General features: G+C 45.2%; 1 protein-coding gene across 1 annotated transcript; it reads right to left on the bottom strand.

Annotated features, from left to right (window-relative positions):
* Positions 1-27653: 27653 nt before the first annotated feature.
* LOC119661398 (paired box pox-neuro protein) lies at positions 27654-119717 on the bottom strand. Its single transcript, XM_038070726.1, has 4 exons — positions 119622-119717; positions 60743-60883; positions 60461-60540; positions 27654-28781 (listed from the first exon to the last, which is right to left on the bottom strand). Exons 1-4 carry the CDS (start codon positions 119632-119634, stop codon positions 27792-27794), a joined length of 1224 nt encoding a protein of 407 aa, XP_037926654.1. The 5' UTR covers positions 119635-119717; the 3' UTR covers positions 27654-27791.
* Positions 119718-144179: the final 24462 nt, after the last annotated feature.

The raw sequence follows: 144179 nt of genomic DNA, 5'->3' as shown, positions 1-144179 counted from the left end.
CTTACCTGCACAGGGTTGGGAAGACGCGATCTCCTGATTGTGTGTTCTGCAATAGAGTGGCGGATGACGCTGAACACACCTTTTTCTCTTGCGAGAGGTGGGACGGCCTCCGCCAGCAGCTTTATGCAGACACAGGAGAGCTCTCTCCAGACAACATTGTCAGAGAGATGCTGTAGAGCGCTGGCAGCTGGAATCGTATTGCGCATTATGTTCGGGCTCTTCTTACTACGAAGAAGATTGAACTCGACCGGCAGAGGGATCGGACGGTAAGGGGTTCCCTGAACTAACAACTCCCTTCCTCCCCTCCCTCCCGTTGGTGAAAGGAATTCCCTGACTTGAAGGCTCCCAAAGCCGGGAGAGCGGGAGGGCTAGCCCGAAGTAATGTGTCAAACGGTTCCAGGCTAGTTCTCTGATGACAGGGAGGTGTTTAGTTGGTAGTCCGCCAGCGTGCTGTTGCGGGAGTCCAACACTCTGTGCGTAAACGCATTCACCTACCCTACTCCCAAAAAAAAAATAGTATTTCCTTTTGATTTTTTTTTCCAGATTTTTCGGTTGGGTAGTTTCTAAAAATGAGTCCGTTAAATAAATGATCACATTCGACCCTCCGCACACCCAACTTTAGAACAAATTTCAAAACTAATACCGACTTTGGAAAGTACTAATCGAGACCTTTCATTTGATACCCCACATGACTAAATTTGGGAAAAAAGATTGACACCCCCTTTTGCATGTACGGGGGCTCCCTCCCCTTTAAATTCGATATAGAATTATGTAACTCACTGTATACGTGAGTGTTCACAGTTCCCACCTTTCTACAAAATTTGATGTTAATTGTTATAACCGTTTCCGTGCAAAATGAGTGTCACAGACAGACAGCCTGTGAGGAGTTGCCAAATATCCCATCGGGCGCGTCCCTTCGTGCGGATAAGGGAATGCTCAGCGGACGGGTATAAATATTCACTGTACGCATTCGAAGGTGTGCGTTAATGAAAAGAGAACGTTGGTCGTTAAAAGCCGCAGTGACATCAACCACATCCAAACGTATAAAGGCTTCTCTGTATCGAGACCCATATCCGTTCGTGAGAAGTTCAATGATTATGAAATCTCCCTCCAATATCCAAGGCGGAAAAGGACCTGGGACACAGAAACCCCGTTGACGTCAGAAAATGTGCGGAAAGAAGAATGGAGGTTTTGGAACAGAAGTCCGACCTGGAAGAGTCATCTTTCATTTTGCTTGGAGCGATAATTGTAGAGTTATCGGAATTCATCATAGATAAACACAACGTGCACCAAGCAATCAAGCATATGGTGAAAGCTATCACGGTTCAATATAACAAATCGCGGGAAGATGAGAAAGATTTCAAGGAGAACCCTAAAATTATTCCATCGACCGTGACGCAGGTGACACCCAAGCGTATAAAAGCGGATGGGTATAGGAAAAAGAGGGTTCGGGAAAAAGAAGACGAACATCCAGGACATGAGCAGGATCCCAAAACCCAAAAAGGTGTAACACCCGCTTTGAAGAAGGGACCTAAATCCTCGGTAGGCGGGAAAGTAGTGCCAAGTAGACACCAAGGTTGGACCTTAAAAGCCAAAAAATAAAAAGGAGAGAATGAGGATCTGTCCCGAAGCAATCATAATTTCAAGCACGGATAGTATGTCCTATGCAAACATTCTAAGAAGAGTGAAAACTGACTCTGATCTCAAAGACGGGGGGGGGGGGGGCGGAGGGGAATGTAAGCAGGATCCGGAGGAACCAAAAGAGAGGTCTCATGCTGGAACTGAAAGGGTCCGAAGAGGGTAAAGCTGAAAGGGCTGCCGGTTGTGATCAAAAGAGACGTTGTAGTGAAAAAGGTCACATTGCTCGACATTGCAACAAGGATCCCAAATGCATGTTGAGTGATGAAAAGGAGGGCCTGGACAGCGGGCATATTGCCGGAAGCGGCAAGTGTTCCGAGTTCAAAAAGGCGCTAAGTGCAACCAGAAAATGAGGTTGATTCAAATCAACCTTAATGACTGTTGGGTCGCGCAAGATCTGCTCTCGCAGACCACCGATGAATCAGAGGTGCAAGTGGCTATAATAACCCTATACATGAGTAGACCCATAGTGATCATCAGGCAATAGTCCTTGACCTGAAGATCAAGTCAAGCGGTTGCAAATTTGCTCGTCCAAAAATGAGCAGAGCATCAGGTTTGTCTGCGAAACCAATTGACGAGCAAACATGGATGTGTGGTTAGATCAGCACACTATATAAGGTACACCCTCGGAAAAAGCCCTTCATATCATGCAGTGTATCGCGAAGGTATGCGACTCATTGATGTCGAGACGTTATATTTTCCCCAGTAGAAGGCCCAACTGCTGGTGGAATAGTGAATTGTCAGATCTTTGGTCGGTGTCTCATTGGACCAGACGAGCGGCTCAGAGCGGAATGGGTAGGATTGACCAGGAGGTCAAACAGCGAGCTTACAAGAAAGCCCGAAGAAACCTGAAGTTGACTATACACCGAAGCAAGAGGAACTGCTTTAAGCAACTCTGCGCAAAGGCGAATATAGACCCATGGGGCAGCGCCAGAAATTACATGTCGCGATCTCCTACTGACAATCTTTCAGGGTTTGTTCCTTCAGGAGAACACAATGGATTACAGTCTACAGACATCTTTAGATGTAGCTGTAATACCCCCAGTAACGACAGAAGAAATAGGTCTGGGAGGCTTATCAGACCTACAATTCTGCTTCCGCCGACGCTATCAAACTGGTCACTAGCTTAACTGAAAGTGTGATACACGGAAGGGGTGGTACTAACAAGTACTGTGAGTTCGAGTTTACTTGTAATCACGTTGTTTCACCTTTTGGTCAATCCTACCCGTTGGTCTCTGAGGCGCTAGCCTGGCCCGATGACACGCCGGCCGAAGATCAGACCATTCACTATTCCACCAACAGTTGGGCCTTCTACTGGGGAAATTATAATGTCTTTGGTATCGATGAGGCCCATGCCGTCTCGTTACACTCCGTTGTGAGGCTCTCTCAGAAAGTGTGCCTGAACCATGCATCCATGAATGTTTGCTCGTCAATTGCTTTCGCAGACCAACCTTACGTTTCCCTCATTCTTGGAGGAGTAGGTTTCCATTCGCTTGACTTGCTTTTCAGGTCAAAGACGATTGTCTGGTGATCACTGTGGGTGCAGTGTTTACTGACTTCCGAGACATATTGCGAGCTAGTGAAGGACTAACAAAAGTCAGATCCATAACCGAACCGGACCCAACTTTCTGGTAAGTATTAATCTGATCAACGTTAGCCAATATGATGTTTAACTGTGGCAGTGTCTCCAATAGACAACGCCCTCTTGCATTCATCAATGAGCTTTCGCATTCTGTGACCCATACATTTAAGTCACCGGCGATGACTTTTGGCCTCCGTCCTTTTGCGTCCAGGATTAATCTCTCGAATCCATTTGTGTGCTGCCTCATAAATTCCCGTGGGCTTGCTCCCCGTATACCCACCAAGCCGCCCCACCTGTAGGATGAGGTACTCATACACTATGTTAGGGTTTCTATACTATTTATTCACTTATTAATGCGACTTGTGCCTTCGATTCGTGCGTGGTCTGCGAAAGCAGGTATTGAGCGATCCTCTAGTGATTCCAACTGCATTCAGCGCCTTTTTGAACTCAGAGCACTTGCCACTACCTGCAATATGACCACTGTCTAGGCTCTTCTTTTTGTCACATAACATGCATCTGGGAACTTTGTTACATTCTCGGGCAATGTGACCCCTCTCCCCATAACGTCCGCATAGGTCAGACCGATCAAGGGCGCTTGTACATGCTCTGGCCAGATGTCCGTACAAGAGACACTTGAAGCATCTTTTCAAAGAGATTTGTTCTCTAAGGCGATAGACTACCCACCTAATATGGTCCTTCCCAACATCTAGCAGCTTGCGCTCTGCTTGTACTGGGCCGGGTGCTGGCAGTCTGTGCGGCTTACAATGGATGCCTTCTGGAAATCGTTCAGCTTGAACTGCTCTGCTAAGACAGTACAGATTTCCGCCTAGGAAATGATTTCATCTAGGTCTTTGTACTGTATAGCGATCTTACGCTTCTGAGCTCCGAGTAAAATTTTTATTGAACCTTTTCAATTCCAGAGTGAGATCTTCCTTTTAGTTCTTCTGGGTTCTGCTTACATTTCCTCCCCGAGTCTTTCGAGATCAGCGTCGACTCTCACCCTTCTTAGTATGTCTGTATTGGATACACTACCCGTGTTTCAAATGATAATCGCCTCGGAAAGGATCCCTTTTTCTCTCCTTTTTCTTTTTTAGGTTTTCTTCGCCCAACCTTAGTTGAACTGCCACGTAATTTTTTATTGAAAATCGGGTCCTTTGGGGCGCTGGTGATTTAGACACTATTTTCCCGCCTAGCGAGCTTTTAGGCGCTTTCCTCAAAGTGGACCAGATAGGCCTTTTCCTTTTTTGGGAACCTGCTGATTTCCTATGTCCTTTTCCCTAACTCTTTTTTTTTCTCTCCCCATCTATGAGTATACCGTTGCGTGCCATCTGCGTTGACTGTATTATCATTGTAGGATTCGATTCTTTCGCATCTTCCTGTGATTTGTTATATAGAATAGTGATGGCTTCCACCATATGCTTGATTGATTGGAGCACCTTGTGTTTATTTTTGGTAAATTCCGACAGCTCAACAATTTTCCTTCCAAGCAAAGTGAAGAATAACTATTCCAAGTCGGACTTCTGTTCCACAATCTCTATTCTTTGTTCCGCACATTCTGAAACATTAATGGGGATCCAGGTCTTTTTCCGCATTGGATATTGGAGAAGATCTCATAATCGTTGAGCTGGTCCTAAATGGATCCGGATCTCGATACTGAGGACCCTCCCTTAACTCCTTTCGCTCGGATGCGGTTGGTGTCGCTACTGCTTTTGACGCCTACCATTTTCCCTTATACAAACCCCACTACGCTTTTGTATAGGTGTTCTTTGTAGCGATGTGCTCAGTTTAAATACTTCCTCTTGTCTGAGCTGCTTGCAGCATTAGATGTCATGACGACCAAGCCGCTCACAACCGATGCACTGCAGTCGAGGGATATCGCCAAGCATTCCCTTATCGAACGAACGCGTCTAATGTGAGATCTGGGAACTGCCACACACACACTTCTCTCAGAAACGGTTGTACCGAATGACACCAAATTTTGTGGGAAAGTGGGAACTGTGAACGCCCATGCATGAAGTAAGTCATATCGTTCTATGTGGAATGTATCTCCATACATACAAGGGGGCAGTTTTGACATGAAATGCATACCGACTTGGTGATATTAGTGTCAGGGATGTTTGCATCCATTATGAGCGACATCATGGAAGAAGCGTTGGGAAAGGTGTGCCTGTGGATCGTAAGATGCTGGCTCAACATAAACACAATCAAAATGGAACTGATGATATTCACCATCACGACAAAGATACCTGAATTCCACCCAGCACGGCTGAATGAATAAAGATTGGTTCTTTCCTCTAATGTAAAGTATCTGGGGGTAATCCTGGATCAAAAGCCAAATTGGAGATTGAACATAAAACTGTGGGATTAGGAAGGCCTGTATAGCATTCTATGCCTGCAAGAGAAGCCTGCCGTGGAGTCACTCTACGCTGGGTTCCCGGGCATAAGAACATAGAGGCAAATGAGCGGGCTGATGGATTGGCCTGGCGGGGCTCTGCTCTTGGAAGTCTTTCGCGAGTACATTCGGTGCTTCGCTGGTGACTGTCAAAGGCGGAATCTACTTGCACCAAATAGCAGCCGCGGACCTTAGATGGCGAAGGTTATCACCTGTGCCAAATTAAGGAGGATTTGGTCCGCTTATAACATAGCCCGATCACGAGAGCTCCTGTGCCAGACGCGTGCACATGCATACAAGATTACGGCGGTCTCCACGGAGCTCTGGCCTTTAGGGGACCATGCTGCCGGGTTCGGCACATCCAACAATTTGCATTGTCGCAGCTGCGGAGAAGGAGGGAAAGCTTTGGGCACCTCTTCTGCGATTGCCCAGTTCTAGCTGGAGTTAGGCTACGGAGACACTATTCTTTGGGGACCTCAGAGAGATTTCTAGTTGCATGCAGGAGTGTGTGCTACGGACTGGCTCTGGCTGGATTCTGTCTCCCTGCTCTCATAACAGCAGTCACGGTCTTAGGAGTTTGTGGCATCAAAACGGTGCACCATAGTGCTAACTGGGCTCCACGGAGCGGCCACTGAGCAGAAGGGCTCATAATGTCCTGCTCAATTGAATATATTCTTACGCTGGCAGAAATAGCCACGCCAGATGTACTTCTATATATGAACTGCTGCTTCAATTGTGACCGAAGGTTTCAGGCGAGTGGAATGAAGATTAATGGGTCAAATTATTTTGCTTCTGCTTGCAGCCATCACTTTGTTGTTCACATCTGATGTGAGCAAAAATATTTCTCAAGTCTGAGGATCTCTAACGACTCTATCTTGGCAATTTTCCACTAGTCCGTCCGGTTTGTCGTTCAAATGACACAAATAGCCAAAGAAAAATAATCAAAACAGTACATGATAAAGCATAATAAACGCCAGTTGCATCCACCATTGCTTTTCCTTTCGTCCGTTAGCTAGTCCAGTCCATTTGATTGAACCGGTTTGACGGCAGATTGCAAGTAAAATGGTACGCGGAGTATTGCTGCAAAACACATTAAACACGCTCGGCATCGCATTGATCTCCTTCCACCTGCCTGTTTGCGCTTTACCACTAAAAACACATAACCTTTCCCAACTTTCTTGCAGGTTTCCTTAGGAGTGAATGTGTAATGTGTTATGTGAGTTAAACGATTTGATTATGTCGGAAATGCGATTATGCTCAATAAAACTTTCGGATTGTCCTGAAGCAATCCATGGGAAAAACTGCAAAAGTTAGAAGAATTGGAATTATATCTTTTTTTTTTGCAAGTCGGGGTCAGGTGAAGCTGCCATTTCATGTGGATCTTTTATAGACTCAGTCGCTCTGAGTTGGCTTTATTGCGTTCATAAGGAACTGAAAGTAGACGAACGAAAGTGACAAATTCTGTGAAACAGAGCTGCTAATTAAGTTAATAGGATTTGGTAACAGTTTTTTTCCACCTTTGGGTTTCTCTTCCTTGAAGTTCGGAGACTCGTAGCTCCCGATTAGCAATGATAGCAACTTCAAAGCAGAAAAGCGACTGCTAACCCCCAATACGGTAGCAGATGCAACACTGCTTCATTAGCGCCAATCTGTACAAGAGGTCGTATTTATTCTCCTTTGAACCATTCAAAATTAATAGTGGCACGTTAAGTATAAATAATTATATATTGAATTTATAACCGCCAATTATAGCGATCCTTTGTTCGGCTAACTTTCTCATTTTCAAATATCTCAATGCATCGTGGATTAATAAAAAAATTCAGTTTATTTATAATGGCGGCCCGCAATCAACAATCATGTGTATATTTATTGCCTATTAACCACAATATACTCATTCACACTAGAACAATGGTGATTCAATTGTTGAGCGTCAATTTGAATACATAAAACGGCGGCAATACGGCGAGGTTGCGTTATGTTGCCTGCACACCGTAAACAAAAGATTCAAGCGAGAAACCCGATGTTGAACAATTTGCTTGAAGCAGAACTAAATGCCGAACCAGCTTTAATGAATAACCCCAATTTCGGGCTTGAAAACTTAACGATTTGGTTTCTTTGTGTTTTCGTGTGGACTGGCCGCTTCACTTTCTGCAAGCGTTGCACAACTGCACACATTTATGCTCCACGTTACCGCTCAGATACCTGCAAATCACGGTAAGTTCGATGCGAACACTGATACAGTTTCCCAACAGACTTTTCTTTTGTCTCGCGGTAATTTATGCGTGCAATGCTTTCATGAGGGAGAGGGGGAGGGGGCGATTAAGAGATTGAGCCATTGAAATGTTTTTACGCTTAGGAAACAAAAACTTCGGAAACAGAACTTTTTGCTGGATTCTGGGCATGTGAATTGGATTGACTTTTCCCTTGCGGCTTCCGTTTAAGAGACTTACAACCACGTACACAATGAGTTTGGTAGTGCGGTAGTGGTAAACCGCTGGGAATATTTCACTTTTGACCGTGTAGCGTAAGATGTCCAAGATAGCGTTTAACATGGCTGAGAAATGTGTTTCATTCAATTTTAGTTTTTACTTCAAAATATCAAATGGATTGGCTTCTTTTCATTGTTCAATTTGTTTCGGGAGTTTATTCAATGTTTGATTACGACTTGTGGTTTCGGTGGGTCAAAATAATCGAGTGTAGTGAGATAAACGGGTAATATCCAGCCTGACAGGGTAGAGCTTCAAAGCATCCAATCTCACACTGTTTTGGTTTTCGGAATAAATAAAGGACCAAATATTTTTGTGCCAAAGTGAAGGTCTATTTGAATTGAGAATTTAGCAGCTCCTAGAGCGACCCATTGCCCCTTCCCCTTCTCATCACCATACCCGGGCCGTGCGTGGACGAAGCCTTCCATTCAAGATTGTGTCGGGCCAGAGTATACAGATGATTTAGTAGAGACAAGTGTTACCGAAGATTAGGACCATATGACTGGAGGTTCCTTTTCACGCACTGTATTGTATGTGTTTCAGGTAGCCTCTGAGTACTCAAAGTCACTAGATTTTGAGTACTCAGTGTCCCATTGTACTGGATTCCTCCGCCTAACAGAATATCCCAGATTCGTTTATGTATCGCAGGATTTGCGTTAGTGGATATGATGCTTTCCCTTACAATTGTAGCACATCAGCACCAAAAATCTGATGTCTAATGCGTCCATAGGCGGGATACTCACATAGGAAATGTTCTATGGATTCCTCTTCCTCCTTACAGGGTGGAGACGTATCATCTTGGAGAGTTCCTATTCTGAACATAGGCCCAGCTAGCGAATTATGCCCTGTCAGAATAATAATAATAGAAACTCCGCCGAAGCCGGTCCCAAGCCCGGTTGTGAAAGGAGGAGGGATAGATAGCTTCAGTCTGAATGGCTGTACGCCACCGCAGCGTCTCAGGGGGTAGGTGAGGAAAGTGCAGGAACTTTGCAGTCTTGCAGATTACTCACTAAGGAAGCTATCTCAATACCTGGCAGCTAGGGATAAAATGCACCACCAACAATGAGAAGAAGGAGAAATTTGAGGTCCGGTACGGATAACCGGCGGGAGTCGTCTGACTTGGTGACTGGGTCGGGCTCTCGTAATGGAGCGGATGAAATGGACTGAAGAAATGAACCTCTTCATCATCCGCTCCTACTACGAAATAACGGCGGGGGCGGGTACAACATCTTACCGCCCCTTGTTGCACCAGAGATTCGTCGAGCGTTTCCCGCAATTCGCGCACGTGACTGTGCAGCGAGTCGCAGACCAGTACCGCTTTATTACTCGCAGCGACACAGTCCCGGCCACCATCAGGGAGCGTGTTCGACTTGAAGTCATCGGGGAAACTGGTGACCGAGAGTCGATGGGGGCAGAGGCGGCGGCATCAACAACATCACGCCGCACTGCAGGCAACAGGTTCAGTACTCGCCGAAGCACTCTTCTCCACCGTCTAGCTGAGGTTTCCGCTGAGGTTCGGGACAAATTCCAAAGAGCGTGTATGGAATTCTCGGATATGGATCCTTTGCATAGACCAGGTATTCCCAGGCTCTATGCATCTCCAGCAACTCCGGGAATTCTATCTCAAATCAATGATGAGATTGCATCTCGACTGTGTGCTGATATGTCGCTGCTGCAACTACAATCACTTGTGTATTGTGGTGCAGTTGCGCCTATTAGATTGCATGGTCAGAAGATTCGCTTTCGCGTTATTGGTTTGAGTGACAAAAGAGATCCACCATGGAAAATTCGTTTGGAACGTCGGCGGGACTCACTAAGGCAGGACATTGCTAGACTGATTCAGATCAGCACTGGCAGTGCCAGCCGACGGGTGAGAAATAAAGTGCAGAGGGTTTACCGGAACTATGCCATCCCCTGTGAGACACCCGTTGTTGAAATTCTGGACACACTAAAACATAAACTTTCTGTCATATGCAGTCGGTTACGACGGTATGGCGAAAGTTATTCCAGACATGTCCAGAATGCAACATATGCGAGGAACCAGCGGAGCTTTTTCAGATCTCTCAACGAATACCAACAGAGCGCCCAGACAATACAGTTCTCGGTGACGGAAGCGAAAGAGTATTGGGGTGGACTTTGGGGGTTACCTGCCCAGCATGCTGAGCATGCTGAGTGGATCACCGCCGAAGGCACCCGCCATGCCAATACACCTGGCATGAGTTTCGCGGATGTTACCGAAGAGGAAGTTCGACGAGCCATAAACAGCTCGAAGAACTGGAGGGGCCAGGTCTGGATCGGGTGCAGAATTTCTGGTATAAGAAATTTACCAGCGTACACAGTCGGTTGGCACGCAGTATAAATGAGGTCATGAATCGGCCGGAGGAATTTCCACCTTTCCTCACTGCGGGGATTACCTACCTTATCCCTAAGAAGGACACGGTGCAGGACCCCGCAGATACAAGACCGATCACTTGCTTACCAACCCTCTACAAATTCATCACGTCCATTATTAGTGGAAGGATCAATGCGCACCTCGAGACCAACAACATTCTGTCCGAGGAGCAGAAGGGCTGCCGAGTTGGGTCAAGGGGTTGCAAAGAGCAACTCATTATCGACTCGGTAGTTGTAGGACAAGCAACTAGAGGCCAGAGAAACCTCTTCAGTTGCTATATCGATTATGCCAAGGCTTTCGACAGCGTTCCGCATACCTGGCTAATCGATATCCTACATCTATATCGCATTGATCCGAAACTAATAAAGTTTTTGACGACAGTCATGGAAGGGTGGCATACCACCTTATCAGTGCGTACATCTGAGGGTACTAATACCTCAGAGCCCATCCGTATACGGAGGGACGTCTTCCAGGGGGATTCGTTGAGTCCCCTTTGGTTTTGTATGGCACTGAACCCCCTTTCATGGCTACTGAATGATGCTAGAGGGCATGGTTTTGCAATAAAGTATGGCCTACGTGCTAAGTGCGAACTGACACACTTGATGTACTTAGATGACATCAAGCTGTATGCTGGTACTGACGACCATTTTAGAAGTCTGTTGCGAATAATAGACATGTTCAGCCGTGATATTCGGATGGAGTTTGGATTAGACAAATGTCGAATCCAAGCCATCCGCAAAGGTCATCACGAGCCACATGCCGGACATAGCATTGGTGACCTCCACATTGAAGCTATGACCGAGACAGACTTCTACAAGTACCTAGGAATTCTGCAAGAAACCCATGCTCGAGTTGGTTATCTGAAAGAAGCTCTGCTGTCCGAATTCCTGCGACGTGTACAGCTGGTGCTGAAATCGCATCTCTCGGGGAAGAATAAAATAAGCGCGTTGAATGTATTCGCTATCCCTTCACTGGCTTATGCATTCGGAATATTGCCGTGGACGAAGACCGACCTGGAAAACGTCCAGCGGCGGATACGGACAACTATGTCCAAATTCCGAATGCATCACCCAAAGTCTGCCGTGGAGCGGATGAACCTGCCTCGTGACATCGGAGGTAGAGGCGTGATTGACGTGGCGGCACAACATCATCGCCAAGTCGACTCGCTGCGCGCTTATTTTTACAGCAAAGAGCAGGCGAGTCCCTTGCATGTGGCTGTCTGTAAGGCAGACTGTGGACTGACTCCACTTAACTTGAAGGATCGATCCTTCAATCCTCTGAGTGGGGTGAAGTCGGACCAAGAGCGGATCGATGAATGGAAGTCGAAGGCAATGCACGGTAAACACGTGAATTGTCTTTGACAGCCATTTGTCGATTTGCATCTGTCGAACAGATGGCTGTGTGCTGGGGAGCTCTTTGCTGAGACGGAGGGGTTCATGTGTGCCATTCGGGATGGCGTGGTCGCCACCCGGGCTTATAAAAAGCTCATCATGAAAGAACGGGTGGAGAACGACCAGTGCAGAATGTGTGGTTCGGCGTTATAGACGTTGGACCATCTCATTTCTGGCTGTACTGTTATGGCACCGGTGCAATACATCACCAGGCATAATGCTGTATGTAAGGTTATCCATCAAAACCGTGCATATAAGCATGGGCTGATCACGGGAACATGTCCGGTTTACCGATATGAGCCGCAAGCAGTACTTGATAGTTCTGCTTGCAGCATGTATTGGGACCGGTAAGTTCTGACTGATCGCCATACCGCACACAATAAGCCAGACGTACTGTTAGTTGACAAGACGGGTCGCTCCGCGTATATTATTGATGTTGCTATCCCCCATAATAGCAACATTGAACGGAAATACGTGGAGAAGAAGGTGAACTATGAACCATTGGCTCGGGAAATCAAAGAAATTTGGCGTCTCGAGCGGGTGATTGTAGTTCCCATAATATTGTCAGCTACAGGTATTGTACCTAAATCCCTCACGGCTTCCCTTGATGTCTTGGGACTTTCGCACAGTCTAGTTCAAACCATGCAGAAGTACACCATTCTGCATACGTGCTCGATGTTGCGCGGAGGACTCGACGGATTCTCCCACTGACCTACCACCGGCCACCACCACCAGTGCCCCTTTTAGTTTTTAAGTAGGTAGGATCGTCCGAGCCTAAATGCTTGGCACTTAGTGCTAGTATTAGGTAAAATCCGGCATCTGCCGAGAGTGTGATAACTCGGAAATAATAATCGCTGGCGCAACAATCCATATTGGATCTAGGCATTGAAGTGTGTTAGAGCACTTCATTCAAGACCGTAACGGTAGACTACAGTATACTGTAGGAGGCAATGTGGTCAGCATTGCGCTCGCCCGAGATTATTACCCTGATTTGACTCAGGTACTCATTCACAGCTGAGTCGACTGGTATCCGACGTCAAATCACGATACAAATTCCACTGTCACCAGTGAGATTTGAACCGCGACCTTCCGCACAACAGCCTTGTGCTCTAACCACTCAGCTATCCGGACACCTGTCAGAATGCCCACAATATTTCTGCAAATTTGCCTGCTTTTCGACAGAATAAACTTTGCGGTATATTTGTTTGGTTCTGACAGGAAAAGTTTGGTGTGTTTAGCAGCATTAAAGCTTCTAGAGAATGCCAGAAAGGAGAAGAAGGTGTTTAAAGCCAAACCGTTGGCTAATGCTCCTAAAACTAGGAGGGCTACGGAGACAAACGTTAAGCCTGTACAAAAGTAGACATACGCTGATACTGTTGTGGAGGCCCCGGTTTCCAACAATCTCTTTTTTTCTTCAGCCTTTGTTCCGTTCACAAGCGGGGTGGGCTCGTCGTGATCGGTTTCGCCATTTGACTCTATCGAATGTCTGGTCTGGGTGCAATCTCGAGGCTTTTAAATCCCCATCTAGCGTATCAAGCCACCGTTGTTTCGACCTACCTTTTCGTCGTTTACCATCGACTTCGATGTTCAGACCAATCTTGGCAAGTGAATTCTCGTTAGCACGAATTGCGTGACCATACCATCGAAGACGCCTCTCTCGCAACTTTTCCACGATCGGTGCAATCCCATAACGATCGCGGATATCCTCACTTTGGATGTGATCAAAACGTGTCCCGCCTCTAGTCCAACGTAACATCTTCGTCTCCTTTACCGCAAGACGTCGTTCACTGTCTTTCATAGTTGGCCAACACTCAGAACCATAGAGAGCGACTGGACGGACGACATTGCGGTAAATTTTAGATCGACGTTTAGACGTTCGTTGATACGTTGATCACAAAGAACACCAGTTGTGGAACGCCACTTCATCCAGGTTGCGTTAATGCCTGAAGCAATTTCATAACGGAGTTCTCCATTAGCTGATAGCGTTGACCCGAAGTATTTAAATCGCTCACTTCTGGGCAGATCACTGCCGCTGACAGTGATTGTGCCTGTTTCATGGGGATCGGTCGTCAAAAATTCAGTTTTGTTTAAATTCAATCTGAGATCGTGTTGCATGAGGCGATCAATTTTTGGACAAATTGCTCGAGATCATTTTTGCTATCAGATGCTAGGAAAATATCATCTGCATAAAGCAGTGTGTTGTTGGATATCCCGTGTGACGGTGTCCATAACAAGAACAAAGAGGAGTGGTGAGAGGGCACTTCCTTGATGAACACCAACAGAGACACGAAGCGGTTTTGATACACTCGCGATACTTCGAACTTTACTTTTCGGATCATGGTAGAGCAATTGAACCCAGCACATGAGTTCTTCTGGCACTAAGTGTTGTCGTAGAGCATACCAGATGAGTTTGCGTGGCACGGGCAGACGCTTTCTCTAGTCCAGAAATGCAATGTAAAGAGGGCGATACTTCTCACGGTGTTTCTCCATGAGTAACCGCACAGCGTGTATTGCGTCACTAGTTCCGCAAGAATCCGTTCAAAAATCTTCTATGGGAAAGTAACCGGATCGGGCGATAATTTGAACATTTTGCTGGACTACCATTCTTTTTCAATATTGGAACAGTGGTACTTTCTTGCCAGTCAGATGGTGTTCTTCCTTCCTGAATAACCCGGTTAAAGAATTCACTGAGCCATAGTGTTGGGTCCCAGCTCTTCGCTTTCCAGAGCTCAGATGCTTTTCCCGATTTCATTCGTTTTATTGCCTCCTCGACTTCAGTTGCGCTGACAGTTAAGTCCTTGAGGGTTTAACGTGAGCAACATTTTGTGATTACAATCAGAGCCCCTCTGTGACAAGCAACAACGGTATCATTCATACTGGTGGATGCAAGACCTACCTAAATCTCTACCGAACTAAAGAGTACGATACCCGTGTTGAAACGGAACACCACACCGAAGCCCGAAGGTCTCTTCTGGCTTGAACCTCCCACTAGGAGACCAACCGCAAATAACCGAGCTGCACTCACATACAACGCGAGTTCACCCGAAATATGAGAGTCCAGGGGCTATCTCGGTTCTTATGGTACCAGTATGCCCCTGGTGAGGTTTCGTGACCAATTTGTCACTTCAGATGAGTCCCCGTGCAGACTCGGGTCTGATCGACCTGATTAGGCTTTTGGAGCATTCGCCTACTGGATCACGGCTGGCAAGCCAAAGTGAGTGCAGCGTCTCCCGGTGCCACCACTATGAAGGTTCTCCTCTGCCACTTGGTTTTGGTTTGGCCGACAGGGTTGCCGCCCCGTCTTCCTCACCGCCACCTCTGAGCACCAGTTGCGCTGACAGATGGAACTGGTCCAAATGTCGGCAATGATTGTGGAAGTGGATGATGAGCAATTTCTTCAGTTGAAATCTGCTCGAAGTATTCTCGCCATATATCCGTTGCAGCTCGACGGTTAGTAAGCAAAGTACCGTTCTTGTCATTAACACAACAGAAGTGTTCGATATCCTGTGTAAGTTCGTTACGGTTTTTATTAAGTCGATACAGATCTTTCTCGCCATCCCGAGTGTCCAGTTTATCGTAAAGATTTTTGCAACGTTTTGCTTCCCGGTTGGCATTCATATTGATTTGCCAATTGGCCGGCGTTTTATTGTGGAGAAATTTTTTTTCTTCTCACGGACCTTCATTTCAACGTCATCATTCCAAAGCCAAGTATCTCGGTTGATGTACCGCTTACCCGGCTTGGTGACCCCGAGGGTTGTAGAGGCCGCTTTGTGGATCGTGTCTTACATTTGGTTCCATGATTCTTCCACATTCGTAATGGTCGGCAATCGTATGAGTGAGACCGTTTCTTCTTTCTTCTCACCAAATCGTCACCATTTAATGCGCAGCGGGCCAGTGCGTTCCTCACGCTGTTTTATCGGTGACTTAATTCGCAGGACGGCAATCAACGGCCGATGTTGGGGTGCGATGGTCTCATAGGAAACGGCTTTGCAATCAGTGACAGTGGTAAAATGTTGGCGCCTTACGAAAATATAGTCGATTTGCCGCGTTGACTGAGGTAGACTCCCTAGCATTTCTCCGAGGCTTGTGACGCAATCCGATCATCATGTTTGTAACGACATTGTATGCATTTTCTTGGACGGCTTGTCGCGGGACCTGTGACCAAGAGAGATCAGGTAGGATTTAGCATAGTATAATAGAATAACTCCATCTATACTCTATTTATCTCTTTCCCTGATCTCACCATTTTATTTTTGTACAGAGTAGGTTGCCGCAAACCCTCCTCCTTTACCTGGGCTCGGGAACAGCATACTATGTTAATAGTATGGCGGAGTTTCCCCAGTTTCCAACAATCCTTAAACAAAATATGTTCTGCCCTGGCCAATATAATTCGCAGTCATGTCATATTGCGCGAATTATTTAACAAGCCGGGAAACTCGGCACTTCAGGCATGAAAGGTTCTGTTTGTTTCTTCTGTAAGTATACTTGAGTGTAGAACTATCCCATTTGTACGTAGCCCGTAATGTATATGCATTTGGTATGTCAGATTACTCACTTTAGTTTGATATTGATGTTTAGTATTTTGGATTGCAGTAAATTTACATGGTAAGGCAATTTCGAGCTATTGTAACTGTTAGTAAATGAAAGATTGCTTTTGAAGATAGTAATAGTAAGATTTTCAACAAAATTAGGGATGACATGCTTCATACTATAATCTATATTACTGCAAAAATAAGTCTAGGGTAAACCTAAGGGCGGATTCTAGTCAATTTCCCCAAAAATATGGTAATATACTATTATTAACTAAATTGGGCAGACATCGATATGGAGAGTATTTTGAGGCCTGGATACCGAATAGAGGCAGCTTCATGATTTTTTGGCTGGGTAGTTTCTAAGAAGTCTGTTAAAGAAATCGTCACTTTCGACCCCTTCTATTCCCCGTCTTTTTGACAAATATCAAAACTAAGACCGGCAGCGAAAAGTACTAATGAAGACCTTTCATTTGATATCCAACATGACTATATTCGGTGAAAAACAAAATTTACTCCCTCCTTTTGCATGTATGAGGGGCCCCTCCCCTCGCCCGTTGATAAAAAATAATAAAGGACCCAGAATAGATCCCTGTGAGACGCCAAGGGGGAGGGGGATTTCTAGCCAAAATTAAAGAAGTGAGTATCGGTTGGAAAGGCTACAGGCAAGCAATGAAACAAGTGGTATGGGAACGCTTAGAGACGAAAGTTTGAACAGAAAAATCTTGTGATTCACTCTGACGAAATCAGTGTAGTTAGTATGCACTCCCTGCCGTGAACTTAGACATTTGGGGACAAAGTTGGTTAACTCGAGCGAGTTGGAGAAAGTGGACCTACGCGTAACAAAACCATGCTGCTCTTTCACTATGAGTTGGCCAAAGTGGGCGGACAAGAGGACAGGAGCGAACTAGGGCGGTAATTCTCAGCAAGAGTGCGATTTCCACTTTTGTGAATGGGGATTATGGGAGCCTCTTCCCACAGGCCAGAAAAATGATTCGCTTAGAGGCTTTTATTGAAAATAATGGAAATCGACTGACCTGTTTTAAGCAAAAGGAGGTGAGGAAGACCGTCGTAACCAGAGCCGGCATTGACATCAAGTTCGACAGGAAGAGGTGTAAGGAGGGGAATGGCAGGCGATGCGGTGAAGGCTACTTCCACAAGCGCAATGGAGAAGGAAGGAGGAGAGAGAACGCACACTGAGGAAAAGTAGTGGCAGCTACAACTGGCGCAGAACAGTAGAGAGGTGTGTGAACGACTCAGGAAGTCATGGGGGAGGGGAGAGGGGGAGCTGAAGGGCAGTTTGGGTAATCGCGAAAGCGCAACCATATATAAGCTATAAGCACTGTAAAATGTGAAGAAGCAGACAGAAGAGACATCCAAGAAAGTGAATAAGGAATATTTTTGATCGCGAATGGCGCGAGACTAAAGGAGAGATCAAAATTGCACCCTCGACAAAATTGCGTTCTCACCCGCACATTTGCCGATGTCATCGCGAGTTATGAACTGATCCAGCTTAACATATTTGCCTTCATAACCTTGAGCTGGCGTTCATTATCTTTGTTGGTAGCGCTTGAGTTTAGAAAGCAAGAATGCAACATTTTACTGCACACGCGTTTATCAAATAATTTTTACGTAACATTTTTATCCCGAAAATCTTAAATCTATTTTTAGCCACTGTCATATATGTACACATATATAATTGAAAATGCTTCGACAGGCAAATCCTGCGCAAAATTACCTGAATTTCATCAGTGCTCTGCCTACATTTTCTTGCTTAAACCACTATTGAGCAACAAAATAAGATAATAAAACTTATGTTTTGATGCCTTTTTATCGTCTACAAACTACGAAAAAGTTGCATATCGAAGACAGAAACCCCTAAACTTCTTTGCCTATAAATAGGCGCCACTGTAAGTGTCGGTCCAGAAAATGTTTGATTCCACATGGTTTATAGCTAAGAGAAATTGGATTCCTCCAAGATATCATTATCCAGTATATTTTTGAACCAGGCGTGCTTTGCTGACTGAGTTATAAAAATGAAAAGTGATTAATATAACGTAGCGCTATACTCTAGACTGACGGAGCGGTTTGGCGAAAATAAGGCCCGAAAGGTGCGAGAATTTCCATATATGCATTTATTAAAATGATTTGATATTTTTGGAGTGACTGGAAGTAGTTTTATGGACTTTAAGCGTGCACAGTTTGCCCTATGAGTTGGAGTTTAAAAGTACATGTAAAATATGAGTATTTTCTGCTTGGTGTTAGACAGCCTGTTTCGATTAGGCTTCAGGTTAAAGTTACAGAACTGGGCAAAGCCGCATCCAAACTCCCTGTGGTGAACACTGAAATTTCTTTCGGACAGGCCAAGAGTGTTCAGCACAGAGGTAGACCCAACTGAAAAAGGTCTCTTTGCTTGCTAATCATGCTTTAGGGGCAAGCCAATTTGACCGGGATGAAGCGAAGCACTGTAAAAAGGTGCAAAGAGGACCCCAAGCCAATTTGGCGCAGCCCATGCCGAGTGCTGCGTGGCCAAGGGAGTCTCTAGTGTGGGGCCTCTGAATGCCTTGAGCACCTTCAGGTTCAATTACGACCTTCAACCTGGTTGCCGGGCTAGTCAGGGTGGACTCCTCCCCACAAAAAAAGGACTCGAGTTTCTAAAAACGGCCGATAATAGAAGAAGGCCTCGAAGGTGGTAAAGCCGAAGGTAGCCATAGCACCGCTGCAGTGGCACCAACAGAGGGGAAGGCTGAACTATTTGCACTGAACAAGATTACGAAGAATAATGAGTACCAAAAGGAGCTCGTTGAATAAGAGGCAATTCTTAAGGAATATAATAACAATCGTTTGGACAACCGGCGGTCAAAGGATAGTATAGGTTCCAGGGCGAAACGCGGAATGAAATACACTATGGAGCCTGGGGAGAAACCTGGTGAACCAGGACCGAAAGCTCTAATTTCAAATCCGATTTCCACCTCCACGTGGTGATCGCCGGGAGTTCTTTCTTAATAAAAAACTATAGATCATCATCATTATCAACGGCGCAACAACCGGTATCTGGTTTAGGCCTGCCTTAATAAGGAACTCCAGACATCCCGGTTTTGCGCCGAGGTCCACCAGTTCGATATCCCCAAAAGCTGTCTGGCGTCCTGACCTACGCCATCGCTCCATCTTAGGCAGGGTCTGCCTCGTCTTCTTTTCGTACCATAGATATTGCCCTGATATCATCTGGATCATCCTCATCCATACAAATTAAGTGACCCGCCCACCGTAACCTATTGAGCCGGATTTTATCCACAATGGGACGGTCATGGTATCGCTCAAAGATTTCGTGATTGTGTGGGCTACGGAATCGTCCATCCTCATGTAGGGAGCCAAAAATTCTTCGGAGGATTCTTCTCTCGAACGCGGCCAAGAGTTCGCAATTTTTCTTACTAAGACCTCAAGTTTACGAGGAATACATGAGGACTGGCAAGATCATAGTCTTGTACAGTAAGAGCTTTGACCCCGTGGTAAGACGTTTCGAGCGGAACAGTTTTTGTAAGCTGAAATAGGCTCATTGGCCTGACAACAACCGTGCGCGGATTTCATCATCGTAGTTGTTATCGGCTGTGATTTTCGACCCTAGATAGGAGAAATTATCAACGGTCTCAAAGTTGTATTCTCCTATCTTTATTCTTGCCGTTTGACCAGTGCGGTTTGATGTTGTTGGTGGGTTGGTTTTCGATGCTAACGTTGCCACCACATATTTTGTCTTGCCTTCATTGATATGTAGCCCAAGATCTCGTGCCGCCTGCTCGATCTGGATGAAGGCAGTTTGTACGTCTCGGGTCGTTCTTCCCATGATGTGGATATCATCAGCATAGGCCAGTAGTTGGGTGGACTTAAAGAGGATTGTACATCTTGCATTTACCTCGGCATCACGGATCATTTTCTCGAGGGCCAGGTTAAAGAGGACGGATGACAGGGCATCCCCTTGTCGTAGACCGTTGTTGATATCGAATGGTCTTGAGAGTGATCCTGCTGCTTTTATCTGGCCTCGCACATTGGTCAGGGTCAGCCTAGTCAGTCTTATTAATTTCGTCAGGATACCGAATTCTCTCATGGCCGTGTACAGTTTTACCCTGGCTATGCTATCATAGGCGGCTTTAAAGTCGATGAACAGATGGTGCAACTATTGTCCATATTCCAACAGTTTTTCCATCGCTTGCCGCAGAGAGAAAATCTGATCTGTTGCTGATTTGGCTGGAGTGAAGCCTCTTTGATATGGGCCAATGATGTTCTGGGCGTATGGGGCTATCCGGCTTAGCAAGATAGCGGAGAATATCTTATAGATGGTACTCAGCAACGTGATACCTCTATAATTGCTGCACTGTGTGATATCTCCCTTTTAATGTATGAGACAGATAATGCCTCGTTGCCAATCGTCAGGCATTGAGTCGCTGTCCCATACCTTGAGCACAAGTTGATGAACCACTTGGTGTAACTGGTCGCCTCCATGTTTAACCAATTCGGCTGTATTTCCATCGCCTCCTGGCGACTTATAATTTTTTAGCCGATGAATTGCACGGACTGTTTCTCCTAAACTTGGTGGTGGCAGTATTTATCCGTCGTCTTCAGTTGGAGGGACCTCCAACTCGCTGATGTTCTGGTTGTTCAGTAGCTCATCAAAGTACTTTGTTTCGGCTGGATAAGCATCGAGGTGTATAAGGCTTCATCCTGCTGACTTGTTGGTAAAACTTCCGCGCCTGGTGCGGTTGCTCCCTGTACTTTTCTAGTTCACAGACTTTTTGGTTCCCAGGCCTCCTTTTTCCTTCTGTGAAGTCGCTTCTCCGCTCGACGGAGCTCGTGAGAAGTCTCTGCACGTGCCCGTGTTCTTTGAGAATGCAACTACAAATGGGAAAGAATAAAGGCTAGTCTCCCGCAATATGACCAATTGCGCTAATTGGTCCCCAGGTTGGAGGGTGGGAAGCGCTGACAAACCTACACGAAAAACCAAAACTACGAAATTATCATTAATACCGCGAAATTCTGTAATATTTTAACAGAGGCACATAGCAGCCCATTCGGAATGACCTCCAGGCCAAGGAAGGAGACTGTAAGTTAGAACCTAGTCATTTGAGAATAACGAATCAGTAAACACAGTGGTAAAATTAGCTGGTCTATAAACAACTTCTTCGCATATAAGGTTCAAGTCCTAAACGAGAAGAAGAAGTAGTGAGAAAGAGTTGCGACGTAACTATTAACAATTTACTGAGGCCGAATTTCGGTAGGACACTTCTTCAGACGTGTAGGATTTTCATACCGAAAGTTAATAGGGGCGTCCATAAATCCGTGAGAAATTTCAGACACTCAGCCTCGCCTTTTTCGTGTTGAAGATCCTAAAGCGCGATCTGGATTTCTATGTAAGGACGGTCGGTTGTCACACAACAAGCAACATACCTTAGGTGTATTCCTGCACTTACTACTAAAGACATTAAGGATACTTTAACCTGGATAGGATTAAAGGGGTGTTTTGCGCAATGGATAGCATCTGTGTTATGAATTAGAATAATTCATTCTGACCTGGAAGGTAACCACTTGACCAGAATTAAAAGTAGTGGGACACCCCAGAGAGGGGCCATCGCCTCGGTGCTCTGGTTGATCCATCACTATGGATGAAACTCTACGGGTATTGTGGAGGGCGAAAGTGGTGGTGTTCAGGGTGAAGGTATGCTGTACGTTGATACCTTGTTGATATTGCTATTAGGAGGTCACCTGAGGACTGCAAGATAGGCATTCGGCACAAGTCCAACCAAAACGGACCAAATGCTATTTATCACCAAGTCAAGGATACTCGAATGTCGTCTCTCCTCATTAAACGGACAAAGGCTGTCTTTTCTCCGTAATGTTCTGGCCATGATTCTAACTCATAAGCTAAGCCTAGAACTAAGGCTGAAGAAACTCTACATAGTGTTCTACAAGGTAATGTCGTCTCCAGCAGAAGATGGTTGTTTGGATCTACATAGTCGCGTTTGTCTACGGTTCTACTATCTGATAGTCAGCACTGAAAAGGAAATGCAATAGAACCAAATTCAATAGGATCAAATGAACCATATTTGCAGGCGCCACTTTGCAGTCCTGTTCGAAAAATGCCTTTAATGTATTCATACACCTACTCTCTGCACGGAAGTTGGGTAACGGAGCCCTACGGTCACCGTAGCTTCCTAGACGAACTACTACAGAAACTCTGGACATTCCCAATGGATTACGCCACACGTAAGTCGAGGATCAGGAATTTTGCCGTGGACTATCCAACAAGGATAGAGTTAAAGATTAGCGATGTGTTGCGTGGTCATAATACAGTATTCTTCACTAACGGATCAAAGAAGGTCTGTGAAGCGAGAGCGGGAGTATCTTCAGATACACACAATGTAGCCGAGTCATAAGGTCTTCCAGAACATGCCAGTGAATTCTAAACGAGGATACTGGCGTTACTGGAGACCTGCTGATGGTTGGAACTTGATTCCATTTCCCAAGGGAACACTGCCATTCTGACCGATAGCCAAGCCCTCAATAATTTTCTTTGAGACATGTGTCCAACCTCAGGGCAAAGAGCTATCATGCCTGAAACCGAAAAAGATTTCAGGCTGGTCTGCAAAATCTTTGGATGAGCAGAGCTTCTTAGAGGTGTGGTTAGATCAACCTGATATAGCAGGCGCCTCTACGGAAAGAGCTGTCCATCTAGCTCAATGCATCGCCAAAGCATGTGACGCGTCCATGCCTAGAAGGTGCGCATTCTCCCGTAGAAGACCAAACTACTGGTGGAATGATGAACTGACCGGCCTTCGATCAGCCTGCCACCGAGCCTGCAGAGCGGCTCAGAGAGCGGTAGGTAGAATCGATCAAGGGCAGAAAGAGTGCGCCTACAAGGCAGCCCGCAAAACCCTCAAGCTCGCCATCCAGCGAAGCAAGAGAAAATGCTTTAGGGAGCTCTGCTCAGAAGCGGACGTAAATCCGTGGGGGAGAGCTTATGGAATCGTGATGGGACGATTTAGAGGCCGTTCGTCTCCGCAGATCACGTGTTCCACCCTCTTGTTGAAAATCATCCAGGGGTTATTCCCCCAGCAAGAGGAGAACACCGACACATTCCAACCACCTCTGAATGTGACGGCAATCCCACCAGTCACCAGAGACGAGCTCCTGGAGCTCTGCGGTAGAATAGGAGACAATAAAGCACCGGGTCTTGACGGAGTACCGAATAAGGCCCTTAAGCTTGCCGTGAAATCCAGGCCGGACATGTTCGCTGAGTTGTTCGAAGCGTGCATGTCCGAGGGAATATTTCCAGCGGTATGGAAGCGGCAGAAGTTGGTGCTTCTGCCTAAGTCTGGTAAACCTCCAGGTGAACCATCCTCATACCGACCCATATGTCTTTTGGACACGGTGGGGAAAATGCTAGAGCGGGTAATCTATAATAGATTACTCCCGGTTGTTGAAGGCCAAGGCGGCCTTTCAGATCGGCAGTATGGGTTCCGAAAAGCCAGATCAACCATTGATGCCATCAAATTGGTTACTGGCTTGGCCGAAGATGCAATCCACGGAAAGGGTAGTACCAGCAAATATTGCGTGGTAGTAACCCTGGACGTGAAAAATGCATTCAATTCGGCCAATTGGAATCTAATCTGGAAATCCCTAGCGAAGGTTAGTATTCCCGCCTATCTCGCCGCAATTGTCGATAGTTATTTAACTGAAAGGAGGCTCTGGTACGACACTGATGACGGACCGCAGGAGTACGTCGTTTCCGCGGGTGTCCCGCAGGGCTCCGTATTGGGCCCACTACTGTGGAACATCATGCACAACGATGTACTTAATCTTCCCCTTCCGGAGGAAGCCACAGTGGTGGGTTACGCTGACGACATTGCACTGATTGTTGTTGCAAAGCATCTCGAAGATGCTGAGTTATACTCAAGCGAGGCGATCAGTGCTGTGAAATGCTGGTTAGAGAGCTCTGGTCTGACGCTTGCGGAGGAAAAAACGGAAGCGGTCCTCATCACGAAGCGCCGGGAGAGAAATTACGCCTGTGTTAGAGTCGGGAATCATATTATCACTTCCAAGCCGGCCATCAAATACCTGGGGGTGGGGATAGACAGGAGGCTCAGCTATAAGCAACACGTACAGTATGTTTGTGATAAATCATCCAAAGCTAGTATGGCCCTGGCGAGGATGATGCCGAACGTGGGAGGGCCACGGAATACCTCTAGGTTGCTTATAGCCAGGGTGGTGACCTCAATCATGCTCTATGCGACCCCAGTTTGGAGCGAGGCGTTGCGGATGTCAGTTAACACTAGCAAACTGAATGCAGTCTACAGGACGACAGCTCTGAGGGTATGCTCTGCCTTCAGGACTGTCTCAGATGATGCAGCATTCGTCATCTCTGGAATGATGCCGATTAGATTAATTATAATCTCACCCAGTTTCTCACGGGACATGGAGGATATCTCCAATACCTTCACAGGTTTAAATTGGAGACCTCACCCGACTGTCCAAATTGCGATGGAGTCCCAGAGGACCCAGAGCATGTATTCTTCCACTGTCCGAGATTTGTGGAAGAAAGAAGGAACCTAGAGGAGACTCTAGGAGAGGTGAAAATCTGGTTCCGAAAATGCTAGCACATCAAGAGAATTGGGATACGGTCAACTCCATGATCGCATCAATTCAAGATAAATTGCGAAAGACAGAGGAAAGGAGAAAACGCGGTCACGTGCGCCGCGTATAGAAGAAATGGGATTAAGCTAGAGTGAGCTGACTCCGCCCCGTGATGTAATACCTTATGGTGGTTCCGCGGGGCAGGTAGGGAGTCGGGGGTGGTTTTAGTGGGTAAAAATCCCACACGCTGGTGTGTCCAGACCAGTGTCTTTTGAAGATTTCCACCTCCTCAAAAAAAAAAAAAGCCCTCAATAACGTGCATGTCCGAGGGTATCTTTCCTGCACCATGGCAGCGGCAGAAACTGGTGCTGTTGTCTAAGGTTGGCAAACCTCCAGGGGAACCGTCCTCCTATAGACTCATATGTCTGCTAGACACTATGGGGAAAATGTTGAAGCGGGTCATTTCTAATAGATTACTTCCAGTCGTCGAAAGCCAAGGGGGCGTTTCTGATAGGCAGTATTGGTTCCGTAAAGCCGGATTAACCATTGATGCTATCAAAATGGTTATTAGCTTGGCCGAAAATGCAATTCACGGAAGGGGTTGTACCAGCAAATATTGTGTGGTGGTGACCCTTTATGTGAGGAATGCATTCAACTCGGCCATTTGGAACCTTATACGAAAGCCTCCGTTGACGATTCTGTTCCCAACCACCTCGCCGCTATTATAGATAGCTATTTGCATGATCGAACACTCTGGTGTAATAGTGATGATGGACCCAAGGAGTACGTTGTCTCCGCGGGTGTCCCACAGGGTTCTGTGCTGGGCCCACTACTGTGGAACATCATGTATAATGATGTGCTTAACTTTCCGGATCCGGAGGAGGCTACAGTGATGGGTTACGCCGATGATATAGCACTGGTTGTGGTCGCAAAGCATCTCGAAGATGCTGAGTTGTACTCAAGCGAAGCAATCAGTGTTGTTAAGGTTTGGGTAGAGAGTGCTGGACTGGCGCTCCCTGAGGAAAAGACGGAGGCGGTCCTCATCACTAAGCGCCGCAATAGAAATTACGCCTGCATTAGAATCGGGAATCGTATCATCACTTAGAAGCCGACCATCAAATACTTGGAGGTGATGATAGACGGAAAACCCAATTTCAAGCAGTACATAGAGGATACTTGCAAAAAAGCATCCACTCGCAAGGATGATGCCGAACGTAGGAGGACCGCGGCATACTTGCAGGCTGCTCATAGCCAGGGTGGTGAGTTTTATCATGCTGTATGCAGTCCCAGTTTGGGGAAACGCGCTGCAGGTTTTAGGCAATGCATATAAACTGAGTACGGTTTACAGAAGGACAGCCTTAAGGGTGTGTTCTGGTGTCTCACACGATGCAGCGTTCGTCATCTCGGGAATGATGCCGATTGACATTCTGGCAACCGAAATGATGAACATTTATAACACCAGGTCCATCTCTCCTTTGTCGCAGGTGAAAAAAGCCGAAAGAGAGAGATCCATAAGCAGATGGCAACAGCCAGTCAGAAAAGGGTCGTTGGACCTACAGGTTGATCCCTTCCATCAGGGAGTGGCTGGTGGGAAAGCATGGGGAGATCAATTATAATCTCATCCAGTTTCTCACCGGCCATAGGGGATACCGTCAATATCTGTACAGGTTTAAATTGGACACCTCACCTAATTGTCCAAACTGCGACGGGGTCCCAGAGGACCTAGCGCACGTATTCTTCCAATGTCCTAGGTTCGTGGAAGAAAGAAGGAACCCAGAGGAAACTCTAGGTGAAGTGCTAACATCGGAAAATTTTGTCCGTAGAATGGTACATTGCTAGGAAGACTGGCATGCATTTAATTCCATGATCGCAGTAATACAGTAGAAACTGCGAAAAGCAGAAGAAGTGAGGAAAGCGCGGTTATGAACCTCGCGGGTAGACGGAAGGAGACCTAGCCAAAGTAAGCTAACTCCGCCCAGTGATGAAATACCTAAAGGTGGTTCCCCGGGGTAGGGGGGGTTGGAGTCGGGGGTAGTTTTAGTGGGTAAAAATCCCACACTCTGACGTGTCCAGGCCAGAGCCTTTGGAAGATTTCCACCTCCTTAAAAAAAGCCCTCACTAATGGCTCGCACTCAGTGACGTTTTGGAGACGGGCTGGGGAGAAGCGTGCTGAACGTAGTCATCCTCCCCTGGCTTCCCAGTTATGGGAGTACTGAGAGAATGAACATAGGGATGGACTGACCATGCCGGATTCGCTCTTGACAAAGTAGTCAGCAATACAATGCGAACAAGGGTATTTTCGGGAACGAGGGACAGATAGACTTATTTCGCAAAAGTCCCAAACTCATGAAGTTGGCAAACGATTCTTCATCACCATTCCTGGAAGAGAGGATAACCACATGGTTGCAGGAAGGTTGTGGATAGGGGTAGTCCTAGGTTTGAGACATTTAACATTTCGGTGCCAATGAAAGCCATATCTTTGGTAATTTTTTGACATATCGCCACAAGAATCTGTTGATTGTACAAACTAACAATTAATAAACACACAAAATTCGGACTAGTAAATTTTATTTTATCATTGTTATCTTCAGCTTAGCTTAATTGGTTTATTTTTCCGCAAAAGTTACACTACTACAATCTGTACATAATCTTAACAACAAAATAATTTAACAATTTATTTTCCCTCAGAATACTGACTACAAACTAAGTTGTCTTTTGGAAAGCAGCCTTCGATCCTCCAAACGTCCTATGCTCACCATTCAATCCACCACTTCAACATTCTCACCAGAATCGTCGTTTTCGTCCTGCATGACGTCCTTTGTAATTTTTAATTTTCCATCAAAACACTCAGAGGGCGCAGAATTTGGTCGCGATCGCTTTTCAGGTTTTTTCAGTAGCTCCTCTATTGAATAGGGGTTCCTTTTGCGGGAATTGAATGACGATATGGCAGTGGCTGTTGATCCGGAAGTAGCGGCAATGTTCTTACCACTCGATGCAGATGGAGAGGATTTTCCTGAATCACAGTCGCTAGGCGGGTCAGAAACAGGAGTAGAAGTAGTCGTGGTTAGATCAATAGAACTATCTGATTTCGTCGTTCCGCCAGAGTGGAAGTACCCAGCAAATTGAGCAGATGAATAGGGAAGGAACGTATGCGCAGAGTCGTGAATGCGATGTGGTGATCCATACAGCAGTGATGAATTCCACAGCCAATGTTTGGAAAATGTGGCTAGCGAATGAGGTGGTAAGGTGTAACTAAGGTCCTGCGCCTCCACTTGACTTCCAGAGCTACTACTGGTCGACGCATTTATCGCTGGGAGACTCACCGCTGGTTTCATTCCAATATCTGCTGGAGTGATAGCGGGATGAACTGGGGTTGGATTCTTGATGGTCTCATTGTTGGAATATCGGTATGGTCCATGGTGATGATGTGGGCTGATGGGTAGATGCGATGAATCTACAGTTCCATTCGGTGGGGCAGCTGCTCCATAGAATTGGGGAAGCTGTTGCTTCAGGAATGCTGTCGACATCTGTGCATCTCGCATCATGGCACTTTGTTCATTTGAAGTCATTTCATCGGTCCATAAGCCTCCGTTTCGGAGGATACGATTCACAGAACTTACTGAAGGGATTGTGTTTGGATCACAAATACGCTGAGATAGAAGTTGATCTCGAATTTCCCAAGCAAACATACCGGGGTTCTCCTGTTTGAAGCGAAGAATTTTTTTGACAACTGTTGGAGTCGCAACTTGCTGTAAGAAGAGAGAAAAGAAATATGTTAGTAGTCTTCTAGTCTTTGGTAGATAATTGTAGAAGAGCTTGAAGATATTTTATAAATTAGGACTAAGGGCTTCATCGTTGAACTTTCCTTTGATTATTACAATGAATCGTGTTTTTGTTGAGTGGTCAAATGTGGCAGTACCAGGTCGTCAGTTCCTGAGGCTCCATGCGTACAAAAGTTGTTTGACTAATGTTTGATAGCTACCACAATTTGTGAAAGGTGCTTTCAGTTGGGGGAAATCCATCATGGATAGGTATCGGTGATCGAGGATGAACCTGCCGCACTAACATCGACTAAAATCTATCATGTTTCAAAAAAAGGACTAACGGATTCGTCCAGGGCAGAGACAACACATCAGACGTTGCCTCACCTCTGCCCTGTGAGTAGCGTGACCGAAAGCGGCAACAGGTGGAAAATGTTCCTTTATATAATCGGAAGAATACGACAAGAGTGCAAATCATATCCAAGTTTCAACCGCTAATATTTTAAGCCTAAGCTAGGCTAAAGCTAGATTATTGGCTGGAATATTAGGAATCCTGGGACTTGGACGAAACCGTTAGTCCCTTTTTTTGAGTGCTTGAGTGCTATGCCCCCAACGTGGGAGTAAGTTGCTCTCCATTTGGTCCGGTCCAACATCAAGTGGATGTGGACTTAGAATCCCTCATATTCCAAACAACCCCCATGTGTTTTCCAATACCCCCATAGTTTCATGGAACTGACAAGTCGCCAACTGCTCTTTCAGGTTACATTAGCTGCTATTACTTAGCGAGGTGTTATTTACGGCGATTTCCTCTCTCCATGCCTTTGCATCTTTTAGACATTGTCCATCCGCTTCATCGAGGGAGAGGGGAACGAGGGAGACCTTCGTTCAATCAAACTTTAGGTTTCACCATGGGGTTTCAAGTTTTCGGTAGGCAAAAAAAAACTGTTCTTTTTGCAGATATCGCAATCAGGTTCTTCAGCCAAAACGAATTTGTAGAGATACCTCCGGTACCCCCCCTGTGTTCACTCAAGAATTGAGTCAAACCATAACTTGCCTCGCCGTGACTTTGTGGCTTGTTTATGTTTGGTATAAGCCTATGTGTCCATCGACCATTCTTTGTCACACAAGCGGCATACCCCAATGGCTAAAATATGTGCTGGGATCATCGCGGGAATCGCACATGCTTGTCTCTTTTTCTGGCTAGATCTGAAACCACTTTTGTTACATCAACTGCTGACAAGTACTCGCCATGACTATTGCATTGAATATAGGCCTATATGATATTGATCGAGTTAACCGCTTACCCAGTTTCAGGATAAGTAGAAGGTTTTGCCATTCCCACTCAAGTATCTGCAAACTGAAAGGCGCGCCGTTCAGCGTCTTATTAGGAATTTGATCAGCGTTATCTCCTTTCCCTGTGTCCAGAACTTCTTCTCCGGTTATTGGAGGCATATTCTGAACCCTGTGAACTTCTTCTCCGGTTATTGGAGGCATGTTTTCAGCACTCATTGTTACCATTGGGAAAGTAGTTTCCAGATGTCGTTTTGTATGCACCTCTACATGGGTCGCAATCAGCGTCTTCTCAGAGTCGCTTAAAGCAATAGTTTTCCACGATGGTCTATCACAGCTTTTTATGTGGGTGTTTTCTAGACGTTGACTTCGCCTCCTGACCTAAAGGTACTAAGTAATTGGGGTCACACTTCTGAGAGTATAACCTCTTGGCATGAAAACATCCGACACTCAAGATAGTTATTGAGCCATATGCAATGGCTATCTACAGTCTTTCAAGTAAATACGGTATTTTATATGAGCCCCCGTCAAGAGATTTGATTGAAGAACCTTTTTTTCAATCCTTTTACGTTACAATTTATTGCTGGAGTCGCTTATTAATCGTAATTTCGTATACTCCTTGTTGACATGCTATGTAGATTTTTGACCGTTGGGGTAGCTCGAACAGTAGTTCACCTAACATTGTCTGTAAACACCTTCAGCGCAGGATCAGCTTTAATGTTGTTGTTGTATGTTTTATTTGTCCCACGACGTCCCGACAGGCTAGCAGAGAGAGCTAAGTTCTTTGGTCCGGCTCATAATGATCCTACGTGGGGACAAGGCTTGGCCAGGACTTCGGCCTATGTGTGTAGGGGATCTATCGTCCTAAAGCTTCATTATTGATTTTTTTAGGAAGCTAATTACCTCCTCCATCTGGAGTTAGTTTCCTTATTTAAAAAAAAAAACTCTTTTGTACCACTTAAGCAGACATTGCTTTCTAGTCGACACGGGCGCTGAGGTATCAGTTTTTCCTGTATCCATATGAAAACTTTAATCCCGCGAAACCTACGACTGGCTGCTGCGAATTCTTCCCTCACCCGCATAGGCAAGTGGACGTGACTCTCGGACTTCGGCGAATGTCCTGGCGGATGTTAGCATCCCCATATTTGACGCAGACTTCCTGTGTCACTATGAACTGTTGGTGGACCTGCAGAACCTATAAAGAGGACACTCTTTCAATTATTTTCGAGGATGTTGCCGACCACACCATTTGCGCACTCCTCAGAAAGTACCGAAACATTACTACGGAAAGTAGTTTCTCCCAGCTGGTTAAGCACGATGTGCAGCACCACATCAACACTACCAGCTCTCCAATCTTCTCAAAGATGTGTCCACTTTCACCGCAGAAGCTTGCTGTTGCGAAAAAAGAGTTTGATAAGTTAATAAAACAGGATATCTGCAGACCTTCCAATAGCTGTTGGCCCTCTCTAATTTATTTGGTTCCTAAGCCAAACGGCGAATGGCGGCCATGCGGAGTTTACAGACATTTCTAGACCGATACCCCATTTCACTCATCCATGATTTTGGGCACTCGCTTACGAACTGCCGCATTTGTATGACCGTGGATCTAGCCAAGGCTATCTGTACACCTTTCGGACTCTTCGTTCAAAAATGTATATTCTCGAAATGCTCATTCTCAACCACTTGATAACCCCTGACGGCATCCAACCTGACCCAGACAAGGTTGAGACGATTAAGAGCTTTCCCCTACCCACCACGACCAAGGATCTGCGAAGGTTCTTGGGCATGTTAAATTTCTATCATCGTTTCTTCTCCAAGGCGCACATCATCAAGCGATCCTCAACGTCTACTTGTCTGGACCCAAAACCAAAGACTCCTGCGAGGTTGCGTGGTCTGCTGAGGCTATCCATGCGTTTGAGACAGTCAAGCAACAGCTTGTTGATGCAACACTACTGGCATTTCCTCAGCCAGATGCACCTCTAGCTGTGTTCACCGAAGCCTCAGATATAGCGGTAGATGCCGTTTTTTACCACCTGGGAAATCGAACCTGGCAACCATTGACCTTCTTTTCGAAGCAACTCAACCCAGCTCAACGTGACTTCAGCGCCTACGATCGTGAGCTACTCGCCGTATACCTTGCTATAAAATACTTCCAATTCTCTCTAGTGGGAAGGGCGTTCACCGTGTTCACGGGCCACAAGCCCCTTACTTTCGTGCTTAGACAAAAGCCCGACAAAGCGTCCCCTCGCCAACTTCGGCAGTTATATCAGCCAGTTTATTTTTGATATCCAACACGTGTCTGGAAGAGACAATGTTGTTGCAGATGCTTTGTCTCGAATCTCGGAGGTCACAGTCCCCGTCGCCATCGATTATACGGCGATCGTCGAGGCACAAAAAGACGACGCAGAGGCAGAAATCAAACTCCAAATAGAAATTCAAGCAGTTTCCTATTTGCGGTTCAAACTCCTGTTTACTCTGCGAGACTTTAGATAAAGGACCCAGGCCATCCATTCCGGCCGGTTTTCGCAGGGAAAGATTTCATGCAATACACGGATCTTGCGCACACAGGCATCAGGACGACGAACCCGTTAGTCACCAAAAATACTTCTGGCCGTCCATGAACAAGGACATAAACTCTTGGGCCAGACAGTGCATCGCCTGCCAGAAGCACTAAGTCAACAAGCACGTACGAAAGGAAGTAGGCGTATTCCCTGTCGACATTATCAGCCCCTTGCGAGACTCGCACGGATACAAGTAGGCTCACAATCATCGGCATGTTTACGCGATGGCCTGAAGCAATACCTATGACGTACAATCATGTGCCGAGGTCCTCTCCTCTGTCCGGGATCCCGCGCTTTGGAGTCCCACCCGTAATCATCACGGACTAGGGAATGTAATTCGAGTCTACTCTTATCGTGGAGTTAAAGACGACGACGACCTTGCCCCAATCGACGCCGCCAACGAGCTGTTGGAGGAGATGACGATCGACGGTCCAACGGAGGCTGACAAACCCCCCCACGGAAGCAGATCATGCTGAGGGTAACGCACATAAATCTGCAGCACTCGAAGTGTGCCTCGGCTAATCTGCTCGTTTTCCTCTTAGAGGAAGACATCGACATCGCATTAATGCAGGAGCCCTGGGTCGGAAGCGACCGAACCATCAAAGGGCTCCAAAGCAAATATTTTAATCTATTCCACAGCACAGGAGACGCTGATCAGGATAGACCTAGAGCATGTATTCTTGCGAGGAAGAGTCTGCACGCTTTCCTGTGCCCGGACCTGAGTTCCAGTGACCTAGTTGTGATCAAGCTGGAGCAGGTGGGGGCAGAGAACGTGTATATTTCCTCGGCGTACATGGCTCACGACCGATCAGCTCCGCCAGAAGAACTACAACATCTGACGAACACCATAACAGCAAAGAAAGCCAACCTGCTGATAGGCTGCGACGCAAATGCAAGGCATACGCTTTGGGGCAGCTCCGAAATCAACGAAAGAGGTGAGTCATTCTTTGATTTTATTATTACTTCAAATCTATCGGTGTGTAACAGGGGCAGTACATCAACCTTTCATTTCCCCTGCTCGGAGAACTGTGACGGCTGGGAGGAGGTCCTTGATATCACCCTAATAACCGACAACGGGATTCTTAGGGTGGAGGACTGGAGAGTGTCTGACCAGAGATCCTTCTCTGACCACAGTTGGATACTCTTCAGTCTAGATCTCGCCGCAGAGGTCTCCAAGCCCTTTAGAGACCCCAGGAGGATCGACTCGAGAAAGTTTGGTCAGGTAATTAAGAACAAAATCTCCGGTGCGCAAATTGGTAGGGTTGGCACGACAGACGAACTGGAGTCAAAGGTCGGGACTCTGGAGAAGGCTTTTGATACCGCCTTCAAAGTCTCGTGCCCTGCTAAGTACAGCAAAAAGACCCTGCCACCGTGGTGGAACGAAGATCTCTCTAGTCTCAGGAAGCTGACCAGAGAAATCTTCAACATCTGTTACAGGCGAAAATACTGGCAGCCATACAAGGACTGCCTGAAGAAGTACAAGTCGGCCATCAGGACCGCCAAGAGGCGGTCTTGGCTAGACTATTGTCAGAACATTGAAAGCACTAGTGAATCCGCGAGGCTCAATAAGATTCTGTCCAAGGAACATGCAAACGCACATTCCCTTCAGCGAGGAGGACTGTGAGTCAGAACCTCGCTTGGAGGGTTTGCGGCAACCCCAGCTATGCGAGACTATCAAATCGGTAATTACCGGGGGTAGGATCGGCTGGGCTATAAACAGCTTCTCCGCATACAAATCTCCAGGTCCAGATGGCATAATGCCAGTCATGCTACAGAAGCAGCAGGAAAGGGTTGTGCCGTGGCTTGTTGAGATTTACCGGAGCTGCATCACTTTAGGATACGTACCGCAGTCCTGGAGGCGCGCACGAGTGGTTTTCATACCGAAAGCCGGCAGGCGAGGTCATGAGTCCACGAAGGACTTTCGGCCAATCAGTTTGACCTCTTTCGTGCTGAAGACCCTAGAACGAGCCCTGGACATTCACTTAAGGACGATTATGGAGAGAACGCCTTTCTCTAAGTCCCAGCATGCCTACCTCAAAGGAAAATCCACAGAAACCGCCCTCCACGAGGTAATTGGCACGTTTGAGCGGTCGCTGCAGTACAAGCAGTATACCCTTGCTGCCTTCTTGGATATAGAAGGAGCTTTCATCAACGTCAGTACCAACGCCATCAAGGAAGCCTTGATCGGTATTGGATTGGGGGGTATCTCACGCATTGGATTATATCCACGCTGAGTACCAGGATAATCCAGTCCGATCTGGGAGGCAACCACTTGACCAGAGCTGTGAACAGAGGCACGCCCCAGGGTGGTGCTATCTCACCGGTGCTCTGGTTAATAGTAATGGACAAAATTTTACCTACATTGGACAGCAGCGGGGTGAAGGTGGTGGCGTATACCGACGACTTGGCGATACTAGTATCAGGGATGTTTCTGTCCATTATGAGCGACATCATGGAAGGAGCGTTGCGAAAGGTGTGCCTGTGGGCCGCAAGATGCGGACTCAGCATAAGCCCAACCAAAACGCAACTGATGCTATTCACCACCAAGATCTACCACGGCTGAATGAACAAAGATTGGTTCTTTCCTCTAATGTGAAGTATTTATTTATTTATTTATTTAATTAACGGACAACAAACAGAGAGAATTCCAATTAATTATTGTCCTCAGGAGGAGGAGAAAGCAAAAAACTTATCCTACGTTTAAAGCTACTTAAAGTAGGGAAGTTAAAAGGACCAAGCTGTTTTGCATTATAATTTCGGCAAAGCCTGGGAATTGGGGAATGAAAATAGACTTCGAGCTCCGCGAAGGGCACGTTGAAAATATCTGCGTTACGTGTGTTATAAGACGCAGGACGGCAGGTGATCTCGTCAGCGGCGGAGCAGTCCATCAGGCCCGAGGAAAGTTTAAAGAATGTGCATAGATCCAGATAGGATCTACGCTGTTGTAGGATGGGAAGGTTTAGAAAGCGGAGGCGGGAGGGGTAATCCACACGAGGGAAGCTTTTCTTAAAGAAGAGAGAACGGGTGAATTTACGTTGCACATTTTCAAGGGCAAGACAATCACAGTTACGAGTGGGCGACCAGATCACGGAACAATACTCGAGGGTATTCCTCACAAGGGAATTGAAGAGAGCTAAGGAGGGTTGGATGGAGTCAAAATCAGAGGAGGAGCGAAGAATGAAGCCTGACAATTTTGCTGCTCGATTGATAACATCGAGGCAATGGGTATCAAAGCGCAGCTTATTGTCGAAAGTGACTCCGAGGTCTTGAGTGGAATTTAAGCAGGATAAGGAATGTCCGTTAAGCGAGTAGGAGAAAGAAGTCGGTGAGGATTTTAGGGAGTAGCACATAGAGTGACACTTTCTGACGTTTAGCGCTAAACCATTAGTCGAGCACCAACGAACCAGAGTGTCCAGGTTATTCTGAAGGGAAACACAGTCCATAGGCGACGATATAGCGGAAAACAGCTTAAGGTCGTCTGCATAGAGCAAACAGGGACAAGTAAGGAGGGGAGGAAGGTCGTTAATAAAAAATAAAAATAGCAAAGGACCGAGAATAGACCCCTGTGGGACGCCAGAAGAGGGGGAGAAGGAGCGGGAAGTACAGCCGTCAAAAGAGACGCGGCAGGATCGGTTGGAAAGGTAAGAGGCAAGCCATAAAACCAGTGGTTTGGGAACATTTAGGGACGAGAGTTTGGATAGAAGTATCTTGTGATTTACAGTGTCGAAGGCTTTCGCGAAGTCAGTGTAAATGGTATGCACTTCTTGCCGTGAATTTAGACATTTGGCGACAAAGTTGGTAAAGTCGAGCAGGTTGGAGGCAGTGGACCTACGTTTAACGAAGCCGTGTTGTTCTTTCACTATGTGATGGCCAAAGTGGGCGGACAGCCAGTCGCTGACATATCTTTCCAGGATTTTGGAACAGGAGGAGAGGAGGGAAATGGGACGGTAATTCTCGGCAAGCGAACGATCGCCACTTTTGTGAATGGGGATAATGAGAGCCTCTTTCCACAAGCTGGGAAAATGATTCTCTTCAAGGCTCTTGTTGAAAATAAGAGATAGGGGAAGGGAGATGGACATACCAGTTTTGATCAAAAAGAGGTTGGGAAGACCATCGTAGCCAGGTCCGACCTTGGCATCAAGTTCGCCAATGAGGTATTCGATAAGGATAGGAGTGAGAAGGGGAATGGTAGGCGATGCGGGGCAGGCTGCATCTACTATCGGGAGGGATTCGGAGGAAGGAGGAGGGACATAGACTGACGAAAAGTAGCGGCAGAGTAAATCACAAGATCGTTGGGGGGAGTTAGCTGCGAAGCCAGAGAATTTAATGGACGGAGGGGATAACTGGGCGGGGCAGCGAGAGTTGCGAATGTGGGACCAGAAAGGTTTCAGATTTCCGCGCTTTAGTGAGTCTTCCACGCTGGACAAATATTCCTGTCTGGACTTACGTATTAAAGATTTGACCGAGGAACGAAGGGATTTGAAAAAAACTAAGTCAGCAACATTTCTAGAAGACAGGAACTTCTTTCTCGCAGTATGTTTTTGACGTAGTTTTTTGTGAATTTCAGTGGTGAACCAGACGGGGTAAGAGCGTAAGCACTTAGGAGAGGAGGGAACGTAACAAGGAAGAAGATCAGATAAAATGGTATAGAAAGTGTTGAGTGCCTGGTCACATGTAAATGGAGAGAGCAGGGGGACCCAGTTGATTGACGCCAGGGCTGAGTTCAGACCTTCGAAGTTCGCCTTACGAAAGTTGAACTTGGTAGGCTTGCGAGCGACAGGAGAGTGGAGTCGGGATATCTGAACATCGAACTCGAGAGCAGGATGATGGGCGTCAGGGGCAACGTAAGACGGAGCATGAAGGGATTGGGAAAGATATCGTACAGGAAGGTTAGAGAGGACAAGGTCAAGAGTGCGATCTAAGTGGTTTCTAGAAAGGTTAAATTGGAGGGCCCCACAGGTGTACATGAAAGTGGATAGAGGAAGGGAAGGGTGGGTCGAGTTATTAGGGAGGGAGGGAAGGCCAGGTGTAACGGGCCAGGAGAGCATAGGAAGATTAAAGTCACCACAGAGGATGAAAGGAAGTGAGGGAAACAAAACGGTTAGGGCCTCTGATAATCTGTCGAAGAAATCCTCGTACAGAGAAGGCGGGCTTAGGCAGGGAAAATATACACACGATATGATAAAGGGACATACGTTTGGCGGAAGGACACGTATGGTAACAGAATCGTAGGAGGAGGAGGAGGAGGAGGAAAAGATGATTTCGGCACGGAGAGGGGATTTAACAGCTATTAGGGCACCTCCGCCAGTTGTCTTGCCAAGCGCAACGCAGTCTCTGTCACAACGAAAGACAGAGTAACCTTCGAGGAGCTCAGAATCTAAAATCCTGTCATCCAGCCAGGTTTCAGAAATGCAGATGACATGATGTTGGAATGCTAAGGCAGACAGTTTGAAATCCGACAGCTTGGTCCTTAGACCCCTTACATTTTGATAAAATAGCGTAAAGTTATTGGAATCATTCAAGTTCGGCGAGGCAGGCGGGCGGGCCGGAAATTTTGACGAATCTTAGACCTCTGATAAGGCTTAACGAAGACCCCCTGTGGCCAAAAGGAGGATTGGACGATAGCATCGAAGTCATGGGGATATGTTACTTTGAAGGAAGCTATCACTCGGTCAGGAGAGCCATCCTTCGTCAGCTTCACACAGGAAAGAGGTGACAAAGTTGAGTTGCTTTTGTTTCTGATATAGGCCAGAATTTCGTCGGGCGTAGTGGAGTACGCTAGCCTTGACACGAACAGCTGTTTCGGTGGCGAGGCGACGTTCAATTGGGGGCCGCTCGGACGACATGAGGTCGGAAGGGCCTGCGGTTCAGCGGTGGCGGGCGTCGATGATACACAGGAGGAAGCGTGCGGTGGTGCTAATGTAGCGGCTGTGGGATAAACGCCAGAACTTCGTAGCGCATCCGATGTTGCGTAGGGAGCTTGTCCCTCGGATGGAGGATTTTTCAGTAGGCTAGCGAACGTCATCGGGTTGATACCATCTTTTATGGACACACTGGAATTAAGCGAGGCAGATCGAGGCAGAGAATTAGAATTAGTCGACCGGGGCGACTTAGGTATGGCGCCAGTTTTGTTCGCTGCAGTCGCCGGCGAGGTATAAGCAGAGCCAGTCAGCGGAATCTCAGGAGCTGAGACTACGCTGGAGCTCGATAAAGCAGCAGCTTGCGGGGGCAGAATTGTCGGCGATTTTGAAACTGCAAGTTGAATCGATGCCAAAGTCGCCGTGTGTTGATGCAGCAGCTGAATTGCATCCGATAAAGTGGTACCGCAGCAGGCGTTACAGCGATAGGTAACGTTAGGGGAAAATTTAGCCCGAATGTCTATAAACGCAGAGGGAATACCCAAGCACTTGGCGTGGAAGGTCGCACCACAGTACCCATCGCAGTCTAAAAATTTGGAGCGAATAGATTCCGGCTCCTTACAAATGGCACACAGAGTGCCATAAATCGGTGAGGAAGTTGCCATAATAAATTTGGAAAAAGTTGATTAAACGCACAAGCCACGGGAGTGTAGTCACAATAGTTTATCGATAATAGTAATATGAAGTTCAATTGGAAATGAAATTACGCGCACTGAAGATCGCCTAAAGATATGCAAAAAAAGTCAAAGTTATTTACAAATCACTGCACTTCAAACAAAAGGTAATTGACCGGGGAACAGTAATTCCAGAATTAGATGTAAAATATTGTTTTCGGAAGAAAATTTTAAGTTTTCGAGAGCACACAAGAAGCGCGAGAATTAGCCGTTTCACTTGCGCGAGGTATTGATACAACGCACAGCACCAGGTTTCTCAGGGAAAGGCTCAGAGAATAAGGCAAAAGGAAACAGCAGAGTAATCGCGATAAAAAGTCCGTTTAGCACGTCCGTTCGACTCAGATCCAAGTATCTGGGTGTAATCCTGGATCCTAAGCTAAATTGGAGGTTGAACATAGAACTGAGGGTTAAGAAGGCCTGTATAGCCTTATATGCCTGTAAGAGAACCTTTGCGAAGAAATGGGGTCTCCGGCCGAGGATGGTTCTCTGGATGTACACCGCTGTAGTGCGTCCGATCCTGACGTACGGATCTACTGTATGGTGGCAGGCTTTGAAGAAGAAATACAATAGAACAAAGCTTAATAGGATTCAAAGAACCGCGTGTGCAGGTGCTACGGGGACTCCGCAGTCCTGCCCGGCAGATGCTCTCAATGTACTCCTGCATCTCCTCCCCCTAGACCTCCATATCAAATATGTGTGCAGCGTGCAGTGCCTTCAGACTACGTGAGTCCGGATGCTGGAAGTCCTACGGCCACAGCAACATTCTAGATGAAATACCTCCAGAAATCTGGGCATCCCCCACGGATTATGTCACACGCAAGCTGAACTTCACGAGAAACTTTGCTGTGGACCTACCAACCAGGGCAAAGTGGAAGATCGGTGGCGTGTTGCAAGACTATTACACGGTATTCTTTACGGACGGATCAAAGATGGCCTATGGAGTCGGCGCGGGGGTGTTCTCGAATACACACGGTGTATCCAAGTCGTATGGTCTCCAAGATTTCACCAGTGTATTCCAGGCGGAAGTACTGGCGATATTGGAAGTCTGTCGATGGCTGGAGCGTGATTCGAGCCCCAAGCGTAACATTCTGACCGACAGCCAAGCGGCCATCAAGGCCTTGTACTCAACGACCACATCTTCCCGGTTGGTGGGGCTGGACTCTGCTTCCCTGTTCCTATAACAACAGTCACGGTCTTAGGAGTTTGTGGCATCAAAACGGCGCATCAAAGCGCTAATTGGGCTCCTCGGAGCGGCCACTGATACCTACCTACCCTACCTAGAGAAAAGCTCCGTGGCTTCAAACGGCATACGACTATTGCATACTATTCATAGTCCAGTGGGATGCTGGGACGTCCGGACAGCCCACCGAGAGAAGTTCACGGCCAGTCCCGCGGAGATGGTGTACGGGGAGAATCTGCGCTTCCCCGGCGACCCGGTGCTGGACATCAGAGCAGGGTTAAGCAACTCTCGCATGCTGCGTCTATTCAAAGACGCGGTTTCGAAGCTGAGGTCGGCTCTACCTTCCCGGCATGCGACAACGGAGGTCAACACCCTCAGGAACCTCGAGACATGTTCATAGGTCCTTACTCGGGTGGGCGATCCTCGGAAGCCGCTCCAACCATCCTGCGAGAGCCCTTTTAGAGTTGTGGAGCGAGGCGGGCACTCGTTCAAGCTCGACGTTAGAGGCGGGCCAAAGGGCGAAAGCGTTCGATGAGCTGACGGTCGCTTCAAAATAGCGCCCGAGAAGTGTCAGGTTCGCTCAGTGACAACATTGGCGGGATCACGTGGTCGGTTTGCGATTTCAGTTGGGGGTGGAGTGATGTGGCGGCACAACGAAGGCGGGAACCTCGAACGCTATTTTCGCAACTGGAGGACAGGAGGCTAAAAGGTTGAAAAACGTCAAGAATGACACCCCATGGCTCCTTTTATCTGGAATTTCCATAGGCAAAATTGGACTGGTTTAGAAAAGTTTAAACTCTAATAATTGAGTTATCATGTTCACATCGAAAAGTAATTGCCTGTCACAGCTACTTCCGTAATTCTCACTTTCAATTTATATCCCACCTGAAATAACTTCCACACATGACGGAAATTTAATAAAATTCCTATCGTGCCTCGATGTTAATCAAAATGGACCTCCCTCCTTATGTAATTGCCAGTTGTAAATAAATATCGGCCTCAATGGAACATTCTTTTGCATGTCCTCGACTTAAAACATAACAAAACGGTTCGCCCTAATGGCATGTTGGCTGAATCAATTAAAAAACTTCACTTTTAATTACAACTCCATAAGGGGGACAATAGCAAGTGCTAATTCATGCTGATGACGGTGCCACAGAGTCTTGGCATGAACTAACCACAGACTAAGTAGCCAGAGCTCGAGGTTCATAGGGCTTTCATCAAGGTTGAGTCCTCGGGGGGGTTGGCCATTATTGCAATTCCCCATTGGCAACGCATAATTGAATTTCGCCGGGGTCAGATTTCGTGTTGACCGGCATCAATCAAAACACGGTAACGCCGCTTAGCATTTCATTAAAAATTAACTTTAATGTCGCCATCAAGTGATTTATGGATGACTTTTCGCGCCTAGTTCAGATCGCGTCCTAAGACATGTGTAACGCAATTCACCATGAAGTCATAAAATCAATTCATTTCCAACTCGACCGAAGCCAGGTTACCTCGCACCTGAGTGCAGCGGCCGGGAAGGCGGAGGTCCGCGGCGGAGACAATCAGCAAGTATTTATGCAAATCCTGGCCGCAACACGGAGCACCTAACGTGCATGCACCTATGATCCTTGATAGTGCAATTTTTGGAGTAATGGCAAGAAATGACCATGTGATTACTGGAAAAATACTTTGCACTTTTCATTTGCATATTTCATAGAACACGTACCTGGGCTTCATGCACTTTCAGAAAATTGCATATTAGATGGTCGTTTTGATGGAAAAGGGCGATATGGCTTAGAAGTTAGTCATGTTGGGGAATTATCATAAAGTCAATCACTCAATGGGGATATGATTGCAAAGATAATGAAACCTTTTACATGTTTTCCTTGTGGAATTTCATATGCATAGGTTCAGAAATCTTTTGCTGGCAAATTGGAAATGGGAGAGGTTGCACGGACCTTATGATAGGGAATACATTTAGATAAGAGGGTGAGGGAAAGCCTCACCGATGCTTTTCCATGTGTGTTGATCCTGAAAAACATGCTTTCCCAATACTTTGGGGAAAATGCCTTAACCAGTGGGAGACAAATGCGCAATCTTAGAAAATTTTGGCAATATCCCTTTTGCTCGACTGACCTTGATGGTAGGCATGCCTAGATAGCGGAACTAGACATGCTAACAGCAAATTTGACTTTTGCTGATGCAAGCGACGATAGCCTTAGTTTTCTTGGCGTTGGCCTAACTTCCGATGTAGTGGATGTCGGAGTAGATGGTTTACCAAGTTGTTAGTTACTGGCCTCGTTCAAAGCCTTATCTAGAGGGAGTGGAGACAGCTTTTTGATCGATCAGCGAGCCACTTCGTTAACTGTGCGGACGTCCGCAGCTCTCATCACACCGTTGTCATCTTTAATGATGATGTTCACGATTTTTTCAGAGGCCAGGCCATCATTGATGACAACTATTGGTGAGCGAGGAGGGATAAAGTGGAATTCTATGATACTGGCACGCAGGTGGAGATGATGTGCTTCGTCAAGCTGGAATTTGGCACCAACGAAATTGGTTGTATTGTCACAGGATATGTGCCCAAAGTAACCACATCTGCCCATGAACCTCTTGATTGCCCCGTTAGATTTCTGAGTCCTGAGATCTGTCACGATTTCCAAAGCAGTTGTTCAGACAGCAGTCATGAAAGGTCAATCTGCACGCGCATTCGGTGCAGCCACCAGATCAATCGTGCAAAGCTGTGTGAGATGCGCAAGGGTAAAACAAAAACTCATGACACAACTTATGGGAAACCTACCCGCTCACCGAGTGCAACCAGCAAGAACATTCACGAATGCTGGTATCGACCTCGCCGGCCCTCTATGGATCCACTTTAAGGGCAGAGGCAACCGCCCACAAAAGGCGTACCTTGCTGTTGCAACCAAAGCGGTTCACGGCGACGAATCTAACGACAGAAGCTATCAGCAATGCGCTGTTTGTGACGACAATTCTTGTAGGTATTTTTGGAAACCCCGACCTGACCGGCCGATCCCGAGGCCAATGTAGCTGACAGTGGTCTGGTGACCGTCCTTTGGTAGTATGGTAGTAGTTCTGTAAGATTTTTCAGAAGTGATTCTCCTGTCCTTTCGTCGTTACTTAATTCGCTGTTATGGGGTGGTAAAACGAATTCGGTAAGGTTTTGAGTCGGTGGAAACGAAATATTAATACTGCTTGGAAATACTTGTTGTGTTTGGATTGTTAGCGATTTTTTCCTTATGGTGCAACCTTCACGTAGTTCAATGATACCGCTTCCAGCTAGAGTTATCTGAGTAGATGCTCACTTTAAGGCTATACGCTCTACTGCGAAGTCAATGGTCAGAAAAGCGGGTAAAATGTACCTATTGAGCGTCGAAGCTGCCCTTGCTCGCGGTAACTTAAAACCCTTTTGGTCTCATGCTCGCAATTCTCGTAATCCAACTCAATCTCTCCCTTCTTCCATCAGCTTTGCTGACTCCACTGCCAATTCCTCACAACAATCCTGTGACTTTCTCTGCACTTACTTCACTTCAGTGTTTTCTCCCTCGACCCCTCCACCCTCTACACCTTTCATAACTACAGACTCCTCCGAATCTCTAGCCATTCCTCTCCTTACGCCTTCCTTGTTTGAGTTCCTCATTGGTAATCTTGACCCCAATGTCGGACCTGGCCCCGATGGGCTTTCTAACCTCTTCTTCCTCAACTGTGGAAAACACATTTCCCTCCCCCTGTGTATAATCTACAACAAAAGTCTAGATGAATGCTACTTTCCCCGTCTCTGGAAAGAGGCCCTTATCATTCCCTTGCTGTGAACTACCGTCCCCTTTTCCCTTCTCTCCTTTTGCTCCAAAATCCTAAAAAGATACAAAAACGACTGGTTGACCGCACACTTCGGTCACCTCATTGTCAAAGAGCAGAACGGTTTCGTGAAATATAGATCAACGGTTCAAATCTTCTGGTCTTTACCAACTTTGTTGCTAAATGCTTGAATTCACGACAGGATGTACATGCTATTTATACCGATTTCTCCAAAGCCTTTGACACCATTGACCATGACATTCTCCCCTCTAAACTTTCATTACTAGACTTCCCTCCCTCAGTCATCCCCTGGCTTTGCTCTTATCTCTCATACCGTTCCTGCAAAGTTTCTTTTCATGGTTACTCATCTGGTTCCTTCTCTCCTTCCTCTGGTGTTCCCCAAGGCTCTACACTTGGCCTCCTACTCTTCCTGTTTTTTATTAATGACCTCGCCTCCATCCTCACTTACTCGTATTTGCTCTACACAGACGACCTTAAATTGTTTGCCTATGTTTTGTCTCCGTTGGATTGTGCTCTCTTACAGTCCAACCTTGATAATTTAGCCCGTTGGTGTTCGGTCAACAAGCTAACACTGAATATCAACAAATGCCACGGGTGCGCTATTCCCTTAAACCCTTCCCAACATCCTTTTCCTATTCTTTCAGTGGACAATCCCTTTCACTACTGGCCTCCTTCAAAGACCTGGGTGTAATATTCGGCGATAAACTTCGTTTCAATTCCCACTTCGTTGACATCATCAATAGAGCTTCCAAAATTTCTGGTTTTATCCTACGTTCCTCTTCCGCCTTTACCTCAATCCAGCCCTCCTTAACACTCTTCAATTCTCTTGTCAGAAACATCCTTGAATATTGCTGTGTAGTCTGGTCCCCCCATCGCATCCGTGACTGCCGCGCTCTTGAAGCTGTACAACGCAAATTCACCAGGACCCTCTTTTACAAAAAGAACCTTCCACGAGTTGATTATCCGTCACGACTCCGCACCCTCAATCTCCCCTCTTTACAGCAACGATGTATCTTCCTTGATATGTGTACTCCTTTCAAACTCTGCAATTGTCTGATGGACTGCTCCGCCAACTCGGGTATTACTTCCCATATCGCCTCGTCTCATAACACACGTAGTGCGGACATTTTTGATGTACCCTTCGCGGAGCTCCAGATTTACTTTCACTCGCCGATCCCGAAGTTTTGCCGGTCCTACAATGCCCTACAGCTTGGGTCCTTTGACTCTATGCCCCTCTCTAGCTTTAAGCGTAAAATAAGCCATTTACTGGCTCCTCCCTCTGAGGACAATATATAATAAGAAATTTGCAATATTGCACCACAGCCTGTGTTCATCTCCTGCCTGTCTTCGAAAAAATAGACCCAACGGTTGGCGTTTAATAACTGGATCCATCGTTGTGTGGTATCTAATTTGGTCCTTTTGCATCCTTGGAAAGAATGTGGCTGATGAAACTTATTTCACATGTGTTCACGCTTGATCCTATCCGATATAAGGGATGCCGTTGTTTGCAGACGTAGTTCAACTTCTGGGTTCGGTGGCAGTGCTCCACTTCTTGATCAGACATCGGATAGTACTGGTCCCGATCCCAATTAGCGATTAGATAATGTAGCGTGGTTGTAATTCCCACGATGCTTCTATTAGTAGCGATGGGTACAGGTACAAGAATGAGTTGGCAAGGTTACCAACGATATTTAGAGCTCGTCTTTTAAACCTTCGTGACGTTATTGAAAGGCCGTAACAGTTCAATATTAATTGCTATATCGTCTAAGAGATGACACCGCTTATGAGAAACCTACCCGCTCACCGAATGCAACCAGCGAATAATGGTACTTCGCCGGCGCTCTATGGATCCACTTTACATATGAAGAACTGGCAACCTTAATAATCGAAGTCGAAGCAATTTTGAAGACCCCTCTATCATCCGATACCAAAGATCGTCCGGAATTAACCCCAGGCTATTTCTTAATTGGGGAACTACTAACGAACTCAGTTGACGTACACCCCCCAGCAGTAAAGACTAATTTATCGCATGGAAAGAAATCAACGACTTTAAGAATAATTTTGGGAAAAATCGTTGGTGTCCATTGGACACAGAGCTGAACAATGGATCGGGCAAGCGTGTTTCCATTCATCGACCAATAGGTTTACCTCGTAGTGTAGAGAACTGCCTGTGGCGGTATGTTCATTATTAGTTTGGTAAAAATGCGATTATATGACAAAATTGTCAGATGTTTTGCTTCCTCTGATAACTCTGAGCCCACTACCCTGAGAAGGTTTTGTTCGTCAAAAATGGGAATTATACCGATGAGAGGATTGCTCTTATTCGTTTCTCAGAAGCATCTTACCTCCTTGAGTTCGGCTTCAAATTTCTCACCCTGAATCATTCTGTCGATAGCTCGGCGGGCTTCATCGAGCTCACACGTGCTGGGAGATTTGGAGTGAGTGACACCGAATCTGTGGTCAAAGGGTAGTATAGGTCCCAGGGCGAAACGTAAATTGGTACCCACAATGAAGCATCCAACCTAGGAAACACATGCTGAACTATTATAACACCGACAGCTCTACTACCAAACCCTATCTCCACCTCCACGTGGTGACCGCTGGGAGCTCTTTCTTAACGAAAAGCTGCAGACGGAGAAGGATGAAGGCGAGTCTCCCGCGCCGAAAAATGGGTTGTACCAACTGGTCCTCCAGGTTGGGGACTCACAACCCTACACGAACCTCGGACTGGACGGATAACATAACGACGAACCCGACAACGACAAAGGAATAACGATTTGCGCATTTTCTCATGCAACGTGCGCTCCCTGTACAGAGATGGAACCGCCAAGAAGCTGGTCGATACTCTGTCCCAATATAGGGCTGATGTCATAACGTTACAGGAGATGCGTTGGACAGGGACCGGTTTCCTGAAGAAGAGTCGCTACACCATATATTATAGCGGCCATCCAGTAAACTATGTGCTCGGAGTGGGTTTCTTAATCAGCCAAAAAATGAAACCTGCTGTTATCGGATTTGAAAACATAAGCGAACGGCTATGCACTCTGCGCTTGCGATGCAAATTTAGAAATATCAGCTTCATTAACGTTCACGCCCCTACAGAGGAGGCTGCAGAGTCGAAGAAGGATGCCTTCTACGATGCCTCAAAACCTGTCCCCGATATGATATCAAAATGATGCTTGGGGATTTTAACAGCCAAGTAAGGATCAGACGAGATCACTTTCAACTAAATTGACCATGTGTTGACCGAAAGCCGCCACCTCTCAGCCTTGATGAATGTCAGAACATATAGGGGGACCGATATAGACTCGGATCACTATCTCGTTGATATGATGCTACGGGCTCGAATAACAACACCCCCAGAATCCCCTCTGACAATCAGGTGAGAGTTAACACTGAAGCCATCCACAGCACAACCCTCCCTAACACCTATAAGGGGAGAATGGATGTCGTAATAACTGCAGTCAACGGATGTTCTGGAGATGAAACATCAATAAATGAGCTTCACAACCACCTGAAGAACGTTATCGTAAGTGTGGCCACAAACATTCTTGGCTTCAGCCGTAAAAAGAAGCGGAACGGCTGGTTCGACGACGAATGTAAGCTAGCAACGGAACGGAAGAATGCTGCAGACCGAGTAATGTTGAATTCTCAAAGGACGTGACTTACCACGAACTCCGGCGAGCGGAGAAGCGACTTCACACTGAGCGAAAAAGGAAGCCTGGGAAAACCAACAAGTCTGTGAACTCGAAACGTACAGGGAGAAACCGCACCAGGAGCGGAAGTTTTACCAACAAGCCAGCAGGATGAAGCCTTACACACCGATGGAATTACACCAACCGGTTCACGAACTTATGCTCAAGGTGTGGGACAGCGAATCGATGCCTGAAGACTGGCAATGAGGCATTATCTGTGTCATACATAAAAAGGGGGAAATCACGCAGTGCAGCAATAATGGAGGTATCATGTTGCTGAGTACCATCTGTAAGAGGTTTCACCAAATGGGTTTCACTCTTGGCAGATCAAATTTTCGCTGTGCCACAAGCGATGGAAGAACTGTTGGAATATGAAAATCGGTTGTACCATCTTTTCGTGGACTTGATAGTCAGGGTAAAACTGTACACAGCCATGAGAGAATTCGGTCTCCCAACGAAATTAATAATACTGGCCAAGCTGATCTTGATCAATGTGCGAGGCCAGATAAAAGCAGCAGGATCACTCTCAAGACCATTCAACATTAACAACGGTCTAAGCCAAGGAGATGCCATATTATGCGTGCTCTTTAACCTGGCCCTGGAGAAAGTGATCCACGATGCTGAGGTAAATGCGGGGGGTACGATCCTCTCTAAGTTCACCCAACTACTGGCCTATGCTGACGATATCGACATCATGGGAAGTAATCCGACGAAGAATTTTGGCCCCCTACATGAGGATGGACGATTCCGTAGCCTACACAATGACGAAATCTATGAGCGATACCATGACTGTCCGGTTGTGGATAAAATTCGGCTCAATAGGTTACGGTGAACGGGTCATTTAATCCGTATGGATGAAGATGATCCCACCCGGAAAGTTTATAAGGGCAATATTCATGGTAGGAAAAGAAGACGAGGCAGACCCTGCCTAAGATGGACGCCAAACATCTTTTAGGGATATCAAATTGGTGTACCTCGGCGCAAAACCGGGATGTCAGTTCCTTATTAAGGCAGGCCTAGACCGGATACCGGTTGTTGAGCCGTTGATGATGACAAGGTAGGCCTTTGCCTATTCATGGCAGTCCTTTTTCACCAATGATCAGAAAAAATGTTGACAGACGTATCTAGCTCGATGGTTTGTACACAATATTGAAAATCGCTCTGCGAAATAGTTTTATAAGATGTGGACGCACCTTTGCTATTGAGACATTACAATATACTTCTCTGACCGTCCCAGGAAATTGGATTTTCTTGAGCAGTAAACCAGAGTTGAGCTGAACGTTTTCTAATATCTGAGATAACATCAAAGCAACGTAAACTCTCACTAGAAGAAAAGGGCCGATGGAATCGGTGAAAGGTGAAATAATGTAGAATAACAGTGTCGCGCGCCGTCTCCACATCGGCAAAGATTTTTGCGGTTCATTGCCTCCAAAATATGGGATACCTGGGAAAAACCGAGTCCATTGTCAACCCTAAGTTGGTGACTTTATTCTCAGGGAAAGAACGTATCATGGATTTCCACGGTCATCCTCATCCTGATGGTTTTGATGGAAGTGTAAGGAATCAGGTCATCCGAATATTGTAGGATTTTGATAGGATCAGACTCCGTTTAGGAAGGTCAGCGATGAGTATAGATAATAGTCTGGTTGATACTGGAAAGAATGTCCATTTTAAGGACAGTATGCATGTGCTCGGCCGAGTGTTTAGGTCGATTGGCGAACAGGAAGTCGGAAAGTGTGCAATTGGACATTATAACTCCAATTGCACACTTCCATTCATCGGTAATATACCAAATTGTCCGTTCGGAGATCTTGACAGAGGAAGATAAAATAGTGATACGCCTGCAGTTATGGGGATTAAGAGCGATTTCTTTTTTTAGGAATGGGAGTTATACGAACACTCTTACAATCAGAAGAAAAATGGACGTTGAGAAGCTAGTGACTAATAGTAGAGGAAACGAAGGTGGAAATGCTCTTCAGAATTATGGATGAGACTTCGTCGGGACCCATTGATTTGCTGCTATGAGATGCCAGTTCTCAGTCTCCTGGAAATCAGCAACTGAAGGTGGGGCAAGACTGACTACGAATGACTCTGTCGGAAAGTTTGATGTCAAAGATTACGAGACAGTTTTTAGTAATGGAAAGGTTTTTGGATGAGGCTTGACAGTAATGTTACTGCTGATGGTGAAGTGGTCCAGATAGGCGTGATTATAGACTTTATTGAAGGTGGAAAGAACTAAGCTAAGGTGGGGAAGATTGGTGCTTGGATGAGGATTGTTAGTAATCAGAATTCTGGTTCGACTCTGCATCGAACCTAGACTGATGCCTGGCATTGAGGACTCCACATATTATTGTGGTCTTGGTTAGGAGCAGGAGTGGATCTGGTGAAAATAGTGGGTATCGAGATCTGGCTGGAATAGTAGACTGTACAAATGAAGTGTAAGGACAATTGGGAAAGAAATTTTCTTTGAATGATTAGAAGCTTTTGGCGGGTGGGAAATATTTGTAGGATAGGAATTTCTTGACGTTAAGGATGAGTTTACCACTAGTGGTGGCGCAAATATTGGATTGTGGGCGGTCAGTATGGGATAGGTTGAAGTTGGGAAAGCTAGGTTTGTACTTATATTGGAATCTGGTTTCGCGCAGGAGCGTGATGCGGGTCTTATGTTCGTCGAAAAATAACTCAAACTCGTACCTGCAGGCTCGACGGATAATAGAGTTAATGTTCAATTCAATGATTTCAACGTGTATTGATGCCAGTCGTCGCGTTGAATATCTGCAGGGATTCCTGAAATTTCTCGCCGAGTTCGAGGATATCGGGATTTGATACATTGATAGGGTTTGCTGTGTGTTTCCCACTCTAACGGCATCAAAAAAAAAACGGGTGGATATGTCAATATCGAATTGGTTTGGTGGGAATTAGAGGAAGGTACTCTCTTTTGAGCATTTGTCTTCATCGCAAACCTAACGATACTTGGGCAGTTCCGTCAGTCTCGAGGGTGAACATAGCATCCACAGTTGACGCATTTTAACGTTTGTTCCGCTGTTTTCAACCATCCGTCTGGACTATGAATCTGAGCATACTAGACGCAGTGATTGATCAAGTGACATTTGGTTGCCACATGACCCAATTCTTACATTATAGAACTTTTTCTTCCGAAAAATATGTTCTCGAATTGTTCAAATGCATCAAGTGGTTCGCTGGCGACAAGAGGAAGGATTTATTAACCTACCTCCTTTGAATTTTTATTAACCGTTGATGTTGGTGTCGTCCTGTCTAAGAGATCTACGTTATAACAGCTTGAAAGCGGTTGCATCGGTATAATTTTTCTGGTCGCTTTCCAGGTTTGGATATTCAAATTTGAGTCGTCAAGGTTTAGCCACGGATGGAAAATTTATCGTTGTTGCTGCCCTGCTCCGCTTTACCGCCCAACATGGCGGGGGAATTTATTTTGACAGGGGAAAGAAAAACGGGAACGTGGAGGAGATTGTGACATCGTCACTTGCAGAGTAGCAGAGGAGTCGGGTGACGGGACAGTTTGACAGTTCTAGCTAAAAATGGTTTCTCCAAATCCACTTTAATCGGTACCTAATATTCAGTAAATAACGTGTCATCGTGAATTTGGTTACCAAAAATTCCAAGTAGGCTGTTAGTATGGCTCCCAAACCGTGGTCTGGAACCATTTAACAAACATTCAAAAATGAGGGTTACGGTTTCGTACCATGGCAGAGGCAACTCATCAGACGCTGCCTCACCTCTGCCCTGGAAGCAGCGGGACCGAAAATGGCGTGGTGTTTTCAACTCCTTTATACAATCGCAAAAACAAAAACACGAAAGAAGCATTTTCCACCTGCTGCCATTTGTTTTTGAATGCTTGAGTGCTATGCCCCAAACGAGGGGTCTATGGGCGAAAAACGATGGAACTAGGTTGCTCTCCATTTGGTACGGTCCAACATAATATGGATGTGGACTTAGGATCCACCATATCTTAAACAGTAATAAAATTGTTATTTTTCGAATGTATTCTACCAAGCTAAGTCGAAATATCCAGAAAATACTTTGAAGCACTTGCACTTATCATGTGATTCTATTATATTCATTTTTTTTTCTTCTTCTTCTTCTAGTTACTAGATGAACCCGGCAGACGTTATTCTGCCAAATCTGATGATACACTTGCCCATAAATTTTGTCTTCTCGTATTCGAAGAGGGCGATCAGATTCAATTGTGCAATGGGGCTCATCTAAAGTGACTCTTGCCACGGAGTTAGGTTTTTTACATGCATCACCAATAAGAATTATCATCAAGAAAAGTTAGATTGTTTTGTTGTAGCCTTCTCCAGGAAGGCGTCAGGCCGCCCGATTATTTAGGGTCCCCCCACATTATATTTGAAGCGGCAGGGCGTGAACGTTCAGATTGGGGTGGGCTACCGCAGGACCATCATGACATCTGGCCCCCTATGAAAGAAAGACGGGGGTCACTCGCCGCGTAGGTGCCAGAATCGGCTTCAGGCTGGTCCATCCCCGTCCATTCCGTGCGTTAATTTTCTTTGTGATTTTGTCTCTCTCTCTCTCTCTCCTATTAGGCCATTTGGTAACTTCGCTTCTTTTGTGGAGAGTATCATTATAAACTTTTCTCTCTTCGCTCTATCTATACAACAGATAATTGAACATTAATTGTGATCATAGATGCACCAAACACTTTAGAAAAAATCCAATCTCTCAGAGTCAAAAAAAGGGGAAATGAAATAGATTATGCGGATCAAAATATGGAGATAGATTAGGAAAATATTTACTTAGCGCACTAGCTTAGTATCAAAGGTAAGCAAATATCACGTATTCGTATCAAATTTCCTTTCTCCGGATTACACGCATAAATATAGTGAAATCCGTCCGCAAAAAACCCACTTTCTCGTCTTGGGGCTCAGAAACTCCTGCACCTGTACGTTTTTCTATGCTTCACTTGAAATACTATGCCGAAATGGTAATAATATTATTGACATGCTGATAACGAACGTAGATAACCCAACCATAATGATGTGCTTCCCACCGAGGAAAGTTTCCAGGCAATACATTCCGATAGCTCCCGGTGCTACTATTTTCGGACCGCTTTTCGTGCTTTCCATGCTTGTATATTACGTGTATCTAATGTGTGATAATACATGTGATTAGAGTGTTACCTGTCACCTGCAATAATTCTTTCCCACAATTAGTTCACCGTTTAATCGCCGCGCTTTAATAACTTTCAGCTTCTGTTTATTGCACGGGTAGGGCGGCCGGGCGAACATAAACCTCGCAAAGAGCGGTTAACGCTAATAAGTAATAATTTCTAAGCGCTATTTTTTTGTATTCAAGATATAAAGATTAGATGTTAGTATTGCCATAACTGGTAGATATTCTACTAGAGATTGGTTGTATCACACATTTGGACTTCATATCAGCGCGCTAAGTAGGTTATTTCACGTTTACAACTTGAATCCTTTAGAATCCCTTCTCTTAATGTTGGCTAGAAATATTACATAAAATCACAGATTTTGGGACTTCTGCAGAGGTTTCATTTCTCTAACTGCCCGCTGGTGTCCAGCTTGAGTGATTTACCATTTGTCTTGACGCTTTAGGATTGTCACGTATTCACATCTTCTAACGTGTAATCTTCTTATATATAAAAATTAATTGCTGTTCGTTAGTCTCGCTAAAACTCGAGAACGGCTGAACGGATTTATCTTATCTTATCTTTGAAATGTCCGTGGAGGTCCAGGGAAGGTTTAAAATCTGAGAAACATTCGAATAATTGCCGGTAAACCCCTAAAAGCAGCACTTTTCTTCCTCCCATATAAACGTTTTTTTCTAAATAAAATTTAGAGTCAATTTGAGCTTTATTGATATTCAATAAAATTCAATCCCTCACTATGTTCATCGGGCCTCATATTAAAGCTATGAAACGGACACATTTTTTAACGCTAGAAATATTTGACAACCAAGTGACAATCTTTTATTTCTAAAAAGACAAAAGACATCAAATGTTTGACAGCTCAGAACATGTTGTATTGGATAATAGAATTTCTGTTTTTAGTATTTTTGTTTATCATCGTTTAAACCTTCTCTGAATTTTCATAAATATTTCAAGACCAAACTAGACTACCTAAACCCAGACTAGATATTAAGTTTTGTTACAAATTAAATTTCTGAACGCAACGATAATATTTGACATGAGATTTGACAACCAACTAATATGTCAATTCATCCTCTTGCACTTTAGAACACGGAAAGAAGTATTACGATATTGCGTTACGATATCTATGAGTGCGCGAGAACTTTCTTCACTTTGGCGATCCTTTGTGTTAGTGACATTCCAGGTAATGTGCTTTTTTTTTATATTTTGTGATTGTGACACTTTACTGCTAAGTGAGCGAAAAATTTTCTCATTTTGATTATTTACAATTTACGATGCCGAGGAGAAGACGACCTGACTTAGGTTGTCGCAGTCAATCAAATATGCGAAGAGCTACCTCACGTGCTAACCGCACTGATGACCAGAGAGAGACAGATCAAGAAAATAGTCGTATTGCTATGTCAGAATTGCGTTATTTAGTGAGTGATAATGAAGTAGATAGGGTTAGAATACAACGAGTTCGTGCACATCAAACACAACAACAGCAATCACGACATAATGAAATTGATCGAATCCGCAGACGGAATGCTTCACAATATGCTTTTTTATTAAATACGGATTCGTTTCGTTTGTTTTAAAATTATTTTATACAAAAGTCTAGGCCTTTTATTTATCGATTGAGGCAGTACGAAGTCTGTCCGGCCAGCTAGTAAGTCATAAAGTTTTATCCACAAACAAATCGAAAAATGTAAAATATTAACAAAAACGATTATATGTATGTCTTAATCATAAGGGAAGCGCTAGCAGGAAAAATATTGGTTAACAGATCCTAGAAGTTGATAGCAAAACTATATTGATGGACGTAGTCGTAAAAATTTACAAACCAGAATGAGGTAATACCTCTGAGATTTGCGCAGGAGTAAATTAAATAAAATAGGAGTAAATAAAATAAATAGCTTCCCACAACAATGGGATTCCGACTTTTCCTTTCTAGTACGGCTTCTAATGGAGCACTGTCCCCTTTAAAAATGCTTCCTACAAGATCTGCTAATCGCATCCTACATAATGTGCGAGGATGTTCCTATGCACTGGCCCGGTTTTACCGAATTTGAAGTCTGGATACCCTCACCGGGCTATTCTCAATGGAGAAATCTATATGCTCCATATGTTTAGGAGACGACTTTAGGTTCGTAAAAGGCTGCGAGTGGCGCAAGCAGACAAAACAGCCTGAAAAGAGGGAGTACCAGATAATACCAGTGTATATTGTGGCCTAAACGTTTGCTCTGAGAAACCAACACAAGAAAGTTGTTTTGAAAAATGATATAAATTCGTTTAATTTACCGAGGAATTCAGAAGAATCTTCTTGGTCCATATGGTACACATATTCCAAATCAAAGCTTTTCACAGTATTCGCTCCTGTCGCATGATAAAATTGCAGAATAGAAAACTAGGATATGTATGTACCAACACGATAGATTATACCATAGAATAGGCATGGTAGAAATTTAGAATGGCACCACGTTTCCAGGGGGAGTTAAGGATAATCAATCATCACCAAAGGCAAGACAACAGGAAAGAACATTTATTTGTGTTCACGAATGATAAAACATTCATCGAATAGTAAAGTAGATAATGGCACAATCAAGAGGTTAATAATGATATGTAGCGTAGATAACAGAGTAGTGAGGGTGATGGCGGAGGTAGTAATGAACAGCCTTTAGTGCATTATTTTCATAAGCCGTGACGTGTATAACCGAATATCCTTTCTTAAATGCATTTATAGTATTTCAACGTAGACCTGCAAATGAATACCTAAAACCTGTTTCAAGGCTCCCTAAGTGTGTTTTCGGTATCCCAACTGGATCCCATCTAGACTGCTTTAGTAAATAATTTCAGACATCCTGGTTTTACGCCGAGTTCCACCAACTCCATGTCACTAAAAACTGTCTGGCGTCCTGGTCAATCACTCCGTCTGAGGGAAAGTCTGTCATATATTGTCCATATCGGTTTTCCGGCCCCAATCACATCGAATAAATGAACCATCCAACGCAACCTATTGAGCTGGATTTTATCCGCAACATCCAAAAACCCTTAGAAGGATTATGAGCGACATCATGAAAGGAACGTTGCGAAAGGTGTGCCTGTGGGCCGCAAGATACGGACTCAGCATAAACATAACCAAAACGGAACTGACGTTATTCACTACCAAGCCAAGGATACCTGAATTCCACCTACCACAGCTGAATGAACAAAGATTGTTTTTTTCCTCTAATGTGAAGTATCTGGGTGTAATCCTGGATCCAAAGCTAAATTGGAAATTGAACATAGAACTGAGGGTTAAGAAGGCCAGTATAGCCGTCTATGCCTGCAAGAGAACCATTGCAAAGAAATGGAGTCTCCGGCCCAGGATGGTTCTCTGGATGTACACCCTTGTAGTGCGTCCGATCCTAACGTACGGCTCTGTTGTATGGTGGCAGGCTTTGAGCAAAAAATACAATAGGATGAAGCTTAATCGAATTCAAAGAACCACGTGTGTAGGTGCTACTAGGTTTCTGCAGTCCTGGTCGGCAGATAATCTCAATGTACTCCTGCATCTCCTCCTCCTAGATCTCCATATTAAATACGTAGCAGCGTGCAGTGTTGTCAGACTACGTGAGTCCGGATGCTGGGCAGTGAAGTCCTAAGGCCACAGCAACATCCTAGACGAAGTACCTCGGGAAATCTGGGCATTTCTCACGGAGTATGGCACACGCAAGCTGAACTTCAGGAGAAACTTTGCTGTGGGCTTTCCAACTAGGGCAAAGTGGAAGATCGAGGGCGTGTTGCAACGATTCTTTACCGACGGATCAAAGATGGCCTGTGGAATACACACAGTGTATTCAAGTCGTATACTCTCCCAAGTTTTGCCAGTGTATTCCAAGTGGAAGTACTGCGATATTGGAAGTTTGTCGATGGCTGGAGCGAGATTCCAGCCCCAAGCGTCACATGGCCATTCTGACCGGCCAAACCACCATAATGGTTTTGGCTGGATTAATTCACTAGGAGACGTAAGCCATAAGGTTACATGACATGGAGGTGAAACGAGAAACAGTGAATTACGTTAGACCAAAAATTACTCTGGAAGACCCATGTCGGAAAGCTACGAGGGAGCGGTAATCTGGGTAGAAAGAACCGAACTCAGCATACAAGCCAGGGAATTACACAAACTCTAAAGACTGGTTTGCGAAGAAAACTCCTTAAGAGCGGGAAAATTTAAATTGGATGGGCAACTTCAAATTAATAGAGGAGAAGGTCTAAATTTGGCCCCTGCTGGTATTTTGGCCCCCTACGATTCTACGCGACACAAAACAGCCACAGATAAAAACGCCACTGTGCAACAACCACAATCTTAACAGCTGTTTTTTCATGTATCCATATGTCATTTAAATGACAAATGGTAGAGACAAATTCTAGTTTCTGTTCTTTGTGTTCTTCTAAGAAGATATTTGTTGTCGGTATTCCTGTAAATGTGGCATGTTTAAATGGTGTTTTGTGCTAAAAAGTTTTTACAGGTTCAGCAGTATTACATATCAAGGTAATGCTGAAGCACGGCTTACTTTTCGTTTTATTTTTTGCTTTTTTTTCTGTGATTGCATAAGTCTAATATGGCCCCCTGTTCGATTTCGATTATGGCCTCCGGGGGCCATAATCGATGTTTGAAACACAAAAGGATTAAAGATTGCTGTATTGTTTCCTATAGATGCCCCGGAACAGCATTATGTTAACCGTAGCCAAAAAGAGGAAAACATGGGACCCGGAACAAATGAAAAAAGCTATAGATGCAGTCAGGAGTAAGACGATGGGTTACAAAAAAGCCGTAAAAATGTTTGGCGTACCGAGGACTACATTAAGAAGGTTGGTGCACGATCTAGGAGAGTCTGAAAAAATTGTTGAAAAACCGCTAGGCAGGAAAACTGTACTTCCACCTAATATAGAAAAGAAACTCGTGGAGTATATTCTTCTAATGGAAGCGAAATACTATGGTCTAACACGAATAGATGTTCGGCGAATGGCCTATCAGTTAGCTTTGAAAAATAACATACCCAACAATTTTACTAAGGAAATAGCAGGGCGTTCGTGGTTAGACCTTTTTCTACGAAGACACAAACACGAACTTCCTTTAAGGAAACCATTAGGAACATCTTTTGCCCGTGTTCAAGGCTTTAACCGTGAGGCAGTAAAGGAATTTTTTGAGATTTTGAAGGCGGAAATGGAAAAAATTCGATACCCTCCTGATCGCATTTTCAACGTTGACGAGACCGGGCTGACAATCGTTCAATCTAAAGTTCCTCAAATAATTGGGAAGAAAGGCAAAAAACAAATAGGTGCTTTAACTGCTGCGGAACGAGGATCACTGATGACCGTGGTTTGCTGTATGAATGTTTCCGGGTTTTTTATACCACCCATGATGATTTTCCCCAGAAAAAATTATTCCGATATACTTATGAAAGGAGCTCCGCATGGTGCTATCGGCAAAGTCCACCCATCCGGCTGGATTCAAACGAATTTATTCACCGATTGGTTTCGTCATTTTCTTTCTAAAACAAATCCAACTAAGGAGTCGCCTGTACTGTTAATACTCGACGGGCATTACAGCCACACTCGTAACATTGAACTTCTGGAGTTAGCTCATGAGAACTATGTAACAATAGTTACTCTTCCACCTCACACCACGCATAAATTTCAGCCCCTGGATAAAACCTTTATGGGGGCACTAAAAACCTATTATAGTGAAGAAATCCGAAATTTCTTGTTGCATTCCGATCGGTTGCTTAAACCCTACGATATCGCCGAATTGTTTGGTCGAGCCTATCTACGAAGCTCAACAGGAGAAATCGCTGCAAATGGATTTCGCGTCACCGGAATCTACCCCTTTAATCCGCAGATTTTTTCTGACGCAGATTTTTTAGTAGAAGCTCAAGTTTATAACGATGAAAACACTTCCGAAAATCGCCCAGGGAGCAACACACAGGAAAATTTGACTGCATCGCAAAGAGATGAGTTGTTGCATCATCAGTTAAACATCATAGTTTCACCAGAAATTATTCAACCAATACCAAAACCTAAAAATAAAACTTCGAATCGAGGGCGAAAACGTACCACACCAAAAGTACTCACTTCTTCTGCATATAGAACACACCTGGCAGGTACATCAAGTGCTTCAGATGGAAATCAGAATCCTGACAATATCCAAAGTCGTAGCCGTGGAGGGAAAACCACTGTCTCAGATGAAAATCATTTAGACACACAATCCGACAGCTTCGACGAAGGACCTTCAAATGATAAAATACCAACGAGCTTAGATGCAGAATGCTTATTTTGTGATGCAAGGTATTCAAATGACCAACAAGGGGAGGAGTGGATTCAATGCCAGGGATGCAATTTATGGGCTCATTGCGTTTGTGCGGGAAACGAAGGAGATTATTATATTTGCGATTTTTGCCGATAACTTTATTTTATATGCATTTTATCTTGATTTCGTTTTTATTATGTTCATTATTATTTTTTTATTAATGGATTTACTTAATTTTAAGAAAAGAAGGTAATTTATTGTTTATTTTTTACTTAATTGTTAAGTTTTGGAGAATATTTTTTAAAGAATTTTTCATACTTCCAATATGGCCCCCTGGGTGCCATATTACCCACACTTTACATCAAAACCAAAATTTTGGATACGTCGAAATATACGATTTTGTTAAAAATATATGGAATTTTATCATGTTTTTTCCTTACGAATCAATGACCAGGAGAATATTGAAATGCGTAGCACATGAAACTTGACATGCCGATCTTCATTTTTCTTTTCATGCTCGAAAAACAAAAGGGGGGGCCACATTTAGACCTTCTCCTCTATGCACGGGAGTGCAACCGCTCACGAGTTGCTAGCGTGGTTCACTGCAGAGGTAAAGACTGATCTAGTGTTAATCATACACACGACTTTGTGTTCTTACCCAAGTTTGAGGCCATGGCTTCGTCTAGATTTGGTGTTTAGGGATAATGTTTTTCAGCATTTATCTAACTTGCTACTCGGGGCGTTCAACGCTTGCCTGAAGAAGGGCATACAATCTTACCCTCCCCAAGAAGCTTCTGGTCTCTGGTGTCGCCTTTAAGGATCACTAATATTGGAAAAATTGACCATTCAAGGGAATGCTTTGCATTATTGTAGTTAGCCAAGCCAAATGGAGTGATTACTCAGAAGAGTTCCAGCTTCGAAATCAGCTTGCACTGAAAATTCCATTTAATAGGAGCCCCACTGTGCATGCATGTGCACCCATGCACGGGGTATCTACTACATAAATCTTACTCACATTGTCCATATATTTCTAACTAAACCTATTTAACTCTTGATTAATCACTGAAGATTTTGAATACTGACCTTCGTTTTGCTACCACCAATTGACCCTGGCCTAATTGAACCAGTTTCGTAAAATCTCGTTAGAATTTTAGATACACATCCTGGAAAGAAAAAAAGGAACGTTAGACCTATATCATTAGCTAAACATGATGCCTTCAAAATTAGTGAAGGTCGTTTATGGTGTTCTGACTGGTCTTTATCCGCGGAGCGTTCTAATTACATGGCTTATTACCAGTGAATGAACGTACACATTATTGGATCGTTTAACTTGAATCTATAAAATCTGGAAAAGGTGCTACTTACCGTGGGATACGAGTAATTGCCGCGAGATATCACACGGTCTGACGCCCATTAATGCCAGCTCCACAATACGCCGCCGTACACAATCCGGCAATGGACGTCCATTGACAAAAACGCCGCCCAACTGGTTTACACCTGCTTGTCCTGCGGAAGAAACGTGAAAAGAAGTGGAGGTGAGCAAGAATCTGGATAGGTCCCTATGTTTATTTGGTGATTAACATGGATATCATTAGAAGCGCCATCAAAATGGCCCACGATCATAACAACGCGGTCACTAGTTGCTCGTGAGCAGACATTTCGTGCTTCGTTGGCTTCCTGCGGTCCATGGATTCTGTTAACATGTTGCTGAAAGGGTGCGTCAATTTGCCATTGTTTCGCGCACAGAAGCATTACAACCTAATTATTTTATTGGAAGCTGGAAATGCCAACGAAATGGTAATTATCTAAGCGGTTGGACTGTAAAACGTTTAGTCGGATAAGCTGTGCTTGCAATTTGCAAAGTGATAACCTATTTCTGGCTAGACTTGGATATATTAGGTACTTCCGACGGAGTTGCTTTGCGGTGAGTCCTATCGGGGGTGAATAGCTTTCGTCCCAATGGGAGAATATTTCAAACAATATTACCAGAAAGAGTTTTTGTAAGATGAATTTTCAAATTGCGCGGGCAACGTACATTCGAATTTCGAAATTTCGTCCATGTGTGTTGGTATACATGTCCCCCAACATATGTGCACAGTTTCAAGTATATAGCACACTTAGTTTGTTTTTGACAGATAGAAAAGTTAGACGTGTTTTATTGTGCTTGGCGATTTTTCATTATTACAAACAATGGAGCAAAGAATTTGCATCAAATTTTGTGTAAAAAATGGAAACAAGTGCTCTAAAACACTTAAGATGTTGACAATGGCATACGATGAGTCTGCTTTTAAGTATTATACAAAACATGTTTACAAATGGTACCAGGTGTACTCCTAATTAATTTCCGGTTTTTTTATGAATAAAACACATAAATCCAAGGGAACCGTAATAGTTATTTTATTTGAAATATTTTTTATCGCTTTCTACATCTTTTTCCATCTTTCTGGTAATTTGTGAATACCACGCCAGTAGAATTGACTGTCGTTGGAGGTGAACCACTCAGTGAGCCATTTCCGCAAATTTTCGTAGGAGTCCAAGCGCTTCTCAGAAACCGCGAGGCCCAACGAGGCAAGAGGTGGATGGGGCCAGGTCTGGTGAGTAAGTCGCATGGCTAAGCACTTCCCACTTGAGTTTTTCCAGCGTGTCGTGAACGACTTTCGACTTATGCGATGGTGCATTGTCGTGGAGCAAAATCACCTTCTTCTGTCTTTCTTGATATTCTGGTCGGTTCTCCGCAATCGCTCGGCTTAAATCTTTCATTTGTTGTTTGTAGCGAACGGCGTTCACAGTTTCACTAGGTTTCAGCAATTCAAAGTAGATCACGCCGGTCTGGTCGCACCACACACCCAGAATGACCTTCTGACCGTAACGATTTGGTCGTGCCGTTGATTTCGATGCTTCGCCTGGACTCACCCACGATTTGTTGCGTTTAGGGTTCTCCAAGGCAATCCACTTTTCGTCGCCCGTAACAATACGATTTAGAAAAGACTTTCAATTGTACTGTTGAAGCAGCATTTCACACGTCACTTTTTGGTTCTCCATTTGTCTCTCGGTCAGTTCATGCAGTACCCACTTTCCACACTTCTGAATTTTTCCCATGGCTCGCAGATGCTTCGAAATTGCTTGCTGTTGAAGTCCCAACGTATCTGCAAGCTGTCGTTGCGTTTGTGTGTTGTCTTCATCCAATAATGCTTGCAATTCGGCGTCATCAAACGATTTTCGCTTGCCGGAGCGTGCGGCGTCGTTCAGGTCGAAATCTCCATTTTTGAATTGTCGAAACCACGTTTCACATGTTCGAAGTGTTAATACACGATCACCATAAACTTCCACAAGTGCACAGTGGCTCTTGGACACCGCTTTTCTTTGATTGAACATGAAAAGCAATGCATGGCACATATGCTCGAAATTTGGTACGTACGCCGACATTTTTGATGCGCAATAAAAACTTGCTGGAGGAACTTTTTGGGGAAACGTCAACGCCGTTTAGACACTCGACAACAACTAAACAAAATGACAGCTATGTGTGACCAACAGCGACACAAAGCATAAAACGCCATCCATCAACCAAAAATCGGAAATTAATTAGGAGTACACCTGGTACAAGCTCTTCCAAGATGGCCGAGAAGATGTCAGTGACAAACCTCGCTCTGGACGCTCAATCAACAATAGATGATTACGTCGAAACTGTGAAGAAAATTGTTTTGAAAAATTGTCGAATTACCATAAGAGATCTTGCTGAGGATATTGGCATATCAGTCAGCTCATGTTATAATTTTTTTTTGGATATTTTGGGCATGAGACGTATGGCAGCGAAGTTTGTCTCAAAGTTGCTAAATTTTAACCAAAAGAACTATCGCATAAGCATTGCCCAGGAGCTGCTGAATGACGTCAGCGGCGATTCAGATATGCTCGAAAGGGTCATATCTGGTGATGAATGTTCGCAAAACTGAAGAGACCTATGGAAGGGCGGAGATTTGCAATGATTGACGAGATAAAGACTGCATCGCTGGAAGAGCTCAAGACTAAAAGACGAGTTTGAGCTACTGTAACTTTATCAGTAATAGGCCGATTTGTATCAAACTTGGGGATACCATTCTTCATAATATAGTCTATATACATGACTTCCTATATTTTATGGCTTCGGGATAAACTCGAAACCCTCTTATCAAGTAAATTTCCCAAAAACATAATACTATTCAATTATTAACTTAATTTGAGTAGATATCGATATGGAGAGTATTTCGAGGCCTGGACATCGTATAGAGGCAGCTTCATGATTTTTTGCAGATTTTTCGGTTGGGTAGTTTCTGAGAATGAGTCCCTTAAAGAGATGATCACTTTCTAGCCCCACCACTCTGCGAATTCCCGTTTGAAAGTCATGAAAGAAAGCAGTTCTTGCATCGGATTGTAAGGTTACGAAAAGTGGATCTAACACGGCAATCCGAAGCACAAAACATCATGGGTTTCATGAGGCCAGCCATCAACATCGTATCGAAAGAGGAATATCTACGGTAAGAAGACACTGCTATGCGTCTAGTGGGACCAGAAAGGAGTGATCCACTGCGAGGTCTTGAAACCAGGTCAATTGGTGAGGACAGAACTTTACCGGCAGCGACTATTGCGTTCCAACCAGGGGCTGCAAGAGAAGCTTCCAGAATGGAAGGACAGACATGAGAATGTCATTTCCCAGCACAATAATTCAAGGCTGCATATCACAAAAGCGGTCCAGGAAACGCTGCGAATACTCAACTGGGAGGTGTTACCCAACCCGGCCCATCGGACTGCCATTTGTTTCAACCGATAGCCTACGGATTAGCTAACCAACGTTTCGCGCCGGCACGAAGTGCCGGTAAATACATGTCTCACTAGATCGCCTGCCAAGATGAGGAATTTTTCCGACGCTGCCAGAAAGATGGGCCAAGGTTGTAGTAAACAATGGAAAATATTGTGAATAATAAATATTGTGTTAAATAAAGAAACAAATGATTTCAACTTTATTGTCCAACATGGCTATATTCGGTTAAAAAAATTGTACACCCACCTTAAATCCACAATTTTCCCATCAAATTTCATGTCAATCGGTGTCTTTCTATCAAATTTCATGTCGATCGGTACAGCGGTTTCTCAGAAAAGGGTGTCAGACAGACAGATAGACTCCCTATGAAGCTATCTGCCAAAGAGGCCCTTCAAATTAATAAGGATACCTTAGAAATAAACAATAAGCGACAAAAGGATGCTAATAAAGAGGCGCAATCTCCACAACGATCGGCCAAATGAACAAACGACGGAAACCCACCTGCTATCCGGAAAAGGCCACAAACCCCACCGAAGATTTTACTTGGAAGAAGGTAGAAAGTAGGAAGTACGCGGAGATCTTGCGTAAAGTCAAAACGGATACCTTATTGACCGAGTTGAGTGAAAACGTCACACGCATAAGACGATCACAAAAAGGCGACCTGTTGCTAGAGCCTAAAGTGGGTGGGGACGGAGGAAATGGAGGACAGTAGAAAATCGTAGCATCACTTAGTGGTATAGCGGCGGTCAGAACGAGCAAGGATCTGTTGGTGATCGAGCGTAAGGATCTCGATGAATTTACCCTTCTCCGCAGCACTCCAGGCTTAATTAGGATTACAGACAATGAGCGAGACTAATGTGTTAAGGCTAAGGAGGGCATACGGTGACACACAGAGAGCGCCGATAAGCCTTCCTTCAACGCATGGGCAGAAAAATACGGTAGCAGAGAAACTAATGCAAAAGGATGGATATAACATTTTGACTTGATGGTGGACCGGACTAAATGAGGAGCAACATACTCCCTCGTTTTTTAGTCCATGGATCCCTAGTTTGTAGCGTAGCACCCCAAGCATTAAGAATCGAAAAAATCAAAAATTTGACTGACGGTTTCGTTCAGGGCAGAGGCAACTCATCAGACGCTGCCTCACCTCTGCCCTGGCGCGACTGGCGTTTTAAGTCAAATATAACTCGCAACCTTGTGGTGTTTTTGCGATGATAAAAGGGAGCGTCTTTCCACCTGTTGGCACTTTCGGTCACGCTGCTCCCAGGGCAGAGGTGAGGCAGCGTCTGATGAGTTGCCTCTGCCCTGGACGAAACCGTCAGTCAAATTTTTGATTTTTTCGAACATTTTGACGTTTGAATGTGATACTTGTCAACTCAGGAGGAGTCAGCACTTTCCCGGGGAGATAATTACAATCGGTGGTGGACCTCACCTTCCTCAGTGATGTGCTAGCCAAGGATCTGCAGTGGCATGTCAGCGGAGAATCAGGCTATAATTTTTCAAACCTCGTATGGGTAGCCATGTGAAGCCAACAAACAGAACAATGATGATTTGGATAATCAACAAATTTAATGCGGAAATATTCAAGGAGGTACTTCTATAAGACATTTATTGTCCGGAAGTGCAAATAAAAGAGTTTCAGAGATTGTGCAAGGACTGCAGCGACCATGTGATGCCTCCACGCTTCGACGAAGAGCTTTCCGAAGACGAAATCCTAATGTCTGGTGGAATTCAGAAATCGAGGAATGTCGGAGGCCCTCCCAGCGCAAAAGAAACTAGCTTGAGCTTGAGCAGCTAAGCATGCAATATAAAAGCGGGAGAAAACAACACTCCATCCCCAGCTGAAAGCAAAGGGTGGTCTCGACGAGGAATTAGACGTGCAGCTCCCTCAACTCGGCTCGCTAGATCGTGATTGGCGTAAAATACTTCCTTCCGGAAATTGGTCGGACGGCGTTGTCTGAGATCTCGCAGAATATTCAGGATGCTGAGCCGAAGATAGGAAATTCCCTGAATGTGTATCTGGAGTTGGTCCTCAAGCTCGTCCTTTTGTACCTGGACGATTGTCAGTAGATCGACAGTGGCTGGGATCTTGATCACTGCAATACGCCGCAAAGTGCCAGAAACCACGCTGTCTTCTCCAAAGCAAAAGTGAGTGGACTATGATCTGTGAATAATGTGAATGGCCTGCCATCAAGGGAATACCAGAAGTATTCAATTGCGAGGTACGTGGTGAGTAACTCACGATCATAAGTGTTGTAGTTCCGTTGAGCGGGATTGAGCTGTTTCGAGGAGAAGCTCAGCGGCTGCCAGATTTGATTCTCTTTTTGGTGAAGAGTAGCAACTACGGCAATATCTCAGGCATAGGCGGTGCTAGGGGTGCATCTTGCTGAGGGAATGCCAGAAGTGCAGCATCCACCAGCTGTTGCTTGGGGGTATTATTCGCCTGGATTGCCTCTGGAAACCGCATAGTCAGACGGGAGTCTTTGGTTTTCGGCCCACACAAGGAGGCGTTAGGGATCGATTGATTATGGGCGGCTTTGGACAAGAAACGACGATTGAAGTGAAGAACCTTCTCAGATACTTAACAGTTTTCGGAAGCAGAACACTCGAAATCGCTTTTATCTTGACTGGGTCCGGTTGGCTGTCTGGAATCTCATCTGTGATTATAAAAATTTGAACTTTCCATCGTTGAATACTAGACCGGCCAAGGAGATGTTGAAAAATGCGCTCGAGATGAAAGATTGCCTTGGAAGATATTTTTCCTTTTTATTGGCTAAAAAGTATCTAATCTGTACATATACGTAGATTAGATACTTTTTAGCCAATAAAAAGGAAAAATATCCTCCAAGGCAATCTTTCATTTTAAGAGTTCGGCTAACAAACTACGTCCTAATTCAAACCATGCACTCAAGGTGTTTTAAATGTTCGGACTCAGAGAAAGACACGAAACAGAAGCTGAGGTTACATAGCACAGAGTGGACGAATCATTGAAAGGTTTGAGCCACGCTGCACAGTCCAAAAGAAGTGGAAGTGAACTCGAAGAGTTCGAAAGGTGTGCATATTGCCGTTTTCAGAATGTCTTGGGGAGCTACAGGGATTTAATGGTATGCCTTCACTAAGTCCAAGATACGGCAGTTTGGTAAAGAGTGCGCAAAGTCGTGGATAAGTGGAATGGGATATCGGTCTGGAATCGTCTGAGCATTTAGACGTCTGTAATCGGCACAAAGTCGCCATTGGATTTGGGGAGCATGTCAAGTGGCGAAGACCAACAACTGTCTGAAGGTCTGCAAAGACCCTGCTCAAGAAGTTCTTCGAAATCTTTCTGCGCAACTGCAAGCTTCTGCGGTTATAATGGAAAGAGTGCCGGGTGAGCAGGATGAGATTTTTCCTGATAACCCAAGGGATGAGGGGCCTATTATGGATATCCACTAGCAAACCATAATGATAGAGGAAATCAGCACCTAAGATGGGTATACTGATATCCGCGATTATGAAGCACCAAGGAAACGTGCGGATCGACGAAAAATTTGCTGACGCAAGTTTCAATGATTGTGGTGTTAAATTGTTATGCCGAAATACGGAAAGAACCGAGACTTCAGTGCCTGTATCGACCAGATAGTTGCCCCGGCGTAAATTGTGAGATGACCTGGTGCTGTATTTCGGGTAGCAGTTGCCAGAACTCTCGACAAGTCTGATTTATTTGGGGAGAAATTGCAGTACCAGCCTGACCGGGTACTTGGCGAAGGTCTCGACGACCTACTAACCGATCGTCCATTTCGGGAGGCGGATCTAGACCTTGATCTAATCCAGCTGAGTCACCTGACCTAAGTTGTCGCGGGACACCTCACCAACTACGGGTAGTGTATCCAGGGACCCCGAATCCGCACACGTCTCCAGCCCCAAAAACTGTAGCAGGTCGGTGCCGGCTTTGTCACCACCCAACTGCTTCATCTGACGCAGCAGTTGGCTTGGCGCACGGTCACCCAGCGTTAGCTCTGTCAGTAAGTGGTTAAATTTAGCCGTCTGAATTAATGACAGTCGCGCTGCTTTTTTAACCGACTCTAAGAGCAGTCCTCGAGGATGTCGGAGACAAGTCCAACTGCCTCCTCGTCCAGCCCGACCAACGCGTAATTGAAATGAACGACATCCACTGTGAAGCCAGTGTATTCTGCGCAGCTCCAGTATGAACAACTGTGCTGAAAAATAAACTAAAATATAGGAAACTAGGAGTGGGGTAAGGGCAATCCGAGAAACATCAGGAGAAGCAGCATGCGTACTAGGAATGCTCCCCGTAGACATTCTAGCGAACAAAGGCCGGCGTCTCTACGATAGAACGCATGTGATGGGTCTGTCTTTGGTATTGTCGTTGCTGCTGGGGATGGTGACCCGCAGAAGCTGCTCCGTGGATATCTTTTTGAGAAGTTCCGTATGCCACATTGATGGAGATCGTTCGATTTGGTGACGCCGTTCGGCCAGCGTTTGGTGGTATTGTCCGAAATTCTGGCATGATCCTTCGCACTGGGATATCTTTGACACGGTCGAAAATTGACCCGGACTTGGACAGATCGCTGAATGTTGGTGACGTTTTTGTTTAGAAGGGGCTGATCGCGTTGTTCGACGAAAATCGGAATATGTCGTACAGTTGACTGAGATTTCTGCTGTTGCTGTGGTCCATTTCGGTTATCACAGTTCTGATCGGGCTGGTCCTTGGCCTCGGACGAGTTGAGTTCGTTCATGTTCATGTTGGAAACCATCGGTTGGGCCATTTTCTACCCGTATGTCGTCCGCTTTTCCGAGATCAGGGAAACTATCCGAGCGAAGAAAATAAACAGGCGTTGCTGTCAGAGTCAGAGACCGAGCACTGTTGGCTTCGAGCTGTCAGTACGCAGGGGCGAGTCGGATACTTCGATCCAGATGCGATTTCAAATCGATAAATCAAAATTACAGGGCAATTAGGGCAATATCTATGGTAGAAAAAGAAGACGAGGCAGACCCTGCCTAAGATGGAGCGATGACGTGGGTCAGGACGCCAGACAGCTTTTAGGGATATCGAATTGGTGGACCTCGGCGCAAAACCGGGATGTCTGGAGTTCCTTATTAAGGCAGGCCTAGACCGGATACCGGTTGTTGCGCCGTTGATGATGATGATGATGAAATCAAAATTACAACAAAATATCAGCTGTCAGCGATGAGCAACGTCAGCGACACTTTTCTCGACACTTCTCTCTATGACGGCTGACGGAAGACTCGCCAATTTTTTCTTGTCATTCCGCCGCCTACTAATGGCACTCTTCCACCACCTGCTCTCCACTTCTGTGGCAAGTTCTAAACTGAGTCGAGAGCGCTGGTGGCGTCATTCGACGAGTCACAAACTGTTTATTGGACATACCGCATCATTTCGGAAGTTCGAAGGTGGATTGGAGGAAGTCACGGGGAATCGAATCACGAGCTGGCACAATTCTTGAGCAGACATGGAGGTTTTCGTGCATACCTGTATTAATTTGGGCATGACGATTCGTCATTCTGCACAAGATGCGTTAAAGTGGCTGCAAATATGGAGCATGTTGTGTTTGATTTCCCCAGATTTACTGGGCACCGGACAAGACTGGAGGCTGCCACATATAAGCGCTTATTACCTGAAAATATCGTAGAGTCTATGCTGGAGTCAACGGAGGCTTGGAAACAAACCGAAAAAGTGTTAGCAAATATTTAGGAGCAGTTTAGGCAGTCCGAAAAAAAAAGAAAGGGAAAGAACCAGAACGAGCCGCAGTTATGAACTAATTTAGTCCAGCTTTAGAGCAGTCCTGCGGAGAGAGTGGAAGAAGAAGGAGGTAATCTCAGTGAGTAAGAGTCGCACATAACTGCATGGCAGGAGCTAGCAGTAGGTTTTGAACGTTTCCAACTTCCAATGCTGAAAAAAAGTCACACAGACAGACGGACAGACAGACATTGAACCGACTTTGATAAGGTTTTGTTTTATAAACAAAATCTAAACCTAGACCGGAAAGTCGTTGACACTCCACCGTATATCGAGCCCAACTTTCCGTGCGAAATTGACCAAATGAAACCAAATAAAATAATCTTTTCTGCAAATTGAAATTATACCATCCTCCAGACCCCCATCAATCGTATTAAATGCTATTGATATATAACTTGATTGCCAAATAATCATTAAAGTCTCGATTTAGTTAACCAACACGCTTCTGGAGCGCATCATGTCTGGAAGACTGTGAGGCCCACTCCATTAACTTTTATTAATATCGATCAATTTCCAGTAAATTGTTGACGTACGTAAGGACCGAAGCGATGAGGTAAGAAGATAGCCAGGTAGTTAAGAAGCACCAAGGACCAGAGCGGACTCGTAGGTAGGCTTTCACATAAACATATCTGGGCGTGAGCGCATCATTTTCTTGATGACGAACAAATTTTGGCATCTTTCGCAAACAAGACGGTAGTAATTGTAAGGTACAGGTTGAACATCGTGGACATCGCCAGCTGAGGGATGATTAAACTCCTTCTGCACTTTGAGATGAAGCCACTCTGATTAATTTTATAAGAGAACCTTTGAGTGCTCTGTGCATCTTCAAGAGCTGAGAGTCAATATGAAAAACAAAATCACCACCCTTTTCTCCTTTCCCTTAAATCTTCAATAAAAAAAATCGATTGAAGTGATTACAACTCCTAATTGTACATACAATGTATTCTCGATGAAAGTAAATGAGGATCGATCATGACTCAAATTGCCACTTGCCAAACCCGAAGGAGTCTGGGTTTTCAACTTCAGTTTGCGCCCTTGCGGATGGCACGCGATAGCCAGATTCATATCATACATTCATCGCTCAAAAGTACCCGATCAAACGACGGTGCCGAACATTAAACATTATCTGATACGGGCATCAAATAATGGGTGGCTGAAGTAACACAAAAGGCTAAGGACGGGGAGCCCCGGGGGAGAGAAAGAAATCTGTCATCTTGATCACGTCTCATCGATTTACCTAACGATCATGACTCCCTTTTGAACTGCAACCAGATCGCAGCCTTCAGGTGCTTAGCAATTTTAGGAGGTGCTCGTGGGTAGTTTGGCCGGTAGAGTGGATTGCAGGGGGTGGCTGTAACCTGTAACCACGCGTGCTGCACAACGTATTATTTTGTCAAAATTGGAAATGTTCTTTTCAATGGATCATTAGTGGCAGAGTACACTGGGGCGTTTTTCATGTTTATGATTCTTTGGTTTGTTAGGTTCTATCGCTTCATTTGATCGAGGAGGTGGAAAATTTTGCAGCTTCTTGAAGCCTGCATGGTTGTGGCTGCGTAGTGTTATTACCTTAATTTATTCACAGGCGAAATTTCTCAGAAGCGTGATGACTTTCGATTTTTAGCTGATGTAGTCTTCGCTGTTACAGGATGAAAACACTGATAGGTGACGCAGGTTCAGAAAATCTTCCCTTCATACATAGAAATGTTTCGTTAGTTGTAGTCATAGTTACTGACTTTTGGAGCTATTGCGCTGAATTGAAAATATTTCTGATATCGAGAATGATGATAGCACAGTATTTTTTTGGTACCACCCTGCCATCTTATATCTGCAATTGCATCTTTTGTCCCATTGACCACTGCATTGATAGCGTCCACTGTTGATCGGTCGGAACGAAAACAGTATTGTTGTTTGGGCATGTCTCCCGCTTTGTCTACAATTGGGATCAGCCTGTTGTATAAAATGCGTTCCAACGATTTTTCCATACTGTCCAGCAAACAAAGTCAAGCCGTTTAACCGGGATGCTTTTTTAGACCCTAACTTTTGGCAGGCAATGGAAAGCTCATCCTCTGTTATAGTTGGAATAGCCTTGTGGGACTCTCTCTTTAGGCCGCAATAGATTTTGATTTGCGGAGGGCTGTTTCCTTTCAACTTAGCCCTTATCGCGCTATAAGGCTGCTCCCCATGGATTGATGTTGGTCTCTTCGTAAACCTCCCTCCCTCCGTAAACCTCCAGCTTCCTTGACTTTACCAACTTTGTCGCCAAATGTCACAGCTAGAAGTATATAACATTTACATTGACTTCGACACTGTAAATCACAAGATACTTCTATCCAAATTCTCGTCTCTTAGCGTTCCCATACCACTTGTTTTATGGCTTGCCTCTTACCTTTCCAGCTGATCCTGCCGCGTCTCTTTTGACGACTGCACATTCCGATCCTTCTCCCTCTCCTCTGATGCCCCGCATGGATCTATTCTGGGTCCTTTATTATTTTTACTTTTTATCGACGACCTTCCCCCCTTCTTACTTGCTCTGTTTGTTATATGCCGATGACCTTAAACTGTTTTCCGCTATATCGTCGCCAATGGAGCTCTGCTAATAGTTTAACGCTAAACTCAGAAAGTGTCACTGTATGTGCTACTCGATTAAATCTACACGCACTTCCGTCTCCTATTCTCTTAACGAACATTCCTTATCCTGCTGAAATTCCACTCAAGACCTCGGAGTCACTTTCGACAATAAGCTCCGCTCCGACACCCATTGCCTGGAAATCACCAATCGAGCAACAAAATTGCCAGGCTTTATACTTCGCTCCTCCTCTGATTAGGACTACATCCAACACTTCTTAGCTCTCTTCAATTCCCTCGTGAGAAATACGCTCGAGAACTGCTTCGTGATCTGGTCAACTTCCCATAACTGTGATTCCCTTGCCCTTGAAAATGTGCAATGTAAATTCACCCGTTCGTTTTTCTTTAAGAAAAGCTTCCCTCGCGTAAACTAGCTCTCCCGCCTCCGCTTTCTGAACCTCCTCTTGCTACAAAAGCGTAGTTCCTATCTGGATTTATGGATGGGGTTTAAAGTAAAGCCCTACCATTTTGACATCAAAATAGTCCTAATTCAGGACGCCATAACTTTTTCAGCGGGGATGGGACTCGCAATTTTTTAATTGGGTTAAAGAGTACAGTATTCAAGAGTATTGAAAGGGAAACCGCCCGTCTTCCCCTACATAAACTCTTCACCCCCTACGATTGCACGGTTGAAAATTTAACATTCATCTCAATTTTTATGGCAATCGGTTGATCGGTCAGACTCTATCGATCACAAACAAATATATATAAAACACCTCCCATTTTTATGATTTTGTGAAAAAGAAAACATTATTCAATCGGTTTACTGTCTGTCCCCTCTGTTTCTCTTTTTTTTTTAGGAGAAGGTGGAAATCTTCAAAAGATTCGGCCTGGACACGACAAAGTGTGGCATTTTTACCCACTAAAACCACCCCCGACTCCCCATTGAGTTTATCGCATCCCAATGCTCCTGCGATGTTAGCATTTTCCTCACCACATTTCCCGGTATCAGTGCTACACCTAAAATTTTCTTCAAGTCTCCCCTCTCGTCCCTGAATCTCAAGCAGTGGAAGAATATATGCTTTAGGTCCTCGGGGACTCCCTCGCAGTTTAAACAATTGGGCGAATTATCCAATTTGAACCTGTAGAGGTACTGCGACATGCCCCATCAGAAACTGGGTGAGATTATAATCAATCTCCCCCTGTTGTCTCCCAAGCTAGTCCATGATGGTAGGGATCAACCTATGTCTCCAACGGTCCTTTTCCGAGTGGTCCCAACGCCCCTGCCATCTCTTTACAGATCTCTCCCTTTCGGCATTGTTAGTCTGCGACAAAGAATAGACTGACTTCAGATTATATATACTCATCATCTCACCTGTCAAGATGTCAATTGGCATCAATCCGGAGATGACAAATGCAGTCTTATCTAATACGGTCCTGAAGGCAGAACCAACCCTTAGTGCTATCCTCCTATAGACCGCACTCAGCTTATGAGCATTACATGATATGCGAAATGCCTTCCCCCAAATAGGGATGCATAAAGCAAGCTCACCGCCCATGACAACAAGTGGCCTACCAGTATACAGTGGCCCTCCCACTTCCGGCATTATTCTTGCCAAGGCCATACTCGCCGTGAATCCCTTGTCACGAGCAAATTGCACGTGTTCTTTAAAACTTAACTTCGTATCTATCATCGCTCCCAAGTATTTGATGCTTGAAAGTGACGAGATGATTGTCAATTCTAATTCGGGTGTAATTTCACTTGTGGCGCTTTGTGGTGAGGACGGCTTCCGTTTTTTCCTCCGCAAGTGCCAGTCCAGCGCTCTCTAATCAAGCCTTTACAACACTGATCGGTTCGCAAGCGTATGACTCAGCATCCTCTAGATGCCTTGCGACTACAATCAATGCTATATTATTGGCATAACCCACCACCGGAAGGTTAACTACATCATTATACATGATGTTTCAAATAGTGGGCCAAGTACGGAGCCCCGTGGGACACTCGCGGAAACAGCGTACTCCTTGGAGTGTCCGTTCTCGCAGGTAACTATCAACAATAGCTGCGAGGTAGGTGGGAACACCAATCGTTCCCAGGCACCAATTGGTTGAATTAAATGCACTCTTGATGTTCAGGATTACCACCACGCAATATTTACTGGTACTACCCCTTCCGTGAATTGCATTGTCAGCCAAACCAATAACCATCTTGATGGCATGGTTGACATGGTTGATCTGGGTTTACGGAACCCATACCGCCGATCTGAAAGGCTTCCCTGGCTGTCGACGATGGGGAGTAATCTATTGTAAATTACACGCTCCAACATTTTCTCCATAGTGTCTAGAGGTCTACAAGAAGATTCACATGAAGGTTTACTAGCCTTTGGCAGCAATACCAGCTTTTGCGTTTTCATGCTGTAGGGAATATCCCCTCGGACATGCACGCTTCGAACAATTCAGTGAACATATCCGGTATACCATCCAGACCTGGAGCTGGATAACTTTCAGCAAGAGAGTAGGGCACGTGTTCTGTGGGGATGACCGTCCTCTCAATCACCTCACCACAATTCTGTAGGCGCTCCCCAAGGGATTTACATCCGCATCCGATAAGAGGTCCTTAAAGCATTCCCTCTTGCTCCGCTGAATGGTAAGTTTGAGAGTTTCTGCGAGCTATCTTGTAAGCATGCTCCTTTTGTCCCCGATGACTCCTTCCTACCGCCCTCTGAGCCATTGGTCTGGCTCGGTGGGAAGCTGATCGAAGACTGGCCAATTCATTATTCCACCAGTAATTCGGTCTTCTACTGGGGGAATGAGCAGCTCCTAGGCATGGATGCGCCACATGCCTTGGCGATGCATTGTGTCACATAAAAAGCTCTCTCCGTGAGACCGCCCGCCTTAGTAGGCTGGCCTAGCTACATTTCTAAGAAGCTTCCCTCGTCCAATGCTTTTGCAGACCAGGCCTGATACCTTTCTTTGCTTTAGGTATCCTGTTTACTAGGCTTATGGCTCCCTTATCAGGTCAAAGATGATTGCCTGGTGATCGCTGCCTATGTAGTCCTCGCTAACGTGCCAGGACATATTACACACCAGTGCAGAGCTGACAAAGGTCAGGTCTACGATAGAGGAAGACGCCCCTGCGAAAAGTTCTTGCATCACCTTCATTGGCCAAAACTAAATTCAACTGGGCAAAGCCTCTAATAGACTTCGGTCCCTTGCGCTACTCTCCCTGCTTCCCCGCTCGAGGGCCTAAGCGTCGAGAACAAGGTTGTCTAACATGTCTTGAAAGTCAGACAATCTGAGACTGGATGGTGGGTTTGCATTCAGCCAGAGCCTTTTCCACTCTTTTAACGGAGTCTGGCAGAGGGTCCCTCCTCGGTCTTGGACGTTTCGTCTAAAATGGACTAAGAATCAAGTCTGAATGTTCTTCTGCGATCGGACCAAAGCTTCAACTTGATCTTCGGTCAATTCTCTTCTGTTGGAGGAAATATTGTTATGTGGAAACAGCGGACATCGATAAAATGTTGAGATGACTTTGTGTCTATCGGATATGCCATTCTTCTACTTTCCATTACACTAATTAGTATAGCTTGATGATCGCTATGGGGCCAATGTTCAGTAAATCGCCAGCTTGAGCACATGTTAAGTTAACATGGATTATACGCGATGTCAATTGATTGAAGCTAAGGCTGAGTCGACACCGTCAAAGCTGGCTATATGGAAATTGAATCTAGCTGATTTGCGCGGAGATTTGGAGTTAGAATGTTAGAATTCTTCTTCAAATTCAAGTACGGGATGGTAAGCGTCAATTTTGACATACGAGGATGTATAAGGAAATATAGAGAGATACCGCTTAGGTAGGTTGGAAAAGAAGAGATTATGAAATATAAGGTAGAATAAGTTTTCATAAAAGAGGAATTAGAAGGAAAGAGCAGAGGGGTTGTTGAAAAGCGAAGATCATAGCGAGATTAAAATCCTACAGAAGAAGAATCCCACAGACAAGAAAGACCTGACAGTATGGAGTTCAGACGAACTGTCAAACAATACCTTATATAGGAGGAGGAAAGAAGCAAGCACAGGGGAAGTATACATAAGATACAATGAACAAAACGGAATAGTGCATGAAGAGTTCTGCGCAGCGGTGTCGGGTATGTGATGCATGGGGTGGAGAAATATACACATGAAAACCATCAGGCACTATCGACCCACTAATCCATGGACCACATGCGCCACACGCCAATTAGCTATCTCGTCTCTGACCGCATATGCACGACTTCATTCCGTGCGCCTTAGAGACTCGATCTGCTGCTCCTGTATGTAGTCTTCCAAAACCGGACCAAATGAAGCGAAACTTTCTCTTTTTTTTTGTCCACGGACTCCCCCAATCAAATTTGATTTTCAAAAAAAGGAATGACGACGGACGCAGGGAGCGGTAACCTATCGAATGTTGTCTTACCTCTGCTCTAGAAATAGCAGTCTTTTTTTAAACAAAAACCGACTCATGTTCGTGACCTTTCCATTGGGTTTACCCAGGACTATTTCAAACGCGAATGCTCTTCCCTTTAGTATCTCGGCTTACCACTGGACCTTTGCGATAGACAGTCAAGTGTCCTCGGTCTCATATTGCGGGAATATTTTTAATAATCATAACATTTATTATCAATGGTCCTGATCGCCTGGCGGTTGTGAGTTTATTGCTCATTGACCATAGTCTTTTCTAGAAAGATACATAGATACTTCAAATCTCAGATAATTAATAGAATTGATCTTTTCGATCTCTGCTCTCTACAACCAATGAATGCACTGCAAAAGTGAATGATATTAACCCGGTAATTGCCGGCCCAAAGTAAGACTGGTTGCTCACTATACTATTTTCATTTTCCAACGTAACATGTTTAATAAAAAAAAAACAAACATGGATTAACAAAGCAATTAACAATTAAGACCATATTTAAGGCCTGTGCTCAACACTAGACCAGCTCTGTATTACTCCATTATTCAAATATTGTGTTGACTCCATTGACGTCGTACTCAAAATCACCTTTGTATATAGGTTTCGCAGAATGGGAAAACATAGGTACTTGTATATAAATGTTACATCAAACAGAGCCTACTGTAAAGGCGACGAGCAGCATGTTTGTATGTCTTCCATCCATCAAGATACCGAAATTCAGCGGTGATTTGAAATAATAATAAACTTATTTTTCCTATTCGCTAGTGTTGATTTATATTTTGCAAATCCCGATATTTCGGGAACCACTTGTTCCCTTCGTCGGTGCTAACATTGCGCCTTGTGCAGTAAACATCACTCGTTGTGCAAATGTAAGGACTTCCAAGGCCATGAAGCTAGCACAACCCCAGTGTTTGCTACCAAGAATAATATTTATATGAACTGCCTGAGAGATGACACATTTAAGCCATGTACATCGAAAATTAAATGCTTCCATTATAATAAGGAGACTTCTTCCTTAGAGTAGGAGACGAGGAATACGGAAACAAATAATTACAGTAAACATTATCTTCACCTCGAAGAAAAAGAGCAAGTAGTCAAAACTTGCAAGCACCCTACTTCCTATGGCGATTGTGAATATCGCAAACACGTGGGGCTTCAGTGAATCCCTCATAGCGCTCATTGCCAAACAAAAAATTTGGTTATGGCAGATTCATCCTTTAATGTTTCTGGTCCAATTGATATTCTGATATTCTTTTGGGAGCCGTTTACACCAGTATAATCTGAGACGGCCTAATCCTAATCCTAGAATCTAGGTTGGATAATATTCGGTAAGGTACCAAGTATGACTGAGACAATTTACAGCGTCGAGTTATGTTCCTCTCGCGGAAATAGGTCGCTAGCTTGAGAACTGGGAAATCAGTGCAAGCAATACAGCAAGATCATCAAATGAAATCTGCGAAGAACACTTCCAGTCAAAGCACTGAAGGGATGTAAACTGGTGATACGTTACGTCAATGGAAACCTAAAATCGTAGCTCGCCTTTTTTAAATGGAGAAGAAGCTCGCCAAATATCCGTCCGAAAGGTCAGAGTACAATCGATTCCTAGGGAATACTTACAGCTGGGGCGCATGACATAAATTGAACTATACACAGGAGACAGCGCCAATGTGCTTTATTTGCCACATCATGGAGAGCATAAGGAGGACAGTACCACTACCAAAATACGAATGGTTTTTGACTGAAAGATTTGCTTTGAAGATATTTTCCTTTTTATTGGCTAAAAGTAATTTGTAATGTACGTATTTCGGGAACCAACTATCCCCTTCTTCAGTGTTTTATATCTTGAAAATTTTCTCTACAATTTGGGTTTTTTTATAATGATTCCTCTAATTATGATATCTTAACTATGCTTCTTTTCTTCTCCTAGTCCTTCCCACCAAGGAGAAAAAGTTGTTGCCCATGTCCTTGTTTACCTTTTTTTTCAAATGAGGAGGATCCCGTAGGGGTCTAGTTTTGTAACGTCTTTCACTTCCTTCAAAATATTGGCGTTGTCTAACGATAAATGGTGTTCCTGCTATGTCTGGGCACCGCGGACTTTATGTGTGGGTTATTCTTTCGGTCTCCTTTATGAATCCTAACACTCCACCCCATAACAGTCGACAAGACTAACCGTTTTGTTTGCTATACATAAATCTTGTCGCAGTCAGGGCAACAAGTCTTATAAATGCCGCATTTTTCAGTACATCCTTTTTTGTCCTTGACTGATTGTAACTGGATCCTAAGTAGGTATCGTCTGCTGGTCAAGGTGACCTGGAATCTAGGTTTGTGTAGCCGATCTGAGTAGGTTCATGTGATCTATTGCCTAGGTTCTGTGTTCGCCTCCTGGAGGAGTGTTGAAAGTTTCTGTCTGGAGGCCTAGCGTAGTTTCTATTTGATCCGGTTTTCGTTGAAGTTCCTGTTGTATCCGTTTTTCTTGGCTGTTTCCAGGATGTACTCCATTTCTTTATTTCTTCTTTCTTCGTTGAGCGGAGTTGTGACCATCCGGTGGATCATGAAGTTGTATGCCGTCATGTTATGGTGGAAATCGGGGTTTGAGGTGTATATTATGGTTCGTGGTGTTAGGATCGGTTTGCTGTAGATGTTGAATTCAAAATAACCTCTTTCCCGGATTATTTTTAAGTCCGCGAACCCTTTCTTTTTCGATCTCCATGGTGAACTCAATGTTCCTGTTGGCACGGTTGAATTACTCGAGGATCGTTCGTGCTTCTTCCCTTTTGCTAGCTACTAGCTAATTCATCGTCCACCCCAGCCTCCTCGAGTTTATTCTCTAGGTTCTCCATAAAGACCTTGCATATCAGCGGGGAGAGGGGGTTACCAATTGCTGCCCCGGAGGTTGTTTTATAAAATTTATTCCTGAATGTGAAATAGAATTCACTCATGCATGTGAAGCCCAGTTTTCTATACAATTTAGCTTTCTGCCTCCATTCGGATGAGTTTTCGTGTGTCATGATCCGTTCTTCGAACGGGCTTCCTTTGCCGGTACGCTCCGGAACAGCGCTTTTACATGGAAGTATACTAGTATTTCATCACTTTGTATGCCCTCGGCTTCGTTGAGTCTGACAATGACTTCTCTGCTGTTTCCCACTGCCTGTATTCCTATTTTAAGGCCTAATCTTTTGACTTCTTCCAAGAGCTACCTCGAAATATTTTGGGTCGATGAATTCAGTGCTGTTATTATCTCTCTGACCTCTAGAGCCTTTTTTCACTCTTTTAACGTAGTCTGGCAGATGGTCCTTCCTTGGCCATTGACGTCTTATCTAAAATTGACTCTGAATTAAGTCAGAAGATTTTCTGGGATCTGGCCTAAAAGTTCAAACTGATCTAAGCCGAATTATCTTCCGTTGGAGAAAACACCCTTATGTGTTCACGGTGGACGTCGACAAAATACTCAGGCAAATAAACGTTGTCAAAAATCGTCGACATTTTCAACGTATTCTTTGGCGGGACGATCGCACCCAGCAAGTTAAGAAATTCCATCTGAACACAGTTGCACATAGGACAGCATCAGCAAAGTACCTGGCGATCCGAGCATTGGAATATCTGGCTAATGACGAAGGGGAAGCCTTACCAATCGCGACGGAAGTATTGAAGCAGGACTTTTATGTTAACGATTTGTTGACTGGAGCAGACACCAGTGCAGAAGCATTAATTCTGTCGGCGCAAATAATCGAGCTAATGGGCAAAGGATGTTTCAATCTCAGGAAATCGGTATCCAGTGATGAAGCTTGATTGATACGCCTGACTGTTTCTTCTCCGACTCGGCGGACCAATGTTAAGAAAGAGCTTCAAACCTGACGAAAGAGTTCTGTTCTTTAATTGAATAAGACGACCCTTTTTTATCAATGCTGTTTTTGATTTTGCACCAAAAGTTGCGGCTCAGAAAGATTTTGGTAACATGGATAACACGTTTCTTCTTAGTAGAGAATGAAGGCAATCGCGTGGACGAACTTGAAGCTATTTTGGAGTTTTACTTTAGCTCAGTTGTGGATTTTTCACGTATTCGTGTGTAGCACTGTTGAAGCGAGCAAGTGGTTCCCGAAATATCGGACCATCTAATTATTTCAATTGAAATAATAAAAACTTGTTGTTTCTTTTTCTTTGGTGTGGATATTTATTCTTGCAAATACCGATATTTCGGGAACCACTTGTTCCCTTCATCAGTGCTACACACACGAGGACGCGAAAAATCCAAAACCGACAAAGGAAAAGCCAATAAAATTGACAGTTATTACACCTTTTGAGTAATGAAATCGAGAGTAAACGGCCTCATTTACAAAAGATCTTTTTTCATCAAGAAAATGCTCCCCTGTGCAACTTCAACGACTGGAATTAAAATTTGAATTGTTACAACATCCACCTTATTCGGTGGGACCCTAGTGGCATACTTTTATTTTCGAACTCAAAAAACTGTTGATTGACGGTTTCGTCCAGGGCAGAGGCAACTCATCAGATGCTGCCTCGCCTCTGCCTGGAAGCAGCGTGACCGTAAGTAGCGACAGGTGTTAATCGCTCCATTTATATATAATCGCAAACACGACAAAAGTGCGAATTATATTGAAGTGAAATCCGTCGTAAGTTCAGACCTAAACCAGGCCGAAGTGAATTTTTTGTTGGGGATACTGGGAGTCCTCAGGAGCGATTACCACCTTTCGGTCACCCTGCTCCCAGAGCAGAGATGAGGCAGCGTCTGATGAGTATGGTCTTCCCTGGACGAAACCGTCAGTCAACTTTTTTGATGAACTTGGGTGTTTAACCTAAAAGAGGAAGTTGCTTCCTAAGCGGTCCGGTCTGTCATGAAGTGGATGCGGACTTAGGACTCCTAGCATCCTCATCAAAAAACTGGCTCAGCAGGCAACAAGCCCCAACGAACCAGGAGATGGTCTTCAAAATAGATATCTGTTTTGAGAAGGACCTTCCTGAATCTCACGTTTTAGGCGACTTAGAGAAGTTAGAGAAACGTTTGGAAATTGTGAAGGCCTGAAAGGAGATTATGGCGAAAAATGAAAACTATCTTTTTCTAAGGACTTCATAAATGTTTCACATACGAATTCAAATAGAATAGGCTGTATCCCTTGGTATTTTTTCTGTTGCTAAACGCCCATAATACGAAGGTTAACATACCCAAAATTTCCGATTATAAAGAAGTCAAACCAAATTGCTTGGTTTGTTGAAGTGTTTGATTTTCATTGTAGCTTTCCGTTGACATTTTATCTAAAATCTATAGCACGCTGGGTTTATTGACATCTTTTGTAACTACCCTTGATCTGTTGGCAAAACTGCTCCAAGCGAAAATCTTGATAGGAATCTTTTTCATTTCTATGAATTTTAATTCGCTAATACTTAAGATACGTGGAGAGAGTTTATGGAGCTCATATGGCACTTTCTCAAATTCGATATCCGTTCAAGATTGAAACGTCAAGCGTCTCAAATTATTATCAAATTCAGAATAATTTCATAAATTCCAAGTCTGTAGCGAGCGCCAATGTGATAAAGACACTATTCCTTTTTATGTATTTATTTATTTAACTTTTATGCCCGTCTGAGAAGCAGAATCTAATAATGTCTGAATAAATGAAAGGAAATTAAGTTAGCAATACTCAAATTTCGTGTGGAAATATCAGGCCATTTAACACCTGCTGTGCAGTATAGGATTGCTGCAGGTAACCTTTGCGTGGATATGGTCGCGGCGGGCTGGACCGGGGAGGGTTCCAATGCGTAACAATAATAGCATCTATAATTTGTGCACAGTGGGGCACTTGATATATTATATAATGCATAATTGGGAATTTTGATGGTTTTCAGCTGATAAAGGCGGAAAATGATAGTGCTGAGAATCAATAAATACCGATTGTTTGTGTGTATATTTCGCTGGATTATCATCAACGACCAGGCCCGGGAACAGCATGGTGTGTTTTGGAAGCTGACTTTTGTCATGATTATTAACTCTTATTTATTTGATTGTCCTCGCTCAGTGGTCGCTTGTTTGTTGGCAGCAGCAACTACTTTTTCATATCCACTTGTCCTTAATTAATAAATTTCAATAATTTCATAAATTTGATTTTTGGAATGATAGTGGACCGGACTTAATGATTGAATTTGTGAAGATTTGAAGAGTTCTTGGAAATTTCAAAGTAACAACTTGAAATTTGGAAGAGTTCAACAGGATTTTCTAAAGCTGGTAAACTAAGGCAGGTGGCAGTTTTTTTATCTCTGAAGATAAGCTTGTGCGCGTGAATGTTCATCCCCTAAATTGTACTGAAACCCCAAAAATGAATCAAGATTTTGATATGCGACTCAGTTCATTCAGCAATTGTTAATACCACCTAAAACCAAAAATGTAGCAGCGACAACGAGAGCATCTCTGATCAATACTTTTGTATCTTTTGTACCGCTTCGACACTTAAGACGCATCTGAAGAAATGCTCTTCCTTCAATAGTTGAAGAAGACAATATTAATGGACCGAGTCAGGTATTTAGCCGTTAAAAGGTCACGACCCGAAGGCATAGCACTAGGCTTGCGTCCCTAAAATGCTGCGATTGTATTTCTATTATAATGGGAAACCAAACTACTGGATCTCGCTGTTGAGGACTGCGAGCGAGGAGACTTTGCTAAAGAGCAAAAGGGAAGCATGAACATCGGCATAGTGGAGAAAGAATACCCCGATCTTCGAAGAAAATGGACTTGTTACAGGCAGCTGTACCTTGTGGAAAAAAAGAACCTCTTCGGCGCTGCTTACTAGATTGTAATGAACAAAATCCGTGAGAAAAATCATCCTGACTGACGTACCCAAGGCTATTGTTCAAAATAATTCCAATTGTTTTCCCACCAACACCAAAAAAGTGGATCTTAGTCAACGGGTCAATAAGAATGTCAGTTCGGTTCAACAGGACGTTTTTTCAATTCCCAGAGTGACCGAGGTGGAACAGTAAGGAATTGGGCGCGTTTCCGAACAGGATGGGGTAGGTAGGTAGGTATCAGTGGCCGCTCCGAGGAGCCCAATTAGCGCTTTGGTACGCCGTTTTGATGTCACAAACTCCTAAGACCGTGACTGTTGTTATGGGAGCAGGGAAGCAGAGTCCAGCCGGCTCGGATCTTCAAAGCCAGCCCGTAGCATTCACGAAGGAAAGTAGCTCTCCGACCCTGGAGCCAGAAATCTCTCTGAAGTCCCCAAAGAATGGTTTACCCAGTGTCCGCAGCCTGGCTCTAGCCAGAGCTGGGCAATCGCAGAGAAAGTGCATCAGGGTTTCCCTTCCTTCTCCGCAGCTTCGGCAATGCGAGTTGTAGGGTATGCCGAGCCTAGCGGCATGGTCCCCTATGGGCCAATGTCCCGTGCAGACCGCCGTAATCTTGAATGCATTTGCACGCGTCTGGCATAGGAGCTCTCGTGATCGGGCTATGTTATAAGCGGGCCAAATTCTCCTTGACTTGGCACAGCTTGTAAGCCTTCGCCATCTCAGGCCCGCGGCTGCTAGGCAGTGCGAGTAGAGACTCGGCCCCCGACAGCCACCAGCGGAACACCAACTGTGTTCGCCCAAAGACTGCCAAGGGCAGAGCCTTGCCTGGCCAAATCGTCAGCCCGCTCATTCCCCTCTATGTTCCTATGCCCGAGAACCCAGAAGAGAGTGACTTTGAGCGTGACGCCCGGACGGGTCTCTGCACTGCCCCACCAGCCGGGAAGATGTCGTCGTTGAGTATAAGGCCTTGATGGCCGCTTGGCTGTCGGTCAGAATGACTATGTTACGCTTGGGGCTCGAATCACGCTCCAGCCATCGACAGACTTCCAATATCGCCAGTACTTCCGCCTGGAATACACTGGCGAAACCTGGGAGACCATACGACTTGGATACATCGTGTGTATTCGAGAAAACCCCCGCGCCGACTCTACAGGCCATCTTTGATCCGTTCGTAAAGAATACCGTGTCATAGTCTTGCAACACGGCACCGGTCTTCCACTTTGCCCTGGTTGGAAGGTCCACAGCAAAGTTTCTCGTGAAGTTCAGCTTGCGTGTGACATAGTCCGTGGGGGATGCCCAATTTCTCGAGGTATTTCATCTAGGATGTTGCTGTGGCCGTAGGACTTCGCTGTTCAGCATTCGGACTCACGTAGTCTGACGGGACTGCACGCTGCAACATATTTGATATGGAGGTCTAGGGGGAGGAGATGCAGGAGTACATTGAGAACATCTGCCGGGCAGGACTGCAGAGCCCCCGTAGCACCTGCAGACGCGGTTCTTTCAATCCTATTAAGCTTCGTTCTATTGTATTTCTTCTTGAAAGCCTACCACCATACAATAGAGCCGTACGTCAGGATCGGACGCACTACAGCGGTGTACATCCAGAGAAGCATCCTTGACCGGAGACCCCATTTTTTGCAAAGGTTCTCTTACAGGCATAGAAGGCTATACAAGTCTTCTTAACCCCCAGTTCTATGTTCAATCTCCAATTTAGCTTAGGATCCAGGATTACACCCAGATACTTTACATTAGAGGAAAGCACCAATCTTTGTTCATTCAGCCGTGGTAGATGCAATTCAGGTATCCTTTTGTTGGTGGTGAACAGCATCAGTTGCGTTTTGGTTGGGTTTATGCTGAGTCCGCATCTTGCGGCCCACAGACACACCTTTCGCAATGCTCCTTCCATGATGTCGCCCATAATGGACAGAAATATCCCTGATACTAATATCACCAAGTCGTCGGCATACGCCACTACCTTCACCCCGTTGTTGTCCAATGTACGTAAAATTTTGTGCATTACTATTAACCAGAGCACTGGTGAGATGGCGCCACCCTGAGGCGTGCCTCTGTTCACAGCTCTGGTCGAGTGTTTGCCTCCCAGATCGGACTAGATTATCCTGGTACTTAGCATGGATATAATCCAATGCGTAAGATACCCCTCCAATCCAATAATGGTCAAGGCTTCTTTGATGGCGTTGGTACTGACGTTGTTGAAAGCTCACTCTATATCCAACTGCAGCGACCGCTCAACCGTGCCAATTACCTCGTGGAGGGCGGTTTCTGTGGATTTTCCTTTGAGGTAGGCATGCTGGGACTTAGAGAAAGGCGTCCGAACAGGATATTCGATGCGATTCCGAATAAATCCCTGAAGTTAGCTGCCAAAATCAGAGCTACATAATTCATAAGCATATTTGAACCATGCTTAGTAGAAGGAATGTTTCCCGATCTGTGGAAAAGGCAGAAACTGGATCTGCTAACGAAGCCACAAAAACCACCTTGCGCATCCTCTTCATATCGGCCTATCTGTCTTTAAGACACTATAGTGGAGACGGGGAAGAAAGATGATATACAATAAGCTCCTTTTGTACGTCGAACTAGATGGTGGTTGATCGGAGCGGCAGTATCGGTTTCGACGAGCCCGTTTTACGGTCGATGTAACAGAGGAGGTCGCGGATCTGGTTTGGAAAGCGTCGGCGGTTGGTAAGCGCTGTGCTTGGTGACTTTAGATGTCAAGAATGCCTTCAATTCAGCTAACTGGGGCTGGCGTGTTGATTGATACTTTCGCTAAACTAGATGTTCCTGATTACTTGGCTAGGATAGCCGATAGTTACTGTTCGGAGGGACCTGGTTGAAAGAATATGTTTTGACAGCAGGTATTCCACAAGACCCTCTTGTGCAACATAACACATGACAAGTATCTGACTTTCGCGTGTCAAAGAAGGCAATGTTAATTGGTATTACAGACGACCTGGCGGTAGTGGTAGTTGGAACTTAATGGAAGTGAAATCATTCATGCTATCAAAGCGTGGTTACGAGTAATTAAATATGATCTCGAGGACAGAAAGACGGAAGCAATATGCGGCTCCTCTCTGGGCAAGAAGGCTGGACAAAACGCAGTAAATCAAAAAAGAGTAAGTTCGGCCTTTCAGGCCAATGATGCTGAAGTGTGCAGTGCATTTAGAACAGTATCAGGTGAAGATATGTGCATCATTGCCGGAATGATTCACATGGTCTTTACCAGAGAAGAAGTGCGAATCCATCCGATGTAGCTGCGGACCTCTGAAAAGCCACAAGAAAGGAGCTGTGCAGAAGATGGCAGCAATGGTGGATAATTCCGGGAAATGCCGCTGGACCCCGTATATATAGTAAGATGTGAGAGGGCGAAAACACGGAACATTGAATTACCACTTAAAATAGTTCCTTACGGAACAAAGCGGCTATTGAAAGGACTTGCTTCAGTTCAGGTTGGACGATTGCACCGAATGTGGCGCCACATCCGAGGAACTGAAGTATGTTGTGTTCCATTGTTCGGAATTCGAGGACGAAAAAGGAAGACTGAATAATGTTCTCAACGTAGTTATCGGATCTCATAATCTCCTGGAGATGATACTGAGGTAGAAAGTAAATTGGCGCAAGGTAAACGCAAGAATAACTGTGGAAAAGCTTTAGGAATTGGACTGAGTCCGGAAAACGCAACGAACGCCTGTTTTAATCGTGCTGGTGCAGATAGACCAGAGCCTTCCTCGCGAAATAATACTTTACGGTGGTCCCGCGGGAATATGAGTGGAGAAGTGAGGTGGCTTTAGTAAGTGAGAAACCCACGTGCTGCTACAAGGTGGCATAGCATCGTGTTTTTATTAAGGTTCCACCTCCATCAATAAAAAAGATGAAGAGGTAACAATGTGCTTATTTTAATCAACATCAATTGAAGATGATTCAACAGGCAGGTGCTCGTGCAACTAAATCCTAAACCATGGGTACAGTGGAAACGTCATTCAAGGGTCAGCATGAGGGGCACTATTGTGAGATTCAGCGGTGCACGAACTCATGTGCATTGCGCGATCCGTGGTTTCCTCCGTCGTTTTACGGTTTTCACATTTTCAAAAGACCTTGAGAAAAACGTGTTTCGTTTAGCTTTTCTTGGTTTTGCCGCGGGGTACTTATGTTCCGTTTACTTCGATCTTTCCTTTGGAAGAGGTCCTTTGGTTTCATTCAGAATCTCCGACAAACATAAGTTGACGATTCCGGTTCTGTTTCTCTTGCACTCCCAGAAACCATACAGTGACAGCATAAAATTTGCCATCGAAACTAGGGTGGGCTTTGTAAATTCTGGTCAAAAATAATTTTGTAAGGGGGGCGTTTCGTTCTCGTCCAGGTTTTGTGTTCTTTTTGATGAACTGCCCTCACCTACCTCCATTGTTCGTAAAGGTGCCGCTGTGATCTATTAACTTCGAGCCATGATGTGAACGGTGGTTGTGCAGTTGTTCGACCTCGGCTTCGCAGACGACACTGAAGTGACTATCCTGGCGCAAGAAATTCATGAGATCGAGGCACTCACAATGGAGGCAATTTTGGAAATTAGGTTTTGGCTAGAGGAAACTGGCCCGACGCTCGCAGAGCATAAATCCGAAGTAGTTTAGATCACCAAGCGAAGGAAGCAAACGTCGATAAAGATCAGGATTGGTGAACACATCATACAGTCGCAGCCAATGCTTAAAGACCTGGGAGTCATGGTTAACCAAAGACTGAAATTCAAGTCGAATTTTGAAAATTTAGCAACCAAAGCTTCCGGGGTGGCTACATTGTTGACAATTACCAAATATAGGTGGTCCTAGCCAAAGCAGTCGGCTACTTATCCCGAGAGTTGCCAACTCCATCTTGCTTTATGTAGCTCCAGTCTGGGCACTGTCTTTGAAGTTGGAAGCAAATAGAAGGAAAATCGCAGCTCTATACCGATTGAGTGCATTGTGAACGTCATGCGCATTAGACGAAGAACCCTGTGGGATAGCAGGCATGTTCCCCATCGGCATCTTGGCGAACACCGCACACAGAGCGGAGGCAGAAATTGACGCCGGGGCACGGTTGACACCCGAAGAATATCGTCGACCGCATACTATCCTCTGAAATATCTTGGAGGGTGGTGGAAAAATTAATGAAAGCGACCCACAATCTGCTGAGGAAGGAGGAGTTTCGCAGAAAAATTACAAATAACGACACGGGGCGCAGTTCGTAACTGATCCTGCCCCGCGACGTACTTCCGAAATGGCAATCCCGCGGGGTAAGTGAAGGAAAAGGAGATGGTTTCAACGAGTAAAAGTCTCACATACCCGTATGGCAGGAGCCAGCGGTAGGTTTTGAAACTTTCCACTTTCTAACGCATAAAAAAAGACAGACAGCCCGGCAGACAGACAGTGAACCGATTTTAATAAGGTTTTGTTGTACACAAAACCTTAAAAATGGAGTGAATTGATACTCGGACCCAAATGAATTACGGAGAGAGTCGAAAAATAGAAAACCGCTCATTTGACCAATAAATTGGGTGAGATTAGTGGACGACAAAATATGCAAATTATACCTCGGATTCGAATTCACGGATTTACGTGAGTGCCATGTTGACTCAACCCCACGGTCTTCTTAATACACGGATTGATTTTGTGACCACAATTAAAGCCCCGCTGAGACAAGCGCAACGGTACTAGTCCATACTAAGCGCATGACTCAGTTTATTCATATGGCACCCGAGTTGAAACGCAACACCGCGTTTGAGGCCCGAAGGTCTCTATCCGCTTTACGTTTAAGCACCCCACAACCACAACCCCCGATGAAGTTCCCACTAGGGGGCCAACCGCCTCAACCGAGTTGAACGCACATGAGACAGGAATTCGCCTGAGACATGTGAATCCAGAGGCCATCCAGGAACCTATAGTACCAGTATACCTCTGGTAAAGTTTCATGACCTATTACCACTTCAGATGAGCCACCGTACAGGCTTGGGTCTGATGGCACTAATAGGTCTGGGGAGCATTCACCTTCTCCATCATGGGCAGCAAATCAAAGGGAATACAGCGTCTCCCGGTGCCACCACTATGGAGTTTTGTCCTCGGCCACTTGGTTTTGGTTTGGCCTCTCGTCGTTCTCACCGCCACCTCAGAGCACCAATCGTTGGGAGCTGCGGAAACTCTGTCGGGGACATACTGGCCGATGACCCCCTGGAGACATTGCTCAACAGCAGACAATCTAATTTCGCCGATGTATAGATGCATAATTAGATCTAGATGTAACAATGTACCCCGTTCAAGTATGATCTATTGAAGATGGTTCAACAGTCGTCTTTCCAAGGCCCTTTCCCTTATTTGTTTGTCTCAATCTTTCAGTGCGGTCGTGTAAGATTTAATACAGTTTATTATGAAAATACTTGCATAAGCAATCATTCCGCTTTTGAACTGTTCTGAACTGAATTTTCGCGAATTAATATGAAATGTCCATGCATTCACACGTTTTTTACTCATAGATATGCACCTTTCCCGATGCGGACCATAGGATTCAACAATGTCCACCGCTAAAAACTCAGATACCTCGATTCGTATTTAATGCTTATGTAGACTGGGTAGAGTTTCCTAATTGTTATTCTCGTACCGAACGTTTAAAATCTCATCTCGCAACAGAAACAGCCGAGAAACATGGAAAAAAGTCGAAACCTTCAAGTGCATCACAAAAATCTGGATCTTATCTGTAGATTTCTTGAATGGATTTCAACACCGTTCGCATCATGCTTGTTGAATATTTCATACATAATAAATGGGAGAGTTTTTGTAGTTTACTCGTATTTTGTGGCATGTCGTCTGTACGCTATTGTTCATAAGCTGCTCCCGGCCGGGACAGTCCTGCCGCAGTACTCGCCATGTTTGAGAAGAAGGAGTATTCGTTCACGGTGCTCAGGTATCTATCCTGAAGAAGTGCGGACGCGAACCTTATCATTATTCATAAGGGCAACTTGTTAGGCGGTAGGAGTCGCGCACTGTGACGTGTAACTGAGCCGGCACGCAACCTTGCATTTCGCTAAAAGCCTGTAATTGACGAATTTGTTTCGAAACTGATTGTTGGGGGTTTATGCGAAAGTCAAGGGGTTCGAAGGGATATGAAGAAAGTCAGTGGCGGTACAAAGGGACGGCAATGAGTGGAGTGTCGACGTCACTTCTGGGTATCTTGTTGAGGACGGGGACTTGGGGACTTCTTATTGTGAGATTTTCTTGTCCCTAACTTCCTAGCTCCGTCCGCGGTACTACAGCCCAAATCTACCCGCAAGCGGAAGAGGAAGGCCCGGCAGAAGGGAACTTCGGCCATTAAGGAGGGGGGACTACGGCTGAATCCTGTCTGTCAGGACCTTCTCCTTCATCCTTACCGGAAAGAGCGGAAGAACGGGAAGCTGGTGACGTGGACGCTACTGGTTTAACGCCAGTATGTGGAAATGGATCCAAGCGGTCCGGACACCGTGAACCTGGAAAGGCCCCAAGCCGACGGCAAAAGAGAGCACTGCGAAGGAAGATGAAGCACCGTGGGAATGAGGACATGGACGTGGCTGTACCACTAGGCGCGGTAACATCCAGAGAAATCGGACGCAAGGAAATGGAATCTCCGGCGGAAGGTGAGGATAAACTGGAAACCCCGGTAAGATCCACACTGGAGGCACCAGACTCTTCTGTTAGTGGTAATGCGCGCAAGAAGCGTAGGACCAACACATCTGCTGTGGTCAACGCTTTATTGTGCTCCGCACCAGGGCTTATATCCACGCGTTTCGCGGGGATTAGGACCGGTATGCCGGGAGGTGATCAAATCAGCGAGAGAGATCTCAATGAAACTGGTCCCTCCCACAGGAATACGAACACGAAGGCGGGAAGGAGGAGGACGTATGCGCAAGCTGCAGCCTCTGTTCTGACTGCTGCCATGGGAGTTTCCTCCAAGGATGGCAAAATGTCAGAGGGACAATTTACCATCCTCTGGGAATGCCTGTGGAAAAAAATGCTGGAGCCTGGAACGAAGCCACGATTTAACAATCAAGGCTTTTGTGATGGGCTTCTCCATTTGGAGTGCACTGACGAGGCTGCCTTAAAGTGGCTCCAGCAGGTAATCCCAACTTTGAGTTCCGGTGGTCGGCCCAAGTTCACTATTGTGAACACTGAGCTACGCCGGGCAGAACATGCCGGTTGTTGGCTACCGCGCCCTCGAAGGAAGGCAGAGGACATCATCCGCATACTGTGTGATCAGAACCCGGGCATGGACTTTGGACACTGGAGGGTAAAGTTCATGAATGCCAGGAAGGACCAACCTACAAACGTGGAGGGCTTTAACTTGGTATTCGAACTGGACCAACAGAATCTGAATGTGCTGAGGGGAAGTCACAATATGGTGCTCCACTTTTTCCTATATAGATTGAAATTCAGTCATATCAGGGAACTGTAGGGCATCATCTCGATTTTGAGAGCGAAGAACAATGATGGTCTTCGACTCACACAACATAGAGCAAATTGCAGCATCTTCGGTGCGCTCTCCCACAATGGAGACGTGCGCGGAGGATAGTGCATACAGGGGCGCGCACTGGGGAAGGGACTACAGAGTGAATCCTACCTGCTAGTAGTAACTTCTCCTACACCTTCCAAGGAACAGGCGGAAGGAAGGGACGCCAGAGACGTGAACGGAACTGACTTGATTCCAGTTCGAGTGATCGAATCTACGCAACCCGGATACCGAAAACCAATTAAGGTGCTAAGTGGAAAACAGACGAATGCTCTGCGGGATGAGATGAGATCTTTCGTGGATGAGAACATGGGAATTGCGGTACTTCCAAGTACGGCTTTTCTCAGAGAAATCAATCACGAGGAGATCGAGTCTCTGGCGGTACGGTGTGGAGGAAACCCCGCCATACGCGGACTGCCGCATACGCTTCTAACTGTTTTCCATAAGACAATAGACTAAGTTTATGTCGAAAAACATAAAGATTGGTCAAATCAGTCTGCAGCATGCCAAAGCTCCCTCCTACCTGTTGGCAGCGAGAATGACAAAGCTGCAGGATTTCCCCTATATCTTTCTGGTGCAAGAATCGTGGGTTCGATTTAACAGAATCTGTGGCATTGGATCAGTAAAGGGGGCTAGGATCTTCTACGACGAAACATCCATAAGACCGAGAGCTTGCGTCCTGATGTCAAGACGGTTAGAGGCAACTATGCTGAGGCAAAATTGTTCCCAGGACTTAGCTACGGTCATCATACAATACCAGATAAGTGGCGAGAGGAAAAACATCATAGTTGCCTCCGCTTATTTACCCTATGATTCTTTGTATCCTCCATCGACGCAAGAGCTTAGGGATCTGGTGGCGTATGCAGAATCAAGTGGTCTCGAACTCTTAATAGATTGCGATGCGAATGCTCAGCATATCTGTTGGGGCAGTAGCAAATGCAATCCAAGAGGGGAGAAGCTATTTGATTTCATCACTTCAGCTGGTCTTATGAATGCAAACGTTCGTGGGACTGAGAAGAAGCGAAGTAATTGACCTAACTATCTGTACCTCAAAAGTATTAGAGTTGATTACTCACTGGCGAGTGCTAGACGAGGTCTCACTGTCAGATCACCGATATCTAGAATTCAATCTGACTATTGCGGGCGAACAGTCTGCAGTACAAAGACGGAACCCTAGGAAAACGGACTGGGCAAAGTTCAATGAACTTCTTGGCAATAAAGTATAGTTTTCTAGGCGACTAAGGACTCCTTTGGTGCTGGAAGATGAATTGAAAACTCTGAACTGCACACTTTTAGAGTGATATGAAGAGGCTTGTCCTATTTCCCGAGGCCAAACCGGTAAAACGGTTCCTTGGTGGAACCGAGAACTGCAAAAACTCAGGAAATCAACCAGGCGACTTCTAAATCGTGCTTGCAAAAGTAACAAGGACGAAGACTGGTTAAATTTCAGGAACTCGCAACGTGAATATATGAGGCTCGTTAGGTCTTCGAAACGAGACTCCTTTAGAGCGTACTGTGAGGAACTGGAAGGCGAAAGAGAGACTTCATGACTGTGCAGAGTCCTCAAAAAGGATAAGTCAGCCAAGTTGGATTCTCTTAGAAAACCCGACGGTACTTTCACAAGCGCCAGAGTGGAATCAGTACAGACCTTCCTGGAAGTACACCACCCGGGAGAACGGGTGAGAGAAGTGGTAGGGGGAGGGTTGACGGTTCTTGCAACCCCTTCAACACGCAAGCGTTGCAAGGGGAACTGGAACACTGCGAAAGCGGTTGTTACCCATGAAATGGTGAGAGCTGCCATACTGTCCTTTGAACATTTCAAAGCACCTGACATGGATGGCATCTATCCGGCAATGCTAAAGGAGGGTATGGAGCATTTAGAGCGACCTCTAACAAATATTTTTTGAGGATGTCTTGCTCTGGGCTACGTGCCTTCTTCTTGGCAACAGGTTAAGGTAGTTTTCATACCGAAACCTGGGAAAGATGACTATTCTAATCCAAAGAACTTCAGACAGGTCAGCTTGACTTCATTCTTGCTGAAAGGTTTGGAGAAACTGGTGGAGCGTCACATTCGTGGAAAGGCACTTAGGTCACACCCACTTAGTGAAAACCAACATGCTTACCAACGTGGAAAGTCCTGTGAGTTTGCTCTTCATTCTTTGGTCACAAAGATAAAGGATGCAACTTTGAATGGTGAGTACGCGATGGGGGTGTTCGTGGACATTGAAGGGGCTTTTGACTGTGCGCCTTTTCAAAAACTTTGTGATGCCGCCAGAGCGCAAGGTGTTGATGTTGCTTTAATTAAGTGGATCCATGCTATGCTAACGCAAAGATTGCTGTGCGCCTGAGTTAGGGGTCGATCGCTACCTGACTACAGAAGCAACGAAGGGTTCTGTGGAGTAGGCTGATCGACTCACTGCTATGCGAACTGCAAAATTTGCCAATACACGCTCATGCTTATGCTGATGACGTGGCTGTACTTGCTGTTGAGCGGGATCTTGGAACGGTGTGTAGGAATATACAGCGTGCCGTTGATTTGATAGACAGCTGGTGCCTTAAACATGGTTTGTCAGTTAATCCAAATAAAACCACAATGGTTTTATTCACAAAAAGGAGAAAACTGGATGGACTTTGTCTTCCTGAAATGAGGGGTACTACCCTTCAACTCTCCGAAGAAGTGAAATATCTGGGAGTCACTCTAGATAAAAAACTTCTTTGGAACAAACATGTAGAGGTAAAGATGAAACGAGCTCTCACAGCTTATGGGCTGTGCAGACGGACCTTTGCCTCGACATGGGGACTCAGGCCTCATGTGGTAATGTGGATATATGTTGCCATCATTAGGCCGATGTTCGTATATGCATCCGTAGTGTGGTGGGTTAAGGTGAGACAAAAAGGTTTTCACCGTAAACTAGACGCACTGCAAAGAACTGTTTGTCTGGGTGTCACTGGTGCCATGAGCACGACATCCGGCGCAGCTCTGAATGCACTACTCAGTTTGCCCCTAGATATATTTATTCAAAGCTCATAGGCTAATTCGATTAGATCTATGGCAAAACAATGGATGTGGGGGGCACAGAGCATTGGAAGAGTTACTGGGAGGACTGAATCCAGTTCTTACAATGCCTTCCGATTCTCATGTCCCCATACATCTGTTTGGTAGAAGATATGAAGTTACCCTGAAGCGTAGAGAGGACTGGGAAGACCCAGAGGAATCCGTGGCGGGATATACGGAAGTCTTCTACACCAATGGCTCAAAAACAGAAGAGGGTTCTGGAGCCGGAGTCTACCTCTCGAATAAAAACGAGAGGCTTTCCCTTTGAGACAATATGCAACGGTTTTTCAAGCCGAAGTTTATGCGATCCTAAGGGTGGCAAATTGGGTGATTGACGAGCGGTTGAAGGGCAGGGGCATCGCAATCTGCAGTGACAGTCAAGCTGCACTGAGGGCATTGAGCAGTCCTTTGATCACCTCGAAAATCGTTGCAGAAACCGCTTGAACTCTATGTCCAGACTCAATACGGTGGAACTACTCTGGGTACCTGGTCACTGTGCATAGAGGGAAATGAAATCTCGGACGCTTTAGCGAAAGAGGGGTCAATCTATCCTATGCCGGGAGCGGAGCCAGCAATTGGAATATCAGTAGCATTGGCTAAATCTGTTTTCAAGAACTGGGAACAAGTTTCCCATAATGACAGGTGACAGAGCCTAAATGCTGCTTGACACACCAAACTTTTCCTGCCAGAACCGAACATACGTACCGCAAAGTTTATCCTGTCGAAAAGCAGGAGGACTTGCAGGTGTATTGTGGACATTCTGCCAGGCCATAATTCACTAGCTGAGCATATGTTCAGAATAGGAATTACCGAAGATGATACGTGTCCCTCCTGTAATGAGGAAGCGGAATCCACGGAGCATTTCCTATGTGAATGCCCCACCTATGGACGCATTAGGTATCAGATCTTTGGTGCCGATGTTCTCCAATTGCGACGGGTAGCATCACATCCACTAACGGAAATCTTGCGATACGTTAACGAATCCGAAATATTTCGTTAGACGGGGGAGGCGAGTACAATGGGCCAACACGGCCTGAGATACAAAATTTAAGTCAGAATCATGTCCACATGAACGCCACTGAATCCACGCCACCTTTTAGCTTCCAACTCCCAACTCCTGCAATTAGAGTATGGGTAGGAACCTCGGCGTTCATGTATGCCTTTTGTTCGCTTCCGCTCCGCTCCAACAAGGAATTTCTCTTGGATTTATTAGGTGTCTGCTACCCAATCATTATTTTGCGCTAATTTTTTCCTGCACTACTTTTTGCTACGTGACCATACTGCTCCTCTTACCAACAACCTCGGGCTACGAAAAATTCAACATTATCACAATTCATCGTCGCCATCCATAATTCCATATTCCAATCGCGTTTCACAGGCCAGCGTTCCATAGGCAAAAACATCCCTTTTGATTGTTGTTGCAGTTGACGACGACAGCAACGACAACAATCGCGCAATTCGCAGGTATTTGGTGGATCGTGCAAGAAGTTGAGGATTCTTGCTAACATGTCACAGACAAGCAGGCGAACAGCGAGAACCGCGACACTTGCGGCGATAGCGGACAGCATATTTTTGCACGGTCGCGAACGAAATATAAATCAGTTACACAATCAATCGATCGACTATCGGAGTGGCCATTAATACGCAGCCCAGCATTGAGCAAAAATTACAACACTCGATCAGATACTTTTTGCTGGTGGATATCGCACCATCCGTGCAGTCTGCGCGCAGTACAGTTGGAGGAGAAGTTTCCTGAATAGAATGCTCTTCTGGGAATAGGATGTCCCATTATCGATAGTCATATCTCTTTTATGCTAGTTACTTATCCTGATAACTGAATTCTCAGCTAATTCGACCGCCCAAGATACATTGCCAGGAAACCGAGTGGCGTTAAATTCTAGATAAACTTCTGAACTTTTTCGCTATACCATCAACCCTTGATTAGCTTCAAAATTTCAAAGATCCTTGCAATACTTCCCTTGACCGCAAAATTTCTCTTAAGGCTGTATTGCGAAGGGATTTGTTCGGTAAAAAGTAGTACTATTCCAAGATTTTGTGCTTACAGCAATGTTTGAATCTTCAATCTGCAGCCTGACACGGAATGTTAGCAACACCTCGTCTGACAGAGTAGAAGTGGCTGCAAAAAGAAATGTCAGCAGTTTTTTTCCTGAATGGGAATTCGATTCACTCGAGAAAACGTGCATTCGGGCAGACAGCACAGTTCATTTTCGCAACCAGGACGAAGTGAGTTAGTTATGCTCATTAGTACAGTACAATAATCCATTGTTTGTCAATGCCTAGAGCAGATCAGGACCCAGATACATCTTTTTTTTTCTCATATATGAACATGAAATTAGTTATCTGAACCCGAGCAATAAAACTGACGAATAATTAACACCATAAAAATGTGTTCCTTCCCTTGGGGTCTGAATGCAAAGCATCTGTCTGCCCTGAAGGAGTTAAGATTTTATAACTCCAATAATAATTAGCGTATGGACAAGTTTGCATGTTGATATGTTGAAATTCGAAAGGGTAATGCCGCTTGAAATTCGGAAATGAACACGACCGAGCAATCATCTGGCATTTATGGGAGGAATTATGGTAGGTATGCGCCAATGTGATAATTTTCACACTTTTACGACCTGTGAATTTGTGCAAAAGATACTCTGAAAGAAATGCGGATAAAAACTTTATGTAAGACAGCAGTAAGTTTGGAGTTGCGCCCATTATTTAATTTTATTTTGCTACAGGCTTTGTAGCCAAAGTTTTAAGACCAGTGGCTTGATTATTTTATGGCTGATCCACGCCAAACATACATAGAAGAAAGATGCACTAAGCATAAAAACTATGCAAAAACAAACTTTCTAATTTAACGTCGAAATCTTTTAAAAAAAATTCGTAATATATGTACATTTATAACAATCATTGAGTAGATACTCATAAACATCGTGCAATGTGGCAACTCTATACTCCATTGTATGACATGTGTAGTGAGCAATGAAGTTGTCACTCTTTTGTGGCGGCACATCGAAGGTGCGAACTGCCGTGGAACCAGCTGACGACCTAACAAGAGGCTGGAGGTAGAATATCAAGAATGATGCTCTTGGCTATCCTGCCGGTGCGGCAGTATCATATTCGTTGCCAAAAAGTATAATCTGAATAATTGTAATGAAACGGAACACGACGTCTCTCAGAAGTGAGGAAGCGAAGCTTAATTGCCCGAGACGCGACTCGGGAAGTCGACGAGCTCAAGGAGGTGGTGACAACACTGGTCACAAAGCTGCCAGCGACGATCGGTATCTTGCGTTCAATCAGGGTCGGGGTCTGCTTCCCGAAAAGGGCGTTCGGGTAGTTGCAAACCGGGACCCTCATCGCCCTCGATGGTTTGCTGCTATTATTGTAAATACCGAGCTCCAGCGACTAAATGTACCACTGGCTACACATTTAACGCAGCAAGAAATTAGACTCGCTGAGTGCCTCGGCGACGGCTACTTCTTTGAAGACCTCAGCGAAAATCTCCACCTGCAAAGACTACACTCTCCCTATTATTTTCCAAGACGTTGTCGACCACCGCATTCGCGCACTCCTCAGAAAGTACCGCAGTATTACTACTGAAAGTAGTTTCTTTCGGCCAGTTAAGCACGATTTGCACCAACACATTAACACTACTGGCTCCCCAAATTTTACAAAGGTGCGTGCACTGTCAGCTCAAAAGCTAGCAGCTGCGAAGAACGAAGGTATCTGCAGACTTTGCAATAACTGCTGGTTCTCTCCACTTCATTTGATCCCTAAGCCAAACGGCGAATGGCGGCATGGGGAGATTATAGGCGCTGAATATGCAGACAGTTATAGACCACTCATCCATGATTCTGCGCACTCACCTACGAACTGCCGTATTTTTAAGATATTGGATCTAGCCAAAGCGTGCCATCAAATCCCTGTCGCTCCAGAAGGCATTCCGAAAACGGCTCCCTGCACACCTTTCGGACTCTTCGAGTTCACCAGGATGACTTTAGCTTGTGGAAAGCTGCGCAGACATGCCAAAGGTTCATCAACTCTATCCTGGGAAACTTGAAATTTTGTTTCGTCTACATGGATGATGTTTTGGTCGTTTCTTCGCCCGAATCTAAGCCCTTGGACCCTTTCGACTGCATTTTTCATCATCTCCTTGAGGCTGGACTTGTCCTAAACCTTGAAAAATGCAGATTCCTCCAGAGGATAAAATTTCTCGGCCACTTGACAACTCTCTACGATATCCAAAATAACCTAGGCACGGTTGAGTCCATAAAGAGCTTTCCCCTACCAACCACGATGAAGGACCTACGAAGGTTCTTGGGCAAGTAAACTTCTCTTCTAAGTCGCTCATTACCAAGCAATCCTTAACGTCTACTTGTTTGGGCACAAAACTAAAGACTCCCGCGAGGTTGCGTTGTCTCTTGAGGCCGTTCGTTTGAGACAGTCAAGCAATAGCTTGTTAAAACATCGCTGCTGGCATTTCCTCGACCAGATGCACCCCTAGCTGTGTTCGTCGATGCCTCAGATACAACGGTAAGTGCCGCTCTTCATCACCGTATGAATCAAATTTGGCAATTCCTGTCAGCAGCGCGCTCTTTGCTCGAAATTTCTTTTTCGCGCCCTTGTAATATGAGAACCTATCAATCCGCCAAAGTCTGAGGCGCTTCCTTCGTAGGTTTGCAATTTCAGTCATCCGCGTCGATAGATCGCAGGTTGTGGTGATAAGACTCATTGTTGAATTTACTAATGATTTAATTGCAGTTTATCTATCTGTACTCGGGTCTTATGGCTGATTGGATCCTCTCGAGAGAGCCTCGGCAAATTCACCATCATCATGTGTATTGGCGGTTGTAAAATCTTCCAGTATCCTCCATCGTTGTATTGTCAATACTAAGAACTGAAGCAAAGGTCACATAACGGATTGAAATTTTTAATATCCGCAAACTCAAAGTCGGCTACACCAAACTTTTCGCCACCAACAGATCGTATATTAATTCATACGGCCATCAAGTGATCGCAGTTAGCCTTGGCCTGCGTAGGGAATTCCATTGAAAGTTTTTCGCCGCCGACATCCAGCAGCCAATCATTGGTGCGATTTTATTAACTAGCGATACGGCTTAATAATCGACATCAGAAATCAACGAATCGTTGACCCACACAAGTGGATTCTTGGCCTGCGTAGAGTATCGGTCCATTTTTACAGTGGCAAGCGACTCAATGTGCCATCAGCTACTCAAAGAGTTTTTCAATATAACGAACCCCTCCGGTCAAACCAATTGCCAATATGTAGTCCAACATTACATTGTTACTCCGCTCGTTGCGGAGAGACCTCGACGTCTGAAGCCCCATCGACTGGGGGTAACAGAAAAAGAGTTTGAGTATATAGTCTAGGGGGGTCGAACAGTCTCTGTAATTGGTTCCCAAAAAGGACGGAACTTGGAGGCCATGTGAGGATTTCTGGAGATTAAACGCGGTAACAGTCCTGAATCTCAATGCGAAACATCCAGGATATTGTCGCCGGACGGAACAAAAAACGGGTTTTCTCCAAGATTGACCTTCACAGAGCGTTCCACCAAATACCAATCCCCGAGGCGGACAGCTCCAAAAACACCGTGACAACGCCATTTAGCCTTTACGAGTTCACCGTAATGACGTTCGTCCTACGAAACGCCGCCCAAACCGTTCATGGACGAAGTGATGCGAGTGCTGAATTTTTCTGACGACGTGGCATAACGTCAACGATATCCTGGTCGCATCTGAGACCTCGTAGCAACACATCGAACATTTGCACAAGGTTTTCAGCATCTAACTGATTACGGTTTCGTGGTGAACATGTCGAAATGTTTATTCGGAACCAATGGAATTGAGTTCCTGGGCCATACGATTAATGAACGTGGAATCTCACCACCATGGTCCCGGTCGAGACAATTCAACTGTAAAAGAACTCAGATGATTTCTGGGAGTCCTTAATTTTTAGACACATTTAGTTTCCATCGCGGCTACGCTTCAAGCACCATTGGACGACCTAGTGGGGAACACGAAAAAAGGGGATAGAACACCCATTACGTGGACAACGCAGGCAAACCAGGCTTTCAACTCTTGCACAAACAGCCTAGCGTAACATTTCTGTTGCACTTCCAACCGAACGCACCAATTGCATTGGTAACCGACGCACCAGACGTGGCCGTAGGTGCCGGAACAACAACACGGCGACAGTTAGCTTTAAATAGCATTCTTCTTGCGGAAGCTTTCAACCTCAGAATATAAATACAGCACGTTTGACAAAGAGATGTTGGCCATCTACTGCAGCGTTTGACACTTCCGTCATGGTGGGCTCGCATTTTGTTATCAAGACGGATCATAAGCCGTTGATCTACTTGTTCAGACAAAAGGTGGATAAAACTTCGCCTCAACAGGTACGCTACATAACGTACATAGCCGAACTTTCGACTAACATCGTTCACGTCAGGGGAGAAGCGAAAGTGGTAGCTAAGGCACTCTAGCGCGTTGATGCTATTTCTCTGCCAACAACGTTTGATACTGACGAGCTGATAGTGGAACTGGAGGAGGACCAATAGCTCCAACAGATACGTGCTGACAATTCAACGTCACATAAAGTGGAACCAGTGGACGGGACGGTGACGGTGACGGGAAGACATTGTTTCCGATCGTTCGTTCCAGCCGTGCTTCGAAGGCGCATATTCGATACTGCGCACGGTTCTTCACCCGAGAGGCCGTGCCAGGCTTAATGCGATCAACAGAAGGTGCATGTGGCCAGGCATGCAAAAGAACGTAATTCAATGGACTCGTAACTGCCTGCGTTGTCAGCGCGCCAAAGTCGGCCGGCACACAAATAATCCCTACCAGCCTTTCGAGGTGCCCAACGGAAGATCCCAGCAGGTTCACTTGGACAAGGGGTGTCCCCCTCCCTCGTCACGCGGGTACAGGTGTTGTTTGACAGTGCTAGACAGATTCTATGACGCCTAGGATTATAACCACGGATCAGGGTACTCAGTTTCAATCGTCACTTTTCATTGCCTTGGTCAAAACACTGGGATGCAAACGGACCAGAACATCCCCATATCATCCGGAATCAAACGGCGCGATCGAACGGTGGCATCGTTCTATCGAGGCCGCCATCATGTGCTGGGAAGACAATCATAGCTAGATAAAGGTCTTGCCTATGATTCTTCTTGGCCTCAGGGAAAGTGTCGAACAAGACCTGAACACGTCTCAAGCAGAGCTGTTATTCGGCACCATATTACGGTTGGCATGTGAATGGTTCCTGGATTAGGAAGTTGAGAGTGATTTCAGCGTATTTCTCAGCAATATTCATCAGTACCTCATTCAGATTCGTCCAATGCCCATTGCCCACCGCAACAACCGGACATCATTTGTGCACAAGGAAATGAAGTCCTGCACACATGTCTTCGTTAAGGCGGATGCTGTAAAACGATCGTTGGAAAAGCCATTCACTGGACCTTACCGCGTCAACCACCGCATTTCGCCCGTACAATTCAAGGTAGACCTGACGCCCGTTAAGGTAAATATTTACATCGAAAGGCAGAAACCAGCCTTCCTGGAATATGACGTAGACAATCCGATGTCACATTCGGAATACAGTCAGCCTACAACACAGACTTTCGAACTAAAGTCCCGCACATCACAAATTCCAGATGTAGATCCCCCGATGCAATCGGAACTGTACCTCGGTCATCAACTAGAAACTAGAAAAAAGTTGAAAAGCCACCCACTTGCCAGCCATTGGAAAAGGCACATGCAACTCCTCGACTACCGTTTCAACCTATGAAGAAGACACCCTCATTCGTCTCGAGGGCAGCCGCACCAGTCAACAGACCAAGTTCTTCATCACCGAGTCAGGTGAAACCTCTGATTTCACCTCAAGCAGAGGCAGTGCCGACTGCAGTCGCAATCACTTGCTATCTTGAGTCCATTCAACCCGCGTCCGCAGCACATCTGACATGTATACCAACCGAAATCTTGGATGGATACCACTTTTTCCATGTCTGGAATGGTATTGACTGCCTCACTGAGCTTAATCTTGTTGCCAGTCTTTGATTTAAGTTCGACCAGTATACCGCCGCCGTTTGGGGTTCGCCGGAGAGATTTAACGTCCACCCACCGTCTTCTGGTTTGACGTTGTTGCAGATTTCTGGAAGAGTTTCCCTTCGTTCAGCTTGCTGAGAAGCGCCTCTGATCGTGTTGTGCACCAAATCTCTGGCTAGAGCCTTTTCAGCTTGACATGGCAATCGGAGGCTTCAAAAGCAGTAGAGATATTAGACAGACCTTGTTTCAACTGGGTATGAATGTCAGGTGTATATTTAAGAAAGACTAGCACTTCCAACTGATGAACGGTAATGAATATCTCCCCTTTTCTATTGTCACACCATTTCATGGCTGGTGAAGTTAAGTCCTTAATAGGAATTCCGTCCCTGCATATTGAGTCATAAAATAAAATTCCTTTGGAGGTTTGTTGGTACTAAAAAGCTGGTTATTTGGTCTCCGCAACTACTTCAAACATTCGATGCTCTAAATATTGAATGGATAGTCTCAGACATTCTTAAAATGCTTTTCTTGACGCCGCTGTATTATGCCAGCATCCATAGCGACTTCAACCCTTTTTAATAAATATTTTGTTCGGCATGGAATGGAATGCAACTAAACAACTATCAAGTAGACTTGAAGGATTTTAATTATCTCAGCACACAGAACATCAGCTTCAAAACACAATAAGAACACAGAAGACTAATGATCCTGGCGCTGGTAGGCGAACATCTTACTTCTTGCACGGAAAAATTGGAGCAAGTCTAGGAATTCCTTTGTAGACGCCGTCAACTGTCAACATTTTCGACATCATTCTTTGAATCTATCAGGCGTGATTCGTAGTAAAACGGATCTTTTAAAATGAGATTGGATTTGTCGTGGAAGGAAATTCGGAAAAGCGACAATCATTGCTTTGTAAAAGGTATCCTGGCCTGTATGGTTTTTTGAAGTACTTCCACTGAGGGGAAAATGACAAATGGAAAGAAAATTATAAGTAATGTGGGGAAATTGAAATAATCCTTCATCATAACTGTCAGTTTTTAAGTAACGTGTTAACAAATGGACGAACCGGTGTTTTATCCACTAATAGTTACCTTTTTTCCGTAAATACAAGAGACACGAGACCCCTCAGAACCTGCAATTATAATTCCATCAAGAACATCTTAAGGGCAAGCCACGTCGATCAGTGGCAATGTACGAATGCGTATCTCTACGCTGTTGTCGCGCAAAGAAAAAATCATCGCCGAAATGTTTGTGCAACATCTAGATGCACTCTACAACAACAACAAAAAAAGATACAAGAAAACGCAACAAATGATATGAGTTTTGGTGATGGCAGATAGCGTGGTACATCAAAGCACGCTTTGTCCACCTGAGTTTGAACGCGTGCACGAGGCACCAGGATAATAGCACCAGCAGCAGTGACTTTCCTGATGACCAATTCAATTCTTGGCTAATTTCGCTAATGCCCTTTAGCAGGTGCTTCAAACTTACTTGTCTTCTCATCACGGAATTGCGGTGGTGCATCCTTGGGCCAATTATACGATTCGATCTTCTATCGAACGATTGTTGTGCTGCGAGTTTAATAAAGCGTACAAGATTTCTCACCTGTACAGGCTCCGAGCTGAATGAATTCCTTTTGAGTGGCAAAAAGGACATGATTTGTACTGACGCTCGTATGTATTTCAATTGTATCTTGCAGCATGCATCTTTATTGGTTAATAAAATCGTCTAAGTGCAACAGCAATAGGAGGAGATAGCAAGAAATAGCACCTAAGATACTTATATGTGGTGGAGGTAATTTAACAACCACGAGGAGCATATCTAATCAGCTATGCAGGAAAAATCCACACACTTTGAAATCGTATTCTGATTTGCTTCCAATAAGAACGAGTATGCGCGGTTGCAGCCGTCAGAAATTGCAGAATTGCAAATTGCATTTATCGCCCATTAATTGTCTCCTCCCTACTTGGAAGTCGCATCTAAATGGCTCAACCGCGAGTGCTCAAGTCGTAAAAGGCAGCTCCAACGGAGCTGCAATCTGTAACTTCAGCTAGTATACCTGTATCTATAATACGTATCTCTCGTGGTTATACGAATGCAAGTACTATATGTCTGTATAACTATTCTTGCACTTAGTATCTGCTTCCTTCGAAGATTGGAAAATCAGCTGAACTGCGGAATGCATGGGAAAATTGAGTTTTTGCAAAGGTGTTTCCCGGTGGTCTGTGTGGCTTCGATATGGTTAGCGAGCAGTTAACACCTCCTTCGATGGAACGTACAAGACAACAACGAATGGAAGAGTGATGGTGGCCACTGACACTGGGCAGAGTGCTCTCGAAATGCTGGTTTTAATAAGCATATTGTCTTTCCATTCAGGCCGCGGATTATGCGAGAAAAAGGAGGTCAAACTACTTTTCAGTGAGAAAAGCTCACTCAGATATATGTATCTTTTCCAGACAGATCGTTTTTAGATTACAGAAAACTAAGGCCAACTTATCTTAAAATGATAAAAAATAGAATAGTACGCAAGATTTAGATTAAACTGATCACAATATTGGTTTGACCTCTCATTGTCGGCAAGTTTGGTTCACGATTCTACCCCCTGTATCTTAGTTACATAGGTCCAACTTTGAATAGCGGAATTTCTATCTTTTCCTACCATTTTTCTGCCGTTGTTCTCGCATACTGAAAATTCTCTGTATCTACTCCCATTAATCTTTATTGATCACAAATTATGACACTTCAAGACTATTATGGAACCAAAGTATGATGCCGTCTATCCAAAAAAGGTTTACAAGCGTTTAATGTGGAAGCAATTCACGTTCCATAATATCTCTACATACTTTGTGCGCTGCTTCTATTTACATCGATGTATGGTTTCCTTGGAAGCTTCAGTGCCAAGTTTATATCAAAAAATCCATGGAATTTCTATTTCAGATAATGTGATCGTCCTGCTTGGGTGACTGAGCTGTAAAAAGTCTTGAACGGTGATCTCTCGTTTTGTTAGTGCGAATATATTGATCGATGAAACAGAAGCTGACAGGTTGGTCTGTTAGGTCAAGGAAATGGAATCGTAGTTCCAAACGCATAAATCATAGTAGGCTCATTTCCATATATCCCCCTTAATCCGAGGATGTTCGGCAGGTTCTTTTTTGAAGAAAGCCCTTCCGAAGTCTGAAGAAGTCAGAAAATTACGAAATGTAGACCCGTTTGTTCCCTTCCTCATGTTGGCTACAAGTAACCGTGTCCACCACCCCAATTTTCTCACCATTCTGGAGGTAAAACCAGCCAGTTTTTCAGCCTCTACGAATGTCTTGGACTGAGTTCAAGAACTTGATGGTAGATTCGTAGAGTTTGAGTCTAGGCTCAGATTCTCCACTTACTCAAATGAGAACCAATCTAATTGGGACCCAGTCTTCAACGGATGGGCCGAAGCAGACCCCTTCTGTCAGCACTCCTGACCCCGGGGGTCAATCCGCGCCACCTGCTGAGGCTAAAGTCTTGTCCATTGATGAGCACCTGTCCATGGACAGCAAACAGCCTTCGGGCAACGCGCCTTCGGGCAAACCGCCTCCGGACAAATCACAACGCACGGGCTGTGCCATAGTTGAGGGGAAAGGATCGTGCGACACCAAAGGGAACAAAGAGGGCTCGATCGGCAATGGCTAGACCTTCATTTGCAGTCAAAGGTATGGAAGCTGATGAATGGGTCTTGTATGACGATAGTAATTCATCTTGTTACGATTCTGAGCAGTGCGAACAGCTTAGGTAGGAACTCCTCCCAGCTGTAACGGCTGCATCCTCGCAAGGCAATAAGATTCGCTTCGAGTTGGTAGGACCATACCGTAAAATGTTACGGCTAAACTTTACCAACGGAAACACGAACGAGTTGCTCAGGCAGTACTACTCCTCACTCAACGATGTGTGGGAGTGTGCCCGGCTAACTCTGAAAGGGGTCTCTGATCTGTCGTTCTGAACTCTGAAAAGGGTCTCTGCTTCCAGAAGAAGAACGTAATAGTGCTGAGGTTCTGAAACAACTTGATGTCCAGAATAACCTTAACACCTTCACTTGGATGCTGCTAGGCCGCAAAACAGGAGAAAGAACCGATAGGGCGGGAACTTTCCTCACTATCGGCATTTCCGAACCCGAAAATTTGCAGCATTGTAAAGTGGCGACTGCGCTTATCAGTCGTCAGATCAATAGCTGCAGGACATTTATATACCGCATACAAGGACCGTGGGTTGTTCGTGGGGTAGTCAGGCGCCTACACTTCCAACATGCTGATCTGTTGTATGCCAATGGAAGTCATCAACCCCGCTCCTGCATGGCACCACATCGGCTAAACTAACCATAAAAAGTCAACAGGACGATAACGAAATACTGTGGTGAAAATTTCCCCTATGACACAGAAGAAGTTCTCAGTGAAACATTCATTGGAGCTATACAATTTGCGAAAAGTAAAGGCATGGGGGTAATAGCAGAATGTATTTTCAACGCTCACTACATATGCTGGGGAAGTGCCAACATCAATGCAAGAGAATCGAGACTACTGGAATATCTAGTAGGAACCGATTTGCAGATCCTTAATTTGGATAATGAACCCACTTTCTTGAACGTGGTCAGGCGAGAGGTCATCGACATCACGGTGGCATTCCTTGACATTGAGGCTCTGGTTGTATGGATTCCCTAGGGGGGGGGGGGGAATGGAATGGATTCCCTAGGTCATCAGTCGCACCATTTTTTCATCGAATTTAAAGCCACCTGTGATAGCATAGCCAGGTTAAACTGTACATGGCCATGAAAGAATTAGGTATCCCGACGAAATTGATAAGACTGACTAGACTGACTGTGCAAGGCCAGATAAAAGCAGGATCATTCTCGAGACTATTCAACATCAACCGTGTATGACAAGAGGATGCTCTATCTTGTGTCCTCTTTAACCTGGCTCTAGAGAAAGTCATTTGCGATGCAGATGTAAATGCGAATGGCACCATCTTCTTCAAGTCCACACAACTACTGGCCTACACTGCCGATATTGACATTATCAGAAGAACAGCCCGAGATGTACAGTCTACCTTCATCCAGACCGAGCAGGCGGCATTAGTTAAGGCAAGACGAAAGAACGTTTGAATTCATTATATCTTACTATGCCAGTCCCGATTTCCTTCTGGAATGTGATGGTTTACGAAGAATGAAGGTTCGGAAGTGAATTTTGTATATTGGTCCAGCTGGAAGATGTTATATGAAGCAAGCAACAATCGGTGGATCACGGCATGGAAAAGAGCCATTTTATATAAACGGGAGTGGTTCGAATTATCTGGTATCGCTGCGTATGTGTAAGCTTCCTGTATATGTTAAAAAGAGATCCCTTTCTCTTCTCGAATGATCATTAAATCATAAAAAATTGACCTCTACCTCCATTGTAAATCTAAGTTTCCGATGTACCTTATTCAGGACCTCCAGCATTTTCTCCAATTTGTCTTCATAGACAATGGTGAAAATGTCATCTACATACCTTGACCAGATCATTGGGAGAGGGTCTTTGGAATGTAGATGATTTTCAATCTTGCCCATGAATACGCCACTCACAAAGGGTGAAAGGAGGTTGCCACCCCTCTGGTTTCTTTATTGAACTTCCCTCTGAATGTCAGGTAGCCCCCGACATGCATACCCTCGCAAGTTTCATGAGCATGCTTGTTTCTCTTTTTCATGCCAAGGATTTGGGATTTGGGACTTAGTAGATTTGGGATTTTGTACTTAGTAGTCACTCCTCCAGATACAAAAGCGCCTCCTTCCCTGGGATGCTTGAAAACAATGCCTCTACGTCGAATGACACTAGTCGTACATCCGGTGTCGCAAATTCCATATCTTTTTGTTTTCTGATGAGATCCTCTCTATTTCTGACGGCTTTCCAGCGGGTAGTTCCCTAGTTCCTTAGACCTATTAAATAGCTACTTGGCGATACATAGTGTGGGCCCGAAAATATAAGTCGTTGCCAGGTTTGTGGATCTTTGGTAGACCCTTTGTTCTTGGCAATACGAGGTTGGGCATCCGAAGTTTGGCTGGACTCTCAACAATGTACCAATATTCCTTTAATACTTTTTCTACCCCTTAAAATTGAATCCGGCAAGGGTCTTTTCTCAGCTCAAAGCATCCTCCCGTCTGAAGCTTTTCGAACGTAGCCGTGTCGTAGTCCGTCTTCTACACTATTCCGACCGCATTTCCTTTGCCCACTTTTGAATAAAGTATAGATTTTTCTCTTAGTTCCTTCAAGACTTTTCTTTGTCTTCGCGCTATCCATATCGGGATCCTTGCCTATAGCATCCGCTTTTGCTCCCATATAGCCCTCGACCCCTCGATACGATTTTTTGATTCAGCTATCGTTTAGCAATAGAAGAACAATCTTTCTAACTAGATGAACGACTCCTGAAGAGCTGACTAGAAAATATTGATGTGCTTTAGACCGTTATCGCAGGATCTCTATGTCATATGTTGGAGGCCGCGAAAGGTCGGTAAGGAACATTAGCAGTCAACCCCTCATCAACAATGATGAGTAGTTGAAGCGTATAACATCTGCCAATGTTTCACCTCTTTAGAATGCAATGGCAAGTACCGTGTCGACTGTTGTTCTAAACAAAAGTGAAATCATCTCGGCCTTCAATGCACTCAAGAGGAGCGGTCTGATGGTACCTCTGCGGAACTATTCCCTCAATCTCCAGTCTCCGCATCTCCTACCTCTACGAACTTGAGGTGATATTAAAACGCAACATCGTCTCCGTCGCTAATAGGAACACCGTGATGACATCTGTTTGCTCTTCGACTGAGTTGTGGACCTTGTTGAATTGGTTCTGCACAAGAAGACAACCAAACGAAGGCTGTCAGCCCGAGAATACTCTCTTCTGTACCTAATGAGGAACCTCGAGAACAGGCGTATCGATAAGAAAGCGAAAATGTCAGATGGTAGGTGACATATTAAGAAGAGACGAAAACTCGATTACGGGTTATACCATACAATGGAACCCATTATCCCTGGAAAGCCGAAGAGTGGGTTACTTTAAAAACATGTGATGCGGGAGAGTAGAGGAGGAGGGTAGGCTTCTCATGAAGACCTGGAAAGATCGGAAGTATAATTCGCGCCTGTCCTCAAGTATTTAAGAGTAATAATCAACCAGAAGTTAACTTTTAATTTACATGTGGAGCGTAGCATATAACACCGGAACTCTGGCTGCGGGAATGTTTCCAAGGTGCAGCCACCGCCTCCCCCCTCCCGATCCTGCTATATGCAATGTGGGTAAATGCACTACAAAATATGATGAAGAAAAGAATAGTGTGATCTGTATAGCATGTAATATCAACAATATCCGACGATGTAGACTGCATGATAGCAGGGATGATCCAAATTGATATTCTGACGAAAGGAATGTAACGACTTACTGGAATTGGGAGACGTACCTCGCTATCATCTTCCGTTTCCAATTTAATAAGCGTAGAAACGTTTTAATTTTCACCTTTCTTCTTTGCTGGGATCCAAAAAGTTTCCAACCAAATACCAAACTAAATAGATCATCCGCGCGTAGGAAGCTAAGCATGGTGAGATAGCTCCCAAAAATTCAGATGCCAAAACCTTTCAATGCCTAGCCGAACCACTAGGTCTATCTATTTTCAAGAGGCATTCCAGTTTTATTACCTGAGGATCCTAAGGAATGTTTGAGAAACCCAAAGGTCACGTCTCCTGAATATTAGAAACAGGAGACACATTGATGCAGGATTTGATCGATCGATCCTGGATCCCCTCTTGGCACCTGGTTATCGAGTTCTCCAACTCCATATGCCCAGTCGAATTGGTAGTTTTTTCAACGTTTCCATCCTTTTCTTTAGTATTAGCTGCGGGTGGGGTTTCCAATAGGTTCCCGTGATATTCCCTTTTAAATTCCAAGCTGTAGCTTCAGCATTTGTGAGCGCAGCTTCACTTTTATTATAGTTTCACCACCTTTTTAGGTTCAAGGTTCAAGGACGCGGTCCGACTTTCCCTTAACAGAATAATAAGGAGAAGTTTAGGCAGATCGAAACCAGTTAGAAAAAGTAATGAAAGAGCAAAACGAACCTAAGCGCGACCACCAGATAAATTCTGAGGAGTCTGGTGGAAGAGTGGAAGGAAGGAGTGGTGGTTCTAGTCGGTAAGAATCCCAGATTATCATCTAACAGGATCAACGGTAACTTTTCGAATCTTTTTTAACTGGCGGACAAATAGTCTGACAGTAAACCGATTTCAATCATGTTGAATTCAGGATGAATTCTTTTTATTTCTATCTGTTGCGGAAGCGCGAAATACAACCACAACCACCAAAAAAACTGGAAAACCAAAATCCAGCGGATCAAAAACGAGAATGAAAAAAAAATGCAGCCAATAATCCATTAACTGACAGGAGTGCATAACCTGAGCCCTCTAAAAAAGTATTAGCCAAAAGGCATCCTAGTTTCCCCATTCTTAAGAAACCCCAGAAACACTGAAAATCAGGGTTCTGACCAATTTTTTTGACCCGCAACGCAATTGTGCGAACTCGATAACTTCAACATGTGAACTTGCCTACCAAAATCGATTCATTTTCTTTTAAGACATTAAAATTTGAGCTAGAAAAATTCATTTGGTTCAACACGAATTCTATCGTCCATTTCCCAAACAGGACATTTTCGGTGTCACCTGCTTTCAGTAATATCATCTTTTCTTGTACTAATTTTAAACACTTAGACCCGAATTCGTCCTTAATGAGCACTCAGCCCTTCCCAAATGATGTAAGCTCCCTAATTCATCATGTATACCACTAAGAAGTTATAAGGCTCTACGATCAAGATAAAAATCAGCCCTCAATGAACGCATCGCGTTCAGTATCTTCCTTACCATCACCGAGCCCATAACGCATAACGTTCCCAGGACCTTTGCGGATGGACAAAATTGCTGTTGCGTGCCGTTCTTATTTTCTATTATCACAAGCAGTTTGTGAACGGTTTCATTATCGCCATTCGCTGTGTCTGCCATTGTGTGTACAACAGCCACCGTCACGACTCTCCTGGCCGACAATAAATTAAACGAGTGACATAATTACCGCCCTTCCAGGCTTCCAATCAAACTTAAATGTCCTGTCATAAATTTAATTATTCAGGTAAACAAAACAAGGGCTTTGCACAGGAATTATCCTTGCGTTTATTGCGGCGGCGCTATTTCTTGCTCCTCCAACCACGATGAGTTATCGCAGGCAATCGATAGATTTTGCACCTTTTAGTGGTCTTCGACAAATTTTCCATATCAAGGAGATACGAACAAGTATAAAGCAAACGGGGCTTGGAACCCTCAATTACCAAGAGCCTGCTCCTCTGGTTGAAGATGTCTCCTGGGCCCAACTGCAGAAGGGCCCAAGTTTCACTTTCATGTTGCGAATTTATACTGAAAAGGAATCTTCAGAATTCTGTTGTTTGGTCCGGACTGGTCTGGGTATTCCGACCTGGTGGATTTATGTCTTCATTCCTGCAACTATCAACACGGCGAAGCATGGTTTGCTGGAGCCAACCTTTTGCCTTGCCTGATTTTATGGAGTATTTTTATAGAATGTTGTAATTAGAGTAAATGCAGTTTTTGCTGCGGCAAAATGATCATAAAAATTAGTGAGTGAACGCAAGTAGCACTTGCATCGGCATTTGCACTTAGTCCTGTTTTGCGGAGTGTCAGTGCATCGTCCGGGCACGAGCCTCCCTTCATAATGACGGGTAATGAGATGGTCATCAGAAGCCAACTGCCCAGTGGACAATAATCGATCGAAAGGTGGTGTTGACACCTTGGGTCGTCGTCGAAGTGCAATTACGCTCCTTTTATTACAGAGCGATGAAAACGTTGGATAATTTAAATTGCCTGAATTTCGATTGAATTTATACTTTCGGACCACCAAATTTGTAGCGGAGGAGACTTCATTTGACATGATTGCGTGTTAATCATTTTGAGAATGAAAATAATTGATTTCAATTCAATTTATTTTTGTAAAAATTGATTATCAAATTCCATGCTCGGTGAATGACAGCGAGGCAACTAAGTGAGTAGTGTCCTCTGAGATAATGCATCTATTATAGAATAATGAGCCCAAATAGCCCAAAGTCAAAATATTCTTTCAAAACCTATGGAATCTAAAAATGGACGCAACCGTCCGGAGATGGACTGTTTTGGGCCAAATTTCGCGAAGAACTACAAGGCTTAGAAGGGATTAAATTCTCCAGTCATATATTTTCTGAAAAAATTGGTAATCATCGACCTACATCCTTCAGGGAAGCATTAGATTCGTGAACAAAACTCCGATCAGTGGGAGTGGATAGTCCAAACGGTCATCGTACCCAACTCTTGAATAAATGGCACCTGAGTTATACAGCGCAGATTCACGCTTGAACCCGCAAGGAGCTCCGCCCGCGAATATGTGCAATCACAACCGTCCTGAAACTTCCACGAAGAAGCTAAGGGCAACTATGATAATCCGGCCGAGCGCACATCCCCAGGAAGCCTCCTAGAGCATATGCTGTCAGAGGGCCATCCGAGTTGTCTCTGGTACCAAACAACCTCCGGTGATGCTTGGTGGCAAGAGCCAGTTCAGATGAGGTCCTTGCAGATTCGAGTTTGATCACCCTCCTGGAGTGCTTGGAGACAAAACACATAAGAAACTAGTGGCGGTATGCCACCGTATCCGTGATAATTCGGTAAATCATCCAAACAGCTCAGTGGTTAGAGCACAAGGCTGTCGTACGGAAGGTTGCGGTTCAAATCTCACTGGTGGCAGTGGAATTTGTATCGTGATTTGACGTCGGATACCAGTCGACTCAGCTGTGAGTGAGTACCTGAGTCAAATTAGGGTAATAATCTCGGGCGAGCGCAATGCTGACCACATTGCCTCCTAGTGTACCGTTACGGTCTTGAATGAAGTGATCTAACACACTTCAAGGCCCTGATCCAACATGGATTGTTGCGCCAACGATTATTATTATTATCCAAACAAAAGTGATGCTGATGCTGCCGCTAGCATCCGCCACGTCCCATGACGAACTGATTCGCTTCATCTGCGTTTCCAGAGATTATTCGACTCTGATCTTGCCGCATTCCTGTGTTTTGTGTGCCCTTAATCCAACCCCAGTTGGCTGAATAAAGGCATTCCTGACATCCAGCGTCACCCCGGCGCAGTACTTACCAGCGGCCGATGCCTCCCGGGCCAGGTCGACAAATGTTGCAATGGGATCGACCGTGGGCCGCGCTCTGCGAAACCCATACTACCGCTCCGATAGACCACCTGCTAACTCGAGGAACGGAAACAGCCTGTTATATATCACCCTCTCCAACATATTCCCCATAGTGTCTAAAAGACAGATAGGGTGATATGAACAGGGTGTGGCAGGTGGGTTTTTGGAGGTTGGGTAACAGAACCAACCTCTACCTTCCACTGGGCGAGAAACACTCCTCCGATATGTATGTACTTATGAATCATGCTAGCCTGATTTTAGCAGCCAACTTCAGAGCTTCGTTCGGAATCCCGTCCAATCCCGGAGCCTTACTGTCCCTAATTCGTCCACAGTTCTCCCGTAGTTCCTTTTCGGTCACCCCGGGGATTGAAAAGATATCCAGTTAAAACATTGGATGAGGTCCACTTTTTTCCTGTTGTGAGAAAAGGATTGCGATTATTTGGAACAAGAGTCGCGGGCACATCACTTGAGGTGATTTTTATTCACGAATCCTGTTCATTACAACCTTTTAAGCAGCGCCTCACGGGTTCATATTTGCCTCAAGGCACAATTGCTTGTAGCAATTCCGCTTACTTTCTCGTATAGCCTTCTTAAGGCTACGTCTAAGATCGGGGAATTCCTTCTCCCACTGCCGATGTCCTGGCTTCCGTCTGGTCCTTTTGCAAAGCCCCCTCGCTCGCAGACCTGATGCTCTCAATTGCGAAATTTCTTAGTTCCACCAGTAGTCTGGTTTCCTACTGTGGTCAGCTTGCGTTGCGGCATTGTACAGTCACATGCCTCAGTTACCCTTTGACGTAACTGGCTCACTTTTTCCAGCACCGTTTCCTTCGGGTCGTTATCTCCTCCTAAATCTCCCAGGAATGTCTCTTCCTCGAAAGCTCCAATGGATCACCCAGCTATGCAGGTTTTTCCACTTCTGTTGCTCACTCGACCGTCGCCTCCCCCATTCCTGGTGTCGAGAAAGATAGCCTGATGGTCACTGTGGATTTAGTGTTCACTCACCCGCCAGACCATCCCTCCCGTCAGCGAGGTACTGAGGGAAGTCGGATCGACGGACAAGCGTAGCCCACTGCCTCGGAAGATGGGCACGCATCCAACGTTGGCTAGCACGATATCCAACTCCACTAAGGTTTCAAAATGGATACGTACAGTGCACTCACGCCACCATCAGTACTGGCTCATTCTTTGTGGTTCTAAGAGCACCGCAAACCCTCAAAGCCATCAACCCGTCAACCATATTAACTTACTTCTGTCTCTGAGAGTTGGCAAGCGCCTCTGCCCGCACAGATGACGAAAGCAGGGTAAATCGCAATACTCAATTATCACCTCCATTGTATATCCACCGACTTCTATGGTACTTTATCAGTGTTATTTTCCTTTCGGTTCGTTTTTAAGACCGCTTCCGTCTTCGTGCCCGCCAAGGTTAGCCAGGCTTACTCTAGCCAGGACTTTACCGTTCTCGCGTAGGGCCCCGCTTATTATGGGTTCTTTGCTGTAACACCCACAGCTAGATCATCTGCAAAGCCGACAATCGTAGTACCCTCTGGAACTTAAAGGGCAATATAAAATATATCACATTCCACAACAGAGGGTCCAGCACCGGGCCCTGTGATACCCCCTCTGTGACATGTACTCTTTGGAGCTCCCACCCGTCCCATACCAGAGAGTCCTCTCTCAACCAGATTTGCTAAATACCTAGGAACACTTATATCAGCCAACGCCCCCTTAATTCTGTTCCAATTCGCCGGGTACCGTACATTTTTGATATCCAATAGCAGCAACGCCCAGCAATCGCAAAAGACTAACCACCTTGTGTCAGATGTATGATGACGCTTTTTGCATCCGCCGGAAACCAAACTGACACTCAGGCAAATCATTGCTGTTTTCGACGATGGGTAAGAATCTGTTATAGATGACTCTCTCAATTAGCTTCCCCGTTGTATCCAGCCGGCAAATCGAGCGATGTGATGTTGAGTCTCCAGGTGGCTTGCTGGGTTTGGGAAGCAACACCAACTTCGTGTCTTTAGCCGACTCCGCTTGTGAACGGGACAAAGGCTGAAGAAAAAGAAGAAGACCAACTTCGTGTCTTCCACTGGACAGCAAATATTTCTTCTTTTGGTCACGCCTCGAGTGTTAGAAAGAAGCTCGGGGCTAGTTTTCACTGGCAGCTTCAAACTTCTGTTAGGGATGCCATCCAAACGTGGGGCCCAGGTGTCACCGATCCTACCATGGATTTCCCGCAGCTCTTCCACAGTTTGCCTTCCGTTATTTTCCTGGCCAAGAAACAGAGTGGTAACAATCTCCTTCAAGAGACACTAACAGGCCGCCTGGGGTGATTTCCGCAGCATTTTCATTAGCACCCTGTAGGTCCTCGCTAAGGGCTTATATCGGCATGTTCACCCAGCTATTTGAAGCAAACATTTTAAACTCCTCCGAATGACGCAGTTGCATGCGCGTCTGTTCTCGAGCGTCGCTACCGGGCCTTGCCCTGAGCCTCCTTGTCCGAAAACATAAGCGATGTTTCACCAGTAGTTGTGTTCCCTACTGGAAAGCAATCGCCTTCTGGGCATAGTGACCTCACATGTTTCGGTCAACCATTGGGTGATTTGGGTGGCTTTTTCTCTGCCATTACCATCCAGGGATATGTCGGACAAGATCGCTATGGAAAAAGTGTCCCACTCAAAAGCTTTCGCCGTCGAGCAAAGCAAACCACCCGAGATTGTGCGAGAGCTCTTTTTGGAGCACGATTCGCCCTTGATTTCAAACAAATTGCCTGGTGGTCGCTGGGAGTATAGTCCTCATTGTCTTACCGTGCAACCCTATCGGCTAAAGTGGCACACACCCATGTCAGGTCCACTGTAGACTCCATGCCCCTTCTCCTGGATATGTATGAGGCCTCGACATTCCCGAGTACCACGTCAAGTTTCACGAATGCAGGAAACGTCCTCTCATATTCGTTGTCCTGCTGTCCCATTGAAGAGCCCACGCATTAGAATCACCTGCTATGATGGTCGGCCAACGACGCTCAGCCTCTTATATTCGGCAAGTATTGCGCTGGGTGGAGCATAGCAGCTAAAGATGTGAACTCCTTTCGCCTTCGCTGGGATATTCCATTATTACCTGGAAGGCTTTTTATCCGCTAACCCATAGCATTGCTTGGCGTATTTGGTTTTTGACCCAAATACCATAACCGTGGTTTCAATATGACTCACTAATTATTATCACATCGGTGTTTTTCGTAGGAATGGTATACAAATATAGGATCTGCGCCGCGTAGCAGTGGTTGAGGTTGGTTTGTATCAACCTCACCTACTGCTGCAGACAATGTATCAATAGTTTACACTGAAGCCAAGGCATATAAAGCATCGCTTGAATGCCACCTGTTCCCTAAGCCGACACATAGCCCTGCCTATTTTCCCTCTAATTGTTGCAAACAGTTTGAGTTATGCCTCCACTGGTAGGCTGAGGATGACGGTTGGTGTTCCCCCGTTGGGGCTTTCCTCAGCATTTTCTTCCCTGACTCTTCTAATCTGATAACATCGAACTCCTTCTCCAAAGGCTCGCAAACCTCCTCTTTCGCGGTGATCCCAGTTATGTCTTTGCAGATTTAGTGATCCCCGGCCTGCTAGGCCTTATGTCAGCTTTCTGGTCTAACGACTTGCCTGGAGTTACATGCTTGGATTTCTTGAGCTCCGGCATAAGGTCTCCTTTCTGGGACCGTTTAATGCCGCTGGCATTATCCCCACTTTAGTAAGTTCGGGGTCTGCGTTTGCTCTCTTGAGGATGTCAGCATATGATCCTTCACCTTGTTTTGGGATGATAATCATCTCCGGTCTCATCTTCCTCTGACCCTTTCTTTTTTAAGGTGTCACTTTTCATCAGGCTACCACATCCGCTTTGAGAGATCCGCTCCCTTTTCCCGGACTCGCGACTGGAACAGTTTCGCCAGCAGTTTTTCCGCCGCTCCTCTATGAATACACAGAGTTTCACGAACTTTTTACCCAGTGCGATAAACATAGCTGGCTTGGTTTGACGTCAAGGTTTCTTCCTCATCGTATACTCCCACTACACACTTCCTACTGAGGATAGCGGCTCCATCGCGGGGGCTTGTACCCATATGGGCAGGGATATGCGAGGAATCTTTTTCTGAATGGGTTCGCCGATGGAGCCAGTTCCAGAGATTCCCTTACGCTTGTAACATTAGATGCCACAGTAGCCAACGTTCCCACAGCTGAGGCACTGCGGTCGTTGGATATGCTGGCTGCTCCCCTTCAACAAGAATGAAGAGATCATCCACATTCACACCGCAACCACCGAACTAAGCTCATCCAACAGTTCATCCATAATCAGGTTCGAAATAAATGGGCCTGCAATGCCTGTTGAGTGCCATGGAGATTCCTTGATGAACCAAGGCAGTACCACCACGCTATAGATGTCTACTTCGAGTAGGATATCGATGCATCCAGGTATATCCCAGGATCGTTGGTACAAAAGGTAATGTATAACGATAACTTGTTGGCCTGGGTAGTAGCTTTGTTTTTCTGGAGATTGCTGGATTGCCAATCCAATTTCTGAGTAATCGCATATATGATAGGTATGTCCCAATATTCGATACTTATCCCAGTGCTACCCATGTTTGCTTGATTAAAACATAAAACAGCACTGACTTATCACTGTCTAAACGAGCATGTACTACTTTTTGATGGGATTAAAATAGATTAGAATAGATGCCCTTAGAAGTCCTCGACAAGCAACAGCATATACAAATATAAGGGTCAGCTTTAGCATTAAGAAAGTTAGTTGTTCTCCAGTGATCAATCCTTTTAGGTCATACCCTGGTGAGGTTGCCAGAGACACTACACCTGAGCCCAAGATTTTATCCCTTTAGTTTGGTGAGACACTATTCCACGATGTTGTAGTAAGCAACAATGGCTAAATCAAGTGACATACATTCAAATACATACCTGTATGGGGCATAGTAGCTGCTACCAACTTCCTTAAATTTACTGGATGACTTCTTCTGGCGTTATTTCGATTTCTTGTTCAATTGTTGAATATTTGCCACTATGACGATAACACAAAGGATTTGTCCTCGAAAATTCACTTTTCGAAGTTAATCGAGGAGTTATTACTGCCACATTAACATCTTCCCTGATGAACTGAAAAATAGAAAAAAAAACCCGACTGTCAATAATATAGTGAATTCAAATCATCAAGTTTGTACCCTAACCTCTACTTCCCCTAATTGAGGAGGATCTAGGATTTTCAAAATTTATGGTTAAATGGTAGCAGCAGCTCTGAAGAGACTGATGGAGACAGTGAAGCCAAGTCGCATTAGTCCGTTTGAGTTCATTGCTGACTAAGATAGTTCCGCTTTTGCTCGGAAAAGCTATTTCATCTACAAGTGATGAAACTTGGCCGAAACGTGGTGAATTGCTCCTACCAGCTTCTTAGCTGCTCATTATCGTTTATAAGAACCCTAACGTCAACTTCCTTGATTGGGCCACAGGAGGACCTGCCACTAGGCCTAACGAAAAGGGGGTGGAAATGAAGGATTCTCCCCGGCCTTGGACTTTTGTCAGGGCCCAGAACCCCGGGCCCGAATTTCCTCTCTATGTCCCTGCTGGTGTTCAGAAGTGCCGGTGAGGAAGACGGGGCGGCAACTCTGTCGACCAAACCAAAACCAAGTGGCCGAGGAGAACCTCCATAGTGGTGGCACCGGGAAATGCTGTACTCACTTTGGCTTGCCGGCCGTGATGCAAAGGCGAATGCTCTCCAGGCCTAATCAGGGCGATCAGACCCGAGCTTGCACGGGGACCCATTTGAAGTGGTAATTGGCCACGAAACCTCACCAGGGGTATACTGATACCATGGGAACCGAGATAGCCCCTGGACTCTCATATTTCGGGTGAACTCCCGTTGTATGTGAGTATAGCTCGGTTATTTGCAGTTTCGCCCCTAGTGGGAGCTTCATAAGGGCTGTAGTTGTGCTCAAGCGAGAAGAGACCTTCTGGCCTCGGCGTGGTGTTGCGTTTCAAGACGGGTGCCGTACTCCTTAGTTCGGTAGGGATTTAGGTATGTCTTGCATCCACCAGTATTAATGCTAAGCCATGCGCTTGGTATAGACTGATACTGTTGTTGCTGGTCTCAGCGGGGCTCTGATTGTGGTCACAAAATCAATCTGTGTCTTAAGAAGACCGTGGGATTAAGTCGCAAGACAGGTGCTCACGTTAAACCCTCAAGGACTTAACTATGTCCCTGCTTTCCACCACCATCAACCAGTTTCTCTCATGATGCAGTCAACAGAGTTGAAATTATCATTGTCGGCTGAGCCTCCACTGGTGAGTTCCCTTTTATCACAACGCTCATTATACTTCTAGACACTTCCTGAGATTAGTGATACTATCGGAGTTCAAACGCGTCATGCTTTCCACCACTCGCAGCGGCCATACGACTCAGTAAACCGCTTCTATATTTCCATAGAGAGTCAGACTTTATGGTGCCTCCTCAGCGGGAGACTTGCCCCGAGGAACTCATGGCTTTGCAAGTTGCTCAAGATGTCTTCAGAAGTTCACTTCTCATACTGCGGAAGGACAGCCCCATCAAAACAGTGCGAAGCAGTTGGAGTAGGCGGATTACGTGCACGGGGGACTTAGGTGTAGCACCGGTATTTTGCGCAAATTTTGCGGACACGCTAGCCGAAGCGCGTAGCGTATGAAGTTGAAGTATGAAGTTGAGTCGCGCCTGGTCGGTTAGGCAGACGACGTTGCGGCACTTGTTGCCGGACGCACTGTTGAACAGGCGCAAAGCAGACTTGGCATATTGATGCGACGGGTAAGCGGATGAACCTTGCGCTGGAAAAAACCGAAGTAGTCATCCTGACCAGAAGGAGAATCCCGACCTTGCGTCCCATATCGATCGGCGAGTTGACTATAGATTGAAAACCAGCGATTAAATACCTTGGTTTAATGCTCGACTCGAAGATGAGCTTCTTCGAGCAAATCAAAGCAGCCGCGGATAGGGCTGCAGCAAGAGTCGCGGCTTTGAGTCGGCTAATGGCGAATGTCGGCGGCCCTATATCAACTAGGAGACATCTCTCATGGGATCAACGCAGTCCGTCCTTCTCTATGGTGCGGAGGTATGGGCTGACGCCCTTCACAAGGAGGTGTATCGTAAACACTTCGCTCAAGTGCAGAGGCGGGGAGCTTTGCGAGTGGCGTCTGCTTATCGCACCGTCTCCGAACGGGCTGTGATGGTGATTGCGGGAGTGATCCCCGTTGCTCTCCTTGCCAAGGAGCGCAAAGCTAGCTATCGCCGTAAGGGCGAAAACTTAAGAGAACTGGTTACCCGTGAAGAACATCAACGCACCCTTAGCGAGTGGCAACTTTCTTGGCAAAATGAGCCAAGGGGCAAGTGGACTGCGCGGCTCATCGACAAATTAGACCCATGGTTGAACAGAAAGCACGGTGAGATTGATTACTTCCTTACCCAACTTCTAAGTGGGCATGGAGGTTTTCAGTCTTACCTGCACAGGGTTGGGAAGGCGCTATCTTCTGATTGTGTGTTCTGCGATAGAGTGGCGGATGACGCTGAACACACCTGACGGCCTCCGCCAGCAGCTTTATGCAGACACAGGGGAGCTCTCTCCAGACAACATTGTCAGAAAGATGCTGAAGAGCGCTGGCAGCCCCTCCCCTCCCGTTGGTGAAAGGAATTCCCTGACTTGAAGGCTCCCAAAGCCGGGAGAGCGGGGGGCTAGCCCGAAGTAATGTGTCAAACGGTTCCAGGTTAGTTCTCTGATGACAGGGAGGTGTTTAGTTGGTAGTCCGCCAGCGTGCTGTTGCGGGAGTCCAACACTCTGTGCGTAAACGCATTCACCTACCCTACTCCCAAAAAAAAAAAAAAAAAAAAGTTGCGTTTGTAGATCACTTGGACCATACCTTGGCGTCCTTAGTCTGCATAAGGTAACCAATGATAACAAATTATGAAGTACGTGGTTTACAGGGAAGAATGTCGGCAAGATTATATTGATATCTCCTGACGGTTTTATTTCTAGTTGGACTAACCCAGAGGTAATCAAACCCCCCTCTCTCGAAATTAATAAACGTACGAATATATACGGAAGCCAATATCGGCTTGCATCATTATCTAGTTGGCGTTTTGTTCAAAAAGGAAGTAGCATGATACGTTATGTTAAGATTATGATGGACGCAACAGATACAACAATTACAAATGAAGCAGGAGCTCAAGTTTCGGTAAAATGTCTGGTAGCAACTGAAAGACTCTATTAACGGTAAGGCCGTAAACATATTTGACATCAGACGGACGACTAGTTTGATAAAGATTGCAAGCTGGCGGCTGAACCAAAGAATACAGCGTATCGAATTAGGCAACATTCTCAAAGAATTTGGATTATCAGAATGTTCGACGAACTGAAAAATTCTTGATCAACCTGAATTCAACGCGCCGAGAAAAATATCATTCCTAGCAGTACCAGTCCTCTCTCCTCTCTCCTCTCTCCTCTCTCCTATCTCCTATCTCCTCTATCCTCTCTTCTCTCTCCTCTCTCCTCTCTCCTCTCTCCTCTCTCCTCTCTCCACTCTCCTCTCTCCTCTCTCCTCTCTCCTCTCTCCTCTCTCCTCTCTCCTCTCTCCTCTCTCCTCTCTCCTCTCTCCTCTCTCCTCTCTCCTCTCTCCCCTCTCCTCTCTCCTCTCTCCTCTCTCCTCTCTCCTCTCTCCTCTCTCCTCTCTCCTCTCTCCTCTCTCCTCTCTCCTCTCTCCTCTCCCCTCTCTCCTCTCTCCTCTCTCCTCTCTCCTCTCTCCTCTCTCCTCTCTCCTCTCTCCTCTCTCCTCTCTCCTCTCTCCTCTCTCCTCTCTCCTCTCTCCTCTCTCCTCTCTCCTCTCTCCTCTCTCCTCTCTCCTATCTCCTCTCTCCTCTCTCCTCTCTCCTCTCTCCTCTCTCCTCTCTCCTCCCTCCACTCTCCTCTCTCCTCTCTCCTCTCTCCTCTCTCCTCTCTCCTCTCTCCTCTCTCCTCTCTCCTCTCTCCTCTCTCCTCTCTCCTCTCTCCTCTCTCCTCTCTCCTCTCTCCTCTCTCCTCTCTCCCCTCTCCTCTCTCCTCTCTCCTCTCTCCACTCCCCACTCTCCACTCTCCTCTCTCCTCAAGTCCTCCTCTGAAGCAAATGAACCAACTCAAAATATATCACTGGAATCATTGGAATTCAAACAGCGTCAGCCAGTGTAAACTGGAAATATGACATTTCTTGTTTGACAAAAATAAATCGACAAAATCGCTCATATTTAAGACTCACCTCGCATACACTCTGGGGACTGCTAAACGCATTCATTGGTGATCTAAACTGATACTTCCCAAAAGAAAACAATTGTGAGAGAGTAGACATTGTCTGTTTCGGACAACCCACTTACTGGCCAGCAGTTCGACGAAAAAACACGGACTTGATTGACTTTGAAGTGATAAAACCGTACGGTGGGAGGAGATAACGAGCAAGCCATGCTATGAGCTATTTTCGGACCACACACCGGTCTATAACAAGCAATGAAGGCAGCAAACTAACAGACAAATCAATAAACTGACTGCACTTCCGAAAGTATGCAGATATGAAGCAGACAAAGCCCAATTGAATTTCAACGAAATAATGATCATGGCAGCACAGCTTTCTACTCCACGCCCATGAATGGGAAGTCTTTCAAAAAATTGTACTCTACAGAGCATACTAGAGGTAGTGCAAGCAGAACTCAAGTTGGAAGACAATGATGGGCTCACAGATCTCCAGACCTAAAAAAAACCATTAGTTCCGAAAAGTCAAACGCTCCATGAAATCCTCAAAGTTCCTCAAAAGGCACTGTCCTTGGACTAACACTCTGCCTCATCTATACTTCGGATCTACCAACTCATCCTAACCTTATATCCTCAACGTTCACAGATGATAATGACATTTTAAAAATCGGGTTGTTTGTGGTTGGCCCTCTTGAGGAAGTGTCAAGGTGTATGGTGTTGTGCCCATATTGCGGACAGATTTCTTTGCGGGCTCAAGCGTGGAGTTGCACTATCCAACTCGGCCCCGGCGTCTGAGGAAGACATTCCAAAGGGCGCGCCGTCCGAGTGTTGTGCGTCCGGATGTTGATGTTGACTAACTTAGGCTCACCTACAGACGAGGTGTCCTGTCTTATAACGATTTATTGAGGCAGTCGAAAGAAGAAGACTGGAGGCGATTCGTTGGTGAGCGTTGTGATGACCCTTAGGGTAAGGTCTACCGGATATGCAGAGGGAAACGTAGTCATGACATAGCCGGCATCAAGGTGAACGGTGAACCTATGCTGACTTGGCATGACAGTGTTTGTGCTTTGCTGGGTGAATTGTTTCCGAGATCCGAGCCTTCGGTGTCTCCTGACGGTCGCTTTCAGGAAGGGGAAGAAATTCCTCCCCTGAGATGTTGTGAGATCGAGGAGAGCATGGCGAGGCTCAGGTCTCGGAAGTCACCTGGTTGGGATGGGATGACTGGCGAGATGTGCAAAGCCATCTCATCTCATGTCCAGTGTTTGTTTCAGTGTTGTGTTCATGAGGGTTACTTCCCACCATTCTGGAAACCTGCCAGGGTGGTCGTGCTCCTGAAGTCGCCGGAGATGGATAAGAGTAATCCTCGGTCGTACAGGGCGATATCTCTTCTCCCGGCCCTTGGTAAGGTTCTGGAGAGGATTATGGTCCAGCGACTGGGGGTGAAAACATCCCATCTGACGTCTGACAGGCCGTATGGCTTCCGTACTGGTAGGTTCACCGAAGACGCCTTGATGCATGTCAAGAACCTTGTTGTCCGTTGTCCTAGCAAATACGTCTTTGGAATCTTTGTAGATTTCAAAGGCGCATTTGATTACCTAAGTTGGTCGTCTGTGTTGTCCAAAATTTGTGAGTGTGACTGCCAGGAATTGGCTCTGTGGAAGAGCTACTTCCATGGCAAAAGAGCATTCGTCCAAGGTGTCAATGAGCGTGTGTGGGTGAACGTGGAGCGCGGCTGCCCACAGGGATCTATCGCAGGTCCATTTATATAGAATCTGATGATGGATGAACTTTTGGGTGAGTTTTCGACCGTTGCTGAATGTGTTGCCTACGCGGATGATCTCCTTATTCTTGTTGAGGGGAATACTCGGCTTGAGGTCGAGCAGCAGGGTACTGAGTACATGCGCATCGTTAACTCGTGGTCTTTAAAAGTCGGTGTCGCGGTCTTAACGGAAAAAACCGCCGCGATGATGCTGAAAGGCTACCTACGTCGTACGCCATGTGTTAAACTCAATGGAGTTCCATTGAAATACCGGAAGAAAGTGACATACTTGGGAGTCACGATCGCGGAACGCATGTACTTGGCTCCGCACCTGCGCGAGCTCAAGCCACGGTTGACTAAATTGGTGTGTATGTTGAGGCGAGTGATGAGATGTGAGTGGGGTCTAAGCAGGAGAGCTGCTAGATCTAGTTATGTGGGACTCTTTCTGGCATGTAGTACGTATGGGTCCCCTTTGTTGTATGGTTTTGCGTTGACGGTGCAGGCAGCTGCTCTACGCTTGTCAGCGGGTGGCGTTGTCATCGTGTCTTCCTGTATGTCGTACGGTCTCGACCGACGCCATGCAGGTCTTGTTGGGTGTTCCTCCTCTTGATCTGGAGGTAGTCCAGCGTGCCACGGCCTACAGGATCAGGAGGGGCGTACCTTTGCTGCATACTGATTTAGTAGCTGTTGATCAGGTGGAGGGATTAGGACTGTCAACCGCGGTCAAAAAGTTTGTTAGACGAGAGTGTAACATCTAAGTGGCAGCTTAGATGGAACGAATATGGAAAAGGTCGGGTCACATATAAGTACGTCAGGAAGTTCCGTCGTGGACTTTGGGCTTGAGATGGGCTTCCTCCTGACGGGGCATGGTAGCTTGAATGAGTTTCTCTTCAAGCGGAACCTTGCTTCCAGTCAGGATTGTGGTCTGTGTGGGGCTGATTCAAAGGAATGGTTTTATGTTCTCTGTGTCTGTCCGGCGTATTGGGACATCCGCAGTCTAGACGACATGGGCGTTCGTGTGGTGAACGGTATCTTTGATTTTAGCCAGTGCCTTGCTAGCAGTGAGACACTTCGATGTGCTGATGTTTTTGTTCCAACGAAGGAGGGATTTTCTCGACACTGATTCGCCTGCGGTTGTTGGGTGAATGGCCTTAGTGGCCATGGTGGATAGCCACCAGTCATGTGTATTTTGTGTTTGTGTTGTCTTGTGATGTCCTTTGTGTTGTGTTGTACGCAGAGCGGTAGTTAGCTGGTGAAAGGTTGCGTTGCGGTTCTCCGCCTCGGGGTGATTCCAGTTAACCCGTTGGAGAGTTCCGTGCCCACGTACTCGAGGAGGGCGATCAGACCCGAGTCTGCAAGGGACTCATCTGAAGTGGCTTCGGCCACGAAGCCTCACCGGAGGTTATCTGGTACCATGGGAACCGGGACGGCCCTCTGAGAGCATATGCTCCAGGAGAATTCCTGGAGGATGTGCTCTCGGCCCGGTTATTTGCGGTTGGCCCCCTAGTGGGAGTTTCATGGTGGTTGTCGTTATGCCTGCATCGCGAGCAGAGCTCCTCGAAGTTCAAGCGTGGAGTTGCGCTGTACAACTGGGGCACAAAGTATAAACCAGGACCGCTGTGCTTGCATGCAATCCGTGTCCGAAGAGGACCGTGGGATTATCCCTACACGGCAGGTACTCACGTTAAACCCCCAGGACTTGCATGTACAACTCGGCCGTAGTACCACAGAGGATCACAGGATTATACTTGCATGGCAGGTACTCACGGTAAACGCAAAGAACCTTTATGTAAAATCAGTGAAAGCAAGGAGTAACCGCATCGACTAGGCTGACCATGATCAGTGAACGGCGCTGCCGATAACATTCTAGATCTCCAATGGACTGCAATATCAAGGTGCACTTCCCTTTGCCATTAGAGAAAGTGGTTCGAAGTTCAGGAGTGATCATGAGGGGTTCCTTTCTCATAGAGTTCATTCAATCGCTGGCTTAATAGATAGGTTTCGTCTAAATCTGGGACTGGACATTAAAGATGGCCAAATTTATGCTGGTGGCATCAGCTTCGGCAGGAAATACTAGTATAGAAAGATAGAATTTCAAAGAACTTAAATCATTCTATCATCTGGACCTGCTCTCAGGTGATTAGAACATCAAAGAGGAGATGCGCATATAGATAGTAGCAACAGAGTCTACACCAGTCTTGAAAATCAAAATGTTTCGGCTCAAAATGTCTCCTCATAAGGTCAAAATTTTTACTGTACAAGGTGATGACCTTATCAGAGACTTCATAAATTTTGATAGCAAGCAAACCAAATTGCAAAGTCTGTGTCAAAAGTCGAGGAAAGTGATGTCAGGCAGAGCAATGGATGAGGTACGAGGTGACAACGTGGACCGAACCTTCGATGGAACAATGGCGTATACCGGGAGGCCAAAAATTGGTTGCGGATAATAAACCAGACAGCCTTGGTGTCTGAGACTTTCGACTGAAGGAAGCCTAGACTGAAGACCGTTTTTTGCACTACTGATAACGGTGCGGTTGGCCATGATCTGAGAGGAACTCGAAGTCTAAAGTGCACTTCGTTAGGGTCTCATTTCGTGCCCATTTTAATTTTTGATTAGCCAATAATGTTTTGTATTCTGCTATGCTCTTGGGGCTTGAAAATTTGCACTAAAATGTAGGAATTGTGGAACTCATAGGAAGGAAAAAGTCCATAAACATGCAACTTGAATACGCAGAAATAGTTATCCTCCCAGGTTGAAGTCTTCACCTTGACCTACTCTGTTTGATTGCCTTAATAGGTGCACTAAATTCAAATCAAAGGGCCATTAAATTGCTTACCGTGCGAAACTAATCCCGGATAATCCATTTTAATAGCGTCTATATTTCATCTATTGTACACAGCTTATTCAGTTAAGTGGCAGACCAATTCCAAGGGAGTTACTAGCACAAACATCTACCCCAATTGACATTTACCCCCAGCCCGACCAGGGCAATCAAATCACTCGCACTTTTTCATTAAAATAGTCATTCACTTAATTTATTCTGATTGCTCACACGCTCTCCAAAATTTCTGGAATGCGATTTTATCGGACAAGAGGACAAAACAGTACGGGCAGGTATTCAAAATGAAACTACCTCCACCACAATCGCTACAGACGACCCTTTCGTGTAAATTTAATATGCAAATGAGGATCATGCCTTACCGCGATTGCCACACGACCCTCCGAAGTTTGTCTGTAATCACCTTTCAGCCGACTCGCATCACATTGTTTATCGTATACACTCATTATCCTTTCGTCGCCGTCGCAGGGGGTCTATCTGCTTGGTCCTGGCCCTGTTATACCAGACCGCGTTACGAGCTGACTGCCCCTTGGTCGAATCCTAAAACCTCAACAGGACCACGATAAATATGAAGAACGGAAAAAACACGTCAAGGTAGTCAGAAATTAAGTTGTATTATGTCAAGACTTATGATTTAGGATCAGGTCCCTTTGAGTTTCAAAGGCGGCGGATTAGCACTAGGCTTTTTGTGAAAAGGAGGCAGCGTTTGACATATCTACTCATGGCCGCATAAAAGAATCCTTTTCTAAACGTCATTCTTTCTGTGAAATCAAAAAAGTTAAATTTCAGGAACCAATACCATCTTAAAGAAGAATTTCAGGACTATTACTCTTTCGAAGTCTCATTCTCAACATCCAATAAGGTCCTTGGTCATCCACTGAATACCATGGCCCGGGGACACCACTGGACTTGGTCAAACTATGCATATCCTTTTCGCCAGCATTTATTGAGCACATTCGGACAATCAAACGCCAACAACCTGTTTTCATTATGCTGTTTTGTTCCGAAAAATCGTACACTATTTGCGGCTGTTAACACCCTCACGATTTAATTAGATGCCCCCCTCGCGAACCCAGGAATGCGGAAAGGTTGCGTATTAAGATATAAATGAATTCCTCAAGAAATTAAAGCCCACGACCGGACCATAAACTGCTCAGGCTTCCCGTCGTGTTTTTCCTTGTTTTGTCCTTTGGATGATAATTTCCTTAGTTGCTCATTTAGTTGGCGAGGACTTCATAATTAGGGGAGCACCCGTGCCTAGTTTTTCGGCCCAGACTTCCCGATTTAGCCTGGCCAGCAGGAAGTGGTGCGACCATTCGGCATATATTCAGGCAACACGAAAACGTGGCATTACGGCAGGATTTAAGCATTTCTATATTTTCCTTTACCCTTTTCACAGGTAATTTATGCAAATCAAAACCAATCGCGGTCCGTAATTATGTTGATTGAGCGGACCTCGGCATGACGCGCTTCAGTCCTGATAATTGAAGCGCGACTCTAAAATGTTGGCTAACCGTAAGTGTCAGCTAGACACGCGATATGGCTCCTTGCTCGTTAGGAGTCAATGGAAGTTTGATACAGTTGTTAAAATATACACTTTTCTGATTGGATAGCCATGCAATTTCGTTTCCGAGTTAAATGTATTCAGAGAAACTATTTTCAGGACGTTTGTTATCCGAATGGCCACATAAAGGAGGATTAAGACGAAAATAGAGGCCAAGGTGACTCGATCGAAAGAAATTGGAAGTTGCATTAGGAGATGGTGGAGAGAGATGCAAGCGATTATTTGCATGACATCGAGTGAACAGGAGTGAGGAGTTGTAGGAATGGATCCAAGACCTTTTTAGGTTTGGTTTTAATAATTGGGGCAGCTTCCTGAGAGAAAGCCACGTTTAAACTACAAATTTTCGGCAAAGCTTGAATTTTTAACCCCATTCCCGGAGAGGGTGTAAGGTTTATTCAGGGGGAAGAGGAAGATACTTTCTCTTCAAACCTGATGAAAACTTGTGATGGTCATTCCCCCTTAAAAAGTTATGGTCCGTCAAATTGGGGCTTTTCGATATTATTGGTCAAGCTTGAATTTTCAACCCCACCCGTTGAAGGGAAGAGGTTGATATATAAAAGAAGGAGGAAGATCGGGCTTTGCTAATCACAATGAAAAATTGCGACTATCGCCCCACCACCTTCAAAAGCCATGGCACCTCAAAGTGGTGTTATTGTCATATCAAAACAATAAGTTTGAATTGTCAACCCTATCCCCGCAGAGACAAAGGAGAGTATGAAAGGAGAGGCTGGAGGTCCTCCCTTAAAAGGTTACAGTTACCCGAAATGGGGCTATGTTCGTATCATTATTAAGCTTATTGATAGGGCTCGCGGGGGCAGGAGAGGGTGAATGGGCCAGAAGCGATCCTTTTCTAAAAGCCTCCAACCCCCTTGCTCATCATGGCGATAGTCCCCCTACCAATAAGCTTATTAATAACACGAAAGTAGCCCAGTAGCCCTGTTGAATCCATTCAACATTGTACCAATATTTTATAATATCAATATAAAATAATCATATTCAAAATTTAATCGATAAATTTTCAAATATACTAAAATCAATTGCAACATTCCGGTTTCACATTTCGTCTAGGTTCCCATTAGCAGCAAAACGTTTAAAAGAAAACTGCTATGTAGATAATGTCATGACAGGCGCAGGAACAAAAGAAGAGGCAATGAAATTGCAAGAGGAAATGGTAGCCTTGTTAAAAGCTGGTGGTTTCAACCTTCGTCAGTGGGCAACGAACGATAAGGAGTTATTAGAAAACATACCGGTTGAATTACGGGAAGATGGTATTTGCGAAATATCGAATGATCAGACCGTTAACACATTGGGCATACAGTGGTATCCAGCAGACGATATTTTGAAATTTAAGCCACTTAAATTCAGCAAATCCGAAAAAATAACAAAGAGACAGCTTTTGTCCAATATCGCCTCAATATATGATCCATCCCAATGGGTAGCCCCATTTACAATAAGAGCAAAAATTTTAATGCAGCGAGTCTGGCAAACCGGAATCGGCTGGGACGAGGTTCCTTCTGATGATATCCTGACGGAATGGAGGCAGATAAAGGATGAGCTTTCAGTTTTACCATCGATTTGTATCCCACGTTGGACTGGTTACTCCATTGAGGATACAGTCGAATTGCATGGTTTCTGCGACGCATCAGAAGTCGCATACGCAGCAGTCGTATACCTTAAGACACGTCATACCAATGGGAAAAGGACTACTAACATTTTATGGGCGAAGACTAGAGTAACACCACTAAATTTAAATACAACGCAACCAAAGAGAGAGCTCAACGGGGCGGAAGAACTAGCCAAGCTTATGGAGTTGACAATTACTACCTTGTCTCTCGAGGGTGTTCCAGTATATTGTTGGTGCGATTCTCAGATTGTTCTTGCATGGCTGCAGAAGGAGTTGGTAAAACTGGAAAAATATGTAGCTAACCGAGTGAGCAAAATAAGACTTCTTAGCAAGAGTTCTTGGAAATGGAGCTACATTAGATCAAAAGAAAATCCTGCCGATTGCGCCTTAAGAGGCATCAAAGCGCAAGAACTGAAAACACACAAGCTATGGTGGGAAGGTCCGACATGGCTTTCGCAAAATCAACCACCGGTTGAACTGCTCAGCTTTTCTGGAATTACAATGGACGACGACTTTCTAACACGCTACTCCAATTTCGCCAAACTGGTTAGAATCACAGCGTATTGCACGAGATTTACGACAAAATTCAAAGGAGCCATATTGGCAGACGAATATGAGCAAAGTCGGTTGAGAATCCTACGAATCATTCAACAAAAGGAGTTCTCGGACGAAATCGACGATATTACGAAAGGAAAACCTCTAAAGAAGAGGCTGAGAAGTCTTAATCCGTTCATCGACCGCGATGGAATTCTACGGGTGGGGGGCAGGCTTCGCAACGCGAATGTAAACAATGACTACCGACATCCGATCCATTTGTCGCCCAGTCATCATGTCACCCATTTACTAATTCGAGAAGCTCACGAAAGGACAATGCATGGTACCGTCAATATGGTTCGCCAATACCTACGGATGCGGTACTGGCTCATAAATGACAAAAAAAGTATTCGACATGTCACACCGATGTCTGACCTGCCTTAAACAAAACAGTAAACCAGCTACTCAGCTGATGGGTGACTATCCAGCAGTTCGTATCAATCCAGCCCATCCATTTATGCACTGTGGAATCGACTTTGCTGGACCATTTAGAACACGCATGTCTAAAGGACGATCCACTGCAACCCTAAAAAGATACATTTGCCTGTTTATATGCATGGTCACCAAGGCCATACATTTGGAATTAGTTAGTGACCTGTCTACTGAGGCCTTTTTAGCTGCATTCAAAAGGTTCATCAGCAGACGAGGTCTATGCAAAGAAATATATAGCGACCATGGCACAAATTTCACTGGAGCCAGCAAGTATATCGATCAGGAGATGGCTGAAGCCATCGAAAGAAGTTCGAACGAGATCGCTCGTATAACAGCAAAGGATGGCGTTAGCTGGAAATTTATCCCCGTAGCCACTCCTCATTTCGGGGGGCTATGGGAAGCCGGCGTGAAATCTGCAAAGAGGCATATAAAAGGTGTGTTCGACGAATGTAGAATCGTGCCAACTTTTGAAGAATTCTCAACAATTTTATGCCAGATAGAAGCATGTCTCTCTCAACTCGAGACCACTCGTACCACTATCGAACAGCCCAGACGATTTAGAAGCATTGACGCCGGCACATTTTTTGGTTAGCAGACCACTGATGGCCCTTCCAGAAGTCGACATAACGAATGAATCACTACATGATCGCTGGCAACAGTTAAAACAAATTAATCAGATATTCTGGAAACGGTGGGTCTACGAATATCTTCATCTTCTTCAAAAGAGGGACAAATGGATAGCAGAATCACCTAACTTACGATGCGGTCAAATGGTATTAATCCGAGAAAGAGAAACTCCTCCCACGAAATGGCCGTTGGCTCGCATTTTAGAGGTACACCCAGGACAAGATGGGAAGGTGCGAATGGTCACTATACGATACCATGGTAACAAGTGTAAACAAATTGGTATCGTTAACCTTTGTCCGTTACCAGATGACATTCCTGCAGAACCCACTCCAGGACCGTCCATCAGCGACAAACCAGCAACCACCATCAGAAAACGTCCACCTGTTCCGCGAAGAGCTAACAATCCTCCAAAACCAACGTCCCCATCAACTGCTAACCGGAATCCGAGACGAGCGAAAAAACCCAAAATAGCACCATGCACTTGGGCGAAGGCACTACTAAACATCGCCATTCTATTTTTTACCTTCGCAACGGCTTTCACCCAGGATACATTCACAGAGTATTATAAAATCTGGAAACCTCAAGCTGGATACTACGTTGAGAAACTACAACCAGCAAAAATCATTAGAGGAAAACTGAGACTAGAAGTCGATCTTCCTCTGAAAAACGTCAACCAAGACCTAGACGGAATAGCTTCTACTTTGAACAAGAGCCAGGAGATGTGCCAGATGACCCAAGATTTACTTCAGTCCACTCATTGCGACGTATTACTACGAAATTTAACTTCCAAGCGCAATGAACTCACCAGGCAAATCGACGAATTAACAGATATTCCAAGAGTTCTAAAACGAGACAGAAAAGGAGTCTTCGGAACAATCATGACAGCAATATTCGGGGTTAACGATGAAGTCTACAGAGATATTGAAACACTTCAAAGAAATCAAGAGATGACTCTAAAGACGGCAACTGAACAGAGTATCCTAATCAACGCTCGCATAGATGACATGAAATTTTACACCACTCAAAAGCTGAGCGAATTTAGCAAGAAACAAGCAGAGGTCATAGATTCTGTAAACTCAATGAAAAAATGGTTCTCGAAGGTGGACCATGCGGCTATAGGCGTACAGGTGATATCAGCCTATTTGGCTGCTATAAATTACTACGACGAGTTGGCGGACAAATATTCAAAATTTAGTGACTGCCTCTATGGACATGGTAACATACTTAGCTTCCTGACTATGGCGATGGTGACGAAGACGATCAGCGAGGTCTCAACACAAATTGGACCACAGTTCACTGTTTACAAAAGACCTCAAAGCCGAACCGATCTTATTCGTACCCAAGAGGACATCATTGTATTATATATGGGTACTTTTATATTGTAGAGGTCCACAGCTATGAGCTTCTTCACGTCACAGCAGTTCCACAAAGGTTGCAACCGAACCAGTTCCTTTTTCCTCGAAGTTCCACATCGTTAGTTACCGTAAATTTTAACCAAGAAGCGTATTTCGAGCTGGATAAAGAGGGACTTGACTCCTGCGAAATCATCGAAGAAGTTTACCTTTGTTCACCTACCTTGACAAAGAACATTAATCGTTTTCCTCATTGCATTATAGATGAAGTTTAAAACCGACCGGGCAAATCCAGGTGTCCGCTACTGCCAACGATAGTCAATGAAACGCAATGGAGTGAACTGACAGCGCCGAATACCTGGCTTTTCACTATAATTCAGTCAATAGCGGCCTCGATTTCCTGCGTTGGCGAAAGATTCGAAGTTCTACTGAAGGATTTCGGCATAATAAAAACAGCAGGAGGTTGCCTTACAACAGTCGAGGGCATGAATCTACGATCGAGCACCACGAAAACAAAGAAGGTTACGCAAACGTATATGAAGGAGGTTCCATGGTTAACTTCAAAGAATTTCACTAGTCATCCCGTCAACGATACGATCATAATGAAAGTTGCGGATGCAAGTTTTGAGCTTCCGATACGAAATAAAACATCGCACGAGGTCCTTCTGGAAAAAATCATCACCAGAACCTCATCACAATTGCTACAAGTGTGCTATTAGTAGCAGCGGTTATGCTGTTCCTATACCTCCTGATTAAAAGACGATTCAGTATAAGGCCGAGTCCACAATCATCAAACGAAAAGGAAGCAGAGGAAGTACAAGACGACGTGCCGCTATCTAAACGATTTGAAGAGCTCATTGCCCGGCCCCCAATATGTTGAATCCATTCAACATTGTACCAATATTTTATAATATCAATATAAAATAATCATATTCAAAATTTAATCGATAAATTTTCAAATATACTAAAATCAATTGCAACATTCCGGTTTCACATTTCGTCTAGGAAAAATTTAAAGTTAGCATATTTCAATTTATCATAACGTTCCGATCCAAATGTAATTTAAGGTAATTGGATCGATCGTTCAATTTTTTCTTCAATCAATAGCTGACCCCATCAAAATCAATGCACATGCCATGTAAATTTGCAATGTAAACATTATCTATTTTTCACACAGTTAATATTAAGATTATTTATGTATAAATACACTTTGTTAGGTTAAGAAAAATCAGTGAGGTTATAACGTTGATATAGAAACAACAGTCTTTTCTATAATTCAAATATTTACACAAAGGTTCCTCACTCCCTTAACCCACAAGTGATTTGATCCTACTACAATTGGATCCTATCGCTTTCCTTAAGTTAGATTATACAACGACTGGAGCGGTCGTTCTATAAGCTAACCAACAAGCCCCTTTCTGGGGCGCAATAGCCTGTCAATGGGGGAGGACCGTCACAATCTTCCGACGTCAATAGATAGCAAGGATCTTCTCCTTCCACCTGCATACTCTCCTTTATTCCGCCCTCTTCAAGGGTGGGGTTTGGAAGTCAAATCTCACCATAAAGATATCAGAACATCCCCCATTTAAAAAGCTATAATTTTTAAGGGAGCCGATTGCCACGTTCCTTCAACGCTTCTCCCATCATGCCATCCTTTCTCTCCCGGGGGTTTGGGCTTCAAAGTTAAACCTTACCGTTTTAACATGAAAATAACCCTACTTTGGCGCGCTACGATTTTTTCCAAGGTGGGGGGGGGGAGGGATGACCGTCACAATACTTTAATGGGATATGAAGTTTCCCTTTTCTTCCATATATCCTGCTCATCCTCTTTCCTCAATGGGGAAGGGTTGAAAATGCATACTTTATCGTGTTAGTAGCAAAACACCCCAATTTGCGGAGCCATAACGTTTTATGAGGGAGTGGCTGCTATGAGTTTTCATCGAGTTTTTAGAGAGGTTGACCTCTCACCCCCTGCAATTAACACTGCACGCCTCCCGGGAGGGGGTTGAAAATTCGACCATTACCAAATTCTCGATTACCCCGACCAATTATAGAATGACTGGGAACACATCGGCGATGCAGTGACCATTAATTGTTCATCAGCATCTCAAGATCGATTGGAAGGAGGGAGGGGGGGCGGTCAAAGTGGTCCTGGGGCATAAAACTGCGAAGTGCTGAAAAATGAAGAAAATTATTCACAGACATTACCTCAGATTTCAGGCGAAAGCACAGCCGATAGAACACTTTTCGCGGGAGTCCTAAGGCCTGAACCGACTGGAAAAATCAAGAATTCAGAAGATGTTTCGGCCGCCAGCCAATTGCTTACAAACCACTTCAAAAAATACGAACAGAAATGCGGCTGCAAGGTTATGGACCGAATGGACTAGCGTTTCAAAAGTATCGAAAATCGACTTTTGCGGAAGTCATCAGTGAAATCTGTTATAAGATCAACACTCAAAATAGCGGAGCAGAAGTGTCTCCATGCGAAAAACAAAGAATGGTGGAGTCCTGGTCGAGTTAGGCCCGAGGACAGCAAATGAAGTTACGTTCTGTGAAGCAGTCAAGAGACTTCTAGGAGAGAAAACTTTGGTCTCCAACCTGAAATCCGAGATCTTGACTGCCTCACAGAAAAGAACGAGGTAGAAGAGCCAACGAAACGCGATTGTACGGAGGTAACTAATGTCCGGATTGGTATCACCTCTGCGAATTCCCGAGGCCCGGGGCGGTATCCAGTCTTCAGAGCAGAACTGGATAGAGCTAGGACGCAGTCAAAATGTTTCGCATCTTACAGATCAATATGCACCGGAGTGCAAACGCTCACGAGTTGCTAGCGCAGTTTGCTGCGGAAACCAAGGCTGATTTAGTGCTCATCAGTAAGCAGTACCGAAACAAGGATCCAATTTCATGGCACCCTTACAAATTAGGTACCGCTTCCATATGGGTTCGGGACGGCAAACATCTCAGGGTTCTTGACTAAGGTCGAAGGGACAGAGAGGCTGATCCTGGTCAGGGGTGACTTCAATGCCAGGGAACTTGAATGGCGAATGCCTCACCCAGAATCCAGAGGGAAACGAATTCTCGAAATGAGGGCAAGAAAAATCAGGACTTTGCGGAAACCCTGTTCACTTAAGGCCGAACAGATGAGCCGCATTGTACGTAAAATAAAGTGTATTCCTTGCGTACCCCGCACAGGATGAGGACTGTCCACTTTTCTCTATAAAAGAGTTGGAACAGGCATTCCCTTCTATGAAAAGCAAGAAGGCGTCAGGACCCGATGGTATTCCAGCAGAGATGCACAAACTGGTATTCCAATATCGTAAAGATCTACTGCTCAACGCATTCAACGCTTGAATAAAAGAGGCAGTGGTGAGGATTGCGCTGATCAGAATAGAGCAAGACGACCCTGAGTTGCCGTCTTCAAAGCGCCCACTTTCTATGCTTGATACCGCTGGAAAAGTGCTCGAAAAACTCATCAGAAGTAGACTCGCTGAAGCGATACGCGCTGCGGGAGACTTATCTCCACGGAAGTTTGGTTTTTGGGCAGGGAGATCCACAGTTAATGATATCATGCAAGTCGTGGATGCCGTCCGTCGAGCAGAGGCACAAAGATGCCGAACTCGACGGGTGATGCTCCTCGTAAAACTTGACATCAGAAACGCCTTTAATTCCGTAAGATGGAAAGACATTCTAGGCACACTAGACAATACCTTCCACGTGCCAAACTATCTCTAATGGATATTGAGAGAGGGTCTGGGCAACCGCTCCCTGCTCTATGAAACGCTAGAAGGTCAGAGGAGGATGGAGGTCACGACGGGGTAGGGCAGGGATTCATCCTGATGGTCTACTTAAACTCGACAAGCCAGAAGAGTCGCGCCTGGTCGGTTATGCAGACGATGTCGCTGAGTTTGTTGCTGGACGCACAGTTGAACAGGCGCAAAGCAGATTTGGCATATTAATGCGACGGGTAAGCGGATGGGTGGCTGCTCACAGTTTCAGCCTTGCACTGGAAAAAACCGAAGTATTCATCCTAACTAAAAAGAGTATTCCAACCCTGCGCCCCATATCGTTCGGCGAGTCGATAATCAAGTCAAAACCAGCGGTAAAGTACCTTGAACTGACTCTTGACCCAAAAATGAGCGGTTTTGAGCAAACCAAAGCAGCAGCAAATAAGGCTACGACTTAAGTTCCAGCGTAAAGTAGGCTAATGGCAAATATTGGAGGCTTTACGTCTAGCAGGCGACGGTTCCTGATAAGTTCAATGCAGTCTGTCCTACTCTATGACACAGAGGTATGGGCTGACGCTCTTGGTAAGGAGGTGTATCGTAAACGTCTCGCGCAAGTACAGAGACGGGGAGTTTTGCAAGTGGCGTCTGCGTACCGCAGTGCCTCAGAACCGGCCGTGATGGTGATGGAGTGTTCCTCGTTGTCCTTCTTCATACAAGCGCAACGAAGAAGAGCCAAGGAAGGTTGCTGCTCGTGAGGAACGGCAACGTACCCTAGATGAGTGGTAACTCGCTTGGCAAAATGAAACTAGAGGGAGATGGCCTTCGCAGTTCATTGGCAACTTAGGCTGAATCGGAACCATTGTGAGACTGACTATTTCTTTACCCAGTTCTCAAGTGAGCATGGAGCTTTTTAGTCTTATCTGCAAAAGATTGGAAAGACACGATCTCCCGATTGTGTGGTCACATCTTTTTTTTTGTGGAAGGTGGAATGGGATTCGTCAACAGCTCTATATAAACACAGGGGATCTCCCTCCAGACAACATTGTCGAGGAGATGCTGTGGAGCGCAGATAGATAGAGCCGTGTTGCCCATTACGTTCGGGTCCTTCTCGTTGAAAACAAGATGGACCGGTCGAGGAGTCGGATGGCAGGGGGTTCCTTGAACTGACAGTTCCCTTCCTCCTCTCCCCTCCCATTGGTGAAAGAAAGAAATTTGAAGGCTCCGCAAGACGGGAGAGCTCGAGGACTACCCTTAGTAATGTGACAAACGATTCCAAGCTAGCTCTCTGACGATGACGAGGTGTTTAGTTGGTAGCCTGACGATGTACCCTTGCGGGAGTTCAACACTCTGTGCGTAAATCCATTCATCTGAGGATTTTGTTGTGTCTAATGACCCCTGATTTTTTAATAAAGTATAATAAATCCTCAATGTGCTTCTTGCTTCCATTTCTAAGTAACATGCTGGAAAGTTGAAAGCTTTGCTCCAACTATAATTCTGCGTGAAAGCCCCAAAGATCTGACAGATCTTTGCGGCTTTTAGGAACTACCAGTCACCGTAGATCCTGTCTTGAACGTGCAATGTTATATCATTCCCAGCAAGCGTGATTGTAAGTTGGCACCCACTATAGATGGCCTCTTTAGCCGTAAGGTGCGCCATTCTGTTTAGATAGATTTCACTTTTTGCTGGAGCCCATATGACTTTTATCTCTTGAATGTTCGAACTCTCAATTTCGCTGACGATCTCGCATATGATTGGATGGTTGTACTTTTGGTTTTTGAGCATTGCACAGGCTTTTTGAGACTCCGTTATAATGACTGCTTTCTCCTGAGCTTTATCTTTGGCCAGCAGTGTAGCCTGCTTGATAGCCATGAGCTCCGCAGAGAGGAACGTCATCCCTCTCCTTCTATAACCAACCTTTATACGGGGGGATCCTGGGACTACGGCACAGCCCGTGGCTTTTTTGTTGTCGCTGCTTCGGTGACATAAACCGCGAAACCATTTCTTCCGGACCAGTTTAGTTTATTTTGGACTTTTATCATCCATTTTTGTTTGGTTTCCCCAGTTATCCTGTTCGACCCATTCCAAACTTCCAGCCTTTTAGCTGAGCAATGACCCTCGTGAAATACCATCAGGTCAAAAACTTTCCAGAAACATTTATATACTTTCGATATGTCATTGTTGGCAGACGGGTTTTCTGTCACTGGTTTATAAGAGGATGGTGAAGTTCTTTTAAGCCTAATCATTTCTTTGGTTGCTTGGAGTTTTTTTTCTAAATTTGTGTAGGGACTTATTAGCAAGGCCATGGGCAACGGGGAAAGGTACTGATTTGGTTAGTCCCATGCGCCTTTGAGCTGGGTTGCAACTATAGAATCTTCTTTATTGTCCAGATATTTGGGTAATCCAACAGTTGAAGTGGCAGCATAATCGAAGACCCGTCTAACCACTGCTTTTCTGGGTTTGATGCCCCAAGAGAAGCCGGTAGAGAAGTTGACAACTTTTGCCGTTCTTATTGGCTTTCCGATCATATTGGTGGGGTGGTTTTCAATTGACAGAGAAGCAGTTGTTGTCCTACCCAGAAAAGTGATTTCCTTATTTTACCTAAGCAGGGTTTGATTGACCAAAATGTGACATGGTGCGATTCTGCTTTTTTGAAAATGATTATAGTAGACTTGACAAGATTGATCGGTAAGTTAAGCGCACCACATTCGTTAAGGAAGATGTTGACTTGGTCCTGTAGGAGTTTGTCAATACGCTGGTAGTCTTTATCCGCTGCTTGTAACAAAAAGTCATCAGAAAGTGGTAGATATGCACTGATTCATCTATTTTGTTAGGGAAAGTGGTTGTGTATAAATTCAAGAGTGTTGGGATCAGAATGCTTCCCTGGGGTAAGCCTACCTAATTGTTTCAGACCATTCGTCCAGCATTAGGTGCCTAACTTCAAGAAACCTCAACACCCATGTGTCAGCTGAGTCGCTGGCTCTCTCTCTCTCTCTCTCTACGAAGGCCTTGCTGATGTCCAATATAACAGCCTTCACTATTTTCCCTTGACTCTTAGCGATGGAATCCTGATTTCAGAAAAACCCTATTAATTTGGCTACTTAGTGAGGTTGACCTGAAGAGTTCAATAGAAGAAATTTATATTCTTTTATAAGAACCACCTCAGACAGGAGAAGAACAGTTCAGTTCTCCTACGAGGAAAATGTTAACCCTGAAATGAGAGATGTTTTCCTGGAAAAAAAGAAACATGAAGATCATATTTTTCCATAACATCCATGACATTACTCCTCAAATTCAATGGCATAAGAATCGAATTTCACCAGAAAAACAAAAACATAGAACGTGTGTATTTGCATATACAGATATAATCTGTAGTCTCCGATAAACTAGAATCATCATTAATTTCCATTAATTACTTTCTAGTTTTTGGGTGGCCGTTTCTTCTCACGTTCTACCTGTCGCGCTTGTGGCCCAACTTCCACAACAGTAGTAGTGCCTGTAGCAGTTTAGATAAAAAGCAGAACACTCATTAATGTAAAGAAATTTATTACCAACGGTGCTGAGTTATCTAAAATAATTCGGCGGCATTTTCTGACACGCTCAACATTATCAGAAATTTGTTCGGTTTCACCGTCATATCGGCGAATGACTAAGAAACGCCATTGAACCTTTCATGCTTCGGTGGTTCATTTGAAATTCTGCTTAATTATGGAAGCGCTCTCAGTTTGGATTTTTCTGGTTGGGTCTAAAGTGGAACCTTATTAAGAAAATATGAAGCGGTTCATACATTTGAAGTAGTTCACACAATAAATTCCGGCCCCGTTATCGGCTCCACATTGCGACACGGTAGAAATTTGTAAGGCTTCGCATGCTAATGCGCGGCAGTGACGGAATTTTACCTAAAGATGGAAATCCCATTGCAAATTAGATGTCTTATATTCTAGATAGGGTGATAACATATTGGGCAGTTTGAAGACGAGTATCCATTTTTGTCTGAAGAAAATTCATCATCATCATCAACGGCGCAACAACCGGTATCTGGTCTAGGCCTGTCTTAATAAGGAACTCCAGACATCCCGGTTTTGCGCCGAGGTCCACCAATTCGATATCCCTAAAAGCTGTCTGGCGTCCTGGCCTACGCCATCGCTCCATCTTAGGCAGGGTCTGCCTCGTCTTCTTTTTCTACCATAAATATTCCCATTATAGACTTTCCGGGCGGGATCATCCTCATCCATACGGATTAAGTGACCCGCCCACCGTAACCTATTGAGCCCGATTTTATCCACAACCGGACGGTCATGGTATCGCTCACAGATTTCGTCATTGTGTAGGCTACGGAATCGTCCATCCTCATGAATTCTCTCATGGCCGTGTACAGTTTTACCCTGGCTATGCTATCATAAGCACCCTCAGGGGTCGTTAGCGATTTTTAAACGGGTCGCTTACGATACAGAGTGCGACGTCCCCGAAGTGCCCGAGTAAGTAGTTCTGCCCCCTAGCTGGCAGCATACCTGCGTCCTAGGTAGTAGCCTCGAGAAAGCTTCTCGGTGAAGAGCAAACCGCGAATGACTGGTAGTCTCCGGAGCCGTCGACAACCCTTTGTCGGCGTCGACGGGGTGATGTGAGCGTAGCTCTGCCAAGGTGGTAGTTGCGACGTGTATCAGGAGCCAGCCCCTTCGGGACCCTGGTCGGGAAGTGTGCATTGAACCGGTGTTAGTAGACCGCATTGCCCCGAGCAAGCGCTGATCCGTCCGTGAATTCCGGGATCAGCTAAGCGTAGGTCAGGCCCTCAGGGAACTGGGGTAGGGGCTGTGTCCCCGAGGGTATACCCGTTCTTGACTATTGCGGCCCGCTCCCTTGCACACGATGCGCTGGTACCTTTTTCATGGAGAATATTCAGAAAATTATAAAAAAAAAACGACGAAACAACAGACAGGGAGGAAGAGCTGGGTGCGTTTGGGCGGAGCAGTGATCAGTGAAAGAGGCAACGAGGGCTGATATACCCGATGAGACACCGTTGCGCCCAAATAAAGAGGAAGCCTCATCAAGTGGCGCGACTGACCGTGCGGAGATGGCAACTCCATTACCTTGCAGTGCCCCTGTTTTGGAAGTAAGCTCAGTGAGAAACGCTAGTCCTGAGCAGATGGATTTGGACACAAATCGAGTGAAAGTGCATTCGACCGTCCTCGCTAGAGCCGAAGAGGAAAGGCTCATCAGAAAGTGCGCAGCAGTGGTGAAACGTATGCGGTCGGCAACGTTCCTTCAGAGGAACGTCAGCAAAGGCGTCAAAAACGGGCTGATGGAACTGGAGGAACTACTGGACCGCATTTCCTTTTATAGAAAAAACGTGGAGAGCAGCGGAAGACGATTGTAGAGCAGAAACAGTCGTACTCCCCGCTGAGAATGCTGCTTGCGTCAAACGGACCGCAGATAGCTCTCTGCAAAGTGAACTGGGGAAAAAGCGGAAAGAGGACGACGTGCCTGAAGGAGACTTTATCGAAGTAGTCTCCAAGGCCCAAAAAAAGAAGGCGAAAAAGGATAAAAAGAAACAACGGACTCCGTCGCTAGAGACACGTCTGTCCAAAAACAAGGAGGCTGCCCACCCAAAGCCAGTAGCGGAAAAAACGAGGAAACGAAGAAGGACTAGACCGTCGGCTCTGCTCATTAAGCCGACGGAAGGCAAGACATTTGCGAAAGTCCTTAGTGAAATCCG

The sequence above is a fragment of the Hermetia illucens genome, chromosome 1, assembly GCF_905115235.1.
Source record: "Hermetia illucens chromosome 1, iHerIll2.2.curated.20191125, whole genome shotgun sequence".
NCBI lineage: Eukaryota > Metazoa > Arthropoda > Insecta > Diptera > Stratiomyidae > Hermetia > Hermetia illucens.
This window is presented reverse-complemented; position numbering and strand designations above follow the sequence as displayed.

What these genes read in the sequence shown, in the direction of transcription:
- LOC119661398 (XM_038070726.1), bottom strand. An exon ending in GCAATTACTCGTATCCCACG is followed by an intron (nt 60,541 to 60,742) that starts GTAAGTAGCACC and finishes TTTTCTTTCCAG; the next exon opens with GATGTGTATCTAAAATTCTA. An exon ending in TTGGTGGTAGCAAAACGAAG is followed by an intron (nt 28,782 to 60,460) that starts GTCAGTATTCAA and finishes CTCTTCTTACAG; the next exon opens with CAAGTTGCGACTCCAACAGT.